At 45.7% G+C, this 143,371-nt stretch overlaps 2 protein-coding genes and 2 pseudogenes across 11 annotated transcripts; 3 read left to right on the top strand and 1 right to left on the bottom strand.

The window, feature by feature from the left end:
• The first annotated feature begins 5,465 nt into the window (after positions 1-5,465).
• On the top strand, positions 5,466-81,989 carry LOC133283324 (nuclear factor of activated T-cells 5-like). Of its 10 annotated transcripts, XM_061480012.1 has the most exons (15): positions 5,469-5,614; positions 14,693-14,764; positions 18,907-18,968; positions 19,425-19,983; positions 25,355-25,547; positions 33,213-33,403; positions 34,874-35,046; positions 41,805-41,939; positions 42,113-42,165; positions 43,780-43,912; positions 44,542-44,619; positions 51,692-51,840; positions 73,320-75,723; positions 76,790-77,036; positions 77,897-81,989. In XM_061480012.1, exons 4-14 carry the CDS (start codon positions 19,454-19,456, stop codon positions 77,026-77,028), a joined length of 4,278 nt encoding a protein of 1,425 aa, XP_061335996.1. In that variant the 5' UTR covers positions 5,469-5,614; positions 14,693-14,764; positions 18,907-18,968; positions 19,425-19,453; the 3' UTR covers positions 77,029-77,036; positions 77,897-81,989. The 10 variants fall into 10 exon arrangements, 5 of the variants coding, with proteins under 5 accessions (XP_061335995.1, XP_061335996.1, XP_061335992.1 ...); XM_061480011.1 differs by lacking the exon at positions 14,693-14,764 and having other exon boundaries at positions 5,466-5,614; XR_009747780.1 differs by lacking the exons at positions 14,693-14,764; positions 18,907-18,968 and having other exon boundaries at positions 77,897-80,801; positions 80,949-81,989.
• A 13,496-nt stretch (positions 81,990-95,485) lies between these two features.
• LOC133283318 (RNA-binding protein NOB1-like) lies at positions 95,486-102,309 on the bottom strand (annotated as a pseudogene).
• A 15,429-nt stretch (positions 102,310-117,738) lies between these two features.
• On the top strand, positions 117,739-128,855 carry LOC133283319 (NEDD4-like E3 ubiquitin-protein ligase WWP2). Its single transcript, XM_061480003.1, has 3 exons — positions 117,739-118,152; positions 128,244-128,371; positions 128,835-128,855. The coding sequence occupies exons 1-3, from the start codon at positions 117,906-117,908 to the stop codon at positions 128,853-128,855; spliced, it is 396 nt and encodes a 131-aa protein (XP_061335987.1). The 5' UTR covers positions 117,739-117,905.
• A 5,346-nt stretch (positions 128,856-134,201) lies between these two features.
• Positions 134,202-143,371, top strand: part of LOC133283320 (NEDD4-like E3 ubiquitin-protein ligase WWP2) — a 20,797-nt pseudogene continuing 11,627 nt past the window's right edge.

Raw genomic sequence — 143,371 nt, forward strand, 5'->3', positions numbered from 1 at the left:
GAGATCCTGGGACAGATTTTCCTCAGCTGAGATAATGGAAGGGGTGAGATTGTCTTCAAACTCTCGGAGTTTATGAATCATTTCATCCACTGTTAGTGGTACTATGTCATTCCAGGTTACTGTTGTCAGTGAATGAGCATATGATGACGGTGCATTCCGTGTAAGATTTCACCACATGGGTCGTGTACCTTCGACTTTATCTGGGTCTATGGGTATATCCCCGTTATTCGGCTTGATGTGATAGATCATCTCTACGATGGCACATTCTGTTACAGACTGGATGCCTTTGTCTAAAGTAGTCCACTTGGCTGAACGACTCATAACATCGTCCTTGTATGGAAACCTTGCTTGCACAGCTGCCAAGAGCCGCCTCCAAAGACTGAGGGACTTTTTCTCTCTTGCAATTGCTTTGTCAATTCCCCCTTCCCTAGCAAGTGATCCCAGCTGCTTGGCTTCTGTACCTTCTAGTTCATGACCATCGGCCCCATTGTCCCAGCATCGGAGCAACCAGGTGATGATGTGCTCCCCTGGTTGATGGGTAAAATCTTTTCGCATATTCCATAGCTCGGTTGAGGTCCGAGGTCGAGAAGTCACCTCTTCTTTTTCTTCCTCATGTGATGATGACTCCTGAGCAAATGCTGGCCCGGGTGGTGAATACATTGTTTCTTCATCTCGCTTCACCCTTCTTGCCTCTTTTTTGCTTTTTCTCTTGCATACAGGGCCAAACGATATTGGTACAAAGTGGTCCTCTGGTTTAGCTGCAGTGATTATCACTGTGGTTTGAGTAGCGACTGTACTTGTCTCTGGGGCTGGTGTAGCTGCTGTGCTTGGAGCTGGGGTAGCTGCGCTGTCCATTGCAGCCAAAGTTTGGGTAGAGACTGTAGTTGTCACTGGGGGTGGTGTAGCTGCAGTGCTTGGAGCTGGAGTAGCTGCGCTGACTGTTGCTTTGCCCTCAGATCCAGGGACATTTTTTTCCTTTTGAAGGTGCTGGATAGTGTTGATCAGGGCCCTGTAAGCATAGGCCAAGCCCCAGCACGTTGCCATGATTTGTCCATCTCTGGTATGGCCAGAATGACCGCACACCTCATTTAAGTGTTTTACTAATTCTTCTGGATTTTGCAGTTGTTCGGTGGCGAAATTCCAAAGTACTCGAGTGGCCCACTGACCTAGATACTTGCCCATACTATCCCACACACCCTGCCACTCATAGCTGTCCAGCCTCTGTGAAAATCTCTTGGTCCTCCTATATCGTTGTTTAACCCCAGACAAGACCCAAACCTGACTCTGCTTAACTGTTGAAATCAGACGAAATGGTCGTGGGCAAAACACACTCTGTATGCGTGCCAACGTGGTGATCCCCATCACAATCAGCAAACAGGTCTCAACATTATTAAAAGGCCATTCTAAAACTTCAAAACTCTCAAATGATGCTGTAAACAGTCTGGGGGGACGGACGGGACTGGGGGGGGGTAAAAGAATGTCTCCTTCACAGGTTGACCACCTGAGGAGGAGAAAAAAGATGTGTAATTGCTAAGCACTTTTATTATATACCTCTCAAAGTATAAAGGTGGTGACCACGCTGTGAACATAAGCCAGATCAGTTTCATGATCAATGATTCTATTGTATTACAAGCCATTACCATAAAGTACAATGAGACGAGAACCTTAGCTCAAGCCCCACACTTGAAAAACAGTAACACAGCAAATACCAGCTCTAAGTAAGGTATGGTATACTGAAACTGTGAGATCAAGAGGAACAACTTTGAGAGCCAATAAATCAGCATTTTGATGGGATCCTCCTGACACTCCATAAATATAAATGGGTTCCACCCCTTGACAGCTTGATGGCATCAGGGTACACTGTGCACCGGAATCTACTAGAGTCTTATACTTCTGTGGGATTGATGTGCCAGGCCACCTGAACCACACAGTCCTGTAAATCCGATTGTCCCCTACCTCCACCAGGCTGGAGGCAGGGCCCCTCTAATAGTGATCACAACATTGGCCACTTAAGTCTTCTTGACAGGGATTAGTCTTTATCACAGGAGCTGGAGTAAAATCAGCTCTTCCACTCCTTCTGGGAGCCTGCTCTCCAGAGACTGAAGCCGCAGCTTTCATGGGATGATCATCCTTGATCTTTTTCCCCTCTTCAATTCACGCACCCATTCCTCCAGAGGTGAGGCAGGTTTTCCATCCCACTTCCTCATGTCTTCTCCGTGATGTCACAGGTAAAACCATAGGGTGGCACGTGGCGTACACCTCCTATAGCTTCTCTCCTGCAGTAGGACACCTTTCGTTAATAGCTGAGACGTGGGCTGGTACACATGGGGAGCTGGATAGATCGGATAGGTCATCTCTCAGTTGTTTGAACTCCTGAGACAGTTTTTCCACAGCTGAAATGATGGAAGGGGTGGGATTGTCTTTGAACTGTCAGAGCTGATGAATCATTTCATCCACTCTTGGTGGTACTATTTCATTCTAGGTTATTGCTGCCAATGAGTGGGCATATGATGACGGTGCATTCCGTGTAAATTTCCTCCACATGAGTCGTGTACATTCAACTTCATCTGGATCTGTGGGTCCTTTCCCGGCATCCAGCCTGTGATAGATCATCTCTACGATGGCTGATTCCCTCAGAGACTGGATGCGTTTCTCTAGAGTAGACCACTTGGCCGAAATGACTCATAACATCATCCTTGTATGGAAACCTTTCTTTCACAGCTGCCAAGAGCCACCTCCAAAGACTGAGGGACTTTTTCTCTCTTGCAATTGCTTTGTCAATTCCCCCTTCTCTAGCAAGTGATCCCAGCTGCTTGGCTTCTGTACCTTCTAGTTCGTGACCATCGGCCCCATTGTCCCAGCATCGGAGTAACCAGGTGATGATGTGCTCCCCTGGTTGACGGGTAAAATCTTTTCGCATGTTCTGTAGCTCGGTTGAGGTCCAAGGTCGAGAAGACACCTCTTCTTCCTCTGATTCATGTATTAAGAACTCCTGGTCAGATGCTGTCTCGGGTGGTGAGTACATTGTTTCTTCATCTTACTTCATCTTTCTTGCCTCTTTTTTGTTTTTCCCCTTGCGTACAGGGCCAATCGATATTGGCACAAGTTGGTCCTCTGGTTTAGCTGCAGTGCTTATCACTGTGGTTGGAGTGGCTGCAGTATCTGTTGTCAGGGTTTGGGTAGCTGCTGTACTTGTCACTTGGGCTGGTGTAGCTGCTGTGCTTGGAGCTGGAGTACCTGCGCTGTCTGTTGTGGTCAGAGTTTGAGTAGCTGCTGTACTTGTCGCTGGGGCTGGTGTAGCAGCTGTACTTGGAGTTGGAGTAGCTGCGTTATCTGTTGCAGTAGGAGTATGAGTAGCTGCATGGTCAGTTGCTTTGCCATCAGATCCAGAGACATTTTTTTCCCTTTGAAGGTGCTGGATATGGATGATCAGGGCTCTGTAAGCATAGGCCAAGCCCCAGCACATTGCCACGATCTGTCCCTCTCTGGTATGACCGGGATGACAACACACCTCATTTAAATGTTTTACTAATTTTTCTGGATTTTGTGCTTGTTCAGTGGTGAAGTTCCAAACCACTGGAGAGGCCCACTGGCCTAGATACTTGCTCATACTATCCCACACACCCTGCCACTCATGACTGTCCAGCCTCAGGGAAAATCTCTTTGTCCTTCTATATCGTCGTCTAACCCTAGACAAGGCCCAAACCCGACTCTGCTTAACTTCCGAGATCAGACGAGATTGGGCGTTTTCAGGGTGATGTGGCCTTAGGCCATAGGGAAGTGCTGTTCGGTAGGACCCTTATTCCTTTTTGTCTGCAGTGTCTCAGGACGACACCTGTTGAGCGGTGTGTTAAGGCCAGTGTATTTCTGTTGTGGTCACGTTGAAGTTTTTGTGCAATATACGATCACTATGTTTCGTAAGAAACAGCCTCTTGCTGTGGCTCCTCCTGTGGAGCGACTGGGGTGGACACAGACCGTGGAGCACATTGTGGGGTAAAATAGTGTCGTGGTGTAAACCCACTCAGGTAACTTTTTCACTCACTCCCAGTGAGTGGTGCCGAGCTGACAACAATCGAGGTCCGTGTCCCCCCCCCACCGGGGTTCTCCCCTACTCCCGGAAGAACGGGGAGGAGGATCGAAAAAAAGTGCAACTCCCACGGGTTGAGACAAGAACAGTCCATCAACCAATGTACACAAATCACCACCCCTACTATCAACTACAACAATGATAAGGGAAAATAACAAGGGAAGAGAATACGATACCACCGGCCAAGAAAACGAGTTCCACCCGGAAGCCCGTGTCCTTCCGGGTAACTCCCAGTCACCCCCCACCCCGGGCATGACGTGCTGTGGTATGGAATACCTCCCTGGCTAGCCTGGGTCAGGTGCCCCGTCTCTGCTTCCTCCCGGCTTCCCCTCCTCCCTGGCAGAGCATGAGCCTCACAAAGTCCTTGGTCAGGGTAAACATCACTTAGCAACAACTTGAAACACCGACTTCACCAACACTGTTCTCAGGCTGGAAGTCAAAACACAGCACTGTACCAGCTACCACAAAGGAAAAAAAACCCATGACTGCTACTGCTGAACCCAGGACAAATAGAAACTTGGATTTATGTAGGACCTGAACTGTGGGGAGCCAAGGACCCCAGGGGAGTGTTAAAGTATTGGGGTGAGTTTGTACAACACCCCCATATTCGCTCAAAGGAGTGACTGAGTCATGCTGGACGCATGGCAGGCTGTTTGCCTACAAAGGCATGGTAGATAAGAACATAGAGTTGGAGCAACAAGTAGCAGATTTACAGAGTTAGAAAAGGTAAAAGCAGAAGTGCTGTTGCAGAAGCAGGCATTTGTAGCCGCTGCAGAGCAGGGTGAACGACTTGGGAAAAAAAGTGCCTCTAAGTAAGGTACGGTATACTGATACTGTGAGATCAAGAGGAACAACTTTGAGAGTTAATAAATCAGCATTTTGACGGGTGACTATTAATCTAAAACAATGAATGCTTATCACAAATATGATTAGACACACTCCGGTCAGATCTGTCGTTATCTCAACGCCTCGTGCCCCACATTGGGCGCCAAAAAGAACTGTCGTTCAGCTCTGTTCCCAGGGTGAAAGTCAAAATACAGCGCTGCACCAGCTACGAAAAAGGTGAAAAATTGACTGCTACTGCTAAACCCAGGAGAGCTGTCAACCCCTTCATTCTAAATGAGGATTTTTTCTGTGGAATTTCCTGAATTATTTTTTTTTTTAAGATGTTTGTGTCCTTTTGTTTCAGTTTTGAGAATGTGTATCTTACCGTTTTTGTGGTTGGTTTGTTTTTTGAAATAGGTTTATTTCGTGATGTAAAGAATTCCAAGTGCTTAATGTGACCTTTTCAAAAGGTTATGGAAAGGCTGGTTTATCGTTTGTATCTCAGGCAAAAATGTTATTTCTTTTTTCTTGCAGATCATGAGTAAATTCTTGATTAAATCCTTTTTTGTTTAACAGAATCTGTCTATGACCTTCTCCCAAAGGAGCTGCAGTTACCACCTTCCACAGAAACATCTATAGCATCCATGAGCCAAACAAGTGGTGGTGAGGCAAGCTCGCCACCTCCAGCTGTAGTTGCTGCTGGTAAGCTTTTTCGTTTGCTTTGTTAAGGCTGGCAGTGTTCTGGCCAACATGAACAGTGTTGGCAAAGTTTAGATTGTAAAAAAGAGCTTGCGGAGAAGTAACAGAGTTCATTCTAGGAGAATTAAGCTAATATAAATTAAACTGGGTGATCTAAATTATCAGGTATTGTATGTTAACGGTTGCTGTATTTAATGTGTGTATGCATATCTTCATAAGAAATAAGTTACTTGTTTTGCTGTTTTGTTATTATGCAGCACAGGCATAACAAACTCCTAGAATGCTCTCTGTCTTAAGAGGTAATAAATACCTGCTTGGAACTAAGGGAGAATGCCTACTGGCTGTAAACCAGCAAATCCTAGCTAGGATAAAAAAATGGAATGGAAGATTATATTTTGGGCCATGAAGCTTTTGCTAGACTGTAAGGAGGAAGAAAGGTCATGTTTTCCTTTAAGAGGCCTGAGGAAGCTTAGTATTTAAACTCCATTCACATATTACAAAATTCTCAAATACATGAGAATAGAATATATGTCAGGATGGCACTTCTCTAAACTGCTAAGTTTATATTAGTTATTTTTTCTAATTGACAGCATATAAAAATGGAGCATGATCTTTGTATCTTCCTCTTTATCTTACTCCCAGTCATGTTTTAGACTTTAGTCTAAAGATGCTGTCATTGTTTTTTACTAAACATAAAAAATGAGGATTTAAGGACAAAGCTCTCTTCTGTGAAGTTAGCCTTAGTGCTGGTTTGCATCTGGAGTCCTTGTCAGTAACTTGTATATATCTGTAACTTGTAAACATCTGTGCAATGAGGAAAAAATCATTATGCTCATGGTAGATGCATCTTCATTGGATAAGGATTTTTTTGCGTAATTGGATCCCCATATTTCTTACAAGGTCATGTTCTGCTTTCCTAATTGGCCTTAAATTATTTCTTGAGAAAAATGTATGTATTTAAGCTTTTTTTTTCTATGAGTTCATATGCATTAAATGTTTGTGTGAGAATGTTTCCCAGGTTTGCATGGTACAGGAATCCTGATCAGAAACTGAAGAGATTGTAGACTTGTCAGAGAAACTTTACAGCACTGCTCACCATTCATGTTTTGCCAGACCTCTTCTGAGAGAACCTGTGGATTTAACTGTGCACAGTGGAACTTCTGTCATTGAAAGAATTTGATGGGTTTATTTATTATATTGAAAGGATTTGTTATTTTTAATAAGCAATAGAAAAATAATTTGGGCATGTATCTCTAAAATCAAGATACTTAATGATCGGTTTGGTTCAAAGACACAGCGGCAACCAAATCCTGTAGAAACATGTATTGTAAAAATAAGCGAATAACAAAAAACAATCCCACAAACCCTGATACACTCTAAATCCACAGATAGACATGAACTGTAATTGATTCTGAATCTAACAGAAAAGACTTGAAAACTCGAATGGAACTAAATGTCTGTTACCTCCAGGTATTTAGTGTCTGCTAACAGCCTTTTAAAAAACAGTTTTAACAGTTCCTTTTGAAAAACCTAAGAATGCATTTGCTGTGTTTGGGTTAAACTGCAGCACGATTTTCTTGAATGCAAAACTTAAACAGTGTTGAGATATTTTGTTAACACAGAAAGGAGACGTCCTCGTTCAATTAAGAATGCATTTCAGTGTCAGTCATGTAGTTTCACAAAGACTTTTAAGGTGATACCACTGCCCAAAGAAGAGCTTTTCATGTGTGTGCTGCATCAAGGACCTGCTCCAGGTTAGACTTGTCATGGGTGGGTTCACTGCAGGTCTGCACAACTGCTTTTAATGGTACAGGGAGAAGAGTGATACAGGGAAGAGGAGCAGGCATAAAAGGTGGAGGTATCTTCTCTCAGTGGCTGTCAGCTTGTGCAGTTTGAATTGTTTACTGACCTGTGACTTTGGTGACCTTCCATAGGTGTTGTGACGAGATGGTTAAGTTCCTGGCTGCTGTATAAATCGGAAGTATTAAGCAAAAGCAACTACAGTTGTTAAAAATTGTGTTTAAAGAAAACTAACCAGCCAGACAAAATCACCCAAACAGAGCAAGACTAGTTTTGTTTTCATTGCTTATGTCACTGCCCATTACAGTGAGGCCAAAACCAGTTGAAATCCTGGTCTTCTGTAAACACGTAACTGGCAACCAGAGTCATTCAGTAGTGAGTTGTGCTATGGACATGTAAGGAGAGGCAAAGCCCCAGCCCAAAGTAGCTGGGGCTGTTATCAGGAAGTGGGTGCTGAACTCCATAGGTGTTGAGGTAGACTCAGCTGGTGAATGCTATGAGATAATTTCAGTGTAACATGTGTGTGTGTGTGTGTGTGTCTTTGGTTTTGTGTGTGGGTTTTTTGTGGTTTTTTTTTGGTGTGGGTTCCCCCCCCCCCCCCCCCCCCCCATTCCTCCACTGCATCCTTGAAAGAAAACACATGCATCTTGGATAAATGTTTACCAAAACAGGTCTGTACACTGTGCTTCAAAACTATAGGGACAGAGCAGAAAGCTGAAAAGAACAGTCCCTGCTCCTCCCTCTGGTGCTGGGAGGTAAGATATATAGAGAGATAGATAATATGTAAGATATAACTCAAGGGTGGACAGGTCCTTCTGGTAAGTCTGAGGCCAGACTTTCTTTCTCTTTAAAGCTGGGGACAAACTCCTAGGAACAGAGGAAGGAACATCAGTGTTTACAAAAGTCGTAGGTTGGGGTACAAGGAGAGGTGGACCTCAGTGGACTGTTTTATAGTCATAGTCTCCCCTCCCACAAATTCCTGCTGTGTTAGTGGCCAATTTGGATTCCTCCTATAAGCCATTTTGAACTCAGCACTTCTGAACTGATGCTGGTACTTTCAGCGCACAGCTGCCTTGGAGCAGGAGCCTTCTCCAGTGTTCTCACTTGACTTCCAGAATCCCAGGAGTGTTTTGTTTCTCATTGAGATTACCTGTGTGTTCCTCACCTAAATCTCTCTGTTTTCTCAAGAGAATAGAACACAAGTGTTTTGGCTACATTCTTGCTGTAGCTGCACCATATTTCTAGATAAAAGGGCATATTGCATTTTACTGTTTTCTTTAATTGTTTCAGGATTGTTACAGTGTCTTTTAATAGTTGCTGCCACATTTTCAAGCCCTGGCACCCTGCCTCATGTAATAATGAGAAGTCTGGCTGGGCTGGGCTCTGATTTCTTAACAGGAAAATAAGAGGAAAATCAGCCTGGGCTTTGCACATGTCTATATGCTTGTACGGGAAAACAGATTCAGATTTTACATTTAAAATTTAAAAGACCAAGATTGACTAATCATTTGCATATATCAAGTCTGTAGCAGACTATAGGCATATTTTTGAGGATCTGACACTGTACAGATGAGAGGGTGAGGAGGAGAGATGACTTTTGCAACTTTGTGTGCCTGTATTTGAAATCTGTGTTTTGTGTGTGTGTCTCTCTTTTTTTTTTTTTTTATTTTAAATTTTTGTGTCAGCTTTTACTTGCTTTAAACCATCACTTTATTTGGGAAATGACAGTTCAGTCTCCTTAGTGTTGCAGGTGATTTCATTTACTCTTGGTTTTTGAAGGAAGGGCTGATTTGAAATGCTGCTAGCAGCGCTGTAGGTAGAAGTTAATTGCAGATATGATTACTCTCAATAATGAGAGGATTATATTACAGGGAATGAGCCAAAGTGGTGAGAGCTTTTTTACTACTGTAATAGTTAACACAGTTTGTTCTTTCCCAAAACACAGAATAAGGTAGTATCTGGCTGAAACTCAATTTCATAGAATCATAGAATAGTTGGGGTTGGAAAGGACCTTAAGATCATCTAGTTCAACCCTCCCTGCCATGGGCAGGGACACCTCACACTAAACCATCTCACCCAAGGCTCTGTCCAACCTGGCCTTGATCTCTGCCAGGGATGAAGCATTCACAACTTCCTTGGACAACCTGTTCCAGTGCCTCACCACCCTCACAGTAAAGAACTTCTTCATTATATCTAATCTAAACTTCCCCTGTTTGTTTGAACCCGTTACCCTTTGTCCTGTCACTACAGTCCCTAATGAAGAGTCCCTCCCCAGCATCCTTGTAGCCCCCCTTCAGATACTGGAAGGCTGCTATGAGGTCTCCATGCAGCCTTCTCTTCTCCAGGCTGAACAGCCCCAACTTTCTCAGCCTGTCTTCATATGGGAGGTGCTCCAGTCCCCTGATCATCCTTGTGGCCCTCCTCTGGACTTTTTCCAACAGTTCCATGTCCTTTTTATGTTGAGGACACCAGAAATGTGCACAGTGCTCCAAGTGAGGTGTCACAAGAGCAGAGGGCAGGATCACCTCCTTTGACCTGCTGGTCACTCTCCTTTTGATGCAGCCCAGGGTACTTTTGGCTTTTTGGGCTGCCGGCTCATGTTCAGTTTCTCAACTTCCTTGAGGTTTTTCTGTCAGTTTGCTGTTGGGTTTTTTTTCCGCATAAATCACCTGTAGGTGAAAAGAAAATATTGCTGCAGTTAACTTCTGTGTTGTTTTTTCTTGGAGGAGCAGGATCGGCTGTTTTTAGCAGTGATGACCTTGCAGGGGCAGACTTCTAGTTCTTCCATTTGAGAATTTGTTTTGTGATTTACAGACCAGTTTTATGGGTATTAAAATGGGATATTGCCGATTGGATTTTAATTAATTCGTTAATAAATGTACATCTCATTCATCCAGACAAAAGGTATTACCCACTCTGTGAATATCAAACAGGCAAGTATCACTTAACAGAACTCTAGGATTTTGAGGTGCGATGTTCACAACCTGAGCTGCTATCTCAAGCTTCTAATTCTGTTATTTTTTTGGGAAGCAGAAGGGAGGGAAAGGATCTAGAATACTGCTAGAAACTGTTCTCTGTGCTTGCTATTGGAATCACAAGTGTCTATTCAGGGGAAAGGAAAAGGAGGATTTTGCCTGGTGTGGTACCATAAACACATTAAATATGAATCTTCTGGACTCTTGAAATGCATGAGGGTGTCAGGTTGAGAAATGTTATTGTAAGCTGTGCCTGGAGTTTTCTTACATGAAACCAATGTGCCTGAAGCTTTAATATTGCCTTGTACACAATATTTTTAAGCTCCAGTTGCAAGGAGGGATGCTTGATTCTTTCCAGTTGGTTCTTAAAGGTTGAGCAATTTTTTCTTGTTGATCAAGACACATTGAATAAGTGCTTCAAATGCTCAAAATTCACACTGATTTAAGCCCTTTCTCAAAGGCATCTATTTTGTTGGTAGGTCAACACATCATTCTTGTCTTTTGGGGATGATTCAGGAATATTTTTGACCATGTACTTTAAACAAGTCTTGCATTTTTGCTTTCTATCTCCAGTACCAGGAATCCGTAAACCTATTGAAACTCCAGTGAAGGAAACTGTTACAGAAACTTGCTTCTCTGCTTACCATCTGTTCATTCTTTCTGTAGCAGATCTCAGGATGAGCTGCTTCAGCTTGCTGTTGATCTTTTAAGTTGCTCTCCATTTTCCGCAGAGGCAAATATATATATATTTCCATATTTTTTGCATTGCTCCACAGGACAGTATTTCCTGCTTTTTTTCCATTCTGACAGTTTCCAGTTCTTATCTCAAATCGAAATCTCCAGAGCTGCAGCAAAAGGGGAATGGATTTTATGCTACTGGAATATCTTTACTGATCTCTTTTTGCATTCTTCATATTTGGATACAATTAACCTGTGATGTATTGATATTTTCTGGCTCTCAAGCATCTATGATTGTATCCTGGGAAAATATTTGGTAAACAATGTAGCTGTACTTTCTGTGGTCATGTCAATTTTGTGCTCCTTTTTAATTAAAGGGATGAACTACTTTTCCCAAACAGGTGGAATTGGGTTTTTTAATCATCAGAGTTGTTATTGAAATACTTGCTATAGTAATTTTTGGTCATTTAACTTATGAAAATAAGGCTTTGCTTCTCAATTGCTACTGTAGAGAAATGGATAAAAATACTTGCATCCTCTGTGGGGTGGAGGCTGGGTGCTGAGGGGTATGGGTCATGTTTTCCACTGCCAAGATACAAGGCATCATTCTCAAGCTTAAGTTTCTAATAAAGCCTCATATAGAAGATGTGGGGTGGTTTGTTTTTCTGAGTAGCTAGTCAGGCTTTTTAATTTTTATTGAAAATATTTTGTCAATTTATCATCCTTCCTGTTGTAATTAGTCAGTTTTTCCTGTTGATACAGAAATAATTCCCAGAGATTTCAAAGGGGATGCCAGTGCTACTACTAATTCTATTATCTTGGGTTTATAAGTACATATTGTAAACAAATTATCAGAAAAAAAAATTATTCTTTGTAGTTGGTTTCTAGGGCCTGTAAAAATTTCCATTTCTTTGTAGTCTTCCTCTTCCCACCACCCTCCCAGTTGGAAATACCTTCCTGTAATTTCCTAGGAGTATGTCTTTCAGGGATTTCTGTCTGCAGCTCGCTTGCTTCAGTTGTGTGTCAAACCAGATGCTCTTTAAAAATGCATCTTCCTGGTGCTGTATGTTGGTACAGTGCCCTGGCTGCTCTGTCTTGCTAGTACTAACACAGATATGAACAAGTTTAATAATTTTATGTGTCATGGTTTAAGCCCAGCCAGTAACTCAGAACCATGCAGCTGCTTGCTCACTCCCCCTGCTTCTTCCCTCCCCCACTCTAGGAGGGATGGGGAGGAGAATCAAAAGAATGTAAATCCCACAGGTTGAGATAAGAACAGTCCAATAACTAAAGTATAATACAAATTTACTGCTGCTACTACCACTAGTAATAACAATAATAAGGGAAATAACAAGGGGAGGGAATATAAAACTAAAAAGGGAAGGAAAAAAAAAACAAAACCACAAGTGATGCCCAATACAATTGCTCACCACCTGCCGACCAATACCCAGCCTGACCTGAGCAGTGATCTGGGCCTTCCGGGTAAATCCCCCCAGTTTATATGCTGGGCATGATGTGCTGTGGTATGGAATACCCCTTTGGCTAGTTTGGGTCAGGTGTCCTGTCTCTGCTTCCTCCTGGCTTCCCATGTTCCCTCCTCACTGGCAGAGCATGAGACTGAAAAGTCCTTGATCAGGGTAAGCACTACTTAACAACAACTAAAATATTGGTGTATTATCAGCATTGTTTTCAGACTAAAGTTGAAAACACAGCACTGCACCAGCTACTAAGAAGGAGAAAAATTACTGTTACAGTTGAACCCAGGACAATGTGCCTTGAGTGCATACCTGCTCCTCTGCATGGAGCAGACCTTCCTTTAATTGCCTGTAAAAGGCTATATAGATTTAGTCTAGATTATCTCTTTTTCCTAGATGAAGCTTATTTTCAAACTTCCTGAATCTTATGTAGTCAGGAAATCCAACTTTCCAGGACTGTTCAAACACAAGTTGTTCTATCATTGAGATAATTTTTAATGGCAAATTCTTGCATTAAGTGGCTCTTATTCTTGCATCGAAAAGGCTTGAGAATTGCTTTGCAACAAGAGAATTTCCCATTCCTTAATGAATAATGAAAAACAAAGCCAGTGAAGGGCAAAAAGAGAACAGCCTTACTGTACTGTTGTTGGGGCACCTCCTTGCATCAACAACTTTGTGAAGGCCAAGAGGAGTTCTTATTTCTTATGAAAAATGCAACCATATCTCTAAAGAACAAGAGTGTTTCTTCAGCTGAAGTGTTCTTTGTCAGATCCATCAATCCTGACACAGTTGTACAGTCCCTCTTTTAGGGTGGCAGAGGCTGAGGAGATGACAGGTAGAGCTTGAAGAGAGCAGCTGTGGGTCCTAGAGTTCTGACTTGCTTGGATGCAGCCAGTTATTGCTCCGAGTGGGGAAGAAAGATCTAAAGATACATGGAATTGGTGTGTGATCGGCACTAACAAAAGCTAATTAAATACTTAAACTGGAGCATTAATTTAATAATGGATGTAATTTATAACAAGACCAGGTTGTTTGATGTCTTTACCCAAAGTATAATACACTGCTACATTCAGCATGTGAATGTAAGGGGAATTTACACTGTTGGGTTTAACGTAAATTAAATTAACCTACCTATCTTAAATCTGAGTGTTTTTAATAACTGGTGAATTGGATTGCTTTATTTTATTTGCTGGGATGCTAGTCTTTTTTCTCTATTAATACACTTAACTTGCATTCTAGCTTCGCCATTCAGAGACAGGCATCGAGTGGTGGGTTGTGACAGTGTCTGTCAATAGTGAAGAAAAATAGTGCCAGAGACACTTAACCCATCCAATCTCACCCAGGGTATAGGTCGGTCTTGTTTTCAGACTTCTTCATAAGTCTCCTTTCTTTCTTTCTTTCTTTCTTTCTTTCTTTCTTTCTTTCTTTCTTTCTTTCTTTCTTTCTTTCTTTCTTTCTTTCTTTTTTCTTTTTTCTTTTTATCTTTATTTATTTCTTTCTAAAGAGTGGATTGATATTGATTTGAGACTAAACTTTTTGGAAAAGTTTTTGATATTACATCAGTAATATGAGAAGAAGAAAAGTAGAAACCGAAGTTTGGCATGTGAAGTGTTAAAAGCAGGTTTGCAGCCACTTTGTAAGTTCTGGTGTTTACCTTTCAAACCTTTGGCAACACAAGGGCTGATGGTGGAAATTTTGCAAATTGTACCCTCTGGTTTTGTTCTGAAATTGTTCTGCTGTGTCTAGTGGTTCAAATATGCCCATTAACATACAAAAGTATTATCTAGAACATGACATGTTGGATAAATTAACAAATTTAATAAATGGCTATACTTCATATATTAAGCTTATATACCACCTAAACTTCACAGTGTGTGGTGACTTTTCAATCTTGATGCTTATTTTCTGAACACAGCATAGGGGTTATGCGGGATGCAGGCTAGGCTATGAGGAAGAGGTGAGTTCTTGAATGGCTTTTTGCTAGTCCTGGCTGTTCATGCACAGGTGGCTGAAAAACTTGTAACCCCCAAAATATCTCCACTTTATTTGTGTTCACAATCTTAAGCTTTCTAGTCTGGGAAATTACTTGCTTTGCACTCCAGCTGCAATTAAGAAAAAAAAAGTCATCAGGACACTATTTGTTTCTTTTGGAGGACTTGGTAATCCTTGTTGTATTTAAGGATCTCTTTGGAAAGAGCAAACAAGGATTTCAGGATTGGCTCCATGTAAGCGTTATCTGAAGATAAAACTCCTTCAATGCCAAGTAGTGATTTTTTTTTTAATTTTTTTTCCTGCCTTTCAGACCTTTCTTTTTTTTTTTTTTTTAAGCTAAATGCCTTGTTTGACTTCACACGATAATAGTATATAGAAATATATATAATTGCCTTAGTTGCTAACTCAGGAGGTAATACATTTTCTTTGTACAATGCTTTATGTTACTGAAAAGAAAGATACACTGATTTGCTCATGGGGATGCTCTTTCCTATGTGTTCCCTTAGTCTCTGACATTATATTAGCCTGTGACTTTTAGCAGCATGCATTTGTGCCACATGTTTTGCATCCATTCTTTCACTGTCTGCTTTTTTGGCTGCTTTTTGTTTTCAGAGGAACCTGAATCACTCAGTCTCTTGGTTGTGAATTTAATTTTGTTCACTGCCTGAAAGTGAAGTGAATGACTGGGAGCAATAGGCACCTTTTTAGATTTTCTGGGAGGCAAGTGTACAATGACTGGTAACTATTCTATGATTCTATAACATGAACAACTGGAATTTCTTTGAAATGTAGTCTTCGTTGGAGTTGTACAGAGTAATTGGTTGTCTTTATTTGCATTCTGAACTCCAGCACTAAGCACTTTGTTATTTCCCCTCTTTCATTTACACATTACAGAATTGCTTATTATTGATGCAAATTATTAAGTCCAAACCAGAACCGGGGCTTCCTTACACTGAACTGTTTGATGCCATTCTGCCTCTCCTAGAGGAAAAAAATAGCTTGTAGGATGGGCAACAAATTCTGAATTACTTATTTCAACTACCTTACACGTTACTGTGATGGCAATGAATGGATTCTGGAGGTTTAGTTTCAACAGTGATCAAACTTGCACTAATGTGGAAGTAGTTTTCTCTCTCCTTTTTTTTCAATTAAAAAAAGGAAAACAACCCAAACCCTACCTTGTGATGCTGGTGTACATTTAATTTCTAATACTGTGGCTGCATACTTGCCATAACATGCACTTGGCTTCTGTTTAGTGTTGAAAAGCAATTTTTATTTTGAAGCTGTATTAAAACATATTCAGTCTTATATTTCAAAGTGTATGTACTCACTTAAACTATATTTGTTGTTACAAGCACTGTTAAGCTGCAAATGAAAGAGCCACCTGTAACAATTCCCATTTATATGTGTCTGAAGAAAGTAACCTCAAATAAAAGAAATGCTGGAACTGGGGAAGGATGTGTATGTTTCCATTCTAACTTGAGAGATCATTGAACAGGTACACTCCACACTGAACAGCCACTGTCTATATTTGGATGGTTATCTGCATGTTGGGGAAAACTTAATTCCTCAAAACCAGGAAATGTAAAAAGTTCTCCCCTTTTAAAGCACTGCCGGTCAAGTTTTAATTACTGAAAACTTCAGAATAAAAAAAAATATATATTTTTTTTTAACCCTTCCAAATGCAGCATATTCAACCAAGAGATCTCTTTTGGGTATCAGATATGCATGTGTTGCCACTGGTTTTAGAGTAAATTGATAAAACAAAATGGGACCCATGAAACATCTAGTGGTTTATTCTTTACAGTAACTTCATTAATTCTTTTTGATCCCTTTTACTTATCAGTTCAAAGGAAAATGCATTGACTAAAGGCCTGCAACCTCCATGAGAAAACATACATTTTACTATGTTTCTCAGTACTTGCATAACTTAAAATAGTACTAAGGCAATTACTAATTTATCCCCCAAAATAGACTTTAGAACAATCAAATACACAAGTTTAATATAGCCAGTTTATTTCATTGGCTGTAATATTTGTCATACTTTGTTACATGCTGTTAATTATAAGAGAAGACACTGGCCTGTACATGCTTTAAAACACTTGTATGTTTATGGATGGTAATGACTTTCATCCGAGAATATATAAGGCTAAAGAGAGAGGTTTTCTTGCTATTACTGTTTAACTGGATATTGTTTTGATAATCTAATCTTACCAGATACACAGGGGTGTATCTGGTAAATGGAGGAGAGTATAACTAATTTATAATGGCTAGTATATCTTTTTTAAATGTACAAAGAAAAATACACATATTCATGCACATACATGCTTTTTAACTTCTAGGGGAAAAAAAAACGGAGGAGATAAAATGGTGGAAACAGTCATTTGTTTGGTTTCCCTAGGAAAGTGAGGGAAAAGTACAATTGCTGCATTTCTGGGCAGGATATGCATTGAACCATTTGATCAGCAGGGTATGATCAGTGTTTGACATACCTGATCTAATGCAGACCATGTCCCTTTTAAATTTTTCTTGCAGGTCTCTTAAAAGAACTTTCTAAAACATTCCCCATATTTGCTGCAAAAAGATAAATCTTTGATATTAATCTGTTGGAGGAAGTCTTCCAATTCGAGAGCCCTGCTACCTGGTTCAATGTTATTATTGATTTGTCAAAGTCTTTTCATGCACAGGCAAGCATGAGACGTGCATACACTCTGTTGTACTGTGCATGATACTCAGTTTCATCCATTTAAAGAAGAATTAATTTGAAATGAGGGAAATACTGCTGTACAGTAATCCAGTTCTGCAGCATTACTGACATGTGTGCCATGTGTTTGCCAACGCTTGCATGCAGCATATATGCTGTATGCGTGCTGCATATTTCTATTTCTTTCTGAGTGTATAAATCATGAATGGAAACTAATTATATTTAACAAAGCAAACATCCCAAATAGCAAAGGTCTTCCTCAACTCAAAGTGGCTGCAAATAGGCTTCTAAATATTGTCACTGAAATTAATATCTAGATTTAATAGTTCTTGCCAATCCTGTGTCTTTGGAGAAAAAAAAAAATAAAATCATTGCATTAATGCATGATATGGAAAGAATAAATTTTCCTTTAAATTGGAATGCAGTTCAAAGTGACTGAATTCTCCCAATTTCAGCCACTATATTTGCCAAAGAACAAACTGAAAAATGGAACTGGTATCATTCACCTGCTCCTGCTTCACTGAGAGGTTTGGGGAAGGGACTTCCTATGAAAATAAAAGCAGAACAGGTTATGGATAAACTGTAACAACCACTAAATTTGACAATCTGAAGTAGTGTAAGTTTACTTTTAAATTCATTTAGCACAGAAAAGTTGTAAGAAACAGTACTGGTTTAAAAATTCTTTCTCATCAGTTATTGATGTCCCTGGTAATCGCAAGTAGGCTGATTTATAGGAAGGTTTGCTACATTTTGCTGTTAGCACTAAATATATATATATATATATGATGGCTGAACATACTTTATTCTGTTACTTTTACATTGCTTAAACTGGATAAAATAGTTCAACTATCTCTAAACTTTTTAGACTTGAGAGATTAATATTTTGGATTAAAAGAACTCAAGGAGAAGGAAAATATTATGTTCCTCTTAATAGATATTACCCCTAGGACACCAGTAACTAGCTGAACAAACATATTGGATAAGTATGTATATATATTATGTACAGTTTGTTTCAAAAATTAGTTTATTTCTGTGGTTCTGGTTTATTGTGCAAGGTGTGGTCAGCAGGGCAGAAATACAGAAAGCTTTCCCCTGCAGGTAGCTTAAATCTGACTATAAAATTTCTTTAAATCAGCTGCAGCTCACTGAGGAATAAAGACTTAATGATTGTTCATACTGCTTCCTCTGAAATATTTCAGTCTAGGCTTTCAGCTGATTTGTTCGCTAAAATTCTTCAGTGGAAACGATTCTGTTGGTGTCCAGAAATATTTCAGGGATTTGTTTTAATCATTTAGCTGTCCTTTCATGTTCCTAAAAAAGATTGATCTGTCTGAACTCCAGAGGAGTTACAGTCATGTTCTTTAAAATAACCTGCTTCATATGAACTTTTCAGAGGTCTGTTCCAAGCTTTCTCTGTCTGCATAAGGGACTCGGCTGATAAAGTTTTGAGAAAAAACACTGACTGAAAGAGTCAAATTACAGAAATTTCACATTGTCTTGTATCAGCATGTCACCAATGCAGATACTTCACCCACAAACAGCTGTGTCATAGTGACTGATACCAGTTCCATTTTGCCTACCACCTCACTTGATTTTATATTTTGTTTCTCATTTATGATGGAATAATCAGCAGCTCCTTTTCTCATTTATTTTCTCATATTTTTATTCCAGGATTTGCCTCTGAAGCAGGGAGTGTCTGCATTAAAAATGACCTGTAGTTCTCTGCTTCATAGGTTAGAAACTTATTTTAATATTTTGTGGCTAAACACAGTCCCGTCTTTTTCAAAAATAAAAAAATGTCCAACAATAAATGGTTTAATTAGCATTGAATGTGGATTATAAGCATTTTGCATTGGGGCTTACGTTATTTTGGATGAAATGGCTTCTACGCAAATAATTAGTCCAGCCAAGGCAATGAAAGCTGTGTTTTCTTGCAGCCATTTTTATGAATTAAGCTTTAAAAAAGGTGATTCCAGTGGCTCATACTAAATCTCATTTGGGCATTTCCAAAGTACTGTATTGGTTAGGCTGTATTGCTTTAAGCATTTTCATTCTAAAACTTACCAAATTCCAAATACTTGTTGGGGGAAAGAAATCTGTTCATAAATCACTTTGTGTCAATGGGACTGCTATAGCCAGCACACACAGAACCATGTATCTTGTATTTACTTATGAATTATACACCGCAGATGCTTCTTCAGCTCCTTCCTCTTCCTCCATGGGCGGTGCTTGCAGCTCCTTTACCACCTTATCCAGTCCTACCATTTACTCTACCTCAGTCACCAACAGCAAGGCTATGCAAGTGGAGAGCTGCTCCTCAGCTGTGGAGGTAAGTACCAGAGGGGTAAGTGAAAAGCAGTTAACCAGTAATGCAGTCCAGCAGCAGCAGTCAATGCCGAAGAGACACACAGTCCTGTACATCTCGCCACCACCTGAGGACTTGCTGGACAACAGTCAGATGTCCTGCCAGGATGAGGGGTGTGGACTGGAGTCAGAACAGAGCTGCAGTATGTGGATGGAGGATTCACCCTCCAACTTCAGTAACATGAGTACCAGTTTCTACAATGATAACACTGAGGTGCCACGTAAATCACGCAAACGAAATCCAAAGCAGAGGCCAGGGATCAAACGTCAAGATTGTGAAGAGTCCAACATGGATATATTTGATGCCGACAGCGCCAAAGCGCCTCACTATGTCCTTTCTCAGCTCAGCACGGACAGCAAAGGCAACTCAAAAGCAGGAAATGGGTTGGTATCTGCCTTTTTTTTTTTTTTCCCTATCACCATATGTAAAACCAAACTAATAAAACTCTCCCCATGCCCTGTCAAGTGTTCCATTCAGGTTCTCACATAAATCCCTTCTCTGCTGTTCCCTTTTGAGTCCTAGCCTGTGATAAGGTCTCATTAGACTTGGTAATCTTTTAGAAGATAAAGGTGAACTTCCCTGCAACCATTGAATGCAGGGCTGATGAGCTCATCTGTATTGTTGTTTAAGTGAAATACCTCAAATATTGTGCAATGCATTTATAGAATGGCAATGAAAATGTATTTAAAAAGAAAGGCAGAAATGGACTAGATGCATCCTAAATCTTAGTGGGTTTTGCAGGATTTTATGTGAGGATTTCAGTCTGTACACTTTACCTGCTTCTGTGTTTGCCTCTATTTATCAAATAGAGAGAGTGATGGGAGTAGAAGTGAATGACTTGTTAGGCTTTCTCATCATTGAAGTTAACATATGCTTTACTTTTTTATTAATTGTTAAGATGATATGGTGAACTGGTTAACCATATTTTGGGTTTTTTTTTGTGAATTCACTTCTGTATTTTGATTTTTTCAGAAATAAATCTCTAATCCTGTTTCTCTCTGTGCTTCTGGGTCATATGCATGCATGTGTCTGTACGTGGGCATGCCTGGGTGGTGGTCTCTCATCTCTTCCACTTTATACCGTTCACAAAATGCATTTCAGTAGTTGCTTAAAGAGGAAAAAGTCCATCAGTTTACAGTAGTGTGTTGATGCATTTTTATTTTTAACTTGTGGCTTTTTTAGTACTTTTAAGATGGTTGAGTGAATAGATTTGGCTTTTTGATTTTATTTTTTTTTTTGGTGGTGGGGTGGTGTATTTTGGGTTTTCTTACTCTTATGTGCTTGCAGTATGTTCTAATGTTCATCACAGTAATGGTGAATGTGAAAATTTGGCTGATGGGAAATATTATGAACTTCTCATATTCCAAAGGGAAAGAGCCTGGAGTCTGTATTCCCAGGGTCATTGCAGTTCCATACTTAAAATTTCACTGTGAGAAAGTGATTCTGAGAAACTCTCCAGAGTTGCCAGTCAGGTACCACATCAGGGCCTATGGAGCTGCCTGGTACCAGGGGTGTTGGCTCTGCCACCGACCAGTGGGTCTCCTGGTGTCTCCTTACAACAACCCTTAGTTGTAACTGCTTGACTGCAGTCCAGCATCTCTTGTTTTCACCAGCTGAAATCACTGATAATAAAGTAAAACCTTAGTACAGGGTTGACCCAAAGAAGCAAATTAGTGTATGTAAGGCAGCTGCTTGGCAGGAGGAAACTGCCTCCACTGAGCAGAGGGGGTCAGGTGCTCTCTTACAAAAGGAAGAAACTTTGTTGGAGAACAAGAGCTGTGACTGTAAATGTGATCTCTGGGCAGAGAGGAAAGATTTTGTAAACTCTGGAACAATATGAATACTCCATCCCTGGCAGTGTTCAAGGTCAGGTTTGACAGGATCTTGAGCAACCTGGTCTAGTAGGTGTTCCTGTCTGTGGCAGGGGGTTGGAGATAGATGATCTTAAGGTTCTTTCCAACCCAAACCAGTCTCCAACTCTGTGATCTCAATCTAAAGCATCACAAGACTGTAGTGTTCCCTAAAATATTAGGGGCTACCCAGTGAACATTCATCACTGCTGTCAGGAATACTCTGTGAACTCAGGGGGAGATGATAACTTTTTTTCCAACAAGTCATATGCAGGCTAGATTGAAACTGCAGCAAACTCTTATGTAACAGAATTGTCCTTTTGAATAAAAGCTCTGGGGCAAGAGCTGGCCAAGATATTAGAAAATGTAATTTTGCAGCTGGAATATGGAGATTTAGCATTGCAAATCTAGGTCACAGTAATGACTGGTTTGGTTGGGTTTTTTTTTAATTTTCCAGCCCTATGGAGTTCAGCCAAGGGAGTTGGTTTACTTTTGGCTTTAAGAAAAGAGCAAGGAAAGCAGCCTTACTAATTTGTGAAGTGGAAATAGCATTTGCCTCAAAAGACACTTCTAGTTGGTGGTCTTCAAAAGCTAGGAATAGTTTCCTGTGGAAACTGTTGGAATTTGTGGAAGCCTTTCTAGAAATGGTTGAATTAATGGTGATTTAGGGCAAAGAGGCTCAGATTTCCCATGTGCTTGGTCTCATCTTCACTTTCAGGTCTTCACTGGGAACAGCCCTGATGCCAGTGCAAGACCAGGTAAACCTTAACTCAGGAAATTTGTTCTAGTAGAATCATAGGGTTTGCTACTTGTATTTCTTGTTTAGAAAAGAAGTGCTTGCTTTGAGGAGACATTGTCTGGTTATGGTTAAACTAGTAAATAAATGTGTGTATGAAATGTTTTATTATGTGTATGTGCATAAATATTAGAATTATAAATAAACTAAATTAAAAGGATGTGTAAATGATATATCCTTGGAATTTGAGAAGACAGACCACTGAGTTCTGGTGAAGGCTTTACAATAGCTTTCAAGTTCAGCTATTCTAATTGAAAGTAACGATTACTTTCGGTTTCTAGAGGGAAGACTTTCAAAATAATGATTAGGCAGCATAAATTTGTCAACGTATTAAATAATGGTATGTTGACAGTTCGAGTAACTTGGAGTTTAAGGGTAAAGTACTCTCAGGAGAACAGAGTTATGGTGGAGAGACGAAAGTTAATGTTGCACTGCTAAAACTTTGCATTTTGAGTGTTGAAAGTGAATTTTGTTTTGATGGCTGCCTCTCTTAACGCTCTCCTTTGAAATTCAGTAATATCTCAGTCTCTCCTATTAATTTAGGGAGCAGGAACTTCCATGTGTGACAAGGTCAAACTAAGCAATCCTTGTGTGACGTCTTTCTGTGGAGCATTCTCCTGTGACGAGGTGCAGGAAGCATGGGGCCCAGGCACAGTGCTGGGAAGGATGTGATGGTGCCTGCAGCAGCTGGGGTTGCCCAGTGTGACTTCTTGTGTTACCTGGGGGAAGCCAAGAGGTTGTAGCTCTGTGATTTAAAATTCTGGGGGAGAAAAAGAGAAGATATTCTGTGCAAGTTCATATACATATTCCTTTTAATTAGTAGTCCATTGGAGTAATGACCTGAGAGGAAGAATAGAGTGATTATCTAATGAGCTTGAGTTTGATTAGTGTTTTTGTTTAACTTGTACAGAAGTGAGGAGCATAGTGCTGTTAATTACAGTTTATTTAGTGTATCACAGGTTTTGGCTGTGCTACACTGAAGAGAAATTTTGTTCCTTTCATTTTCCTAAGAGAAAGTATGTTTTTACATAGTGTTTTACTTTGTTTTAAACAGCTTGTTTGACCAGACTGTGGCAGAGTAATCAGGACTCCTTGGCAGAAAGATAGTACTCTTGCAGGGTTTTTTTAATGCTGTTTGTTTTTTGTTGTTTTTTTTTAATCTAGAACCTGCCTCTCTACTGTTACTTGGTTGAGGATGAGTGTGCAAGGCAGCCAGGGCTGCTCAGGGATGCACTGGCCATCTGTCCTGGACTCAGCTGGATGAGCAGGCCGTTTTGCTGGGCTGTTTGTGAGGAAGTGGTTCACCTTCACAAACAGAAAAACATGAATGAAATTCATACAAAGCACAGAGCTCATGGCTGCTCAGCAGTGTCCATTTTAACCCTTTGTTACATGTATTAAAATGTTTTGGATGCTTAGTAGGAGATGTGGTGAAATCAGGGAGCAAAGTGCCTGACCTTTCTTTGAGCAGAAGACCCTTCCATAAGAAAAGACAGGTTGAGAGAGCTGGGCTTGTTCAGCCTGGAGAAGAGGAGGTTCCAGGGAGACCTTAGAGCAGCTTCCAGTGCCTAAAGGGGTGGACAAAGAATCTGGAGAGGGACTTTTTACAAGGGCAGGTAGGGACAGGACAAGGGGGAATTGTTTTAAACTGACAGGGGCGAGATTGAGATGAGATCTTGGGAAGAAACTCTTCCCTGTGAGAGTGGTGAGGTGCTGGCACAGGTTGCCCAGAGAAGCTGTGGCTGCCCCATCCCTGGCAGTGTTCAAGGCCAACTTGGGAGGAGTTTTGAGCAACCTGGTCTAGTGGAAAGTGTCCCTGCCCATAGCAGGGGGTTGGAACTAGATGAGGTTAAAGGTCCTTTCTAACCCAAACCACGCTATGAAAAGTGGGAAAGGCTGTGCAGGGGCTGGGGAATGACTTGGAAATGTTTGCATACCATGTGGCTGTGTGTTATTTGTTGCACAGTAGGAGTTTTAGGAAAGGTGCTGATAATGTTTGTTAGTATAAATCATCAGTTAATTGGGAATGAGAGCGCTATGGGTACCCCAGCCTTCAGGTCAGTGAAAAAGTCTTGCAGAGGCAAAGCTCTCAGTAAACAATTTTGAAGAAAAAGCATTTCTTTCACCCCCCTCCATGAGAATTAAAAATCCTGGATAAATTACTTCCATGTGTTGCACATTGAAACAGGGTTTGCTTTTTAAGCAATTCACACCTGTTATATAAACTGCTTTCTTGAGTCATTAGCTGTTAGAAACTACTTTTTTGGTAGTAAAGAGCCCTTTTCCTACCTGTACTATTTGCCATGACATGTTTACATTTGCTGCTGTTAAATGAGGTCATTAGACTTCATTATACAAACCTGCTCTGTATAAGATCAAGAGTTATTCCATTGTGCTTTAAAGTGAACACAAAATTGATCACACAATGTTATACTTTGGAGGGCTTCTTCATTCAGGTTTTAATTATGGAACTGAACACAGGATACATCTTAAGGTATGCACCTGGAACAAAACAGTCTCTTTGCATACACTGCAGATTTCAAATTGGTGCAATTATGTCACAGCTTTTTACAATAACTAATTTGGTTTAAACATAAATTTATCAGTCTGTTTTGATAAAAATTAGTATTTGAGTTTGCATGGATATGTAAGTTCAGGTGGAGACAGGCATGAGGCTGTTTTCCTATTTAAAGAAATATAATTTGACCTTAAATCCATTCTGTGTGTGTATGTACTTATGTATGTTTGTTACTGACATGAAACAGCTTATTCATACAGTACCAGGCTGTATCAAATACTGTGAAAAAGCAGATTGTGAGCCTTCTTCTGTTTAACATAGTTTAATGCTAATTGTTTTTCCCTTCATGTTTACTCTCTGAAAAGCAGTTCCTATTTACACTTGATGGAGGAGGCAGGGAAGCGTCATTCCTCTTCATTCTGCTGGTTTCCTTCTCTGTCAGAAAGAGAATTCCAAAGTTTGCTCTCAACTATAACTCTTCTATCTGTTAATATACATTCTTCATCTTTTTAGCTTTTTCTGTGATTTAGTTTGTTTTTATTGAGGAACTGCTTATAACATCTTTTTAATGGCTTGCTTTGACTTCCCAGAGCATCAGAAAACCAGAAAGGAGCTGGAGGGAAGAAGACCCCAGTGTTGTGTGGTCAGTATCCAACTAAGAGTGAGGGGAAGGAGCTGAAGATCATGGTACAGCCGGAAACCCAGCACAGGGCTCGTTATCTGACTGAAGGCAGCCGAGGCTCAGTGAAAGATCGGACGCAGCAAGGCTTTCCAACTGTCAAGGTAGGCTGCTTAGTGTTGGGTGATATGGGGACTCCTTCCCAAGTGATGCTTTAGTAGAATGGTAAATGGTTCATCTCAAATAGGCCTAGAATCTCTGTTTTTAAAGGGGGTGGGGGGGAGATGTTGCAGTCTCTGCTGTAGAGACTGTACTCTATCTCTTGCAGGTACCAAGTGGTCTCATTTACATCACAGTTAAAGGAGGAAGCTTTATGTCAAGGCAGCCATGTATAATCTGTGATGCATGTCCTGTTAGACTACAGTTATACAAACTATCTAAATAGACAGTTGAAGCGTGAAAAACTAGGATAGTGAAATGCTGTAACTGCACTTGACAAATTTAGCCTATTCCCTGTATAGACCTTGATGACTTAAAGTTTAGGTGATGCTGGTCGCTATCTCTGAGGCAGGGATGAGCATCGCACAGGACTGAATGGTGTCCTCAGTCCTTCTGATCAAGGGGAAGGATCTGGATAGAGCAGTTGCAGTCAGGAATCTGGGCCTTGGCTGCATAGCTGGTTTCTCCAGCATGTGTTTACCTTCTTTGTTCATCCTGCTTCATTTGGAGGGGAGAAAAGGATAACTGATATAATTCACCTTACTCAGAGAGGGTGAATGTTGTTGGTGATGAGGCTTGCCAGCCTGGTGCTGAGGACTATAGTGTAAGTTACTCAGAGGATGGGGACCAAAGCCCAGGTCATGGTTTAATCCCAGCCGGTAACTCAGAAGGACACAGCCACTCACTCACTTCCCCCCCCTTCTTCCCCCCAGCTCCTGGAGGGATGGGGAGGAGAATCGAAAGAATGTAAATCCCATGGGTTGAGATAAGAACAGTCCAGTAAATAATGTATAATACAAAACCACTACTACTACCACCAATAGTAATAATGATAAAGGAAATAACAAGGGGAGAGAATATAAAACTAAAAGGGGAAAGAAAAAAAATTAACAGAAGTGATGCACAATACAATTGCTCACCACCTGCCAACCAATACCCAGTCTGACCTGAGCAGCTATCTGGGCCTTCTGGGTAACTCCCCCCAGTTTATATACTGGGCATGATGTGCTGTGGTATGGAATACCCCTTTGGCTAGTTTGGGTCAGGTGTCCTGTCTCTGCTTCCTCCCAGCTTCCCATGGCTCCCCTCACCGGCAGAACACGAGGCTGAAAAGTCCTTGATCAGAGTAAACACTGGTGTGTTATCACCATTGTTCTCAGGCTTAAGTCAAAAACACAGCACTGCATCAGCTACTAAGAAGAGCACCAGCTATACTTTAGAGAAAAGAGATTCAGAGCAGCCCTGCAGGGAAGGACTTGGGGGTACTGGTCAATGAGCAAATGAACATGAGCTGGCAGTGTGCGCTCGCAGCCCAGAAAGCCAACCATATCCTGGACTGCATCAAAAGGAGTGTGACCAGCAGGTCGAAGGATGTGATCCTGCCCCTCTACTCTGCTCTCGTGAGACATCACTTGGAGTATTGTGTCCACTTCTGGTGTCCTCAGCATAAAAAGGACATGGAACTGTTGGAACAAGTCCAGAGGGGGGCCATGAGGAGGATGAGGAGGCTGGAGCACCTCCTGTATGAAGACAGGCTGAGAAAGTTGGGGCTGTTCATCCTGGAGAAGAGAAGGCTGCATGGAGACCTCATAGCAGGCTTCCAGTATCTGAAGGGGGCCTATAAGGATGCTGGAGAAGGACTCTTCACTAGGAACTGTAGTGACAGGACAAGGGGTAATGGGTTCAAACTTAAACTGGGACTGGAATGGGTTGCCCAGGGTGGTTGTGAATGCTCCATCCCTGGCAGAGTTCAAGGCCAGGTTGGACAGAGCCTTGGGTGAGATGGTTTAGTGTGAGGTGTCCCTGCCCATGGCAGGGGTGTTGGAACTAGATGATCTTAAGGTCCTTTCCAACCCTAACTATTCTATGATTCTAAGAAGGAGAAAAATAACTGTTACAGCTGAACCCAGGACAGTACTCACCCCTTATTCCATACCTTTCACATAATGGTCCGATCTCATATTTTTCCATATACCACTGCGTTTTTATCTCATATATATATATATATATGTACATACACTCACACATAAAGAGAGAAATATCATTCCTTAGTCCATGGACCATTCCTATAAAGTTCACTGAGTTCATTCAGTCCATGATGTCAGGCTCCATCTCTTGTAACAGTCTTTCAGAGCAGGAGAGATGGTGTGTAGTGTTGGATTGTTGCCTGCTGACAACACTGTCAAGCCCTTCTTATCACTGCTGAGCTCATCTGGTTTCATTGAAGTTCATTCTTTGTTGGGGTGGTGATCAGAGGGAAGTCAGGGTCAGTCAGTGGTGATCTAAGGACAGTTCTGCTGCTGCCGGCTTTTCTCATGACTTTATTCTCTGCTGATGATCATGACAGCACATACCTACTTTTCAAAGCCCAGAATGGTGGAGATGGGCATCCAGCTGTTGTGCTATAAAAGTGTTATAAGGCAGGCAACAGCATATAATTGAGCTCATTGGCTGTTTTCCCCTAAAAGCAAATACCCTTGAGGTACACATCAGACTTCCCCATCTTAACGCATTACCCACCAAGTATGTCCCGGTCCCTGAGCAAAAGCAATCCCACAAGTGGGTTTGCCTTTACCTGAAGCATGAATAACCCAGACTGTCTTCCTCAGCAAATTCTCTCTGTACACCACAGGAACTTTATCTATTCTACAGTATGTAAAATTTCTGACTGGGCTGGGCCAGCCCTGTTGGCAGATCCTCTGGTGTTGACCAACCAAGTGGCCTTTGGTAAATGTGTATCCTAATGTTTGAAAGTCGCTCTCAGTGTAGTTTTGAACAGCCCCTTGTACTGTTCGATTTTCCCAGAGGCTGGTGCATGGTAGGGGATGTGATATACCCACTCAATGCCATACTTGTTGGCCCAAGTGTCTACAAGGTTGTTCTGCTAATGAGTCCCATTTTTTGACTCAGTTCTCTCTGGGGTGTCATGTTGCCACAAAATCTGTTTCTCAAGGCCAAGGATAGTGTTCTGGGCAGTGGTATGGGGCACAGTGTATGTTTCCAGCCACCCGGTGATTGCTTCCACCATGGTTATCACGTGGTGCTTGCCTTGGCAGGTTGGTGGGAGTGTGTGTCAGTCTGCCAGGCCATTTGTACTTCAGCCATCGTCCTCCATACCAAGGAGGCTTTAACTGTTTAGTTTGTTTAATTGCAGCACGTTTCACAGTCATGAATAACCTGGGCAGTAGTGTCCATTGTTAAGTCCACCCCTTGATCACGAGCACATCTGTTTGTTGCATCTCTGCCCTGATGGCCTGAAGTGTCATGAGCCCACCGGGCCAAAAATAATTCACCTTTATGTTGCCAGTCTAAGTCCATCTGAGCCACTTCAATCTTAGCCACTTTAGCCGCCTGTTGGTTGTTCTGATGTTTCTCCATGTCATACCTTCACCACCAGGTTCTGCACCCAGGCAGCGATATCTTGCCCCAGTGCAGCAGCCCAGATGGGTTTACCTCTGTGTTGCCAGTTGTTCTGCTTTCATTGTTGCAACCACCCCCACAGGGCATTTGCCACCATCCATGAGTCAGTATAAAGTACTGGCCACTTTTCTCGTTCAGCTATGTCCAAGCACAGCTGGATGGCTTTCACCTCTGCAAACTGACTCGATTCACTTTCTCCTTCAGCAGTTTCTGTCATCTGTTATAAGGGACTCCATGCAGTTGCCTTCCATCTCTGATGCTTTCCCACAATATGTCAGGACCCATCAGTAAACAAGGTATATCGCTTCTTACTTTCTGACCGTTTATTATGCAGTGGGGCCTTTTCAGCACCCATTACCTCCTCCTCTGGTGACATTCCAAAATCTTTGCCCTCTGGCCAGTCCATGATGACTTCTAGAATTCCTAGATGACCGGGATTTCCTATTTGAGTTCGTTGTGTAATTAGTGCAGCCCATTTACTCCATGTAGCATCAGTTGCATGATGTGTAGAGGAGACCCTGCCTTTGAACATCCAGCCCAGCATGGGTAACTGGGTTGTCAGGAGGAGCTTTGCTTCAGTGCCAATCACTTTTGAAGCAGCTCGAACCCCTTCATAGACTACCAGTATCTCTTTTTCAGTTGGGGTATAGCTGGACTCAGATACTCAGTATCCCTGACTCCAAAAGCCGAGGGGCCGACCTCGAATCTCCCCTGCAGCTTTCTGCCAGAGGCTTCAGGTAGGACTATTCTCCCCAGCTCAAGTGAAAAACAGGGCACTGTACCATCTGCTAAGGAGGAGAAAAATGACTGTTACAGCTGAACCGAGGACACAAGTGAAGGAACATGAGGAAGAAGCCTACAAAGAGATCTTTCACGTTCCTGCTCAGAAGGGAGACATTCAAATGCTCTTCTTCAGTGGCTGCACACTAATGCCCAGTTTGTGAATCTGCAGGTCTTGTTTGTTTCATTGCATAGTCACAGGGTTGTGACTGAGCTGGAAATGCGGAGACTTGGGTTAGTCTTTGTGGCTGGAATGCAGTTGTGAATATGCATCAGCTGTTTAGAATAAAGAGAGAAAGTCACTTATCCTGAGGAGCTCCTTGTCTGCACAGATCTTCAGCATGAAATTGGAGACCAGAGGAGGGAGGAATTTCAGGGGTAATGTTTTCATATCTGTTACAGACTGCCTGACTAAGAAGACAGTAGATGATACAGTAGTCTTCTTTATAGAGATATCTCTGACCGTGGAAGGTTTAGGCCATCTGTTCATCTGCAGGGATGGCTACATAGCCTGGTGGAAGTAATCGAAGAACTTGAGGGCTGTACTTGAGAAGGTTTCCTAATGCAAATGGTAGATAGGCTTACCAGGAGTAATGCTTTACTTGACTTACACAAAGACACACAGAAGAACTGTCAAATACCATTACAAAAGTTGAAGTGACAAGAGTATAAATGTGAGCATGGGCACCGAACTGAATACAGACTAGCATTGCATGCTCATTGTAACTGAGGCAAATGTCATCCTGGTCATAGTGGGAGGAGTGTGGGCAGCAGGTCAAGCAAGTAGACAACTCTGTCTCTTATACAAATACAAAGTGTGAAAGACATTTCCCTTTCTATTTTTTTCATAGTTATGGCAATTTGGAAATCAGCAAAGAGTTCTCAATCCAAACTAATTTACCAGGTCCACAAAGAAGCTTTGTTTATGATAGAGCCCTTAAAATTTGTGCTGAGTGCTGCTGAGAGAGTATAGGAGTTGTCATGGTTTAAGCCTAGCTGGTAACTCAGAACCACGCAGCCGCTTGCTCACTCCCCCCCTTATTCCCCACTCCCGGAGGGATAGGGAGGAGAATCAAAAGAATGTAACTCCCACGGGTTAAGAACAGTCCGGTAACCAAGGTACAATATAAAACTACTACTACTGCCACCAGTAGTGCCTTATGTGTCATACTCTGTACTGACCATGGATGGTGGCAAATGCCTTGTGGGGGTGGTTGCAGCAATGGAAGCAGAGCAACTGCCAACGCGGAGGTAAACCCATCTGGGCTGCTGCACTGTGGCAAGATATCGCTGCCTGGGTGCAGAACCTGGTGATAAAGAAAAAAAGCTAAGCAGGGTCGGGCTTGGTTAGTACTTGGATGGGAAAACGCCTGGGAGTCCCACGTGCTGTAGGCTTTTATTTTTAATGATAAGGGGAATAACAAGGGGAGAGAATACAATTGCTCACCACCTGCCGACTGATAGCCATCCTGACCCGAACAGTGATCTGGGCCTTCCGGGTAACTCCCTCCAGTTTATATACTGGGCGTGATGTGCTGTGGTATGGAATACCCCTTTGGCTAGTTTGGGTCAGGTGTCCTGTCTCTGCTTCCTCCCGTCTTCCCATGCCCCTCCTCACTGGCAGAGCATGAGACTGAGAAAGTCCTTGATCAGAGTAAACATTATGTAGCAACAACTAAAAGCATTAGTGTGTTATCAGCACTGTTCTCAGGCTGAAGTTGAAAACACAGCACTGCACCAGCTACTCAGGAGAAAAAATGACTGCTACAGCTGAACCCAGGGCAGGAGTATACTCATCTTTAAAGTCATGTTTGGCAGTGTTAGAAACATCTCCAACACTTTGCTTAGTCCTCCTGAGTAATGTAGGAATCCAGTGAAGTTTCATAAGATTAAAATCCATTCATATCATCCTGTTGCTATGGTAATTTAGTGTTCATTTATGTGAAATTTCTTAATGGGCCTTTGTTCACCTGAATTTCCTTTTAATTCTTTTCCAAGTTACTCTTTAGTACCTATCAGTGAAAATTCTGTTTGGAAGAGTCTTATGTTACTGAATTCCTGAAAGCTCAAGCTTGCTTTACTAGTAGGCAAACTAGTTCATACACTGCATATAAAAGTGTCCAGGCTGGACAGACAAAATGAGTCAGTGGATCTTCAGGAAATCTGAGCTACTGGGGAAAAAAACTGTAAAGGACAAGAGGGCTTTATTGTTTGTGTTTCTTTTCAGGGGTGTTTTAAAGATGGGGAAGTATAGTGTAAAAATATTGCTAGCTCAGTAGAGATCTGGTGCTTGCTCTTTCCTGGCAGCATGGGCAGCCATTCAGATGGATCACTTGTAAGTAGACTGAGGAGAAGCAGCAGATTCTGTGGCCCTTTAAAGAAAACCATGTGTCATGGTTTAAGCCCAGTTGGCAATCCAGAAAAAAACACGCAGCCTGCTCTCTCACCCCCCCACCCCTGTTTCCTCCCCCAGCTCCCGTAGGGATGGGGAGGAGAATCGAAGGAATGTAAATCCCGCGGATTGAGATAAGAACAGTCTAGTAACTAAGGTATAACACAAACCACTACTGCTACCACCAATAATAATAATGATAAGGGAAATAACAAGGGAAGAGAATGTAACTGCTCACCACCCTCTGACCGATACCCAGCCCGACCGGAGCAGTGATCTAGCGCTTCCAGTTAACTGCCCCCAGTTCTACATCCTGAGCATGACATGCTGTGATATGCAGTACCTTTTTGGCTAGTTTGGGTCAGGTGTCCTGTCTCTGCTTCCTCTCGGCTTCCCCTCCTCCCTGTCAGAGCATGAGACTCACAAAGTCTTTGGTCAGAGTAAACATTACTTAGCAACAACTAAAAACATTGGTGTTCCCAGGCTGAAAGTCAAAACCACAGTACTGCACCAGCTACTAAGGAGAAAAATGACTGCTGCTGCTGAACCCAGGACACCATGTTACTTGATGATTTAGAACTAGAGAGTCTAAAATCAACATGCAACATTAAAACTGTATAAACAAACAAGTGACTTGTCTGGCAAAAGAAGGATTATCCTGAATGCATATTGTCAGTGGAGGTGTCCCTGCCATCAGTAGCTGATCTTCACTTTGTCTTGCTAATGGTATTGCAAAGCTGGAGCAGTTACCACCCAGATGATGTGAAATACTCTTGTGCACCGTTCATACCTTCTTCTAACAAGAACACCAGGGAAGAAAAGTGACACAAGTTAGCTGTGGCGATGCTGTTTCTAGCCAAGGAGACCTTGGTGACATGACACAAAGACTGTTCATTTAGCTTTCCATTTAAATGGTAGAGTATCAGAGTACCCTTTACTAATTCAGCTGTGTAAAATGTTTTGTGTTTTAATTAAGTGGCAATTTTTGAAATATTTGATTTGTGTTGCCATGTTTCAGCTGGAAGGTCACAATGAGCCGGTGGTGCTTCAGGTATTTGTGGGTAATGACTCTGGTCGAGTGAAGCCACATGGATTCTACCAGGCCTGCAGAGTTACTGGGAGAAACACTACTCCCTGTAAAGAAGTGGATATAGAGGGGACTACTGTTATTGAGGTTGGACTGGACCCAAGCAACAATATGACACTTGCGTGAGTAGCTTTTTTTGTAGCTTTTTTTTTCCCCTTTTTTTTTTTAAAAAGGCACTTATTTTCAGAAATTAATTTTCCTTTTTCAGTTGGGTGGGTTAGTAGTTAAAAGTCTGAACATCTTGACACACACCAGGCACTCTCAGTTTATTATATTTAATTCTTAATCAGGTCTTCCTTAAACTTTATCAGTTAACTGTTACATTATTTTCATGTCCTGTTTGATCAATTATATGCATATTCAGGTATGAGATGAATTATAAGCTGGTCAGTGGTTCTGCTGGTTGTCTTTTAACAAGTAAGAATTGCTAATCAGAAGCAAACTCTGAATATAAGTGATTTCATAATAAGCTTTTCGCATGTATCTTGGTACAGAAAGGGAGTGATCTTTCAAATAATTCTTTTCAGTAGGTCTTCTTTTCAACAGGTGTGTGGATGAAAGCTGCTACTTCACGTGGAAGCTTGTCTTGTTTCAAGAGAAGAAATGTTTATTCAATTGACAGTGTCCACTTCTTTAGTAGGATGATATAGTTTGCTAATAGACTGTATCAATTTGATTTTTTTAATGTAAAATATGTTCCCATGGTAACTGCCTCTTGGATAGTAATTTTATAATTGTCCTCAAGCATTAATGGAAAACCATATAAGTATAGAGATGCTATAAAGATGAATTTGGAATTGCCTGGGAAGAAAAGTTTTGCTTAGGCTGTTTTCTTGAAAGGAATCTTGATGTCTCAAATCTTCCTAGTATTTCAGTGATGCTATAGCACCTCCCTATTGACAGCAATGCCAGTGCCACCTTCTAAATCCCTCTCCCCTCCTCTCCGCTCCCTAGCTGTTGCATGTTGGCCCTCATACAGCACAAAACTTTGTTGTACTCAAATTTGATATCAGATGGTCCCTGTACTATTTGGGTGTAGAGCCTAAGGTCCTGGTAAAATGACAATGTCGTTCTTAACACATCAGGCTGTGTTTGGTTGGTTTTTGATGTTTCCCAGAGGACTGCAGTTATGGTATGGTGTATCTATCGCTTCCAAGGTCTGCTGAGCATAAAAAATAATATGACTACAGTACATTTTCTTCTACTACTGCTTTAAGTGAATGCAGAATATTTTGTAGTAATAATCCTACAAACCCAGATCTAGACACAGGAATGGAAGGGTGAAGACTTGTGGTTATAAATTGAATGCTTACAAGAATGGCTTTGTTACATTGTATTTTCTGTTTTATTCATGCTGCTTTATTATTCCTCCCTCTTATAATTCATCATCCAAAATATGTAGGGTTGAATTGAAAACCAAGCTATGTAATGAGAAAGTTCACATAGAAATTTCGTGTAAAAAAAAAAAAAGAAAAATAATATTCCAGCAATTACTTAGAGTTTTGACTTATGGCCTATGTAATTAGTTGAAAGACTGTTAAAGATGCTGAACATATTAAACTCTATTAAACTCCACTGTTTTCTGTTGTTAGGGTTGATTGCGTGGGAATACTGAAACTGAGAAATGCTGATGTTGAAGCTAGGATAGGGATTGCTGGCTCAAAGAAAAAGAGCACACGTGCTAGGCTGGTATTTCGTGTTAACATCACTCGCAAAGATGGTTCAACTTTGACTCTTCAGACACCTTCTTCCCCGATTTTGTGCAGTAAGTATCAAAATAAAAAGCCGGTATTAGAGGACTCTGGGGTTTAATGTGATTGCCATAAATATGCCTTAGGGAAAAAAACACCCCAATGTTAGGCTGTGACTATTTTAGAATTGCTATGGCTAAGATCATAGAGTCATAGGATCATAGAATCATAGAACAGTTAGGGTTGAAAAGAACCTTAAGATCATCTAGTTCCAACCCCCCTGCCATGGGCAGGGACGCCTCACACTAAACTATGTCACCCAAGGCTCTGTCCAACCTGGCCTTAAACACTTCCAGGGATGGAGCATTCACAGCTTCCTTGGGCAACCCATTCCAGTGCCTCACCACCCTTACAGTAAAGATCACATGTATTAATTTTTATTTGGGGTGATGTGTTAGTTAAATGACTGACCAGTATTTAAAAGTAGTTATGAATTTCCTCATCTTTTATTAAATGAACTTTTGCCTTTTAAAAAGTCAGGATGTTCTTGTCATGATTGATTTGAACTTATGTGACTTTTTTGAGATAAGTTTTAATATTTTCTGTATTGTCACATTCACTCTGGTCAGCTTTCAGTGACCAAAAGGACTTCTAATGAGTTAGTGAGCAGTTGTGGTACTTTGTTGGGCCAGATGCACTGGTTCAGTGCAAGAATTAAACCTTTTATAGCTCTTTATTAAAATGGTCTGTTTAGCACTGAGTACAGATGGCTGCATTGACTGGTTCAGTTATGCTGAACAGGGAAAATGAAATTAGAGGAGGCTGCAGTACATCAGGGGCTGCCTGTGTCTGTGGAGTCTGTAGCAGCTTCCAGCTATGGGGAATTCTGCTCATCTGTCAAAGAGAAAAAATAAGGAAATGTTATATATATAATATATATTATATATATAATAACAGCTGTTGATGGGGTTACTGATATTTCTTGATGAACAAGAAAATAGGAGAGCTATCTGGAATCATAGTATGGTTATGCAAAAGCTCCTTGTGTTGTGCTCTTTCCATTGTATAAAAAGTTATTTGGTTTGGTGGGTTTTTTTCTTTTTCTAAACTCTGTTAGTACCTATTGTGTCAACTCATCAGAAACTGCAGCTTTGTTGCCAACAAAAGAACAGATTGAAAGAGGAGATAATTAAAATCACATGAGCTTCCACATCAGCTACCTCTATGTGGTTCTAGTGCTGCAGGCAGCAGGCGATTTGGCAGATGTGGCATGTGGTCTGTCCCTTTTTCCACTCTTCTGCTCTTGCAGAGAATCTCTATGCAAGACTCGGGGAGAGCAGGAACCCTGTAGAAACCCTGAAAAGGCTGATAAACAAAGATGTGTCACTGCTGATGCAAGGGAGGGATCTCCTCCTCTCCTCAGCCATGTTCTGTGCTTTAGGCAGTAGTTTGATGTTTGGGGTTTCCTTCCAGAACTTGAGGTGTTCCCATCCTTCTCTTTTCCTCTCCTGCCACTTTTTGCTAAATCTTTCTTTTCCCAGTGTTGTTTGAACTGGTGGAGCATTCATATTTAGGCATTTATGTTGTTGGAAAATACATAAGTACATTTGCTAGGTCTATGGTTGTTCGTGTAGCTCCATTTCAGTCAGGGCAGCATTGTAGTATCTGACATTAATTTTCAGATTTAAGAAAAAAAAACATTTTCTATAAAATCACTAAAAGCTCTATCTGTATGCATTTTGTTTGTATCATTAACTTACTGGTTAAAGTTATTTAAATCATAGCATAAATGGGAATAGAAATCATGTGGTGTTTTCTTAAGCACATAACAATCCAAAACTTGCTCTTGTTAGGTAGAAGCTGAATGTCTGAGATGTTTTAGAGACTGATTTTAAAATAGGCTGTTTAGCTAAAAAAACTGTGTTTGATGCGATTCCTACTTAGCTTGTTTGTAAGGCCATTCCAGTACTGGCTTATGAAGGTCCCTTGTAGTCTTTATTCTCTGTTGAATGCAGCTGTTTATACCTGTAACTAGTTATATTTGGAGATATGGGCAGTGAGTAAAAAGCAGAATATGTGAGAGGGATGACATGCTAAGGCCATTAGAAGAAAAGGAAGGAAGAAGGGAAGGAGGGAGGGAGGGCAGAAGGAAGGGAAGAAGGAAGGTTATCCTTCCATAAATAAAGTTCTAAAAATCAAAAATTACAGTAGAGAGTAAATTGGTTTAGTTTTTAGCAAGCTGGGGTTTGATCAGTTGATAAGAAATTCTTCCTAATTGTGTAAGTTACCAAGAGATTGCCCAGGAATTTCATAGCATCTCCATTGCTGGAAGCCTAAAACAAACAAACAAAATAGTTAGACTCGTGTCTTTGATGAATAGTGTGGGTAAAGCTAATTGTCATGTGAAGATTGAGGGGAATTCTTGAGGCTCTTCCAAGGATTCTGTGCTTCTGCTTCTTAACTCACACCAAAGTTACAATGATTTTCAGTAGACCATAGCCAATCAAACTGTGCTGGTATGTACATACTGGCTGATCCATATGGCATAAAATGTTGTTTATTAAGTTACTTGCTTATATAAATCATCTTCTCAGGCACATTGTACCTGGTTTATTTGCTACACACATCTTATTACAGTTGTGTACTGTACTTTCTCATAATGAGGTTTACATAATCACTCATCACAGCCTGCTTATCTTGTGTTTTGTCACTAATATTGCAGTCAAAGCTGCAGTAATATTCCTAAAACCATGGGAAAGACCTTGAGTAGATGTAGGCTCTTTATTTAGGGTCTGTGTTTTAAATAGGCTTTGTTCACTTGCTAGCAAGCCTAAATCCAATTACTCTTTTCAGACGTTCTATGTGCCTTGAGTATATTTAGTAGTTGTATAACAGTTGCCTAGGAACCCACTGCACCACTTGTAGAAAGATCCTTTCTGAAAGGTTATTAAATAATTTTGAGTGTTACAGTATGTATGTCCTACTGTGTAGTAAGCCCAGAGAACATTATTATTAAATAATAAAAGCAGGTCACACAAGAGAAAAGCTCAAGTACAAGCTCATGCCATTAGGATGGAATATAGTCATGGAGGGCTATGTCCTTTTCAGAAAAGACAGGCCAGCCAGGCGGGGTGGTGGGGTTGCTCTTTATATGCGGGAGGAACTACAATGCACCGAGTTCTGTCCAGGGACAGATGATGAGCGAGTTGAGAGTCTGTGGGTGAGAATTAAGGGGCAGGCTGGCAGGGGGGATACTGTTGTAGGTGTCTGTTACAGACCACCGGATCAGGGTGAGGAAGTTGACGAGGCCTTCTACAGGCAGCTGAGAGCGGCCTCACAGTCACAGGCCGTGGTTGTCGTGGGGGATTTTAACTTCCCTGATGTTTGCTGGAAGGACCACTCGGCAGCCCAGCCACAGTCCAGGAGGTTCCTCCAGTGTATGGATGATAACTTCCTCCTGCAAATGGTGGATGAGCCGACCAGGAGAGGAGCGCTGCTGGATCTCATCCTCACTAACAAGGAGGGTCTGGTCGAAGCAGTATGGGTTGAGGGCTGCCTTGGTTGCAGCAACCACGAGATGGTGGAGTTCAGGATCTTGTGTGGCAGGACTAGTAGAATACCAAGTAGAATTGCAACCCTGGACTTTAGCAGGGCAAACTTTGGCCTTTTCAAGCAATTGCTAGGGGAAATCCCATGGGCAGGGCTGCTTGAAGGTAAAGGGGCCCAAGATAGTTGGTTGACATTCAAGGACTGCTTTTTCCGTGCTCAAGATCGGAGCATCCCGACACGTAGGAAGTCAAGGAAGAGGGCCAAGAGACCTGCGTGGCTAAATAGGGAATTGCTGGGTATGTTCAAGTGGAAGAGGAGAGTTTACAGGTCATGGAAGGAGGGGCTGGCCACTTGGGAGGAATATAAGGCTGCTGCTAGAGGATGTAGGAAGGCAGCTAGGAGGACTAAGGCATCCTTAGAATTAAACCTGGCAAGAAGGGTCAAGGACAGCAAAAAGAGCTTTTTCAAATACATGGCAGACAAAACTAACACCAGAGGCAATGTAGGCCCACTGATGAACGAGATGGGTGCCCTGGTGACAGAAGATACAGAGATGGCAGAGTTACTGAATGCCTTCTTTGTCTCTGTCTACTCTGCTGCAGGCAGTCCTGAAGAGCCCTGTACCCCTGAGACCTTAGATGAAGTCAGGTCGATGGAGCGGTTTGCCTTAGTCGATGAGGAATGGGTTAGAGACCAGTTGAGCAATCTGGACATCCATAAATCCATGGGTCCAGATGGGATGCACCCGCGGGTGCTGAGGGAACTGGCAGAAGTCATTGCTAGACCACTCTCCATCATCTTTACCAAGTCTTGGGAAACGGGAGAGGTGCCTGAGGACTGGAGGAAAGCAAATGTCACTCCAGTCTTCAAAAAGGGCAAGAAGGAGGACCCGGGTAACTATAGACCAGTCAGCCTCACCTCCATCCCTGAGAAAGTGATGGAACACCTTATCCTTGGTGCCATCTTAAGGCATATCAAGGATAAGAGGGTTATGAGGGGCAGTCAACATGGCTTCTCCAGGGGGAAATCATGTTTGACCAATCTCTTAGCCTTTTATGAGGAAATAACACGGTGGATGGATGATGGCAGAGCGGTGGATGTGGTCTACCTTGGCTTCAGCAAAGCATTTGACACAGTCTCCCACAGCATCCTCACAGCTAAAATGAGGAAGTGTGGACTGGATGATCAGGTAGTGAGGTGGACTGCGAACTGGCTGAAGGAGAGAAGCCAGAGAGTTGTAGTCTATGGGGCTGAGTCTAGTTGGAGGCCTGTAACTAGTGGAGTGCCTCAAGGGTCAGTACTGGGACCAGTATTATTTAATATATTCATCAATGATTTAGATGAGGGAATTGAGTGTACTATCAGCAAGTTTGCTGATGACACTAAGCTGGGAGGAGTGGCTGACACGCCAGAAGGCTGTGCTGCCATCCAGCGAGACCTGGACAGGCTGGAGAGTTGGGCAGGGAGTAACTTGATGAAATATAACAAGGGAAAGTGTAGAGTCCTGCATCTGGGCAGGAACAACCCCAGGTTCCAGTATAGGTTGGGGAACGATCTGTTAGAGAGCAGTGTAGGGGAGAGGGACCTGGGGGTCCTAGTGGACAACAGGATGACCATGAGCCAACACTGTGCCCTTGTGGCTAAGAAGGCCAATGGCATCCTGGGGTGTATTAGAAGGGCGGTGGTTAGTAGGTCGAGAGAGGTCCTCCTTCCCCTCTACTCTGCCCTGGTGAGACCCCATCTGGAATATTGTGTCCAGTTCTGGGCCCCTCAGTTCAAGAAGGACAGGGACCTGCTGGAGAGAGTCCAGCGCAGGGCAACGAAGATGATTAGGGGAGTGGAACATCTCCCTTATGAGGAAAGACTGAGGGAGCTGGGTCTCTATAGTTTGGAGAAGAGGAGACTGAGGGGTGACCTTATAAGTGTCTATAAATATATAAAGGGGGAGTGTCACGAGGATGGAGCCAGGCTCTACTCAGTGGCAAACAATGATAGGACAAGGGGTAATGGGTACAAACTGGAACACAAGAGGTTCCACTTAAACTTGAGAAGAAACTTCTTCTCAGTGAGGGTGACGGAACACTGGAACAGGCTGCCCAGGGAGGTTGTGGAGTCTCCTTCCCTGGAGACATTCAAAACCCGCCTGAACGCATTCCTGTGTAACATTATCTAGGTGTTCCTGCTCTGGCAGGGGGATTGGACTAGATGATCTTTCGAGGTCCCTTCCAATCTCTAACATACTGTGATACTGTGATACTGTGATTTTGTGAGGAATAGAAATGGTAGTTGAGAAACCTTTATTAGAAACTGTAATTATTTTATATATTAAATGTGACAGAGTACTTTATTTTAAAATGCATGTCTATTTAAATTGTCTTTGGTGCTCATTTTCATTTAATACGTGGTCTTACTTGATTTATGCTTTACAAAGCATAGGAATAGTTTGCAGCAAAGACAATTTGTAATGTGTGTTATACAAATTGTCATCTGAATTACTGGCTGAGAGGCAGAGGTTTCCAGGCATGTAGATCTGTAGGCTTCATTCTCTTTGATAGTTCATAGGATATCAGTTGCTGTAATCCCCAACTATGAACATGTGACTCTTGCACAAATTTGCATTTAAGTATATAGGTCTAGAAAGTCACAGAATCACAGAATGGTTCATGTTGGAAGGGACCTTAAAGAACATCCAGTTCCAACCCCCTGCCGTGGGCAGAGACACCTTCCACTAGACCAGGTTGCTCCAAGCCCTGGTTTAGTTCTTGTACCAGCCAGAAAGCTACGTCATGTAAAAAGAACAAACCCAGGTAACATGAGAATTACTACTTATACCCTTTTGCATAGAAGAACAAAAAAGCTTCTTGTTATTCTTTTTTTCTTTTTTTTTAACCTTAAGGATAGATTTGAAGGTGTGCTTCAGCTGTAACTAAGGGCTGATGCATTTGTTTATAGCTCTCTATGCCAGGAAATTACGCAACCAAATTTTCTTGAGCTTTAGCTCAAACACTGAGAATTTCATTTTGAGGATTTAATAAATGCAGGAGAAAAGGGAAAATGTTGTTAGTGGATCATTTCTTTAAGTGTGATTTTTGAGGCCATCACATTTAGTGAGGAAATAATAGAAATGGTTATTGTCTGAAAACCTTTTTCATGAATGATATAGTAAAGGAAGAAGCTGAGGAATTATTTTGTTCTTTCCTTTATAATCCTGTAAGTAAAAGCTTTTTGTTTGGATTTTGATATTTTCTTAATTTCAAACTATGGGGTTTTCTTTCAATCGCAGCTCAACCAGCAGGTGTTCCAGAGATCCTAAAGAAAAGTCTGCACAGTTGTTCAGTGAAGGGTGAAGAAGAAGTTTTTCTGATTGGCAAGAACTTTCTAAAGGGAACAAAAGTGATTTTCCAGGAGAACGTTTCTGGTTAGTGTGAAAGCAATAACAGCTTGGGGTACTGAAGAGAGCATGATGCTCAGGTTTACATTGGGTGATAAAATTTAGTTGTAGAGACCAAACTGGCAAGCAGAATCAAAGGCACTAAAATAAATGGCTTTATATGGATGCAAAATAAATTCTTCTTTTTCATTTTCATTTAGATGAGAATTCATGGAAGGCAGAAGCTGAAATAGACATGGAATTATTTCATCAGGTACTTCTGTTTTGTTAGTGGTGGTGGTAATACTGTTATATTTTAATAAGAAAAAAACACTCTTTTTCCAAAGAAAAATAAGCCTTTCCCTCTTCCTGTGCATTTCTAGAAATAATATTCCTTTTCTTCAAATAAGTTCCTTAGTGAATCTGGTAGAATATCATTGGTTTGAGTTCACACACGTATAACTGCTTAATTTCTAACTGAGAATTCAGATGTCACAGTAGGAGTGTGGTATATGAAGCAAGTCTTTGCCCTTATATACAGTGTAATTTAAAGGCCTAATACAGTTTTTCCAGTAGCTTTCCTAAGGGCACATTAGATTTCTACTGAGTGGAATTATATTGTGTACACTATAGTATTTATACCTGGCTGGACTTCTGTTCCACTCTGAAATGTTTTACAAAATATTTGTTTCTTCTTTTTGCCACAACTAAGTGTCTTTATGGACTATTGAACTGAAATTGGAGAAATTATTAGATGCTTTCTCACTTCTAGTGCATAGCTGGGGAATAGACAGATCCCTCATCGCTATTCCTGTTGGTGAATGACTGCAGGCCTATTTTTTGATTTCTGCTCAGTGTTAAATCTGCTTAGGTGTACCATGAAACTGCATCGTCCATCTGATCACACTGAACAGAGACCTGAGTTGGCAGAACATGAAGTGTCTGAGTCCAGCAGAATTTGATGGCAAACTGACTGCAGTTCAGTAAGGCATGTTAGGCATAAGCTTATGCTTAAGGTACTGGACTTTAATATGTCTTTCCATTTGGATTGTAGGTTTCCAATGAGCATCATAAAGGCAGATTATTCAAATCTCTCTTCTAGCACTAGTTATTTATCAGTTCACTGAAAGTGCAACTTGATCACATCTCCCCCAATATCTTTGTTTTTTATGGTGTTTTATCAGTCTGTTTCTGTTTTGATGGATATGATACAATTAAGGTGTTACTGTAAAAGTTGGTCAGAGAAACTCTCTAAGACTCAATTTGGAGTTTTAGAAAGCAGCATTCTTTATTGCAGCGCTAGGTGCACACGCAAATAGTTTTGCAAAGGTGAGTGCACACACTACTTGCCAACAGTAGCTATATATTTAGCATACTCATGCATATTTACAGTTTCCAGGAAATTGTTTACATATTCATGAGATTCCCGGGATCTCTTTGTAATATTTTCATTCTAATTGCGCATGTGCTTTCTTGCTGAGTGAGGGTCTCTGTTGGTCGCTGACAATCTTCCTCACTGCATTTACTGAATGATCTCAGTGCTTGTGCATGCTCACAAGGTCTTAGTGCCGAGTTAGCAGTTGGTATGTCCTTGCTTCTGTTCTGATCCAGTCTCACTCCAGACTGGGTGCCACTCTGCTATCTTGAAGGCTGGCATCCTTGGTCTTATTTGCTGTCTCCTTAGTTGTTATCAGTCCTGTAATGTTCTTTCCCATCAGCCGAACATTCCTTTCTCTCTATGTGTTATCAAGTTAGAACAGTTTGGCCTATTCTACTACGTTAAAGGCACACACTCTTGTTAGTTTAAACCTATTATTTAAGCTTACAAAGGTAAATAATAATGAAATAAGGTTTCTAATGTGGTTTTTAAATTATTTTTGAATTGCAGAATCACCTTATTGTGAAGGTGCCACCATACCATGACCAGCAAATAACCTCAGCTGTTTCTGTGGGAATATATGTGGTAACCAATGCTGGAAGATCGCACGATGTGCAACCATTTACGTACACTCCAGACACAAGTATGTGAAATATAAAACTAGAGGAAGGAAGGGGCAGTTTTACCTGCAAAGCATCTTGGTTTTGATTTCATAGTATTTAGTCCATACAACAGAAATGTTAAGTAATGTAGATCTTTTAAAACTTGTCTTGCTGGTGATGTTTGCTCTGTTAAATAATAAAATCTAAAGGCTTGGCTTTTCTCATTTACATGGTAAGTATCTCAAATTTCAGCTGCATGGAGACAGCTGTTCTTATAACGTAGCATCCATTTTTAGTCTAAGGTTCAAAATGAAGCTGAGTAAGAAAAAAGAAGACATTACATACAGTGCACCAAATACAAAGAAAAAATAGCACCAGTCTTTATCCTGAGGAAAGTTGAAGTTTGACCATATCACTATATTTTTGTTTATCTATATTACAATTCTGTTCTGGGTTCAGCTGTAGCAGTCAGCTCTGAGTGAATGGCTGCATGGTTCTGATTTACTTGCTGGGCTTAGACCATGACAAATACACAGTCCAAAAGCTTGTTTGGGTTTCAAAGAACCTCAGTTTCTTTAAGATATAAGTAACTGGTTTGGTTTGCTTGGGGTTTTTTTGCTTGTTTGCTGTTTTAACATAAGGAAGTTCTAAATGTGTTTTGTCTCAACAGCTGGTACTCTGAATGTTAATGTGAAGAAGGAAATCTCCAGCCCAACCCAACATTGTTCTTTTGAAGAGACTATAAAAGGTACTAAATTGATTATTATCATTGTTGTTAATAGTTTAACTATAAATTTGGAGAAATGAATCAGATATCCTGTGAAGATAAGTTTGTGATTGTTGTGGTTTAAACCCAGTCAAGTAACTTGTTCACTCACTCCCAGTGAGTGGTGCCGAGCTGACAACAATCGAGGTCCGTGTCCCCCCCCCGCACCTCCTGTGCAGGTCCCTTGACCTTACTCCGTTTTATGGCAAAACCAGCTTTCAGCAGGATTTGGATTATTTTCCTCCCTTTCTCAAAGACCTCTTCCGCTATATCGCCCCACACAATAATGTCATCAATGTATTGCAGGTGTTCTGGAGCTTGCCCCTGTTCCAGTGCAGTCTGGATCAGTCCATGGCAAATGGTAGGGCTGTGTTTCCACCCCTGGGGCAGTCGGTTCCAAGTGAACTGGACACCCCTCCAAGTAAAAGCAAACTGTGGCCTGCACTCTGCTGCCAAGGGAATTGAGAAAAATGCATTGGCAATATCAATCGTGGCATACCACTTGGCTGCCTTTGACTCTAGTTCATACTGAAGTTCTAGCATGTCCGGTACGGCAGCACTCAATGGTGGTGTGACTTCATTCAGGCCACGATAGTCTACTGTTAGTCTCCATTCTCCATTAGACTTTCGCACTGGCCATATGGGGCTATTGAAGGGTGAGCGGGTCCTGCTGATCACCCCCTGACTCTCCAGTCTACGGATCAGCTGATGGATGGGAATCAGGGAGTCTCGGTTGGTGCGATATTGCCGCCGGTGCACTGTTGTGGTCGCCACTGGCACTTGTTGTTCTTCAACTTTCAGCAACCCCACAGCAGAGGGATCTTCTGAGAGACCAGGCAAGGTGGACAGCTGCTCAATTTCCTCAGTCTCCAAAGCAGCAATACCAAAAGCCCACCGGTACCCTTTTGGGTCTTTGAAGTACCCTCTCTTGAGGTAGTCTATGCCAAGGATGCATGGAGCCTCTGGACCAGTCACAATAGGGTGCTTTTGCCACTCCCTCCCAGTCAGGCTGATTTCAGCCTCCAGCACAGTCAACTCTTGGGATCCTCCTGTCACTCCAGAAATATAGATGGGTTCCACCCCTTGACAGCTTGATGGCATCAGGGTACACTGTGCACCGGTATCTACTAGAGCCTTATACTTCTGTGGGACTGATGTGCCAGGCCATCTGATCCACACAGTCCAGTAAATCCGATTGTCCCCTACCTCCCCCTGGCTGGAGGCAGGGCCCCTCTAATAGTCGTCACAGCATTGGACACTTAAGTCGTGGTGAAAGGGATTTTTCTTCGTTATCACAGGAGCTGGAGTAAAATCAGCTCTTTCATTCCGTCTGGGAAACTGCTCACCAGAGACTGAAGCCGTAGTTCTCATGGGACGATCATTCTTGGCCCTTGCTCCCCTCTTCAGTTCACTCACCCGTTCCTCCAAAGCTGAAGTAGGTTTTCCATCCCACTTTGTCATGTCTTCTCCGTGATCCAGCAAGTAAAACCATAGGGTACCCCGTGGCGTATACCTCCTGTATCTCCTCTCTTGAACAATAGGACGCCTTTTGTTAATAGCTGAGACGTGTGTTGGTACACGTGAGGAGCTGGATAAATCAGATTGATCGTCCCTCAATTGTTCGAGGTCCTGGGACAGTTTTTTCACAGCTGAGATGATGGAAGGGGTGAGATTGTCTTCGAACTCTCGGAGTTTATGAACCATTTCATCCACTGTTAGTGGTACTATGTCATTCCAGGTCACTGTTGCCAATGAATGGGCATATGATGACGGTGCATTCCGTGTAAGTTTTCACCACATGGGTCGTGTACATTCAACTTCATCTGGATCTATAGGTGTATCCCCGCTATTCGGCATCCAGCCTGTGATAGATCATCTCTACGATGGCCGATTCCCTCAGAGACTGGATGCCTTTGTCTATAGTAGTCCACCTGGCCGAACGACTCATAACATCGTCCTTGTACGGAAACCTTTCTTTCACAGCTGCCAAGAGCCTCCTCCAAAGGCTGAGGGACTTTTTCTCTCTTGCAATTGCTTTGTCAATTCCCCCTTCTCTAGCAAGTGATCCCAGCTGCTTGGCTTCTGTACCTTCTAGTTCGTGACCATCGGCCCCATTGTCCCAGCATCGGAGTAACCAGGTGATGATGTGCTCCCCTGGTTGACGGGTAAAATCTTTTCGCATGTTCCGCAGCTCGGTTGAGGTCCGAGGTCGAGAAGTTACCTCTTCTTCTTCGTCATGTGATGATGACTCCTGATCAGATTCTGGACCGGGTGGTGAATTCATTGTTTCTTCATCTCGCTTCACCCTTTTTGCCTCCTTTTTACTTGTTCTCTTGCATACAGGGGCAACCGATATTGGTACGAATTGGTCCTCTGGTTTGGCTGCAGTGATTATCACTGTGGTTTGAGTAGCAACTGTACTTGTTGCTGGGGGTGGTGTAGCTGCTGTGCTTGGAGCTGGGGTAACCACGCTGTCTGTTGCAGTTGAAGTTTGAGCAGCTGCTGTACTTGCCACTGGGGTAGCTGCTCTGTTCATTGAGGCCAAAGTTTGAGTAGCGACTGTACTTGTCGCTGGGGTTGGTGCAGCTGCTGTGCTTGGAGCTGGGGTAACCGCGTTGTCTGTTGCAGTTGAAGTTTGAGCAGCTGCTGTACTTGCCGCTGGGGTAGCTGTGCTGTTCATTGCAGCCAAAGTTTGAGTAGCGACTGTTGCTTTGCCCTCAGATCCGCCGACCTTCTTTTCCTTTTGAAGGTGCTGGATAGTGTTGAACAAGGCCCTGTAAGCATAGGCCAAGCTCCAGCATGTTTCCATGATTTGTCCATCTCTGGTATGGCCAGAGTGACCACACACCTCATTTAAGTGTTTTACTAATTCTTCTGGATTTTGCAGTTGTTCGGTAGTGAAATTCCAAAGTACTGGAGGGGCCCACTGACCTAGATACTTGCCCATACTATCCCACACACCATGCCACTCATGGCTGTCCAGCCTCAGGGAAAATCTCTTGGTCCTCCTACATTGTTGTTTGACCCCAGACAAGACCCAAACCTGACTCTGCTTAACTGTTGAAATCAGTAGTGGGCAAAACACACTCTGTATGCGTGTTAGCATGGTGATTCCCATCACCATCAGCAAACAAGTCTCAACATTATTAAAAGGCCATTCAAAATATTCAAAACTCTCAAATGTAAATGGTCTGGGGGGACGACTGGGAGGGTAAAAGAATGTCTCCTTCACAGGTTGAGCACCTGAGAAGGAGAAAAAAGATGTGTAATTGCTAAGCACCTCCATCATATACCTCCCAAAGTATAAAGGTGGTGACCACACTGGGAACATAAGCCAGATCAGTTTCATGATCAATGATTCTATTGTATTACAAGTCATTACCATAAAGTACAATGGGACAAAAACCTTAGCCCAAGCCCCACACTTGAAAAACACTAATACAGCAAATACCGGATGGACGTAAGATACGATATATTGAAAATGTGAGATCAAGAGGAACAACCTTGAGGGCCAATAAATCAGCATTGTGACGAGTGACTATCAATCCAGTCAGATCTGTTCTTATCTCAACCCCTCGTGCCCCACGTTGGGCGCCAAAAAGAACTGTCGTGGTTTAAACCCAGTCAGGTAACTTGTTCACTCACTCCCAGTGAGTGGTGCCGAGCTGACAACAATCGAGGTCTGTGTCCGTCCGTCCCCCCCCCCGCACCGGGGCTCTCCCCTTCCCCGCTCCCGGAGGAACGGGGAGGAGGATCGAAAGAGTGCAACTCCTACGGGTTGAGACAAGAACAGTCCAGCAGCCAATGTACAACACATATCACCACCGCTACTATCAACTACAACAACGATAAGGGAAAATAACAAGGGAAGAGAATATGATACCACCGGCCAAGAAAACGAGTTCCACCCGGAAGCCCGTGTCCTTCCGGGTAACTCCCAGTTACCCCCCACCCCGGGCATGACGTGCTGTGGTATGGAATACCTCCCCGGCTAGCCCGGGTCAGGCGCCCCATCTCTGCTTCCTCACAGCTTCCCCTCCTCCCTGGCAGAGCATGAGCCTCACAAAGTCCTTGGTCAGGGTAAACATCACTTGGCAACAACTGAAAACATTGACTTCACCAACACTGTTCCCAGGCTGGAAGTCAAAACACAGCACTGCACCAGCTAACACAAAGGAAAAACATGACTGCTACTGCTGAACCCAGGACTGTGATGATAAAATCTGTCTGTATTCTTACAGTGAGGTTTGTTTTCTGATTCTGAATATTTTACTTTGTAACAGTGTTCTTTTAAGTATATTTTAACATGAGCTAGTATAAAATAAAGCCTGCAAAAAAGAGTTGTGGGTGGGTTTTATATTAATTTTTCATGCCTCAGGCCCTGCATTCTAAACTTCATTTAATATGATTGTAAGTGAAGAAGAAAAAAGAATGAAGCCTAAGATGGAAGTCAGTACAAAGGATTTAGAAAGAGTTCAGTGTGAATTTAATCTAAAAACATACGTAAAGGTAGTGATGAGAAAGAACTGAGTACTGAAAGCACAAACATACCAACTGGTATATTTTGGAGGCTGTCCAGTGGTTCTATGAGACTGCTTTCAGTGGGTCTAATTAAGAATGCTAATTCTGGCAATTTCAGCTTAATTCCCTTAAGTAAGTTGTTGTGGGTTTGTTTGCTTTTTTTTTATTTTCTTTCCTCTTTCCTTTTATTTTTTTTCTTCCCTCCTCCCTTTGTTTTCTCTGTCATCTTTTTTTTTTTTTCCCCCTTTGCTTTCTTTTTTCTGACCCATTCATTCCATGCAATGTTTGTTGTTTTGTTCCAAGGTAGGAAGTTTTAGGTTTGCCTGGTTTTTAAGTGTAGATTGAATTGATCCTTCTGATAGTGAAATAAAGTAGAGGAAGGAAATGTTTCCAAGTTGACTGTTAAAGCTATGGTAGTATACAACAGTTAATGGAAATTTCCGTAGCCTGCTCTGGTGAAAGCAGGTTGAAGGTAAGCAAATTAACAATGTGATAACAAGTTTGATAGGAATCTATAACTTCAAGTTAAAATCATGAAGCTCATGTTTAAAGTTAATAGCTTGGTCTTGGCAGGGGATATATTTGCAAGTTGATTTTACAACTCGTTAGGGAGGATAATACAAGATATAACAAGTTTAAACCCGCAGGGAATACTTGGGAGAGAAACGTGCAGAAATATTTAGTTTTAGTGTGAGGTGTCCCTGCCCATGGCAGGGGGGTTGGAACTAGATGATCTTAAGGTCCTTTCCAACCCTAACTATTCTATGATTCTATGATTTAGGGCAATGAAACAAGATAATAAAAAGACTGGTAAGACTTCTAGTAGCAAGATCAAAAAGATGAGGAAAATTTTAAGTTATTGTCCTGGGTTCAGCAGTAGCAGTCATTTTTCTCCTTCCTGGTAGCTGGTGCAGTGCAGTGTTTTGACTTTTGGCTTGGGAACAGAGCTGATAACAATGATGTTTTGGTTTGGCCAAGGACTTTGTGAGCCTCATGCTCTGCCAGGGAGGAGGGGAAGCCGGGAGGAGCCAGAGACAGGACACCTGACCTAAGCTAGCCAAAGAGGTATTCCATATACAGCACGTCATGCCTAGGATGTAACTGGGAGTTAGCCGGAAGGGCTGGGGGACTGCAGGGTTGGAGGAGGTATCGGTCGGTGCTTGGTCGGGCTGGGGGGGGCGAGTTATTGGTCGGCTGGTGGTGAGGTGTTGTATTCTGTTCCCTTGTTATTTCCTTTATCATTATTATCATTGGTGGTAGCAGTAGTGATTTGTGTTATACCTTAGTTACTAAACTGTTCTTATCTCAACCTGTGGGAGTTGCATTCTTTTCTATTCTCCTCTCTGTCCCTCCGGGAGTAGGGGGAGGGAAAGAAGCAGGGGGAGTGAGTGAACGAGTTGCCTGACTGGCTTTAAATCACCACAGCTATGTATCATGACAAGCTTGACATCTGACTAATTAAGTATGGAGGCTTAACCAAGAGAAAATACCAACTGCTTTGGAAGAATATCTGCTGTTCATAAAATATGCTATTTCTGTTGCTTCATGTTCTCCATTTCATTTATGTGATAAATCTTAATTTACTTTCTTGTGTGGGTTTTCTGCTAGTCATCTCATTTTGAAGGCTCATTCCTGTACCTATTCTGCTCTAGGCTGATCATGAACCAAGCAGTTCATGATTAGTTTTGTCTGCATTATGTACTTAGTCTCTGCATATGCCCCAGCCTGTCCTTCCTCACTGTTCTGAAATGATAAAGGCCAGGTGGGGACCCAGTGAGATGCTTTATGTTGAAGATCAATACTCTATTTTAAAGTATGTATGGAACTATGCTTTCTACGGGCTTTCCCATTGGTTTGTTTTAAGCTCAATTTCAGCAGTATTTGAAATCAGGAAAGTTAATTTCATTTACAGCGAAGATAGCTTATGTATTTTTTTTATGTGGATCAGGAAAAATGGAAATTAAAACTAAAAAGATCTAATTAATTTTAAGAAACCACCTTTCTAGTTTAAAAAATGGAGAAAAATAGGCACTGCAGTTGCAAAATTACAACTTGCTCTTGTTACAGAGCTGGCATGCAGGTTTATCAAGGTTTTGCTTCATTATTCCTTTAACAGAATCAAAATACAGTCTGAATGCTTTGAGCACTCTGTTCACATGGTTATCTGAAACCAGACAATTTTCAAAACTAAATAGAGAATTTGTACAGTTAAAAGTGCAGTAAAGTTCAGAATGTGAAAATTTGTGGAAAGATGTCTTAAGCTTCTATGTAGTTCAAGCTGTCCTCGGTCTAGAAAGATATGAAATGGAAGAAAACCCCAACTATGGTACTTCCGTTAGACTTAAAAATAACCTTTGAAGGTTTTCTAGAATTATTTGAAGTATTAAAGTGTTTGCACTTGTATGAGGATGAGAGCTCTTATGGTTAGGCTAGAAAAGTGAAATGGCAAGCAGGCCACCACTAGAAACCCACCCTCTTTAGAGTGGATCTTAACAGTCCATTGCCCTTCCTTTATTTTTATGTGTGACTGCAGCAGTGAAGGCCACTGGCTGTAACCTGGAGAAGGTCAACATTCTTCCTAGTGCCTTGATAACACCATTCATGCCAAGCAGTATGATTAAGAATGAAGATGTGGCTGCAATGGAAGTAAGTACAGAAAAAAGATCTCCTCCTGTCTTCAAGGTAAGTTTGATTGTGATCTGAAGACTGTAGCTTTATTAGTTATATCTACCCATCACTCCAGGTTCTATTAATGGAGAATAGTAACACACAGGAAAAATGACATGTTTGAGGTTGTTCTAGACATAACATACAATCACAGAGAGTGATTAACTATTTAATAATAATTATCAACAATAATTTCCTCTGAAAATAACTTACCTTGTTTCAGTCTCAATTCCAAGATACTTTGGTTAGCGGTACTATGATTTTATTTTTTTTTTTTTTGTCATGTGACATAGTTCCAGGTTCATAGGATTGCCATGTACAAAGACTGGACACCAAACACAATATAAACAATCAGATGCTCTAGTCTATTTATTGTGCTACTAATGCGAAGCAAATATACACTAACACGAAGCAAGTTATATACATACCAACCCCTGGTTGCATGGGATACCACCGAGAAGGAGATGGAACATGTTGCCCAGTTGGAGGGGTGGTAGGCAGTACATTGTCAGGGCACTTCATATGCAATTTCATACGTAAGGGTCCTGAAGGTTCGATCTGCCATGTCTTCTCTAGCTCTGGTGCTTTCTTTGCTCTTGAATAATGTGTCCAAGCAGGTTGTTCCTTTATTTTCACTGCTGTAAAGTTGGTCAATAATATCTGTTACGGTCCGCTCCACTTCTCCTGTACAGGATCTTCTGAAAAATTCTTAACATAAACCCAATCTCCAGATCTGAAAGGGTGAATCGGATAATCCAAACCTCTTGCTCTTGTCCCTACTATTCTCTTATTTATCTCCTGCAATTGTTTTCCCAGCTTGATCAGAAACTGTCAGAGATAGCCTTCTCCCACTTCCTGAAGACTTTCTCCTTTAAACTGGGACTGATATGGTCTTCCATACAAAATCTCAAATGGACTAACCTCTTCTTTCAACCAAGGTTTAGTTTGAACTCTTAGTAGAGCCAGTGGCAAAGCTTGGTACCAATATAAATTCATTTCCTGAAATATTTTACTAATCTGTTGTTTAATCAGATGGTTCATCTTTTCTACTTGCCCAGTGGCCTGAGGCCTGTATGGAACATGTAGTTGCCAATCAATTTCTAATTTTTTGCTAATTTCTTGTGACAATTTTGCACTAAAGTGTGAACCCCAGTCAGAAGAAATTGCCGCTGGTACTCCAAAACAAGGTATTATTTAATAATGTTTTAATCACTTGTCTTGCATTATTTATCCTACAAGGGAATGCTTCTGGCCAGCCTCAAAATATATCCGTTAACACCAACAAATATCGATAACCCCCTTTTCTTGGTAATTCAGAAAAATCTATTTGCCACTGCTGTCCCAGATAACTTCCTCTCCCAATTGTCCCAATTTGATTTCTATTTTCAGTTTTAGGATTATTCTTAAGACATAACTGACATTGTTTTGTCACTGATTGAACTGTGGTATATAGATTTCTTCCTACAATTTGTTCGTCTAAGTATTTATACAAAGAGTTGCTACCCCAATGAGTTTTATTATGTTCTTCCTGAACTAACTTCCAGAGTTGGTTATTGGGGATTACAATTCACCCATCAGGTATCTGAACCCCACCCTCTTGGTTTTCCTCTCTTTTTAGATCTTCAATAAACTTTCTATCCTCTTTTGAACACCTAGGTTTAGATTTTTCAATTGTTAGTTTGCCATCAGGGATTAAGGACATGATTTGAGATTGTTCAGCTGCTTGTTTGGCTTAAAAATCGGCCAAATTATTTCCAGTTTCCTGATCAGAGTCACCTTGTTGATGCTCTCGACAATACATAATAGCTACTTCCTCAGGTAGCTGAACAGCTTTCAGTAGTCGTAGAATTTCTGTAGCATGTTTAATCTGTTTCTCTTGTGTGTTCAGAAATCCTCGTTCTTTCCAGATAGCCCCATGTGCATGGACCACACCAAATGCGTACTTAGAATCAGTCCAAATATTTATCCTTTTATCTTTATCCAATTCCAGGGCTCTTGTTAATGCTATTATTTCTGCCTTCTGGGCTGAGGTGTTCGCAGGTAAAGGTTTAGCTTCTATTACCTGTGAAGGGGCAGTAACAGCACATCCTGCCTTTTGTTCACCATTTTTCATGAAGCTACTACCATCAGTAAACCAAGAATCAGCATCTTCCACAGGTTTTTCTTTCAAATCTGGTTGGCTTGACTATACAGTCTCTATAGTGGTCAAGCAGTTGTGTGTTAGTGGTTCTGTTGATTGTCCCTGCAGAAAGGATGCTGGATTCACAATGTTAGTGACCACAATTTCTATATCATCCTGTTCCACAAGGGTGGCCTGGTATTTTTAAAAAAACACGAAGGAGATAACCAGTGAGCTCCTTTCTGCTCCAGGACTGCTGATACAACATGGGACACGAGTACATTAATCTTTTGTCCCAAGGTGAATTTGTGAGCCTCTTCAATATTCATGACAACTGCTGCCACAGCCCTTAGGCATCTGGGCCATCCTTTGCTCGCTTCATCCAGCTGTTTTGAAAAATACACCACTGCCCTCTTATAGGGTCCTAGTTTCTGAGCAAGGACCCCCAAAGCTATTCTCTGTTTTTCATAGGAATATAGCCAAAAGGATTTAGTCACATCCAGAAGTCACAGAGCTGCAGCTCTCATTAGCTGTATCTTTAAATTTCTAAAAGCCTCCTGTGCTGTATCAGTCCAGTCCAAAGAGACAGTTCGTATAGTGGTCTTACCAGAACACCATAATCATGGATCCAAAGTCTGCCCCATCCTGTCATTCCCAGGAATGTCCGGAGTTCCTTGAAGGTCGACAGTCGTGGAGTCTGACAAATGGCTTCTTTTCTGGCAGTTCCAAGTTCTCTCTGTTCTCTTGTTATTTCATATCTTAGGTAGGAAACTCGGGTTTGGATTAGTTGGGCCTTTTGTCTGGATACCTGATAACCATTCAGTCCCAGAAAATTTAATAATTCCACCATCCACTGGATACATTCTTCCTTTGTTTCTGTAGCAATTAATAGGTCATCCACATATTGTAACAGAGTCCCCGTCTGAGTAGGTGGCTTCTATGATTCTAGTTCTCGTGCTAACTGATTTCCAAAAATCATTGGACTGTTTTTAAACCCCTGAGGTAATACTGTCCAAGTTAATTGAGTTTCCCTTCCTGTGTCAGGGTTTTCTCATTCAAAACCAAATAATTTTGGCTTTCTTTGGCCAATGGTAAGCAAAAGAAAGCATCCTTCAAATCCAGGATGGCAAACCATTTCTGATTATTATTCAATTTAGTCAATAAGTCATACGAATTAGCTACTACTGGATGAATATCCTCTGCAGTTTTGTTGATTGCCCTAAGATCTTGAACCAATCTGCAGCTTTTCCCATCATATTTCTTTACTGGCAAGATAGGAGTATTATATTCCAATTCACATTCAATTAATAATCTATATTTTAAAATTTATCAATGATTTTTTGATTCCCTTTGATCTTCTAATTTTAAGGGATTTTTTTTTATTCTAATTGGGCAGCTCCCCCCTTTTTTTTTTTTCCACTTTAACAGGCAAAGCATTTTTTGCCTTATCTGAAATTTCAGATGCCCATACTCCCAAATATACCTGATTAAGGATTTCTTCTATTTCAAGGATGTCCTCCTTTTTCTTTTCTGTTGAATTAAAGATAAACTCAAAACTGCAATTATTTGATTGGTTTTTAACTCTAAATTCCATTTTGCCTTCTTTAAATGTTGCTTCTCACCCTAATAAAGATTTTAGAGAATTTGGCATGCATAAAAATTTATGCATTCCTGTTTGTTTTCCCAATTTGTACTTTAAGGGTTTCAGAAAGAATGCCTCTTTTTTTTCTTTTTTTTTTTCTTCGTGGACAGTAGCTCCCACATCTGTAACAAATTCTTTTCTCTGATTTCAGACCGAATAAGTGTCTCCTGTATCCAGTAAAATTCCACTTTATTTCCTCTAGTCCCTAGTTTTAATTTAACCAGTGGATCTGCTAGGGTAGATTCCCCAGGTCCCTGTCAGTCTAGTTCCTATTCAGTCACCGGAGCCACCCCATGGCACTCCCCCCCCCCCCGGTTAGTCTCACTTCCAGTGTCCAAACTCTCCATAGCACGCACACCGATCCGCTTCCACAGAAGAAGAGCCCACTCCCCCACCTCCACCTGACATTTTTCCTCTACCAGTTTCAAAGCAACCACCGCAGCCGTGGCTATAGCACGAACCAGCGTTTTCTTTTCTACCTGTTCCCGATTCCTGTATGCTCTCCATGATTCCTCCTTCACCCCGGTCCAGATTTATTCAACAACCCCTCAGTCCTGTCTGTCAACATGTCTGTTCCCACTTGTTTGCCTGCCCCAGCATCCATCCTATGCTCAAACACAGGAGCTGCCCAAGCTCTGCTCCCCTCTCTTCCCCCTTGGTTTTCCCTTTTTTTTTTCTCACAGCTGCTCACCCTGCTCTGCAGGGGCTGCAGATGCCTTTCTCTGCACCAGCACTTCTGGTTTAACCCTTTCTTAACTCTGAATGTGAATCTGCCACTTGTTGCCAGTTACAGCAATCTGTGCCTCCTTATCAATATCAGATAGGACAAGATGCAGAGGGTGCTCCTCTCGGAGGTACCTGTGATACATAATTTTCCAACCTATCTTCCTGGTTACTGTTTTTTAACTTTAAACATCATTCCCCCAATATCACAGGCTAAACAACATCTCTTCAGCTTAACTTTCAGTTTTTCCCTGTCCTTTTCCAAAGCCAAAATTAAGGGATCTGGCAGAGCTATATTAATTTTGCATTCAGTCTGTCACTCTGCATGATTTCTTAAAGTGAAAACCGTATGTGCATACATTACTTCATCCCATTTTCCTTGCCACCTCAAAACAACATTAATTGTAACAATGTATTATAGTTCAAAGTTCCATTTTTAGGCCATTTTTCCTGATCTTCCAAAGTGTACAAAGGCCACCATTGGTTACAATATTTACCAATATTTTCTTATTTACTGAGCCCCCAGGAGACCCTCCAAGTTCTTTCCAGTGTGCCAAAATGCACCCTAAAGGACTCTTTTTCATGATCTCTTCACTCTGCTGAGTTCCCTTTATCAGTCTCTCACTCACACACACTAGGGATCCCACAGACACACTCCACACGCTTACAACACTTGAGACAAAGACGGAGACTAAAAATTCAAACAAACAGCGGTTAATAACACAGTTAGAACATCCTGTCACCAATGCCAAAATCACAAGACCAAAATCATTACTGTAACAAGCCACAAAATAAGACGAATACCAGTAAAATCAAAAGCAATACTTCCTAACTCCTATGGCTCACACCATATTGTAACACTAATAGGGGGGTTTCTTTAATCCCTTTTTATTTGACCAGCCTGTCAGTGTCCCAAGAAGGACGAGACCCTTGTGCCCGACCAGCCTGTCTGCGTCCCACTGTGGGAACTGTACTGGACAGCCTGCAGTATCAGAGGGTGATTCAACTAACCTATTCAGGGACCCACGCTGACAGTATCACTGAATCAAATCCCTTATGAGCTGTTGATAGCACACGGGACCCAAAACCATTTCCACAAGACACCCCCTGGGACTTGTAGGACTCAAATCACAAGAAGCCCCCTGCTTCTTGTGGGTGTATACCAAACGGACACTAGCAGCCGGGTATATGGCTTTACCTACAAGATTTCCTATCTCGATTTACGGAAGGTTTCCTAACCTTGCATACACTTACCAAACCAAACCAATTTAGTCTTTATGTAAGATGCCCCCTGCACCTTACAGACTATACAAAAGAAAAGAATACCTTTTATGAAGATGGTCCTTGTCTGCTCCTGCAGCGATCTGAATGAGTCGAGGCGTCCCTCTGGGAAAAATTCCCGAGGGCCCTAGGGAGCCCTGTCCTCAGCAGGTCCTGCAGCTGAGCAGAGAGGGTCCCATCTGGGGTGCCAAATTGATTCAGAGAAAACTTCAGGAACAAACTTGCCAACAAATTTTTCATGCTGACAAGCAGGTATTCTTTATTGCGGCACTGTGAGACATGGGGGACAGCTCCTCCTAACGTGTGTCCCTGTATTGCTACCCAGGCTGTCCTTATGTAGCCACTGGGCATACATACATATTCATGAGGTTACACATCGATTACATCATTTTCCAGAAAGTTCCTCGCATGCATACAGAATTTTGGTGGTGGTCTCTGAGGGTCATTTACTTCTTCCAACAATCTTCATCACTTCTGGCAGCCTTTGAAGCACAGGCAGTAGATGCTTGTATCAGCTTAATTGGTTCATTAGCACCACACACATAATAATCCTCCTGTCCTCCTACTTATCTGTTAGTTTAACTGTAGCCTGTCCTGGACACCTGCAGTTCCCAGATACTCCTTAACCCTGTGTCCTGTTCTTCTAGACTGTTTTTTTTAAAACTATGTCAACTATAACAATTTATCTTGTCCAAGAATTCTCAGTATGTTCTCTAGCTGTACTCTACTTTTTTTCTGTGTATCATGCACCTCAGTAATTTTCCATTGCTACTGTTAACAAAGCCATCAAATTTAGCATTGCTTAGTACTAATTCTAAAGGTTTATATATTCCATTTTGTGATTTTGTGCCCCTCTTTGTCTCAGTTCATATAGTCACCTCATGTTGCCCATGGTCCATGCCTCTGTGTCAAGAAGTGCCCATTATACTGCTAGCAGTGCCTTTTCAAAAGCAGTATATCTGCTCTCGGCACCCGTCAGACAGCGTGACCAGAATCTTAGGGTTCTTTTCTGCCCTTCTTGTAGTTGCCATAGGCTGCATAAAGCTACATCCCTTTTCAAGGTTACATTGTAGTTCTACCTGACCTGGCTGCTGGGATATAACTCCATATGTTCCTGTGTGGCTGCACGGGTTTTCTCAAAGGCAGCCTGCTGCTTGGGCCCCCACTCAAACTGGGCCTTTTTTTGAGTTATTCTGTACAGTGGTTTAAGGAGCACAGCTAAACCAGTCACATAGGATCTCCAATGCCCTACCGTGCCAAGAAAATGCTGTACCCCGTTTTCATCCCGGGGGGAGGGGGCAGGTTCTTATGCTTGATAAAGCCTTTTCAGGAATCTGCTGTATCCCTTGGGTCCACGTAATACCCAAATATTTCACCTTTTCTGCAGGCCCTTTTATTTTCCTTGAATTAATTGCCCACCCATCCTGTTGCAGTAACGCGGTTACTGCATCTAATTTGTGTTGTACCTGTTCCAGGATACCATCCTGGATCAGGATGTCATCTATATTTTGTAGGATTTGCATTTCATTAGGTATAACGTGCCATGTCAATGTCCGATGGATGGCTTGGTGACAAAACGTAGGACTATGTTTATAGCCCTGGGGAAGACGCGTAGAAGTATACTGGTTGCCCCCCCAAATAAATGCAAATTGATCTCGGGCAGCATGGAGAACAGGGATTGTAAAAAAAGCATTTGCCACATCGATTACAGCATGCCATGTTCCCGGATGGGCCTGGGTTTGATGTACTAATGTTTCCACCTTGGGGACTGCAGCCTTTATAGGAGGTGTCTTTTTATTCACTGCTCAATAATCTACAGTCATCCACCAGCTGCCATTGGGTTTCTTTACAGGCCATACGGGGCTATTAAATGGGGAGTGCATGTACTGGACAACACTGGTGCTTAACAGATCACTGATAGTAGCCTGGATCTCTGCATCTTCTCCTGGAATCTTATATTGCTTGAGGTTCACTGTTTCTTTGGCTACAGGGATATCTGTTTCCTGCTGTATCAGCCCTACGGTAATAGCTCTGGCATGTAGCCACCGCATGGTACCAAAAGCCCAATAGGTACCATTGATTTCCAGCGTGGCACCCCATAAAATATCCATGCCAGTTATGTATTCTCCAGTTGAGGCAACTATAAGTATTCATGGGGATCCCAATCAGCAATTTGCAACTTTAGTCTGGTCTGTTTCCCTACTACTGGTTGGTCACCTAGCCCCCACACGGGGGCAGTCGTTCCCCAGGTTTTATCTGGATTACCGTGTATTATTGTGACCTCTGCCCCCGTGTCCACCCCACTTGACCACCAGATGTGGTGAAGTGACAAGGGTCGCATCATAGCACACGGCATTCCGGTACGGGGGCTCGGTCTGTTTCCTATTCATTTTTTACATGGCATCCCTTTCTACCTGCTGCATTTCCTCTCAGGGATAGAGGGGGGCAGATGGGATAGATGGTCCAAAAGATGGGATATCAGGTTTCCCTAAACCAGGGTATTCTATTTTCCGTACTTGCTTATTCTATGGGTTTTGGGCAGTCTGCCGAAGCACTTGTATGGGCTTACCATCTATTTCATCCTTGCTGACCCCATGGTTTAGAAGTAACCAGAACAGCAAAGTCTGCTTCCCCGGCTCTCCTCTGTCATTTGCATGGGTACTGGGTTGTTTCTCCCCCTTTCCTACTCTCCCCTGGTCCTGAGCCGCTTTGTCTAAGCCCAGTCCCGGTAAATCCCCTAATTGGCTTAGCTTTTCAATCACTTGTTCAGTGGGGTTTCCTTGTTCTGATAGTAGTATAGGTATAAGATACACCTTCCATCCTGGTGGACATCCCTCTAAAAGTGTGTTCCACATTCTGGGAATTAAGAGCTGTTGTATATAAAGCTTGGGAGATTCCCCCTAAGACGGCTAGTTTCATGCCTTCCACTTTAAGTAGTTGGCGTGCTTGCTGTAGAGCGATCCACTCTTTAGCCGCAGGCGTCCAGGCACCATCATTAGTATATCGGTCTGACATCCCTCTTCCAACTACTGCAACCATGGTGGCACTATTTTGGTCCCCTATACGACATAACGCAGATTGTACATACGGATCAGAGGTGAGTCCCATTAATTTTTTCTCATCTACCACATCTAGCAATGCAGTATCTGCTGCTTTGTCTGTGAGGCGAACTAGCCAGTTCTGGTGTTTCTCTCCTGGCCTCTGCTTGTATTTATCCAATAAGTTCTTAATCTCCTCAAGACTATAGTCTGTCAATTTGTCTGTTCTTACTTGTCTGTCTGCCCCGGTAATCATTTTATGTTTAAACACAGGAGCTGCGCAGGCTCCTTCCTCTTTTTCATGGTACCCCAAATATCTCCATCCCATGTCTCCAGATCCCAGTCAGGATCAGACACAAGAGCATGGATTCGTAGCCCCACTGCCTTTGTGCCTTTCTTATTGCTCTGTACTTTGGCAATGCAAAAAGTATATTTTTTTGCTAGGGTGGCACATTTTTTCCCAAGTCATTCACCCTGCTCTGCAGCGGCTACAAATGCCTGCTTCTGCAACAGCACTTCTGCTTTTACCTTTTCTAACTCTGTAAATCTGCTACTTGTTGCTCCAACTCTATGTTCTTATCTACCATGCCTTTGTAGGCAAACAGCCTGCCATGCGTCCAGCATGACTCAGTCACTCCTTTGAGCGAATATGGGGGTGTTGTACAAACTCACCCCAATACTTTAACACTCCCCTGGGGTCCTTGGCTCCCCACAGTTCAGGTCCTACATTAATCAAAGTTTCTATTTTACCCCACAATGTGCTCCACGGTCTGTGTCCACCCCAGTCGCTCCACAGGAGGAGCCACAGCAAGAGGCTGTTTCTTACGAAACATAGTGATCGTATATTGCACAAAAACTTCAACGTGACCACAACAGAAATACACTGGCCTTAACACACCGCTCAACAGGTGTCGTCCTGAGACACTGCAGACAAAAAGGAATAAGGGTCCTACCGAACAGCACTTCCCTATGGCCTAAGGCCACATCACCCTGAAAACGCCCAATCTCGTCTGATCTCGGAAGTTAAGCAGAGTCGGGTTTGGGCCTTGTCTAGGGTTAGACGACGATATAGAAGGACAAAGAGATTTTCCCTGAGGCTGGACAGTCATGAGTGGCAGGGTGTGTGGGATAGTATGAGCAAGTATCTAGGCCAGTGGGCCTCTCCAGTGGTTTGGAACTTCACCACTGAACAAGCACAAAATCCAGAAAAATTAGTAAAACATTTAAATGAGGTGTGTTGTCATCCCGGTCATACCAGAGAGGGACAGATCGTGGCAATGTGCTGGGGCTTGGCCTATGCTTACAGAGCCCTGATCATCCATATCCAGCACCTTCAAAGGGAAAAAAATGTCTCTGGATCTGATGGCAAAGCAACTGACCATGCAGCTACTCATACTCCTACTGCAACAGATAACGCAGCTACTCCAACTCCAAGTACAGCTGCTACACCAGCCCCAGCGACAAGTACAGCAGCTACTCAAACTCTGACCACAACAGACAGCGCAGGTACTCCAGCTCCAAGCACAGCAGCTACACCAGCCCAAGTGACAAGTACAGCAGCTACCCAAACCCTGACAACAGATACTGCAGCCACTCCAACCACAGTGATAAGCACTGCAGCTAAACCAGAGGACCAACTTGTGCCAATATCGATTGGCCCTGTACGCAAGGGGAAAAACAAAAAAGAGGCAAGAAAGATGAAGTAAGATGAAGAAACAATGTACTCACCACCCGAGACAGCATCTGACCAGGAATTCTTAATACATGAATCAGAGGAAGAAGAGGTGTCTTCTCGACCTTGGACCTCAACCGAGCTACAGAACATGCGAAAAGATTTTACCCGTCAACCAGGGGAGCACATCATCACCTGGTTACTCCGATGCTGGGACAATGGGGCCGATGGTCACGAACTAGAAGGTACAGAAGCCAAGCAGCTGGGATCACTTGCTAGAGAAGGGGGAATTGACAAAGCAATTGCAAGAGAGAAAAAGTCCCTCAGTCTTTGGAGGTGGCTCTTGGCAGCTGTGAAAGAAAGGTTTCCATACAAGGATGATGTTATGAGTCATTTCGGCCAAGTGGTCTACTCTAGAGAAACGCATCCAGTCTCTGAGGGAATCAGCCATCGTAGAGATGATCTATCACAGGCTGGATGCCGGGAAAGGACCCACAGATCCAGATGAAGTTGAATGTACACGACTCATGTGGAGGAAATTTACACGGAATGCACCGTCATCATATGCCCACTCATTGGCAGCAATAACCTAGAATGAAATAGTACCACCAAGAGTGGATGAAATGATTCATCAGCTCTGACAGTTCAAAGACAATCCCACCCCTTCCATCATTTCAGCTGTGGAAAAACTGTCTCAGGAGTTCAAACAACTGAGAGATGACCTATCCGATCTATCCAGCTCCCCATGTGTACCAGCCCACGTCTCAGCTATTAACGAAAGGTGTCCTACTGCAGGAGAGAAGCTATAGGAGGTGTACGCCACGTGCCACCCTATGGTTTTACCTGTGACATCACGGAGAAGACATGAGGAAGTGGGATGGAAAACCTGCCTCACCTCTGGAGGAATGGGTGCGTGAATTGAAGAGGGGAAAAAGATCAAGGATGATCATCCCATGAAAGCTGCGGCTTCAGTCTCTGGAGAGCAGGCTCCCAGAAGGAGTGGAAGAGCTGATTTTACTCCAGCTCCTGTGATAAAGACTAATCCCTGTCAAGAAGACTTAAGTGGCCAATGTTGTGATCACTATTAGAGGGGCCCTGCCTCCAGCCTGGTGGAGGTAGGGGACAATCGGATTTACAGGACTGTGTGGTTCAGGTGGCCTGGCACATCAATCCCACAGAAGTATAAGACTCTAGTAGATTCCGGTGCACAGTGTACCCTGATGCCATCAAGCTGTCAAGGGGTGGAACCCATTTATATTTATGGAGTGTCAGGAGGATCCCATCAAAATGCTGATTTATTGGCTCTCAAAGTTGTTCCTCTTGATCTCACAGTTTCAGTATACCATACCTTACTTAGAGCTGGTATTTGCTGTGTTACTGTTTTTCAAGTGTGGGGCTTGAGCTAAGGTTCTCGTCTCATTGTACTTTATGGTAATGACTTGTAATACAATAGAATCATTGATCATGAAACTGATCTGGCTTATGTTCACAGCGTGGTCACCACCTTTATACTTTGAGAGGTATATAATAAAAGTGCTTAGCAATTACACATCTTTTTTCTCCTCCTCAGGTGGTCAACCTGTGAAGGAGACATTCTTTTACCCCCCCCCAGTCCCGTCCGTCCCCCCAGACTGTTTACAGCATCATTTGAGAGTTTTGAAGTTTTAGAATGGCCTTTTAATAATGTTGAGACCTGTTTGCTGATTGTGATGGGGATCACCACGTTGGCACGCATACAGAGTGTGTTTTGCCCACGACCATTTCGTCTGATTTCAACAGTTAAGCAGAGTCAGGTTTGGGTCTTGTCTGGGGTTAAACAACGATATAGGAGGACCAAGAGATTTTCACAGAGCCTGGACAGCTATGAGTGGCAGGGTGTGTGGGATAGTATGGGCAAGTATCTAGGTCAGTGGGCCACTCGAGTACTTTGGAATTTCGCCACCGAACAACTGCAAAATCCAGAAGAATTAGTAAAACACTTAAATGAGGTGTGCGGTCATTCTGGCCATACCAGAGATGGACAAATCATGGCAACGTGCTGGGGCTTGGCCTATGCTTACAGGGCCCTGATCAACACTATCCAGCACCTTCAAAAGGAAAAAAATGTCCCTGGATCTGAGGGCAAAGCAACAGTCAGCACAGCTACTCCAGCTCCAAGCACTGCAGCTACACCACCCCCAGTGACAACTACAGTCTCTACCCAAACTTTGGCTGCAATGGACAGCGCAGCTACCCCAGCTCCAAGCACAGCAGCTACACCAGCCCCAGAGACAAGTACAGTCGCTACTCAAACCACAGTGATAATCACTGCAGCTAAACCAGAGGACCACTTTGTACCAATATCGTTTGGCCCTGTATGCAAGAGAAAAAGCAAAAAAGAGGCAAGAAGGGTGAAGCGAGATGAAGAAACAATGTATTCACCACCCGGGCCAGCATTTGCTCAGGAGTCATCATCACATGAGGAAGAAAAAGAAGAGGTGACTTCTCGACCTCGGACCTCAACCGAGCTATGGAATATGCGAAAAGATTTTACCCATCAACCAGGGGAGCACATCATCACCTGGTTGCTCCGATGCTGGGACAATGGGGCCGATGGTCATGAACTAGAAGGTACAGAAGCCAAGCAGCTGGGATCACTTGCTAGGGAAGGGGGAATTGACAAAGCAATTGCAAGAGAGAAAAAGTCCCTCAGTCTTTGGAGGCGGCTCTTGGCAGCTGTGCAAGCAAGGTTTCCATACAAGGACGATGTTATGAGTCGTTCAGCCAAGTGGACTACTTTAGACAAAGGCATCCAGTCTGTAACAGAATGTGCCATCGTAGAGATGATCTATCACATCAAGCCGAATAACGGGGATATACCCATAGACCCAGATAAAGTCGAAGGTACACGACCCATGTGGTGAAATCTTACACGGAATGCACCGTCATCATATGCTCATTCACTGACAACAGTAACCTGGAATGACATAGTACCACTAACAGTGGATGAAATGATTCATAAACTCCGAGAGTTTGAAGACAATCTCACCCCTTCCATTATCTCAGCTGAGGAAAATCTGTCCCAGGATCTCAAACAATTGAAGGACGACCTATCTGATTTATCCAGCTCCTCTCGTGTACCAACACACGTCTCAGCCATTAACAAGAGGCGTCCTGTTGTTCGATAGAGAAGATACAGGAGGTATACGCCACGGGGTACCCTATGGTTTTACTTGCGGGATCACAGAGAAGACATGATGAAGCTAGATGGAAAACCTACTTCAGCTTTGGAGGTACAGGTGAGTGAACTGAAGAAAGGAGCAAGGGCCAAGACTGATCATCCCACAATAGCTGTGGCTTCAGTCTCTGGTGAGCAGTTTCCCGGATGGAGTGGAAGAGCTGATTTTACTCCAGCTCCTGTGATAACGAAGAATAATCCCTTTTACCACGACTTAAGTGTCCAACGCTGTGATGACCATTAGAGGGGCCCTCCCTCCAGCCAGGTGGAGGTAGGGGACAGTCGGATTTACTGGACTCTGTGGATCAGATGGCCTGACATATCAGTCCCACAGAAGTATAAGGCTCTAGTAGATACCGGTGCACAGTGTACCCTGATGCCATCAAGCTGTCAAGGGGTGGAACCCATCTATATTTCTGGAGTAACAGGAGGATCCCAAGAGTTGACTGTGCTGGAGGCTGAAATCAGCCTGACTGGGAGGGAATGGCAAAAGCACCCCATTGTGACTGGTCCAGAGGCTCCATGCATCTTCGGCATAGACTAACTCGGGAGAGGGTACTTCAAAGACCCAAAAGGGTGCCGACGAGCTTTTGGTATTGCTGCTTTGGAGACTGAGGGAATTGAGCAGCTGTCCACCTTGCCTGGTTTTTCAGGGGATCCTTCCGTTGTGAGGCTGCTGAAAGTTGAAGAACAGTAAGTGCCAATGGCGACCACAACAGTGCACCGGCGGCAATATCGCACTAACCGAGACTCCCTGATTCCCATCCATAAGCTGATCCGTAGACTGGAGAGTCGGGGAGTGATTAGTAGGACCCGCTCGCCCTTTAATAGCCCCATAAGGGCAGTGCGAAAGTCTACCTGAGAGTGGCGACTAATGGTAAACTTTTGTGGCCTGAATGAAGTCACACCACCCTTGAGTGCTGCCATACCATACACGCTAGAACTTCATTATGAACTGGAGTCAAAGGCAGCCTAGTGATATGTCACGATTGATAGTGCCAATGCATTTTTCTCAATTCCTTTGGAAGCAGAGTTCAGGCCACAGTTTGCTTTTACTTGACGGGGCGTCCAATTCACTTGGAACAGACCGCCCCAGGGGTGGAAACACAGCCCTACCATCTGGCATGGACTGAACCAGACTGCACTGGAAAAGGGGCAAGCTCCAGAACACCTGCAATACATTGATGACTTTATTGTGTGGGGCGATTTAGCGGAAGAAGTCTTTGAGAAAGGGAGGAAAATAATCCAAATCCTGCTGAAAGCTGGTTTTGCCATAAAACGGAGTAAGGTCAAGGGACCTGCACAGGAGATTCAATTATTGGGAATAAAATGGCAAGATGGATGTTGCCAGATCCCCACAGATGTGATCAACAAGGTAACAGCAATGTCTCCACCAACTAATAAGAAAGAAACGCAAGCTTTCTTGGGTGCAGTGGGGTTCTGGAGAATGCACATCCCAAATTACAGTTTGATTGTAAGCCCTCTCTATCATGTGACCCGGAAGAAGAATGATTTTAAATGGGTCCCTGAGCAACAACAAGCCTTTGAGCAAATTAAACACGAGATAGTTCATGCAGCAGCCACTGGACCAGTCCAGACTGGGACAGATGCAAAATATGTAATCTACACTGCAGCCGGGATGAACGGTCTTACCTGGAGCCTCTGGCAGGAAACTCCAGCAGGGATTTGAGGTTGACCACTCTGTTTTTGGAGTTGGGGATACAGACAATCTGAGGCCATCTATACCCCAACTGAAAAAGAGATCTTGGCGGCCTATGAAGGGGTTTGAGCTGCTTCAGAAGTAATTGGCACTGAAGCACAGCTTCTCCTGGCAACGTGGTTGCCCATGCTGGGCTGGATGCTCAAAGGCAGGGTCTCCTCTATACATCATGCAACCGATGCTCCATGGAGTAAGTGGGCTGCACTAATTACACAACGAGCTTGAATAATAAATCCCAGTTGTCCAGGCATTCTAGAAGTCATCATGGACTGGCCAGAGGGCAAAGATTTTGGAATGTCACCAGAGGAGGAGGAGGTGATGCGTGCTGAAGAGGCCCCACCATATAATAAACTGTCAGAAAGTGAAAAGCAGTATGCCTTGTGTACTGATGGTCCTTGCTGTATTGTGGGAAAGCATCAGGGATGGTAGGCAGCTGTATAGAGTCCCTGACGACAAGTGGAAGAAAATGCTGAAGGAGAGGGTATATCGAGTCAGGTTTTTTGAGGTGAAAGCCATTCCGCTGGCCTTGGACACTGCTGAACGAGAAAAATGGACAGTAATTTTTACTGACTCATGGATGGTGGTGGCAAATGCCCTGCGGGGGTGGTTGCAGCAATGGAAGCAGAGCAACTGGCAACGCAGAGGGAAACCTATCCAGGCTGCCGCAGTGTGGCAAGATATCACTGCACAGGTACAGAACCTGGTGATGAAGGTACGCCACATAGGTGCTCATGTACCCAACAGTCGGGCCACTGAGGAACACCAGAACAATCAACAAGTAGATAAAGATGCTAAGATTGAACTAGCTGAGATGGACTTGGATTGGCAACATAAGGGTGAATTATTTTTAGCCCGGTGGGCCCATGACACTTCAGCCCATCAGGGCAGAGATGCAATATATAGATGGGCTCATGATTGAGGAGTGGACTTAACAATGGACACTATTGCCCAGGTTATTCATGAGTGTGAAACATGGGCTGCAATTAAGCAAGCCAAGCAGTTCAAGCCTCTTTGGTATGGAGGGTGATGGCTGAAGTGCAAATATGGGGAGGCCTGGCAGATAGACTACATCACACTCCCACTAACCCGCCAAGGCAATTACCACGTGCTTACCATGGTGGAAGCAATCACTGGAGGGCTGGAAACATATGCTGTGCCCCACGTCACTGCCTGGAACACTATCCTGGGCCTTGAGAAACAGATTTTGTGGTGACATGGCACACCAGAGAGAATTGAGTCAGACAATGGGACTCATTTCCAGAATAACCTTACAGACTTTAGGGCCAAAGAGCATAGCATTGAGTGGGTATATCATATCCCCTGCCATGCACCAGCCTCTGGGAAAATCGAACGGTACAATGGGCTGTTAAAAACTACACTGAGAGCAAGGGGTGGGGGAATTTTCAAGCACTGGGATACACACTTACCAAAGGCCACCTGGTTGGTCAACACCAGAGGATCTGCCAACAGGACTGGCCCAGGCCAGTCAGAACTTATACATATTGTAGAGGGGGACAAAGTTCCTGTTGTGCATATGAAGAATTAGCTGGGGAAGACAGTCAGGGTTATTCCTGCTTCAGGTAAAGGCAAACCCACTTGTGGGAGTGATTTTTCTCAGGGACCTGGATATACTTGGTGGGTAATGCAGTAAGATGGGGAAGTCTGATGCATACCTTAAGGGGTTTTGATTTTAGGGGAAAACAGCCAATGAACTTAATTGTATGCTGTTGCCTGCTGTGTAATACTTTTATAGCCCATCAACTATAACTAGCAACGCAGAGGTAAACCGATCTGGGCTCCTGCACTGTGGCAGGATATCGCTGCCTGGGTGCAGAACCTGGTGGTGAAGGTACGCCATGTAGATGCTTATGTGCCCAATAGTCAGGCCACTGAGGAACACCAGAACAGCCAACAAGTGGATAAAGCTGCTAAGATTGAAGTGGCTCTGATGGACTTAGATTGGCAACATAAGGGTGAATTATTTTTGGCCTGGTATGCCCATGACACTTCAGGCAATCATGGCAGCAATGCAACATATAGATAGGCTCGTGATCAAGCGGTGGATTTAACAATGGATGCTATTACCCAGGTTATTCATGAGTGTGAAACACGTGCTGCAGTTAAGCAAGCCAAGTGGTTATAGCCTCTTTGGTATGGAGGATGATGGCTGAAGTATCAATATGGAATGCCTTGCAGATTGATTATATCACACTCCCACCAACCTACCTAGGCAAGTACCATGTGCTTACCATGGTGGAAGCAACCACTGGATGGCTGGAAGCATGCCACTGCCCGGAACACTATCCTGTGCCTTGAGAAACAGATTTTGTGGCGAGACAGCACCCCAGAGAGAATTGAGTTAGGCAATGGGACTCATTTCCGGACAAACTTATAGACACTTGCCCCAGTAAGCATGGCATTGAGTGCGTATGTCACATCCCCTACCATGCGCCAGCCTCTGGGAAAATCGAACGGTGCAATGGTACAATGGGCTGTTAAAAACTACACTGAGAGCATGGGTGCTGGGACTTTCAAACATTGGGATACACATTTACCAAAGGCCCCCTGGTTGGTCAACACCAGAGGATCTTCCAACAGGGCTGGCCCAGCCCAGTCAGAACTTTTACATACTGTGGAAGGGGATAAAGTTCCTGTGGTGCACCTAAAGAATTTGCTGGGAAAGACAGTCTGCTTCAGGTAACGGCAAACCCACTTTGCCCGGGGACCTGGATATACTTGGTGGGTAATGCGGGAAAATGGGGAAGTGGAGTGTGTACCTCAAGGGGATTTGATTTTAGGGGAAAACAGCGAATGAACTCCATTGTATGCTGTTGCTTGCTATGTAGCACTTTTATAGCCCACCAACTAGATGTCTTCAGGTCACCAGCGACTGCCCCTGACTTCCCTCCAACCATCATTACAACAAAGAATGAACTTTGATGAAACCAGACGAGTTCTGCACCAATCCAAAACTGCACACAGCCTCTGCTGCTCTGAAAGACTGTTACAAGAGATGGAGCCTGACATCATGGACCAGATGAACTCAGCAGCTTTATAGGGATTGGTCCATGCACTAAGGAATGATCTCTCTCTCATTGTGTGGATCTGTATGTATTTATGTACTTATATGTATATGAAATAAGAGTGATGGTGTATTGAGAATGTAGGATCTGAGCATGATGTGAATGGTATGGAATAAGGGGTGGATACTGTCCTGGGTTCAGCATTCGCAGTCAATTTTCTCCTTCTTAGTGGCTGGTGCAGTGCTGTGTTTTTGACTTTCAGCCTGGGAACACCACTGATAACACCTATGTTTTCAGTTGTTGCTCAGTAATGTTTGCTCTGACCAAGTATTTTGTGAGTCTCGTGTTCTGCCAAGGACAAGGGGAAGCTGGGAGGAAGCAGAGACAGGACACCTGACCCAAACTGACCAAAGAGCTATTCCATACCACAACACATCATGCCCAGTATATAAACTGTGGGCAGTTGCACAAAAGGGCTAGATCACTGCTCTGATCGGGCTGAGTATTGGAAAAGCGGGTGGTGAGCACTTGTATTCTCTTCCCTTGTTATTTATTTCCCTTATCGTTATTATTATTTGTGGTAGCAGTAGTGGGTTTGTATTATACCTCAGTTACTGGACTGTTCTTATCTCACCCTTTGGGAGTTACATTCTTTCGTTTCTCCTCTTCTATCCCTGGAGGAAAGAAGGAGGCTGTTAACCCAGGAAGCTGGGAAATGGTAACACAAAAAAAAAACCAAAAAACAAAAAAAGGTGGAACAGGGCAATTAAAAGCAAGGAGTTTCCTCCTAAATCTGATGTCCCCACCCAGAACCGCTTCAGAGTTCTGCAGGGGGCTAATGAGGAAGCACACATCTAACCACATGAACATGTGGGTCATCATTAAATGGAGAACAACTAAGGAGGACATTATTCTGGGGATCTCTTACAGACCACCTGATCAAGAGGACTTTATAGACAGATAGGAACAGTCTCATGCTCGCAGGCCCTTGTCCTCATGGGGGACTTCAACCACCCTGATATCTGTTAGAGGGATGGTACAGCCTGGCAAAGCAATCCAGGAGGTTCCTCGATTGTGTGGAAGACAACTTCCTTCTGCAAGTAATAGAGGAGCTGACAAGGAGAGGTGCCATGCTTGATCTCGTGCTCACCAACAGGAAAGGGCTGGTAGGATATGTGATGCTCCAGGGAAGCCTTGGTTGCAGCGATCATGCGATGGTTGAGTTTGAGATCCTCAGGACAGTGAGAGGAGTCTGTAGCAAGCTGACTGTCCTGGACTTCAAAGGAGCAGACTTTGGCCTCTTCAGGAACCTGCTTAGTAAGGTTCTATGGGATATAGCCCTAGAGGGTAGGGGGGCCCAAGACTGTTGGTTGACATTCAAGGGTCACCTGCTACAAGCTCAGGAGTGTTGTGTCCCGACTGGAAGGAAATGGAGCAAGAGGGCCAGGAGACCTCCTTGGATGGATAAGGAGCTGCTTAGGAAACTTAGAGGGAAAAAAGGATTCTTATAAAAGGTAGAAGAAATGGTAGGTGGCCTGGGAATAATACAGGGATGTTGTCCTCCCGGACAACAGCTTCCAAACTAGGGACCAGGTTAGGAAAGCTAAGGCCCAGTTAGAATTAAACTTGGCTAGGGATGTGAAAGATAACAGGAAGGGATTCTGTAGATACATAGTGAATAAAAGATAGACTAGGGACAATGTGGGCCCTCTCCGGAGGCTATCAGGAGAGCTGGCTACCCTGGATTTGGAGAAGGCTGAGGTTCTTAATGACTTTTTTGCTTACAGCTGGGTCCGGGCAGTCCCAGGCCCAGCTACAGATTGGATGGAGAAGAGATTCAGGGCAGCCCTGCAGAGAAGGACCAAGGGTGTTGGTCGATGAGAAACATAACATGAGCTGGCAATGTGAGCTTGCAGCTCAAAAAGCTAACCATATCCTGGGCTGCATCAAAAGGAGCATGACTAGCAGGTCGTAGGAGGTCTCCTACGTTGGAGATATTCAAGGCCCGCCTGGACAAGTTCCTGTGTGATGTACTCTAGGTTACCCTGCTCTTGCAGGAGGGTTGGACTAGATGATCTTTTGAGGTCCCTTCCAACCCTTAGGATTCTGTGATCCTGCACCTCTACTCTGCTCTCGTGACACCTCACTTGGAATATTGTGGCCAGTTCTGGTGTCCTCCACATAAAAAGGATATGGAACTGCTGGAACAAGTCCAGAGGAGGGGCACAAGATTGATCAGGGGACTGGAGCACCTCCCATATGAAGACAGGCTGAGAAAGTTGGGGCTGTTCAGCCTGGAGAAGAGAAGGCTGCATGGAGACCTCATAGCAGCCTTCCAGTATCTGAAGGGGGCCTTTAAGGATGCTGGGGAGGGACTCTTCATTAGGGACTGTAGTGACAGGACAAGGGATAACAGGTTAAAACTTATACAGGGGAATTTTTGTTTGTATATAAAGAGGATGTTTTTTACTGTGAGGGTGGTGAGGCACTGGAATGGGTTGCCCAAGGAAGTTGTGAATGCTTCATCCCTAGCAGTGTTCAAGGCAAGGTTGTACAGAGGCTTGGATGACTTGTTTTAGTGTTAGGTGTCCTTATCCATGGCAAGTGGGTTGGAACTTGATGATCTTAAGGTCCTTTCCAACCCTAACTATTCTATGATTTTATAAGACTCCATTGCGCTAACAGCGGTTTTCCAGGCTGGCTAACTTCCCTGTTTTGAAGGTTCACTGAACCCATGCCAAACAGTACTTTTCCATTCCTGTGTGTTTCACCATGGGCCATTATCGTCTGACACAGACACAGAACTAGTAAATTACTTTAAGAATATTGTTTTAATCACTTCCTAGTTTTGCTTTCATTAAATTGTACCTTGACTTTTTCTGTGAAATAGCATTTCCATTGCTAGTCATTTCCTAATTTTTTTTTGTTATGTAAGAAGCACTATATACATAGCCAGCAAATCTTCCATCTGATATTTCCTGGACATAGTGGATTGGTGGAAATTTTGTAAGCATAACCCAAGTAAGCTTAAAAATTGCTTAATGTCTGGTTCATTTTAGGCTTCAAGTGTTGTTGGACCAGCTCAACAAACACTGGAAAACAGTATGTCCAGCATATCAACTTCTGCTTCTCATTTACCTTCTGAAAATGAAAACCAGCAGCAAATACAGACGAAGCTGTATAATCCAGAGACACTAATTACTATCCAAACACAGGACATTTCCCAGCCTGGTAGCTTTTCAGCAGTCTCTACTTCAGGTCAGCTGCAGAGCAGTGATACGTTATTGCAGCAAGCTGCACAGTTCCAAACAAGAGATTCCCTAACCAGGGAAGTCTTGCAATCAGATGGCACAGTGGTCACTTTGTCACAATTAACTGATGCATCACAACAGTCTACACTCTCAGAACCAGCACAGGCATTTCAGGAACAGATTTCATCAAGTATTTTCTCATCAGGAAGTGGTGTGAGTAAGTTACAGAACACTATCCAGCAACTGCAAGTTGGAAATTTTCCAAGAAACACTGCTACTGGCAGCAATAGGAATGTTGACTTGGTGCAACAGGTATTGGAAGCTCAACAGCAGTTATCCTCTGTTTTATTTTCCGGTTCAGACAGCAGTGAGGATGTTCAAGATCAGCTAAATGCAGATATCTTTCAGCAAGTTAGTCAGATACAAAATAGTGTAAATCCTGGGATATTTTCCTCATCAGACACAGCTGTTCATTCCAGATCAGAGAACCTTTTGCCTGGACGAGCTGAAAATGTTCACTCACAACCTGAAAATGCATTGTCCAATCAACAGCAGCAGGCGATGGAGACTTCTGCTGCAGTGGTGATAGGAATCCAACAAAAAATTTGCCAGGCTGCAACACAGATGCAATCTGATTTGTTCTCTTCAACATCAGGAAATGGAGCCCTCCAACAGTCACCTGTTTACCAGCAGGCTTCTCACATAATGAGTGGGTTATCAACAAGCGAAGACATGCAAATACAGTGTGAATTATTCTCTTCATCTCCTGGTGTTTCTGGAAGTGATACTACTCCTACTGCTCAGCAGCAGGTCTCCAACAATGGACATACTATGTTTCAGGCCGCAAATTCTGCAAGTGGCGAAGGAGCTTCAGAACAGAACAAACAGATGCAAAGTACTGTCTTTCAGACCATGGTTCAAATGCAGCATAGTGGAGAAAGTCAATCTCAAGTTAATCTGTTTTCAGCTACTAAAAACATGATGGCTGTTCAGGCAAGTGGAACTCAACAACAAGGAGGTGGTCTATTCCAGCAGAGCGAAGAAATCATGTCTGTTCAGTCAGGAAGCTTTATGCAGCAGTCTCCACATTCTCAAACTCAGCTTTTTCACTCTCAGAATCCTATTGGTGATACTCAGAATATATCACAGGAAACACAAGGCTCTATTTTCCACAGTCCAAATTCCATTGTCCACAACCAGACCAGTACCAATTCCTCAGACCAACTGCAGCCTCCAATGTTCCACTCACAGAACACCATCGGTATATTGCAAAGCTCTTCAGTTCCTCAAGACCAACGGTCTGCTGACATGTTCCTTTCCCAGAGTTCAATGAGCAATGCTGCAACTCAAGAACAGGTATCATTCTTTACAAGCCCAAATTCCATTTCTCCTCTTCAGACAGCAACAAACACTGAACAGCAGACTTCTTTCCAGCGGCAGACAGAGATAGCTCACATCCAGAGTTCTATGCTTCCCCAAGAACAGCCCCAGACTCAGCCTACTCAGCAAGGTTTGTTTCAGTCTCAAGTGTCACTAGGCTCCATCCAGTCCAGTTCAATTCCTCAGAACCAACAAGGAACTATTTTCCAGCCTCAGCATTCAATAGTTGCTATTCAGAGTAGTCCTCCATCTCAAGAACAGCAGCAGCAGCAACAGCAAAACATGATGTTCAGTAATCAAAATGCAATGAGTACAATTGCTTCTCAAAAGCGGAACATGATTTTCAATCCAAATCAAAACCCAGTTACCAATCAGGAGCAACAAGGCCAGTCCATTTTTCATCCACAGACTAACATGACATCAATGAACCAGGAGCAGCAGCCCATGCAATTCCAGAGTCAGAGTACTGTGTCTTCTCTTCAGACTTCTGGATCCAGCCAGGCTGAAGCACAGCAGCCAGCCATCTTCCATAACTCACCCCAGATTCAGTTGGTCCAAAGTTCATCAAGTTCTCAAGAGCAACAAGTCGCACTCTTCATCTCTTCAGCTTCCATGTCTGCTTTACAGAATAGTATGAGCCAGCAAGAGATGCAGCAGTCTCCTATGTACTCTTCTCAAAACAGCATGGCAGGAATGCAAGGAACTGCTTCTCCTCCACAGCAACAAGCTGCTTTATTCCACAACACAGCAGGAGGTGCTATCAACCAGCTGCAGAATTCTCCTGCTTCGCCTCAGCAAGCATCAGGAATATTCCTGTTTGGCATTCAAAACAGTAAGTGATAGATGCCTATTCTGAGTTTACAATTTAGAAGAGCTACTCATTGGAGTCCACAAGACTCAATTCTAAGATAATTAAAAAAAAATAAATAAATAAATCATGGAATAAGTAATGTAGAACCTCAGTTGAGAATATACTCATCATGGTGCTCTGGATGTTACTGATTTTGCATAAGAACTCTTAGCTTAAATACCTCTTTTGGTTGTCCTACACTTAGGATTAACATGTGACAAGACCACCTTAGAACTGTGTGTATAGATACTTATGTAGAAATAAATATCTATACAATATATTCTAAAAATATTATTAATAACACTATACAAATAATATGTAAAATACATGTACATACATGTTAAAGGGTTATGCCATCTTAAGACATCTCCACTAATCTTTCTCTTGCTGCATTTGGTTTCCACAGTTTACACAATGGCTTTGTGGAGAAGAGAAGGCTCTAGGGAGACCTTAGAGCAGCTTCCAGTGCCTCAGGGGGCTGACAGGAAAGCTGGAGACAAGGCCCTGTAGGGACAGGAGAAGGGGGAATGGCTTTAAACCAACAGAGGGAGATTTAGATGAGATATTAGGAAGTTCTTCCCTGTGAGGGTGGTGAGGTGCTGGAACAGGTTGCCCAGAGAAGCTGTGGCTGCCCCATCCCTGGTAGTGTTCAAGGCTAGGTTAGAGAGGGCTTGGAGCAACCTGGTCTAGTGGAAGGTGTCCCTGCCCATGGCAGGGAATTTAGAACTGGATGAGCTTTAATAAGGTCCCTTTCAACCCAAATCATGCTATGATTCTATGATTCAGCACTTCCCTTATGCTCTGCATTTTGTTTTTCTTTTAGCTAAGTGTTGTCCTCTGGGGTGTTAATAGGGTTTGGTTATAATACAGGGTCCGTATATTCCATACATACACCTTGAAACCCTGAGGGAGTGGTGAGCAGGGGTGGCCATGTGAACAAAAGTGCCTATAACTTTCTACACAGCTCATATGTAAAGAACTTGGCTGATTCACTGCATGTGTTAAACTAATTTAAATGGTACTCTGTTTTTCACTTACTGTTTAACAGACTGTGGCCAGCTGCTAACTTCTGGACCAGCGACGTTGCCTGATGAGTTGATGGCTATAAGTCAGCCGGGTCAGCCACAGAGCAAGGGACAAGCAGCTGTGCCCACACTTCTCTCCCAGCAGATATCTGAGACGTCTCCACTACCTTCAGCTATGGCAACCAACCAGAATATTGAGAAAATAGATGATCTGCTCGTGTCATTGCAAAACCAGGGGAACAATATAACTGGCTCCTTTTAATTAGTCAAGTAAGTAATTTGTTTGGGTTTCTGGGCTCTTTGCATGCAGGCTTTTGTTCAGTAAGTCTTTACTTTGGAGTGTTAGCTAAATACCAGTGGTTAGGATGAAGAGTTATTTTAAAACAGTCAAAGATCAGAATTTGTATGAAATGGTTGGTTGAGATTGGTTCTTGTTGTTCAATTGCTGTATGTTTTATCATCTGCTGATAGGGTGTAGTACTTGATGAAGAAGGAAGGTAGATAACTGACAGCTTGGCAGATAAAAGTGTTATGAAATACAACTATAGTTAAAAACTTAAGGCTTATTGAGTAAGTAACATCTCAAATCTGTACTATTCTGAAGTTGCCCCCAGGGATCCAGTAATGTAATGTGAAAACAAGTTTAGGTAGAATATGGCAGCTGTTGAGAGTGTGCAACATGCTGAGTCTTTGTGAAAACACCATCAGCTGTTACTAGGAAACATTCTGCTTTTAAAAGGTGCCTTTTTCAGTGAGGTGAAAGAGGCTTTGACTACAAATGAGTACCAAGAACCAGGAGGACTGTGGAATCTAGTATTGTCCACAGTGTGTAACTTGGCACTAGTTAACTCTGTTGCTGTCCTAAATCCCCTGTAAGTTTCACTTAAGTGATACACTTCATTTTCTAATATAAACTGTTGGGGTTTTTTTTAATTTTATTTAAGTTATAAACTTAAATTAAAAAAAGTGGAAGGAGAATAATGCTGCTTTGTGAGAGTGCTGCATTCTGATACTGAGTTTCATGTCTGCTGGTGAGCAACACTTTCAAGATGAAGGAACTAAACTGAAGTAAGGGGCTGGCTTTTGTTAGTTATGTTTTAACTCTTTTGCTTGCTTGTTTTTTCCTGCAGAAATTCTGTGAAGAAAAAAGTGATGATTTCCCAGATACTCTCAGACCTTCTGACTCTGGATTAGGCTGTGTGGAACTGATTGCTTCTGTCAGTGGCCCTCTTCTCTAAAGAGCACACACATGGCCAATTGCAGCATCTAGCACCTAAGGCTATGACCATAGTATTTGGGATTTGTAGTGCAATGCTGAAAAGCTATGCTTTGTTTTACAAGAGCATGGGATTGTACCATTACCAGATTCCTAAGCCTCATTAACAGTGGGGTGCTCTTTGACTTTAAAGCATATCTGATCAGCTATTATTGTTGTTAGAAGGTAATACATGTCACCATATTTACTTTTTTTCCTCCTCTTCCTTCTTCACATCCCCTCTTTTGACTGGAAAAGCTTGTGAAGCAGAAACATCAAATGCCTGTGCCATGAGCCATGACTCATAGCTGTCAGTAAGTGAAGGGATTGTTTTAGAATTGAGTGGGAGAGCTAATACTGTGATTTGCTAATTGCAGTAGGCAGCAATGACAAATTGATAACTATAATCAGCAAGCAGAGAATTGTTTGTTTCTGTAGATAGCCAGAGGTGGGTGCTTCCCATCTGCAGATGTGATTAATCATTTTCCATGTCTCTTATGTGTAACTGTACATGGAGCAAGGGTTTGGTGGCTCTAAAATGAAGACATGAAGGGGAACTTTCAGTTAAATTTTGCTCTTAAAATCTTGTCCTCTAAAATACCTTCTAAAGAATGTTCTGCCTGGCTGAGGAAAGAACTCTGTCTCTCGCTCTGACTGGATGGGTTAGAACTCTGTAAAGCTGCATTAGCTGTTCTCAAAACAGTCTTCTCCCTTCCATTCTTTTCATGGTTTTCCTTCTCTCTTCCCCAGTTTCATATTGTGTTTTAAAAAAAGGCATAAATATCCTACTGGCTTTAAATGCCAGAAGCAGCTTTTAGAAATCCATGGCATTAAATTGCTTAGTCAATAGAAGCTTTGACAAATAATCAAGAATTAAGGAGAGGGGAAGCAATTTCTCCACCACCTTCTAAATGCAGGAACCCCCCTTAACCAGGCATTTTCCAGCTGTTACTGATGTAAATCTTCAGCTTGACTTTACTCCAAGTTAGGGGCAAATTACATAATTTTTAAGCATTCTGGAAAATTTCACTTAATCCTGAACTGTTGCATCTTTGTAGCATATTGAGCTCACTGCAGTTTTGAAGTGATTATTTTTCCCTACCAACAGTCCCCCAAATCTAGTTTCTAGATGGTCATGTTTCAATTTAAAAACTAAAAAAAAACCCCATTGACTGATGTTACAGAATATAAGAACAACCCACTTCAGATCATGCAGTTGCATTGTGAGGTATGTGAATTTTTTGGGTGCTCCAACTATCCAGAAAGTTTTGTGAATTCTCACTACAACCTCATTCAGATCTTTGTTTCTTCTGCATGTAGAAAGCTGTTGCTGCCTTGAGACTCAGACAGCTGTCATGTATGGCGATTATGCCTTGATAGAGTGTAGTTCGTATCATGTCATTTTACATTTTTGTTATTTTAAATAACAAAGACTAGTCTGTAAATGGTTTTCTAAGTTCTTCTAGTCTGTTTACCGTGTTTTTTCCCTTAACTTGTGTGTGTAATTGAGCCATGTAGAAAGTTTGTTTAATGGATTTTCCTATTTGTCAGTCTGTCCTGCCGTTCACTTTCTCTGTCTCTCTCTTTCTCTCCCTCATTGAGAGGCAATGAATTACATTTTCAGTAGTAAGGTTTCTTGCCGATATGAAGGGAACTTTTCAGAAAGAGACCTGCTCTTGGTCATTTAATTTTGAATACAGTTTTCAATCGTTCAGGTTTTGGATGGTTTATATCTAACGTGTGTTTCATTTTTTTGGAAAGCTATATTTTGTATTTAGGAAATGGTATACTATTTTGCTATTTGTACTGAGTGAGTACACTGGCATAAATATACAAATTTATATACATATATATATAATATTCTTTTTGCCACACATTTTTGTGGTAAACTTGTGAGTTTGTCTGATGCTCTACCACAACATGACATCTGATAACTGGGGCAGGGTGGGGTTTGTCATGTCTTTATTGAGTATTTAATTACTTTTTGCAACATAACTTGTTCATCTTTCACCATTCCATCAGGCAGTTTATTGTTCCAACTGACTATGAGAAGCTTCCCTTTGTGTTTTGATGTGTCTGTCACTCAGCAATATGACCTAGTAAGGAAACTCATAGGAACTTAGGCATATATAAAGTAACAGGGTTTCATTCAGAATGAGCCATTCAGCTTTTTTCCACTATCATTGTCTATTTAATATTTTTATTATCAATGCCTCTGTGTTTTAATTCTTAGTTTATGATTATGCTAAAATGTTTAAAATTTTAATCATGATAAAAAAAATCCCTGCTTCCTAATGTCCAGAGCTGCTTTAACCCTGAACCATACTTTCTCTTTCTGCAACTTATTTTTTATTTCCTGATAAGACAAGATATTAACAATCTCGTTATGGTTCATGACATGAAAGCAGCAGCCTTGCAGCATTGACTAAATGCTATGTGAGGCTATGTAGGAGACTGAGAATTATGGACCGAAGCAACTTCCAGATGCTTGTGGAAGTCAATAGCTAGTTATTTGAAAATGAACTAGTGGCTTTTGCAGGATCACAGTCCCACGACAAGCTGCTGGATGTCATCCAGAGCCTTCATACACAGAAGAAGTAATAGGAATGATAAATTCACTTGTGTGCTGCTTCAGTTTGTTCCATTGTTCCAAAGGGGTGTATCCTTACATGGAAGTGCTGTTGGTCAGTGTCAAGTCACCAGGGACCAATTCTCCATTTAACAAGATGGGTGTCCAAAAGAGAACTTCATACCAAGACTGCTACAGTTCCAGGGGAAGGGTATGTCTGAATTGTGTGCTGTTTTGGGTTGATCATGAAGAAAAGAGAAAAAAAAATCTAAAGTAAATTAGAAAAGGCCTGTGCTATCATGTTTTTTGCTTCTGGATAACGCCTTTTCTTGTGTTAAATTTGTCATGTTCATTTTAGGTCAGTGTTTAAATGTACAACACTTGGAACATGTGATTGGTTATAAAAAGCATGTCTTCTGAATGAAGAAATTGCTCAGCAGTTGATCAGTGGTTGCAGACAGCTGTTACAAAGGATAAAGAGAGGTTTGATAAGCCAATAAAGAGCTTAAAGATGGGCTGCAGGATTTCATGGCAGAAAGACCCAATAACAAGTGTGAGCCACATCTGTATTTTATCAGTCCTAAACATTTACTTTTGGAATTTAAGCAGTTGATATTGATAATTGGAGCTTACTCTGCCTTTTTTCTTTTATTTTAATCCCATTCCTGTATTTACTCCTTTACTCTGGTGTGCCTGTGATCTGTGAGTAGATGGATGGAGCCTGCAGAAATGAAGTGGTGACATCATGTCTAGTCCATTTTGGGTGAGAAAGAAGATACTGAGATATCAGTCTCTCTAAATGTAAAGTTCCCAATGACATTACTCTATAAGGGGAAGTTACTATCATATCCACAGAGCAGCAATGAAGTATGGAAGATACTACTGGGTGAAAATGAAAAACTGTAGACCTGCATTGCTGGGATGGGTTTTAAGTGTCTTGTTTTTTTCTGCTGCTTGAGCTCGCTTCTGCAAGAACTGTTAAGTTTAAACCTGCACGTTCAATGTGGACACTACCCTTCAGCTGTGTGTGCCTCTAACACACCCATGGTCCGCTCTCTGCACGGCATCTGTGGGGTGTTGGGATTCACAGAACACCCATTTGTTGGCACAGGTTAAAATCTGGGGAAAGGTACCCGTTAGCCACCACTTGTGACTGCTGCATGCGTTCTCTTGGCTGCTTATATGGGTTTATGTGTATCTATATGTATATAAAATCATGAGTAGCACATAATGCACAGTTATCAGCTAAGTGTCTCTTCTGGCAGGAAGTTATTGGTTCTTTCTGCTTAATTAGAAAGTCTATGTTTTGTTATTAATTGCCTCCCCACTGTCCTATTTTTCAGAAGTTATTCAAGCCAAATGCTTTGTTATTATTTTAACATAAAAATAATTCCAGAAATTGTAGCATCATAGAATAGTTAGGGTTGGATAGGACCTTAAGATCATCTAGTTCCAACCCCCCTGCCATGGGCAGGGATGCCTCACACTAAACCACGTCGCCCAAGACTGTCCAACCTGGTCTTGAACAATGCCAGGGATGGAGCATTTACCACTTCTCTGGGCAACCTGTGCCAGTGCCTCACCACCCTCACAGTAAAGAACTTCTTCCTTATATCTAACCTGAACTCCTCCTATTTAAGTTTAAACCCATTACCCCTTGTCCTGTCACTACAGTCCCTGAAGAAGAGTCTCTCTCCAGCATCGTTATAGGCCCCCTTCAGATACTGGAAGGCTGCTATGAGGTCTCCACGCAGCCTTCTCTTCTCCAGGCTGAACAGCTCCAATTTTCTCAGCCTGTCTTCATACAGGAGGTGCTCCAGCCCCCTCATCCTCCTTGTGGCCCTCCTCTGGACTTGTTCCAAGAGTTCCATGTCCTTTTAATGTTGAGGACACCAGAACTGTACACAGTACTCCAAGTGAGGTCTCACAAGAACAGAGGGGCAGGATCACCTCCTTTGACCTGCTGGTCATGCTCCTTTTGATGCAGCCCAGAATACAGTTGGTTTCTGGGCTGTGAGTGCACACTGAATTTGGCTCATGTTCATTTTCTCATTGACCAACACTCCAATTCCTTCTCCACAGGGCTGCTCTGAATCACTTCTCCACCCATCCTGTAGCTGTGCCTGTGTTTGCCCTGACCCAGGTGTATGACCTTGCACTTTGTATTGTTGAACTTCTTTAGGGAAACAATGCCATCTAGAGGGACCTTGACATGCTTATAAGGGGGGCTGATGCCAACCTTATGAAGTTTAACCATGCCAAGTGCAAGTTGTTTTAAGATAGAATAAAGCATGAGCAGTTCAGCATTAGTAACTTTGGTAGGTTTTTTAAATTAAAATACTGAGAGTCTGGGCAGCTGTATCAGTGGACATTGCACTAATTTAGATAAGTTAATTTATTTTTATTCATTTACTTTTTAAGCTTCTATTGTGATTCTGGTTTAGGATATAGTTTCTAAAAAGGAAACTTGTCTGAACAGAATTTTTATTACCTTTCCGGAGTCTTCAGAAAGACAACTAATCAAGTCAGAAGCTTGCATTTGTCATAAAATGTAGTTTAAATCATTATTTGAGTAGCAGGAAAGATGATTTATAAAAAAGTAAAATCCAAAAGTTGTTACTGGACTAGAAAAGCTGCGTTTTCCCCCAAGGGTATTTTCATTAAGAGTTAGAATAGAGTTTGACTGTCAGTTTTTGACTCTTGTGCCTCTCTACTAGGGCTGCTTTTTCAGGGTTATTCCAGGAGAGGGGTACAAGAGATTACAGCCAGCAATAGAGGCAAGAACAAGAATGAATTGCTTTGTGTACTCTCAGCTGTGAGTTGAGGGTGGAAGGTGAGAACTGTTGATCAGTGGTGACTTTTCATTAGTGCAAAATTTATTTTCAAGGAATAGGTGTTTGTTGTGTTCAGGAGGACTGGTGGTAGCTCTAGTCTTTTAGCAGCTAAAAGGAAACTAGTGCCGAGATGCTTTGTTTGGGGGGGGGTTGTTTTAATTTGGATCAGTGTTTTGGGATAGATTGTGAGGGTCTCTGTTGAAATGGGATAAATGCTATTTAGATACAAAGAAAAACGCAGCAGCAGATAAACTTGTGGAAGTGTACTTGTAAAATTCTCTACTCAAGTTTGGGGATCTGAGGGGTCACACGAGAGAGTGGCTTTTCCTTTCTTACAGTCTGTATAGGTATGTAAATAGGCAATGCCTCTATATTCTAAGATTATATATATGTTTATAGAGGAATCATATATATTATATGTAAGTAATTAGTAGACATGTGCATAGAATACTGTTATATTTACATTTTTATAAACCTGAAATAATATTACTTTTCCTTAGTATGAGGTCATTTACCAAGAATTTTGTATTAACTCATTAATAGTTGTCTAAATGCCTTTCAGTATTGTACGTGTGGTGCTGTTGGTAGTATTGCTTCAGAAACTTGCTCTGCTTGTGAACGTCACTAATATCCATGGGTTGAAACCAGCTGTACACTTTTGTACTTTTATATTTTTTTTTTTAATAATTTCAGCTGTGGGGGTAGCAAAGCACTACCAAAAAAACTGATGGCCCTGGGCAGAGTTGCCCGCTGGATGGGCTCAGGAGTTGCGGCAGCAGCATGGGCTTTCTGCATCTATGTGCTCCCCTGACAGCTTTCCACAGGTGACTCCTGACTTTGGGACCTTTTCCCATTCTCAGTTTCCTGCAGCTTGTGCAGATAGGGAATGTCAGTGGCCGTGTTGCTCTGGAGGAGCTGGGCTGACACCAGCAGCTCTCTTCTGGTGAGTTATTAGTCGTAGTTGCATAGCAAAGGATCCCAGGTGTGGCTCAGCTGTGTTGTGTTTGGATCAGGAATGTGAAGCTTTATCTGTTACTCCTCTTTCTTCTCATAAAGGCAGGCATCTTTATTTTTCTTTATTTTAATGTGACATTGTACTGCAACAGTCCATATCTAGAAAACTCCTTGAAAGCTGGTGAGAGCTCTCCTTGTTTTTTAGGCACAAGGGTCCCTGCTGTGCACTGATCTCTTACTTAGATTGTGTGAGGAACTGGGCTTTCTCAAAAAAATCCACGTTGTAAAGTCACTGTGTTATTTTGTCCACCATGACTCTTGATGACAAATTGGGTGCAGTTTGACACAAGGTTGTTTAATGGACACAGCATTGCCGTGGTACAGGCTCTATCCACGCACCTGTGCCAATCCGAAAGCAAATGTCCTTATTTCCTCTCTTTGAGCCATCAGTTTGTGGCGTATCAAGACATGGACTCAGGTCGGTGAGGATGCTGAGACAAAACTTTATTACAATCAAGCCCCTTTATCCCCATGTTCCGTACTTTCCCAACCTGCACGATCACGCAACATTCAATCTCAGTGGCTTCTTTAATAATCTCCCAGGTAAATAGTCCAATCACAATGCTGATCACGCGCTGTTCATTGGGCAACATTTTCATCTTCTTGCTTCACTTTTTCTCCCATTCTTCAGGTCCTCTGGCCTTCAACTGAAATTCTTTGTTACAACAACCTGGCTTATCGCCCCAAGGCTTGCTTGTTTACATTTCCTGTCTTTCAACATTCCAACTTATTGCCCCAAGGCTTGTTTGGTATCAAAGCCTCAGAGCTTGTTCCCAGAGTGTTGCTCAAGCTCATCATGCAAATTCTATCACCTTCACCTCCCACATCTCCCCCTTCTTTGTTTTGTACATCTACTACCAATACCTGCGTAAGGGCCCGATCAATAAGAGATTGTATAAGTTTCATTAAACAAGGAATACAAATTAACAAGCTAATAAACACTAACAAAACAAAAGCTCCTAATGCAATCAATGTTTTTACCCATGCTCCTAGTCCAGCAAATAAACCTGAAAAAGGGTTCCAGTCATCCTCAACCTGAATTTTTCCTGCAAGATCTTTGAGAGTTTGTATACTTTTGTGAACCGATTCAGAGTGTCCTGAAAGGTTCATGCAACATAGGCCTTCAAAGTCCTCACACCCATGACTGTGGGCAAGGAGAAGAAAATCTATGGCAGCCCAATTTTGTAAGGTTGCATGTCTTATGGAATCTACATCAAGGAGGAGACTGGAAAGAGCATTAGATGTAGCATTTGTTTGCTTTGCAGGCCAACATCCCAATTTGTTTAAAGTTCCAAAAGATTTTGCAGCAGCTACTCCTGGTGCAAAAAGGGATGCTGGCATTATCTCTGTAGGATTCCAGAATGTAGCCCTGTCATTGCAATCATGAGTAAAAGCATGAGCAGATCTTTTTACCCTGTGGAGATGGTGAAACATAGTATAATTCAGTATCATAGAAATATTTGGGATTAACATTGTTAATCTGCCTAGACTACAAGGGCCTCCTCGTAGGTGAGAAGGGATGCCAGGCTATGCTCGATCTCTACAGATTAAAAGGATACCTCAAGGAAGTGATACCAGTATGTTAGAAGAGCAAGAAAGGTTGACAAAAGTGTAATTACACCACACAGAAGCATTTTGATAAACAGCTAAAGAAGAGTTAACATTCTGCACTAACGATTGGTTTCATCCTGTATAATGAAAATATAAACACATCCATTTTTATAGATCCTAACAAATCAATTTCTTGTGGTTCTAAAAAGGCTACTGGTCGTTGTACCACCCAGCCATCCCATGTGTCCACGGGGTTTGTGGCTGCCATTACTTGGGCTGTTAAGGGGATGTCAGCCACCATCCAGTTGTCCAACAGCAGTCCTACCAGGCATGTACTGAAAGGATTCATAGGTGTAGCAACAGACAGGCACAGGGTGTCTTGTTCTATCACATTGGCTAATGTTACCCAGATGTTTTCTTTTGGCTGGGCAGGAAGCCACGGTAGGGTCAGGCCTCCTCTGATGAAGAGGCAGAAGACAAGGCCAGACGAACCCATCATGTAGGGACCCAACGAGGTCTTTTATCTGTGGAAACAAAAGCATAACCTTGTCCCCAGGTTATTAGAGGGAATGGGCCTTCCCATTTATGAGTTTCAAGGTTATGTACTTTAACATGAGCTTTCCCCTGTTTAAAATCCTTAGAACCCCCAAAATGGTGCTGTATAGGAGGTCTGTCCTCCATCCAGCGTTTTAAAAAATTCAAAACATAACAGGCTTTCGCTATGCATTCTTGTGGGATTAACCCTGAACTCCCCCTTTTTTGTTTCTGCAACATTGTTTTAAGGGTGCTATGTGTGCGTTCAATAATGGCTTGGCCTGTGGGAGAATGTGGAATACCTGTGATATGTTGAATTCCCTATTGTTGAAAAATTTTTTGTGTTTTGTGTGCTCTATAGCCTGGGCCATTATCTGTTTTTATGGGTTTTGTGACTCCTAGGGTATAAAAAGCTGTAATAAAATGTCGACAAACATCTTTGGCCTTTTCACCTGAGTGTACCGATGCATAAATACAAGATGAAAAAGTGTTGATAGAAACATGGACATACTTGTATTTGCCAAATTCTGGTACATGAGTAACATCTGTCTGCCAAATTTCAAGTGACAAAAGACCATGAGGATTAGTTCCAGTCATCAGTGTGGGCAAAATTTGTTGACAATCAGGACACGATTGTATGATTTGCCCCGCCTGGCCCTGAGTCAGCTGAAAAGCACGTTGCAGAGCTTTTTCATTTTGATGATAAAATTCATGGGATAAACAAGCTTGTGCAAAACGGTCAGGTAAGACCGTAATACCTGCAAGCCTATCAGCCTGTGTATTTCCTTTCTTATGGGTCTGGGTAGGGTTGTATGTGAGCATATATGTTGTATAAAGTATGGGTGTGCCGTTGATCCAGGAGCCACTTGAGCTCCCAGAGAAGGGCAAATAATGTTCCGTTGGAAACTTCCTTCAGAAAAGCTTGCTCTAGCCTAGAAACAAGGCCTGCTACATAGGCAGAATCTGTGATAATATTTATAGGCGTAGTCAATAATTTGAAAACATGGACTACAGCAGAGAGTTCTACTACCTGAGGTGATCCTGTGACAATATGTATATCACTTTTTCCAGTTTCCTTCACTGTCTCTCCAAACTATTACTGTTCGGCCCTGTCTTGCCAGACCCATCAGTAAATACTGTGAGACCTTCAGCTATTGGTGTAATAGCTAATTGTGAAGTAGGTAAAAGGGGAAGAGAGTGTAGGGATTGTATAATTTTATGTCCTGGGAAGTGAATACTTATTTGTCCTGTAAAATCTGCTAGAGCACACTGAAAACCAAAAGATTGGTGAGTTTAAAAGGTCAGTTTCTTTGTATCAAGAGGCAGATATATAATTAGGTTCAACACCATCTAAAGTCAATAACTGCTCTCTTCCTTTCTGGATGACCATAGCTATCATTCCAATGGCTGTTGTAACTTTTTCCGCAAATGCTTCCGTAATCAGAGACAGATCGTGTTGTCTGGACACAACATTCATACAAGCATTTAACATATCATCTATGCTAGGATTTCGTAAAGGTCGCAATACTTTCTGACAGTCAGGGTTAGCATTTTCAATAGCAAGTTGCTTAAAAATATATTTGCATGCTTTCTCATTGTTGATCTGTTTTTCCAGAGACCCATTAAGTCAGTCTAAAAATGTCATAAATGGCTCGTTTGCCTCTTGTTTGATTCAGACAAAAAGCTGTCTCTGTTTACCGGCTTCAGGGACAGCTTTCAAAGCATGAAGTGCCAATTGTTTAACTTGCTGCAAGCCCACCTGGCAAATCCTGGCTTGCGCAGCCTTGGTGCCAAAATCAGCTTGCCCCAGTAATGTACAGCAGTGACCACTCGCAATGGGTCACGAGCCCCCAACACTAAGTTTTCAGTAGCCTGGGTGCCTGCAAGCTGCCTCATTTTTGACTCCCACATAGTGTATTGCATGTCTGTCATTATCAAACAAAACAACATTTTAAAATCATTTGGGGTAAATACATGAGTATCACAGAGAGACTGTATCAAATGGGTTGTATATGGGGCCCCAAGTCCATGATCTGTCACTGTTTGCCTGATATCTTCAATAAAAGCATAAGAGACTTTCCCACCGCAGGTCTTGATCTGGCACATACACCACAGGGAAAGCATGCAATACATCTGCATCCCCTGCTAGTCTCACTTCCCCCTTTACAGCTGCCCATTAATCATGAGGATCTGGGGGATATAAATCAGGCCCCTTTTACAGATCAATAGGCCCTGGGTCAAAAGGACGATCCAGGTCATCCTCAGAATTATCAAGCTGCAGAACCGCAGGAGCAGCAACAGCAGACTGTTTTCTTGATCTCACGGCAGAGTCCGGCAAAAAGGGCGGTGGTAAGAGAGCCAAGAGTGCTGCTTCTGCTTCCTTTGCTTGTGAGCCAACATGAACTTTTAAAGTTCCAAAAATAATTCGCTAATGGCTCAATAAAGTGGCAGCAAATGTAACATTTTTTTGTGGCACAGTCCCATGAATTAACACCAGTTTTATCCCAAACCTCCAGGGTATAAATATGAGTGGAATTAATAGATGGATCAACTTTTGATGCCCGGAGAAGGATACGTTTCAATTCTTCCTCATCTACTTTTTTCCCCATACTTCTTAAGAATATCAGCAAAGACTTGTAAAACATTTGTTTGCTCTTTTATTAAAGCAGTCCCCATAGTTCTCAGCCGCTTACCCTTGTCCTGGGAAAGGCAATTGAGTGCTCTGGATACGATTCCTTTCAGCGTGTACGCTTCCTTTCAGCATGTAGTCCTGTAGTTCAGATGAGCTACGCCACCGGATCAATGACTAGTCACTTCCGTGCCCCACATGGTGTATCAAGACACGGACTCAGGTCAGTGAGGATACCGAGACAAAACTTTATTACACTCTGTCCTGGGTTCAGCAGTAGCAGTGATTTATCTCATTCTTAGTGGCTGGTACACTGCTGTGTTTTTGACTTTCAGCCTGGGAACAGTGTTGATAACACCGATATTTTTAGTTGTTGCTCAGTGGTGTTTGACCACTGACTTTCTGAGTCTTGTGCACTGCCAGGGAGGAGGGGAAGTCGGGAGGAAGCAGAGACAGGACACCTGACCCAAACTAGCAAAAGGGGTATTCCATACAAGAGCACATCATGCCCAGTATATAAACTGGGGGCAGTTACCCGGAAGGACTAGATCACTACTCAGATCCGGCTGGGTATCGGTCAGCAGGTGGTGAGTGGTGGTATCCTCTTCCCTTGTTATTTCCCTTATCATTATTATTATTGGTGGTAGCAGTAGTAGCTTTGTGTTATACCTTAGTTACTGGACTGTTCTTATCTCAACCCGTGTGACTTACATTCTTTTGATTCTCCTCCCCATCCATCTGGAAGTGGGGCGAGGAAAGGGGGGGAGTGAGCGAGCTCCAACCACAGTGCTAATCACTGCAGCTAAACCAGAGGAAAGATTTGTGCCAATGTTGGTTGCCCCTGTACGCAAAAGCAAAAGAAAAGCACAAAAAGCAACCCACATAACGAAGAAAGATGAGGAAACAATGCACTTATTACCCAGGACAGCATCTGATCCGGAGTTATTATTACATGGATCAGAGGAAGAAGAAGAAGAGGTGACTTCTCGTCCCCAGACCTCAACTGAGCTACGGAATATGCAAAAAGATTTTACCCGTCAACCAGGAGAGCACATCATCACCTGGTTGCTCCGATGCTGGGACAATGGGGCCGATGGTCACGAACTAGAAGGTAGGGAAGCTAAGCAGCTGGGATCACTTGCTAGGAAAGAGGGTAATTGACAAAGCAATTACAAAAGAGAAAAAGTCCCTCAGCCTTCGGAAGCAGCTCTTGGCAGCTGTGAAAGCAAGGTTTCCACCCAAGGGCGATGTTATGAGTCATTCGGCCAAGTGGACTACTCTAGAGAAAGGCATCCAGTCTCTGAGGGTATCAACCATTGTAGAGATGATCTATCGCAGGCTGGATGCCAGGAATGCACCCATAGATCCAGATGAAGTCAAATGTACACGACTCATGTGGAGGAAATTTACACGGAACGCACCGTCATCATATGCCCACTCATTGGCAGCCATAACCTAGAATGAAATAGTACCACCAAGAGTGGATGAAATGATTCATCAGCTCTGACAGTTCAAAGACAATCTCACACCTTCCATCATTTCGGCTGTGGAAAAACTGTCTCAGGAGTTCAAACAACTGAGAGATGACCTATCTGATCTATCCAGCTCCCGACGTGTACCAACCCACGTCTCAGCTATTAATGAAAGGTGTCCTACTATTCAAGAGAGAAGATACAGGAAGTATACACCACGTGCCACCCTATGGTTTTACCTGTGACATCACGGAGAAGACATGAGGAAGTGGGATGGAAAACCTACCTCACCTCTGGAGGAATGGGTGCGTGAATTGAAGAGGGGAAAAAGATCAAGGATGATCATCCCATGAAAGCTGCGGCTTCAGTCTCTGGAGAGCAGGCTCCCAGAAGGAGTGGAAGAGCTGATTTTACTCCAGCTCCTGTGATAAAGACTAATCCCTGTCAAGAAGACGTAAGTGGCCAATGTTGTGATCACTGCCTCCAGCCTGGTGGAGGTAGGGGACAATCGGATTTACAGGACTGTGTGGTTCAGATGGCCTGGCACATCAGTCCCGCAGAAGTTTAAGGCTCTAGTAGATTCCGGTGCACAGTGTACCCTGATGCCATCAAGCTGTCAAGGGGTGGAACCCATTTATATTTATGGAGTGTCAGGAGGATCCCAAGAGTTGACTGTACTGGAGGCTGAAATCAGCCTGACTGGGAGGAAGTGGCAAAAGCACCCCATTGTGACTGGTCCAGAGGCTCCATGCATCCTCGGCATAGACTACCTCAGGAGAGGGTACTTCAAGGACCCAAAAGATTACCAATGGGCTTTAGGTATTCCTGCTTTGGACACAGAGGAAACTGAGCAGCTGTCCACCTTGCCTGGTCTCTCAGAGGATCCTTGTGTTGTGAGGTTGCTGAAGGTTGAAGAACAAGTGCCAATTGCGACCACAACAGTGCACCGGTGGCAATATCACACCAACTGAGACTCCCTGATTCCCATCCGTAAACTGATCCGTAGACTGGAGATTCAGAGAGTGATCAGTTGGGCCCGCTCACCCTTAATATAGCCCCATAAGGGCAGTGCGAAAGTTTAACTGAGAGTGGTGACTAATGGTAAACTTTTGTGGCCTGAATGAAGTCACACCATCCTATGATGCCATACCGGACATGCTAGAACTTCACATGCAGCTGCTCCATCCCAAGCAACAAAATCAACAAGCACAACAGCTACTCCAACTCCAACACCAGACACTGCAGCAACTCCAAACCCAGTAGCAGGAACTGCAGCTGAACCAAAGGACCAATCCACTCAGTCTTTAATAGCCCCATATGGCCAGCATGAAAGTCTAATGGAAACTGGAGCAGAGAATGAAGTTACACCACCATTGAGTGCTGCAGTACCCGACATGATAGGACTTCAATATGAACTGGAGTCAAAGGCAGCCAAGTAGTATGCCACAACTGATTGCCAATGCATTGTTCTCAGTTCCTTTGGCAGCAGAGTGCAGGCCACTTTTTGCTTTTACTTGGAGGGGCATTCAGTACACCTGGAACCGACTGCCCTAGGTGTGGAAACACAGCCCTACCTTCTGCCATGGACTGATCCAGACTGCACTGGAACAGGGGCAAGCTCTAGAACACCTGCAATACATTGATGACATTATCATGTGGGGAGATAGATAAAGTGGAAGGAGTTTTTGAGAAAGGGAGGAAAATAATCCAAATCCTGCTGAAAGCCGGTTTTGCCATAAAATGGAGTAAGGTCAAGGTACCTGCACAGGAGATTCAATTTTTGGGAGTAAAATGGCAAGATGGACATCACCATATCCCCACAGATCTGATCAACTAGATAACAGCAATATCTCCACCAACTAATAAGAAAGAAACATGCTTTCTTAGGTGTTGTGGTCTTCTGGAGAATGCACATCCCAAATTACAGTTTGATTGTAAGCCCTCTCTATCATGTGACATGGAAGAAGAATGATTTCAAATGGAGCCCTGAGCAACAACAAGCCTTTGAGCAAATTAAACAAGATATAGTTTATGCAGCAGCCCTTGGACCAGTCCAGACTGGGCCAGATGTAAAAAATGTGCTCTGCACCGCAGCTGGGGAGAATGGTCCTACCTGGAGCCTCTGGCAGAAAGCTGCAGGGGTGACTCAAGGTCGACCCCTTGGCTTTTGGATTCGGGGATACAGAGGATCTGAGGCCAGCTATACCCCAGCTGAAAAAGAGATACTGGCAGCTTATAAAGGGGCTCGAGTTACTTCAGAAGTGATTGGCACTGAAGCACAGCTCCTCCTGTCACCCCGGTTGCCCGTGCTGGGCTGGATGTTCAAAGGCAGGGTCTCCTCTACACATCATGCAACCAATGCTACATGGAGTGAGTGGGCTGCACTAATTACACAAGTTCGAATAGGAAATCCCAGACGTCCAGGAATTCCAGATGTCATCGTGGACTGGCCAGAGGGCAAAGATTTTGGAATGTCACCAGAGGAGGAGGTGATGTGTGCTGAAGAGGCCCCACCTCTGTCAGAAAGTCTAAAGCAACATGCCTTTTTTACTGATGGGTCCTGCCATTTTGTGGGAGAGCATCGGAAATGGAAGGCAGCTGAATGGAGTCCACAATGACAGTTGCAGAAATTGATGAAGGAGAGGGTGAATGGAGTCTGTTTGCAGAGGTGAAAGTCCTCCAGCTGTGCTGGGACATTGCTGAACGAGAAAAGTGGCCAGTACTTTATACTGACTCATGGATGGTGGGAAATGCCCTGTGGGGGTGGTTGCAACAATGGAAGCACAGCACCTGGCAAAGCTGCTGATTGAAGTGGCTCTGATGGATTTAGATTGGCAACATAAGGGTGAATTATTTTTGGCCCTGTGGGCCTATGACACTTCAGGCCATCAGGGCAGAGATGCAACATACAGATGGGCTCGTGATCGAGGGGTGGTTTTCACAATGGACACTATTGCCCAGGTTATTCACGAGTGTGAAATATGTGCTGCAAGCACATATGTGAAATATGTGCAAGCAAGCTAAACTTTTAAAGCCTCTTTGGTATGGAGGATGATGGCTGAAGTGCAAATATGGGGAGGCATCGCAGACTGATTATACTGCACTCCCACCAACCTGCCAAGGCAAGCGCCATGTGCTCACCATGGTGAAGCAACCACCAGATGGCTGGAAACACACACTGTGCCCCACGCCACTGCCCGGAACACTATCCTGGGCCTTGAGAAACAGATTTTGTGGTGACATGGCACCCCAGAGAGAACTGAGTCAAACAATGCGACCCATTTCTGGAACAACCTTATAGACACTTAGGCCAAAGAGCATAGCATTGAGTGGGTATATCACATCCTCTACCATGCACCAGCCTCTGGGAAAATCAAATGGTACAATGGGCTGTTAAAAACTACACTGAGAGCAATGGGTCGTGGGACTTTCAAACATTGGGATACACATTTACCAAAAGCCCCCTGGTTGGTCAACACCAGAGGATCTTCCAACAGGGCCGGCCCAGCCCAGTCAGAACTTTTACATACTGTAAAAGGGGATAAAGTTCCTGTGGTGCACCTAAAGATTTTGCTGGGGAAGACAGTCTGGGTTATTCCTGCTTCAGGTTAAGGCAAACCGACTTGTGGGATTGCTTTTTCTTAGGGATCTGGACATACTTGGTGGGTAATGTAGGAAGATGGGGAAGTCTGATGTGTACCTCTAGGGGATTTGATTTTGGGGAAAACAGCAAATGAACTCAACTGCATGCTGTTGCCTGCTATGTAGCACTTTTATAGCCCATCAACTAGATGTCTTCAGGTCACCAGCGACTGGCCCCGACTTCCCTCCAACCATCATCCCAACAAAGAATGAACTTTGATGAAACCAGACGAGTTCTGTGGTATCATCAGTAGGCAACAATCTAAAAATACACACAGCCTCTTCTACTCTGAAAGACTGTTACAAGAGATGGAGCCTGACATCATGGACCAGATGAACTCAGCAGCTTTATAGGGATTGGTACATGCACTAAGGAATGATCTCTCTCTCTCTCTCTTTGTGTGTGTGTGTATTTTTGTATATATATATATATATGAGACAAGATTGATGGTAAAATGAAAAATGTCATTTCTGAGCATGACATGAATGGTATGGAATAAGGGGTGGATACTATCCTGGGTTCAGCAGTAACAGTCATTTTTCTACTTCTTAGTAGCTGGTGCAGTGCTGTGGTTTTGACTTTCAGCCTGATAACAATGCTGATAACACCAATGCTTTTAGTTGTTGCTCAGTAATGTTTACCAAGACCAAGAACTTTTCTGAGTCTCATGCTCTGCCAGGGAGGAGAGGAAGCTGGGAGGAAGCAGAGACAGGACACCTGACCCAAACTAGCCAAAGTGGTATTTCATGCCACAGCACATCATGCCCACCATATAAACTGGGGGCAGTTACCTGGAAAGGCTAGATCACTACTCAGATCGGGCTGGGTATCAGTTGGCAGGTGTTGAGCAGCTGTATTCTCTTCCCTTGTTATTTCCCTTCTCATTATTATTATTGGTGGTAGCAGTAGTGATTTGTGTTATACCTTAGTTATTGGGCTGTTCTTATCTCAACCCGTGGGAGTTACATTCTTTCGATTCTCTTCCGCATCCCTCTGGAAGCTGGGGAAGGAAAAGGGGGGGGGGAGTGAGTGAGCGGCTGTGTGGTTCTGGGTTGCTGGCTGGGCTTAAACCGCGACACAAACAAGCCCTTTTATCCCCTTGTTCAGTACTTTCCCAGCCTGCACTGTCATGCCACGTTCAATCTCAGTGGCTTCTTTAAAAATCTCTCAGGTAAATAGTCCAATCACAATGCTGATCACGCGCTGTTCAGTTGTGTGTGTGCTCCAGGACTCAGATGAGCCAAGGCTCCTGTGTTGGTTTTGCGTAGATATCTTTCACTTCTCTGTGGTCCCTAGAGCTCCCCACTCTGTGAGCTGGGGTTGGTCTGGCCTGGGTGTTCTTTGTTCAAGAGCCCAGCTGCCCCCCAAGTTTGGAATAATGGTGCTTGGGGCAAGCTCCCTTTTGGAGTGGCTCTTTGGGGTGTTGCGGAACTGGGCACACATTCCAGTATCCTGTGTAGCAGACCACAGTATTATTGAAGCCTTTTTATTCTGGACACAATTTGAAATACTTACATTTGAGCTCATTATTAAGGAGTAAGTTCCAACAAACCCTGAGAGGAGAGCTTTTTACCTCTGTCACTATCTGCATCTTTGAGTGGCTTACCCACCTTTCTGCCATGTGTTCCTGGGTCACTGGTTGACTTCTGAGCTGCCTCTTCCACTGTCCTGCAATATGAAAGTAGCATCAGATATTTGTGCATTTCTGTGTATGTGGCTTTTGTAGTTGGGGGTTTTCCAAGCACTGATACCTGGTGTTTTCAGTTTGTTCTGTAAGAGGATATTTTATTTGCATCTATGTTTTTAGCTATCCTGTGATAATCTGTTGAATATTAAAAAAAAACAAAAATATTTTGCTTCTATTGGGTCATTTGTATACTCCCAACTATATTTCTGTAAACAGCTGCAGTCAAGAATAAAACAATGAAAGTTTTCATTTTGCAGTGTAAAGTCTTGTTGTATTTTTTTTCCAAGGGCATCTCCTCTCTGCTGGGAGAAAATGCTGTTCCTCAGTATGGAATCGACCCACCTGGGAACCATACGGAGCTGGGGTCAGGAAGAACTGGAATGGCAGGAGCCCGTGCTGGCTGAGTGTCCCATTGGAGCTGCTGTGTGAGTAAAGGCACCGTGTCACACCTGTGCATGTAAAAAAATACTGCAGTGTTTCTTCTTGACTTCAGAGTCCAAAGTAACCTTCATGGTGCACCACCTCAACCCCAGCCTGCAAATGACAATGTTCTAGGGACTTCCTTTCAGTCTGTCCAAAGCAGAATTCTATCTGTGAGGGCCCTGGGGGCAATGCAGACCGGCTCCTCCAACCAAGGGAGGTGATGCCGGAAATCCTAGGCCAAGGTGATGGGAGTTACTGCCTTGCTTGCAGTCTTCCTTTATCTGCACCTTTTGGTATATTTATGCTAATATGCTAAAAACACCCTGGGGTTGCTGAGGCTCAGTGGGTGTCCCCCTTCCTTCTGCCCCCCCCCCTCCCTCCCAGGGACAGTGACCTCCAGCAGGACCGTGGGGGCCAGCAGCCAGTACCTGTTATTTCAAAGAAGTGACAACTACAGTTACTCCCAGAGCTGGGCAGAACACCTCACTGCCAAATATTTAAGCAGATTTATCCAAAAGGCTTTTCCTAGCCCATACCACTACCCCAGTGCCTCCCTTTTCAGCCCTGTGCCTACTGCCAGAGTCAGACATGACTGTGCCATAGCAGAGCAAATGCAACTCCCCCCTGCTGCTAGCATCTGCCCTTCTGGAGCTGTTGACCCTGCTGCAGGCACTTGTTATCCACTGCCCATTAGTGCCCCAGGATGAAAGAAAACACCCTGAGAAACCCTGCCTGTCTCCCCAGCCTCGTCTTCCTCTCAAGGCTCAGAGAAAGGCATACACTGGACTCTGAGCCCAGCCCAGACAGCCACGGACACAAGACTGAGCTACAGTGCTGTGGATTTTGGTGTTTATTAGCAACACAGCCATGGCCTGGGGCATACTGGGGGCCAAGCAAGGAAGCCACTACCTTGCCTGGTTTCTGGCAGGCCATCCTGGGTTGGAGCCTCCCTAACAACTATCATCCCCATGTCATGGCTGCTTTTTGGGTATCAGAGGAGCACAGAAGGAAAGGCCCAACCCCTGCCCCTTCCTGGAGCCATCCGGCAGCAACATGCAACACCCAGACAGATGGTCCTTCCCTTGCAACAGTGACTACAAGGACACCTCCTGCCCTTCACCTCCTCTTCACAAACTTCTTTGTCACAGCATTGGGGTTCAGGCACCTCTTGTCTGCGCCCAGAGCCACATCCTGCATCTGGAGGTTGGCTGTGCAGCTATAGATGTCATTCTCCACAAAGGGTGAGACCCTGGTGATGTAATCGGGGTCAAAGACATTGACCTTCTGCCTGGCCCTGCAGGACAGGCACTGCTGTGGGAAGGGCTGGTCTTCCACCAGGTGAGGGTTGTTGGTGTGCTTCTTTCCTTGGGGGGCTGGCAGCAGATACTGCCAAGAGAGAAGCAGTCGTTAAACTCACTTCAGGGGCAACTTGTCACCTTCAGGTACTTAAAGGTGACTACAGGCCTCTAGAGAAGAACTGAGCAAATGAAGCCCAAAAGCCATGGGGTTGGGTGGAACATCTGGAGGATGATCATGTCTTCACTTTGACTCCTGCCAGCTGATGGCTCCCTCCAACCTCTCTGGCCACAGGCCAGGCTCTTGTCCCAGCAGCAGCACCCAGCACATGATGTACACTCACCCTGAGCCATCAGGGGTTCAGCACCTTGGGACTGCAGGAGAAGTGCATGTGGAGGCTCCCATCATCACTGACGCTCACTGCAACCTTCTTCAGGGTCTTGTTACCACACAGTGGGGACAGAAAACCTTTGTCATATCTGAAGTGGTCCTGCAAGACAGGGATGGGGGGGGGGGAGGAAATTTAGTGCTCCCCAGGCCATGGAATAGGGGATCATCCACCCAGCCCTGGCAAGCACCGTGCTGAGGGCAGCATGGCTCTGGGCACTCATGCTCACCTGAAGCAGCTGTGGCAGCACAGGATGTAGCTCCTGGCCTGGCAGATCAGCATGCCATTGACCACCAGCACATGGAGGCCCAGTTGCAGCAGCATGTTCTGCAACAAGGAGGGAGAAACCAGGATCCTGTGAGCTGGGACTGCCGGGAGATTTCACCGGGGTCTGCCTGGGAGAGAGGCTGACAGGAGCTACACCAACAGGCTTTGTAAAGGAGCCTCTGCCACAGAGAGAATGGGCTGGGTTTAAGATAAAAGAGGCTGTTGCAAAGCTGCGCTCAGCCTGTCTGGGGACTCCTCTGTCTCTGTGTGCTGGTTTAACCAGCCCAGAGGCTCAAATAGTTTTGAGAATCCACCAGCCCTCCACATGTTTGAGGCTGGAGCCATCCCATGCAAGACAGTGACTGGCACCTATCTGCATGGCGAAGTCCATGGTGATGCAGCTGACCTGGATGCTGTCAGGATCAGTATCACAGTGTCTCATGTCCTGATGGACTTGCTTGAGGTTGCTGAGTGTTATCCAACCCTCATCATCACTCTCCTCCTTGTCCTTCTCATCACCACTGGCCTCATGCTCTGAGCTCTGGTGCTCCTCAGGGAGTCTCTGGGCTAACAGAGGTGGCTTGAGCTTTCTGGGGTGGAGGAGACAATCGGTGATGGCACATGCAGTGGAGGTCAGAAATGCCAGCCAGACCAGGGGTGTCACAGCCAGCAAGGAGAGGAGGCACTGGGTCTCATCATCAGCTCCTGCAGCTCCTCCTCAATGCTGGAGAGGGGGGCTCACCAGCTCTCAGGGGCTGGGCTGATGCTGGCCCTTCCCTGGGTGCTTGTGGTGTGGGGGGACACAGGACAGGGGCCCTTTGCCCACTGCTGCCCAGGGACTCTGCAGGGCTGCATCCCCAGCTCCAGTGCCTTACCTTGGAGCACCGCAGCTCTGTCCCTTACCTTGGAGGGCAGGTAGAAGCCAGTGAGGTGTAGGGGGGGTCTTGGGGTGCCACAGGGCAGAGCTAAGCCACACCTGGGGAGGGATCAGGATGCTGAAGGACTCTGAGGATGGGGCCCCATCCCTGGGGAAGATACACAGACCCAACTTCTCCTGGGGGTCTCAGCAGAGGCAGGCGGAGCCACTGGTCTCAGCCTGCAGCTGGCAGGTGAGGGCAAGAACCTGCAGGTCGGTGGCTGAGAGACTGGGGTAGTCCCTAGTCTTATTGGAGAAGTCAGTCACTGGAAAGGAAGGGGAAAAAAAAAAAAGGGAGAGGAAGTCAAAGAAGGAAAGGGAGCAGTTCGTCTGGGTAGTGGGGAGCCGCCACCCCCCCCCCTTCCCTGTAGGCTTAAGTTGAAGGTTTAGGCTTGATACGCTGATAGACTCCACAACTTGTTAAAGTTGTAAAGTAGGTATGCATTACTCCGAGCTGAGGCGCATAGGGGATTGTTCCTCCAAAGGCATGCACGCCTCAGCATTGTTTCCCTCTACATTTATTCTCTAAAGTTATACATATGCATGAGGTTGCACAACACGCCTATACATATTCATGTCCTATCCCCACTTCATATTATAATGAAGAAGTCCTTTGCACTTGCACAGTGCCTCCTGATGGTCGTGAGCAAGGGTCTCAAGATGAAGTAAACAAGTCTTCCTCAAGCCTGAACTTTTCACCCCAGTCGTTACGCATGCTCCAAGGAGGCTTGGTCATTGTCCAAACCGCAGAGCCAATTTCAGCCAGCCTGGGCATCCAAAGGACGGGAACCAAGTCACAGTCCCTACCTCTTAACAATAGCCATGTCCTTACACCTTGTTCTAGCATACAAGGCAAGTACGATAAGCATGAACGAGCAGTAACATTGTTAAGCAAGCGGCTTAACCCTAACCCCCTTGTACATAGGTTAACCCTTTGCATCAGGCTAACATATCAAATGCAATAATATGTATGAGTTTAATGTAGTAATTATTACATAATTAGTAATATTACATAATGTAGTAAAGTAACTATATTACATAAAAATGTAATAAAGCAAGTTGTTCTAATTTGCTGACATGTAGGGAGTAAGAAATGTCCAGCTGAAAATCAAAACCAAGATGCTTTGCAGGTAAAACTGCCCCTTCCTTCCTCCAGTTTTCTATTTCACATACATGTGTCTGGAGTGTACGCAAATGGTTGCACATTGTGCGATCTTCCAGCATTGGTTACCACATATATTCCCACAGAAACCGCTGAGGTTATTTGCTGGTCATGGTATGGTGGCACCTTCACAATAAGGTGATTCTGCAATTCAAAAATAACTTAAAAATCACATTAGAAACCTTATTTCATTATTATTTACCTTTGTAAGCTTAAATAATAGGTTTAAACTAACAATAGTGTGTGTGCCTTTAACATAGTAGAATAGGCCAAACTGTTCTAACTTGCTAACACATAGAGAGAAAAGAATGTTTGGCTGATGGGAAGGAACATCACAGGACTGATAACAACTAAGGAGACAGTAAGTAAGACCAAGGATGCCAGCCTTCAAGATAGCAGAGTGGCACCCAGTCTGGAGTGAGACTGGATCAGAACAGAAGCAAGGACATACCAACTGCTAACTCAGCACTAAGACCTTGTGAGCATGCGCAAGCACTGAGATCATTCAGTAAACACAGTGAGGAAGACTGACAGAGACCACCAAAGACCCCCACTCAGCAAGAAAGTGCATGGGTAATTAAAATGCAAATATTATAATTAGTTCATGGGGGAAAACATAAATATGCATGAGTATGCTAAATATATAGTTACTGTCGGCAAGCATCTGTTGCACTCACCTTTGCAAAACTATTTGCGTGTGCGCCCAGTGCTGCAATAAAGAATGCTTCTTTCTAAAATTCCAAATTGAGTCTTGGAGAGTTTCTTCAACCGTCTTTTATGGTAACACCCCGAATCACAGTGCCTGGGCCGTGCTACAGGGCTCCGCAGTACCACCCCGGTACTTACCGAGGAGTAAGAGATCGAGCCCTGGTCATCGGAGACCCAGCTCGTAGTGCAGTGTGGCCAGGTGACGACATGTCAGCCGGTCCCAGATCTTGGCCAGCACCTCAGTCACGATGTACAAGTTCTAGGCAATGTCCTGCAGGCAGCACCGTCAGCATGGGCCAGATCCTTGGTTTCCCTCAATCCCTTCAGGTGCTCCCCAGTACCTGCAGTGGGCTAGCGCTCAGGAACTTGCTGGTGTCGGCCACAATGTGCACTCCACGCACCCCATAGCCCTACTGCATGGCATGTTAGGAGCTGTAGTCCCGTGCCGAGTATGCCGGGAGTGACAGCATCCACAACCCACGTGACCGCTTCCAAGTGGCGTGGTCAGGTAACCAACTTATAAAACAGAGGATGGTGTAGCCAGAAGTGGAGTGGTTATCAGTATTTCAGGCTGCAGGGCAAACTGAGACTTGGTCTGGATGCGATGCTTTTGTCTCATGGTTAGGGCTTGGGGAGAGGGAGATGAGATGTTATGTTATGTTGGGCTGCAGGCGCTGTTCCACTCCAGGCTTGGTGAGGTAAGGCTCAGCCTTGGGTGGCAGGTTCCTCGAAATGGGTTTCCTTGGTTGCTGCTTCCCTTTCGTGGTGCCCTTGGACGGACAGCCTTTGTTGCTTGCAGGGAGGCGGCAGGGCTGCCTCCTGCTCTGGGGGACAAGGGTGGGCCACCGGTACTAGGAATCTCAGTCAGGGAAAGCTGGGGAGAGGTGGCCTTGTCCTTCGAAGGAGAGAAACCTGTAGGCATGAGGGAGCACACTGGGCCCAGGCTGGCTTGAGAAGGGTGGAAAGCCGCGCCCTGAGCACGGATGGGGTCCTCTGGAGGTTGAGAGGTATTTAACGTGATCCGGGACATCAAAGTAAGCAACAGAGAAACGAGGCAAAGAGAAAATGGAAAGAAGAGTCAAGATTTGAAAAAAAAAATAATAAAAAAAAATAGATGCAGCCCAGGGGGATGGGTCTCTGTTGGCTTCTTATGTGTTTTACTCACCATAAAGCAGTGGCTGTCTCTTGGGGGCATTGCATATCACAAGATGCTCAGGCAGGGATCAGTGTCCCCACTGTGGGCCGGTCCTGGGTTCAGCAGTAGCAGTCATTTTTCTCCTTCTTAGTAGCTGGTGCAGTGCTGTGGTTTTGACTTTCAGCCTGATAACAATGCTGATAACACCAATGCTTTTAGTTGTTGCTCAGTAATGTTTACCAAGACCAAGGACTTTTCTGAGTCTCATGCTCTGCCAGGGAGGAGGGGAAGCTGGGAGGAAGCAGAGACAGGACACCTGACCCAAACTAGCCAAAGAGGTATTCCATGCCACAGCACATCATGCCCACTATATAAACTGGGGGCAGTTACCTGGAAGGTCTAGATCGCTGCTTGGGTCGGGCTGGGTATTGGTCAGCGGGTGGTGAGAGGTTGTACTCTCTCCCCTTGTTATTTCCCTTATCATTACTATTATTGGTGGTAGCAGTAGTGATTTGTGTTATACCTTAGTTACTGGACTGTTCTTATCACAACCCATGGGAGTTACATTCTTTTGATTCTCCTCCCCATCCCTCCGGGAGTGGGGAGAGGAAGGGGGGGAGTGAGAGAGAGGCTGCGTGGCTGGTCTTAAACCATGAAAGGGCCCTTGCCCCTTAGCACAATACCTGCGGTGCAGGTTGCTAATAGTGGCATGAGAAAGGCCCCAAAGGACAAGTTTTTCTGTCAGTCGGTCCAGTGAGCTGGTCACAGGCTGGTGCAGAAGGTGCATCTTAGGAGGGGTGCATGTACCTGTGTTCTGTGGACCTTCTTAATGGCACTAATGAGGTAAGTGGTGATGTGGAGCTGGAGAGTCATAACAAACACAAAGAGTTAACAGTAACTTGAGGGAAGGTCAGGGTGATCTGTGAGCTGGGATAATGTCAGTAAGAGTAACTGTAGTAATAGCAAGTGCATTTAGTCTTGTGTAAGATCTCCCTCCTTAAGTCAGCTCTCCCCCACTGGTGAGTGGGTGGTGATCAGCATGTGTTAGTGAGCCTCCTGCCTCTATCTGATAGAGTTGAGACAGTGGCCAGTGTAGCACCAGGCAAGGTTTTCCAGATAGAGGTGGGGATTGTACCAGGCATAGGCTGGCTCTGGGAATGAGCGTGGGGTACTGGGCAGTTTTGCCATGCTGGGGGGGTGAGATCAGGTTGTGTGGGGCTGGCATGGAGAAGGGGATGGAGGGCAGAGACACTGGTTCATAAGAGGGGGTTAAAAAAGGATTCTGGCTTTGGGATGGAGCTTGGTAAAGTCTAATTATGGTGTGGGGTGGGGGTAGGAATGAGAGACTCCTGTGCAAAGAGGAAAGAGGGAGGTGGTAGAGGCTGGAATGTTGGAGATGCTCTTCTCCCCTTTTTGTCCTTCCCTCCCCCAATCAAATTGGCAGGTACTCCAGGCCAGGGCCAGGCAGGAGGGTGCCCTTGGCTTTGGTGGCTTGGGGGGAGAGGATCAGATTTAACCCCATCTGAACCCTTGTCACTGCCCTGGACAACAGGGACTGAGGGTCCTTTTTGCTCCTGCCCAGGGATGGCCAGCAAATGCCCTCTTCTGCCCTGCTGTGTCAGGGTCTTGTGCAGGCAGGGACCCTCAGTTCTGTGACCTCGATACCTACCATAAGCACAGCCTCTCCAGCTCTTCTGCCTGGGAAGTGCAGAGAGGAGTGCTGCCCACAGGCTCAGGAGGACAGGACAAGTGATAGCTGATTCTGTGGTCCCAGACCGAGCACCTTGTGCATGATATGTGACCTCATCCTTCTACCCCATGGTCAGTTGTTTTGGCCCAGCCACGTGTTCTGCTGGGTATTGCAGCCTGCATCCTTCCTGCCTGATCCCTGTCCCTGGGGGGGGGAAGCTGCAGCAGAAGGGGCAGGGGGAAGCGCTGTGCCTGTGGTGATAGTGGCATGGTGCCAGAGAGTGTGGAAGTGGTGAGTGCTTGGGGAAGTGGAGATCTGGGCTCGTAGCCTGCTCTGCAGTGTGATCCTTCTCTGTGTTCGAAGCAGCTATGGGTCCCCGTCCTCTGCACAGTGTGTTAGAGTAGATGGGACCAGTTTTCCTGTGGGATTTTGCTGCTAGGAAGAGACCCAGACTGTCCTTGAGGGATGTGGCTGCTTCCCCATACTGTGACTGTACCTTCCTCTATTCTGCTGGTGTCACTGCCTCATCCTTTCCATGGGATCCCCTGCATGGTTGCCATGCAGGCTGCTGGTGAGCTGATGGTGGTGGTGCTGCTGGTGGAGGTGGCGGTGCTGCTGCTCGTGAGCTGGTGTAGGCTGCTGGTGTGTGCTGCTGCTCTGCAGCGTAGAGCAGGGTGTGAGACAGTGCGTCTTTGGAGACTGCTTGCTCCTCATGCTGGCTGTAATCAGCAGACACCTTTGGGTTAGGGTGAGCTGCAGCCACCAAAATGAGGTGTCCAGAGGGCTGAGCACTGCCCACCTTGGCTCAGATTTCCTCAGGCTGTGGCAGTGGTGTTGAATAGGGGTTTGTCTCCCTAGGGTGCAGCATTGCCATTGCCTCTGGTGCAGGGCTGATTTATCAGGAGTGAGAGGGAACCTGTGTTCACCAGGTGTGTACCTGTCCATTGCCAAATCTACCTGCCATCTGGGTCACTTGAAGTCATGGCTGGGCTACATTTGAGCTCAGAGGGGCTGACCTGGGATCCCAGTGCAGCCTTGGCTTCCTCCACACTGTGGGAGTGGTGCTAAGGGGTGTCTTCCCTCTCTGCTTCCAGACAGGGGTGATACCATGGCCGCTGTGAGCTCCAGCAGGGCCAGGGCCGGGCCACCCTATGAGAAGTCCCAGCTCTCTGTGAAAGGTGGGTTCTGCTGCCTCGCCGGAGGTGGGGCTGGGAGCCCCGTGGTGGGGAACCTGGATTTTGGGTGTTTCTGGTCTGGGTGTATGTATGTTCTGCCTGCACCCCAGGGTGGGAGACCTTCTCGGGGGGAGCAGGGGCTGGGGATGGCAGCACTGCCCTGCGTCCTATGGATGGACACTCGGGTAAGTGGGGCAGCTATCAGCTGGGCTCTGCTGCTTCCTATCTTCGGCTGCCGTTGGGACATGCTGTTGGGCTGCCGTTGGCCCTGCCAAGGCCACGTTGGTCCTCCCATGGCCATGAGATTGCTCCCGACACCTGGAGCTGAGGCCCCAGCTCTGCCCCACAGTCTCTCTGCAGGCACTGCTGGCCTGGGGGCAGCTGAACCTCAGCTGGTGGGTGCCTCTACCCAGCCTCAGGGTTGAGGCCACAGTGATGGACCCCTTCTCTGGTCTCTACAGGAATGTCACAGCTCAGAGCCACTTGGTGGGAAATGTATGTATGAGCCAGACCCCATGGAGCACAGGAACCCCAGCCTCTGCCCTGCTTGGGGGTCCTGTGCTCTGTAGGGACCTGCTTGGAGGTATGTGGTGGGGAGGAAAGGTGGTAGCTGCAGCAGCCCCTTTGCAGTCCCTTCCCTGGAGGGGAACGAAGCAACATTGTGTGCCCTGGGCCACCTGTCAGGGCCGGGGAGCCAGCATGTGACAGGAGCTATACCTCCTCTGTTAGCCAGAGTGCTGCAGCCTGCATGGAAACACAAACCCCACAGCTATTTGCTGCCATTTGTGGTCTCTAGAGTGTGGCTTGTGACAGCAGCTACAGCATAAAGGCAGTCATTCAGGCTTGGGCTGTGCAAGCAGCTGCACAGGGCTGGAAAAGGTTTATTCTCTTTCCAAGCACAGCTCTGCTGCTTGTGAGATACAGACCTGGTATTGAGCAGGAAGAGGGGCCTCCTGTGCCCCGGGGTGATATAGGGCTGGTTCAGACTCTCCCCAGTGTCAGGGGCTGGGGCAAGCTGCTTTCCCTGGCACTGCCAGCTGCCAGCTATGGAACTGTGAGGGTGTCCCCTGTGTGGACAGGCTGCTGTGCCCCTGGGTGGCACCTTGTCTTGCTGGGGCAGTGAGGGCTTCATGGGGAGCTGTGCTCCTGCTGCCACCACCATCATCTTGCAAAGCCAATGAGGTCCTGAACACCTGCCCGGGGTATTTGCAGGGCTAGGCTGTTGCTGTCAGGCAGCCTGCAGTAGGGGTCTCTGCCACAGGGCACCCTCCCCTGCAGCTTTTTCTTCCCGAGGTGTGGAAATGACATGCTGGGGCTCCTGGAGCCACTGCTGCTCCCACCCTACCTGCCTGTGCCTCTGCAGGGGCACAATCGGCTCTTTCATTAGCAGGCCTCCCAGGGGGCTGTGTGGAAAATGAGTGGAAAAGGCAACTGGCTGTTCTAGCTTGTCTGTTAACATCCACCAGAAAAAAACATGTCAGATTTTTCCTTGATGCTGTGTGCTGGGAGAGAGGGCTCTTAAAGCTGCAGAGCCAAGTGCTCTTGTCTGCCCATCTTGTCTAGCCTGGAACCTGTTCTCTCCTATCCTCTGCAGACTTGCTGCTTGGCTTTTGCTGCAGCTCTCAGTGGGCCAGAGACTGCTGCCAATCCCCCAGAGGTCCCATGGGAGCCTGTGTTCCTGGGAGACCCCTTCCTAGAGTGGCCTCCTCACCTGCTGAGAAGAGGGGAGCCTGTTCCCTCTGCCTGCCAGCCTGGGGAAGTGGCAGGTCATACAAGGATGTGCAAAGGGCACTTGGGATTTCAAGCCATCCCAAGTCAGACACTTAATGTTCATATGCAGCCCATGACCTTCTGCCTGGGGAAGGTTGAGAAATGCATGTGCCCTCTGCTGCTGGTGGGGGCCTGGCCATTGTCTCCTCATCCTGGAAAGCACTCAGCAGGAGTGTGCTGGTCCTGCTGGGCAGCAGACCCACTTTCTAGCTTAGTTGAGTTTGTTATGGCTTTAGTGAGGTTTTCTGTAAGTTACTGATATGTGAGTGGCCTTTGGTTTATGTTCTTGTAGTTGTTCTACTTGGTGCAGAAGAATTATTCTGATTGCTCTGCTTTTGGGCAGGGGTGGTGCTCTTTCTGCTGGTGATGTCTGTTGCAGTGCATGCAGGGTTCCTGCCTGCCAGGAAGATGTTGGAGCTCTCCCTGTTCTTCCTGTTGGCTCTTGCCAAGCAAGCCTCACTTTGGGTGGAAGACTCTCAGCTAAGAGTCCTGGAGCCTGGAAGAAGAGCTCAGTGATGAGCCTGGTCAGGCCTGAGCTCCCAGGAAGATTGGGAGAGCCTGATGGAGCTACCAGCCTGAGCTGTCAGACAGGAGCTCCTGCTCTGGGTCGGTCCAGCCTTGCTTTCTGGCTCACAGTGCTTCCCACCACCTTGGCAGTTGCCTCAGGGCCTCTCCTCTGGCAGGCAGGACTTTCAGAGGGGATTGCTGAGGAGATGATCAATCACAGAAAATGAGCTGGAGACTTCCACAGAGCTGAGCTGCTCCCAGGCTCCTGTAGAACAGCTAATTCATAAAGGCACAGCCCCCTTCCCTGGCCCCCAAGCTGCTGCCTGCTGCAGAGGCACCTCTTTGTTCCCAGGCTCCAGGAGCTCCTCACCTGCTCCTCCTGTGAGGCCCAAAGAACAACCCTGTCTGGCCTTGCACCACAGTCTGTGTGGAAACCAATACTGGGCCTTGCTGTTTTTTCCTGGTCTCACTGTGTGCTGAGCAGTGGATGTCTGCGGCTCTGGAGTGAGCCAGGCTGCAGCTCACAGATGAAAGCACTTGCTTTTATTGCTTGCTGCTGGGGTTGCAAGTTCCATCAAGAAGCTCCTGTTTCTGGAGGAAACCACATGCCAGGGTTTTTGCATATCCTGCACAGTCTTTTCTTTCCCTACTGCTGTGCCCCAGGCAGAGCTGCTGGAACTGGGCCTTGCGGGACCCTCCAGGAAGTCAGAAGCAAACAACCCCCCCACCCCCCACCCCACCCCACCCAAACTTCTGGAAAGCTGCAGCTTCTTCTTCTGTAATGTCAAGGGATGTAATGTCAAGGGACATGCATGCCCCAGCAGCAAAGGCTTTTAGCAAGGAGTTCTGAAGGCAGAAACTCAAATCAGCTGACATGACTGGTCAGTGAGCTGCCTGTGTAGTGGTTGGGCCATGGTCTCGTCAAAATGGTCATCCAAGCCAGTAAGTCACAGTGAGGGCTGGACAGTGCCTACCCTGTGTCACCTTTTGGGTGTCACTTCCCAAGTGTCCTGCAGAACTGGGGACCATGTCTACCAGCGTTCTCCCTGTGCCCTGGCTACCTCCAGGTTTTCTTTGAATGGGAGGCTGCTCTCTATGCCCAAGCCAGTGGGTCGGCAGGGTCTACTGGCTCTGGTCAAGTTGTACCATGTCAGGGCTGTTTTGCAGACAACCAGCTGTGCCTAGTCAGAGGTAGTGGGCTTTTTGGCCTTCTCTCGTCTTCCCTCCCAGGCCTGTGATGGTTTAGAGGAACAAAGCAGAAGTCTGAGGTCCTCCTGGTTATACCTAGCAGATAAATGGAGTGGGACACACTTATAGAATCATAGAATAGTTAGGGTTGGAAAGGACCTTAAGATCATCTAGTTCCAACCCACCTGCCATGGGCAGGGACACATCATACTAAACCATGTCACCCAATGTTGCAGAATGACTCTAAGAGCAGGACCATAGAGTTCTGGAGGACTGTGCAAGCAAGGCAGGGGGTGGCCCCCACAGGTAGCCGGAGACCGGACATGGGAGGAGAATGTGGAGGAAGCTGTGGGGGGCTAACCAATACTGTTGTGCCAAGAAGGAGTGGCTGAATACCACTCCTATATATGTGTGAACTGCATCACAAATAAAGTAGAAGTTGCTTATCACCCATATTGGGTTGGCCTGTCTGCTTCTCCTCGCCGCTTACAACCCAAGCCTCTCTCCAACCTGGCCTTGAACACTGCCAGGGATGGAACATTCACAACTTCCTAGGGCAACCCATTCCAGTGTCTCACCACCCTCACAGTAAAGAACTACTTCCTTATATGTAATCTAAACTTCCCCTGTTTAAGTTTGAACCCTTTACCCCTTGTCCTGTCACTACAGTCCCTAATGAAGAGTCCCTCCCCAGCATCCTTATAGGCCCCCTTCAGATACTGGAAGGCTGCTATGAAGTCTCCATGCAGCCTTCTCTTCTCCAGGCTGAACAGCCCCAACTTTCTCAGCCTATCTTCATACAGGAGGTGCTCCATCCCCTTCATCATCTTCGTGGCCCTCCTTTGGACTTGTTCCAAAAGTTCCATGTCCTTTTTATGTTGAGAACACCAGAACTGTACTCAATACTCCAAGTGAGGTACTCCAAGTGAGGTGTCACGAGATCAGAGTAGAGGGGCAGGATCAAATCCTTCAACCTGCTGGTCACTCTCCTTTTGATGCAACCCAGGATACGGTTGGCTTTCTGGGCTGTGAGTGCACACTGCCAGCTCATGTTAAGTTTCTCACTGACCAACACCCCCAAGTCCTTCTCCACAGGGCTGCTCTGAATCTCTTCTCTGCCCAACCTGTAGCTGTGCCTGGGATTTCTCCAACCCAGGTGTAGGACCTTGCACTTGGCATGGTTGTCTCTAAGCTGCTGGTGGCTGAGACCGAGCTGGATCCAGGAGCATGAGCAAACCTTCGTACTGCCTGGGGAGACTTAAATTTTACCCAGGACAGTAAAGATTATCCCTTCCCCTAAACTCTGGGCTTCCCCTTGGTTTAGGGATGGCTGTGGAAGTCCAACTTTCCCCTTGCCCCTTCCTGGGGGGGGCCTGTAGCCACAGCATGGAGTCATTCCTTTGGCTGCAGGTATGCACAGCAGTTAAGCTAGTCCTCATCTGAGCACCAGGGAGGTGGGTGCTGCCCACCCAACAGCCCTGAGCTCTGGGGCAAGCCGGTGTGGGTTGGTGCTCCCACTGATGTTATTTGTTGCCCTGCCTTTTCTGTCTGGTGCCAGGGTGCTTTCAGGGCAGGGTTCTGGCTCTGGGATTTGATTCATCTGCAGATTGATGGAGGGGGTAAGTAGGTTGCTGGTTTTCAAGGTAGCCCAGAGGATCTACTTGTCTTCTGGTTGTATAATAAGCAGCAGTCCTGGCTGCTCTGGAGTACAGATTTGATTGTGTAGAGCCATTTGAGTGGAAACTGGCCTTTGCATCCAGTGGAGCTGCAAAGAGGGTTTAGGGAGCTGAGAGGATGGGAAGCACGGTCTGTCTGAAAATCTTCCTGGCTGTGTGTGTGGAGATGGAGCCACCCCACTCAGGGAAGTGGCAGCTCTCTGATGCCTGTGCCTATGGGTGTCAGATATATGTGGCTCCTGGAGGTCCTGAAGGGCTCAGCCTGGGGCCGTTATCATGCTATCTGCTCCCAGCCTTGTTTCATGGAACCATAAATCCACTTAATGGGCTGGGTGGGAATTCCAGCTCACCTCTGCTAAATGGGAGTTCTGATGCTGCATGCGGGGCACTGGAAGTAGCTGAACTGAAACCTTATTCAGGCCCAAATCACCCCCATACCCCCTCCCAAAATAATAATAATATTTTTGACATTCTGGCTGCTGGTGGGACACAGGCAGCCCTTTGTGCTCAGCTGCTCAGGGGACCCTCTGGTAGTGCAACAGAAATGTCCCTTTGTGCATCTTGCATGCTGGATGGGGACAGTGAATGGAAGGTTCTGCTAGTGTTTATTTTTTTTTTAAATCTGAAGGGGGTGGAGGGGGGAGAAGGAAGCTGGCTGGGAGGTTCATGTTCACATCCTTCACTTGGAGACACCGTGTCTTAGCTCCTGCACTGCCGCCCCTCAGCTGGGCACCGGCACAATGAGGGCTTGTGCAGCTCGGCTGCCAGGTGCTTGCCGAGGGGGCTGAAGGGGACCCCTGGAGTATGTGGGTATGACTTCCACATGGCTCAGAGAAAGTGCAAATTCCTATGGCTTGGAGCAGCCAGGGAGAAACAGGGTGTGGATATGTTCTGTTTTTCTGGTTGTGCTTAGTAGCATCTTCTATCTCAGGCTCTTAAAAATGCCATTGAGATCAGTTCCCCTTGGAAGCAAACTGGGAGCAACTCCTTTAGGCAGATGGGTAAGACCAGGCTTAGAGAACCCCTTGATGGATGATTGGAGGGTAATGAGCAACAGAGTTGGGCTCCAACCTCCATACTGTGCCCCCATGAGGGTGGGCTTCTGCTGTGCCTGGGCACTGGGGGCACCTGCCTCCTTTGCACTAAAACCTGAGACTCTATCACAAGATCAACATGTTCTGCAGCCCTGTCCTCACTGAAGGCCCCTGGGGCCCTGCCAGCATCTCACCCTGGAGCTAGAGATGGCATGATCCCATCTTCCTCCTCCCACTGGCAGGTACCACACCCTGTCCCCGTGACAGACCAGGACAAATCAGGGTGGTAAAAAAATGGTGCCGTTGTGTTATGAGCAATCTCTGCATAATAATATAATTTGAGCATGAGTCAGGAAGTGTCTGTGCTGGTGCCCTGGGCTTGTGTACCATATTCGTGCAGCCAAAATTTCCTGGCCTTCTGTCATGTTTTAGGCCCAGCCAGCAACCCAGAACCACGCAGCTGCTCGCTCACTCCCCCACCCCCCTTCCTCCCCCAGCTCCCAGAGGGATGGGGAAGAGAATTGAAAGAATGTAACTCCCACGGGTTGAGATAAGAACAGTCCAGTAACTAAGGTATAACACAAATCACTACTGCTATAATAATGAGAAGGGAAATAACAAGGGAAGAGAATACAACCGCTCACCACCTGCTGACTGATACCCAGCCTGACCTGAGCAGTGATCTAGCCCTTCCGGGTAACTGCCCCCAGTTTATATGGTGGGCATGACATGCTGTGGTATGGAATACCTCTTTGGTCAGTTTGGGTCAGGCATTCTGTCTCTGCTTCCTCCCGGCTTCCCTTCCTCCCTGGCAGAGCATGAGAGTCACAGAGTCCTTGGTCAGAGTAAATACTAATGAGAAACAACTAAAAACATCAGTGTTATCAGCGGTGTTCCCAGGCTGAAAATCAAAACCACAGCACTGCACCAGCTACTAAGAAGGAGAAAAATGGCTGCTACTGCTGAACCCAGGACAGTATCCACCCCTTATTCCATACCATTCACGTCATGCTCAGATCCCACATTTTTCAATTTACCATCACTCTTGTCTCATATATATATAAATACACACACACACAAAGAGAGAGATCATTCCTTAGTGCATGGACCAATCCCTATAAAGCTGCTGAGTTCATCTGGTCCATGATGTCAGGCTCCGTCTCTTGTAACAGTCTTTCAGAGTAGCAGAAGCTGTGTGCAGTTTTGGATTGTTGCCTACTGATGATACCACAGAACTCGTCTGGTTTCATCAAAGTTCATTCTTTGTTGGGATGATAGTCGGAGGGAAGTCAGGGCCAGTCGCTGGTGACCTGAAGACATCTAGTTGGTGGGCTATAAAAGTGCTACATAGCAGGCAACAGCATACAATGGAGTTCATTTGTTGTTTTCCCCCAAAATCAAATACCCTTGAGGTACACATCAGACTTCCCCATCTTCCTACATTACCCATCAAGTATATCCAAGTCCCTGAGCAAAAGCAATCCCACGAGTGGGATTGCCTTTACCTGAAGCAGGAATAACCCAGACTGTCTTCCCCAGCAAATTCTTTAGGTGCACCACAGGAACTTTATCCCCTTTTACAGTATGTAAAAGTTCTGACTGGGCTGGGCCAGCCCAGTTGGCAGATCCTCTGGTGTTGACCAACCAGGGGGCTTTTGGTAAATGTGTATACCAATGTTTGAAAGTCCCACCACCCATTGCTCTCAGTGTAGTTTTTAACAGCCCATTGTACCGTTCGATTTTCCCAGAGGCTGGTGCATGGTAGGGGATGTGCCCTTGTGGCCAAGAAGGCCAATGGCATCCTGGGGTGTATTAGAAGGGCGGTGGTTAGTAGGTCGAGAGAGGTCCTCCTTCCCCTCTACTCTGCCCTGGTGAGACCGCATCTGGAATATTGTGTCCAGTTCTGGGCCCCTCAGTTCAAGAAGGACAGGGAGCTGCTGGAGAGAGTCCAGCGCAGGGCAACTAAGATGATTAAGGGAGTGGAGCATCTCCCTTATGAGGAAAGACTGAGAGAGCTGCGTCTCTATAGTTTAGAGAAGAGGAGACTGAGGGGTGACCTTATTAGTGTATATAAATATATAAAGGGGGAGTGTCACGAGGATGGAGCCAGGCTCTACTCAGTGGCAAACAATGATAGGACAAGGGGTAATGGGTACAAATTGGAACACAAGAGGTTCCACTTAAACTTGAGAAGAAACTTCTCAGTGAGGGTGACAGAACACTGGAACCGGCTGCCCAGGGAGGTTGTGGAGTCTCCTTCCCTGGAGACATTCAAAACCCGCCTGGACACATTCCTGTGTAACCTTATCTAGGTGTTCCTGCTCCGGAAGGGGGATTGGACTAGATGATCTTTTGAGGTCCCTTCCAATCTCTAGCATACTGTGATACTGTGTGATGTGATATACCCACTCAATGCCATGCTCTTTGGCCTAAGTGTCTATAAGGTTGTTCCAGAAATGGGTCGCATTGTCTTACTCAGTTTTCTCTGGGGTGGCACATCACCACAAAATCTGTTTCTCAAGGCCCAGGATAGTGTTCCGGGCAGTGGTGTGGGGCACAGTGTACATTTCCAGCCACCCGGTGGTTGCTTCACCATGGTAAGCACATGGTGCTTGCCTTGGCGGGTTGGTGGGAGTGTGATATAATCAATCTGCCAGGCCTCCCCATATTTGTATTTCAGCCATCATCCTCCATACCAAGGAGGCTTTAAACTTTTGTCTTTCTTAATTGCAGCACGTTTCACACTCATTAATAACCTAGGAAATAGTGTCCATTCTTAAATCCACCCCTCGATCACGAGCCCATCTATATGCTGCATCTCTGCCCTGACGACCTGAAGTGTCATGGGCCCACCGGGCCAAAAATAATTCACCCTTATGTTGCCAATCTAAGTCCATCAGAGCCAGTTCAATCTTAGCAGCTTTATCCACTTGTTGGTTGTTCTGGTGTTCCTCAGTGGCCCAACTCTTGGGTACATGAGCATCTGCATGGCGTAACTTCACCACCAGGTTCTGCACCTGGGCAGCGATATCTTGCCACAGTGCAGCAGCCCTGATGGGTTTACCTCTGCGTTGCCAGTTGCTCTGCTTCCATTGTTTCAACCACCCCCACAGGGCATTTGCCACCATCCATGAATCAGTATAGAGATAAAGTACTGGCCACTTTTCTCGTTCAGCAATGTCCAGGGCCAGCTGGATGGCTTTCACCTCTGCAGACTGACTCCATTCACCCTCTCCTTCAGCAGTTTCTGCAACTTGCTGTCAGGGACTCCATTCAGCTGCCTTCCATCTCCGATGCTCTCCCACAAAATGGCAGGTCCCATCAGTAAACAAGTCATATTGCTTTTTACTTTCTGACAGTTTATTATATGGTGGGGCCTCTTCAGAACGCATCACCTCCTCCTCTGGTGACATTCCGAAATCTTTGCCCTCAGGCTAGTCCATGATGACTTCTAGTATTGCTGAACGACTGGGATTTCCTATTTGACCTTGTTGTGTGTTTTTTGCAGCCTTCTTACTCCATGTAGCATCAGTTGCATGATGTGTAGAGGAGACTCTGCCTTTGAACATCCATCCCAGTACGTGCAACCGGGGTGACAGGAGGACCTGTGCTTCAGTGCCAATCACTTCCAAAGCAGCTTGAACCCCTTCATAGGCTGCCAATATCTCTTTTTCAATTGGGGTATAGCTGGCCTCAGATCCTCTGTATCCCTGAATCCAAAAGCCAAGGGGTCGACCTTGAGTCACCCCTGCAGCTTTCTGCCAGAGGCTCCAGGTAGGACTATTCTCCTCAGCTGTGGTGTAGAGTACATTTTTTACATCTGGCCCAGTCTGGACTGGTCCAAGGGCTACTGCATAAACTATATCTTGTTTAATTTGCTCAAAGGCTTGTTGTTGCTCGGGGCCCCATTTGAAATCATTCTTCTTCCATGTCACATGATAGAGAGGGCTTACAATCAAACTGTAATTTGGGATGTGCATTCTCCAGAAGACCACAACACCTAAGAAAGCATGTTTATTTCTTATTAGTTGGTGGAGACATTGCTGTTATCTCGTTGACCAGATCTGTGGGGATCTGGTAACATCCATCTTGCCATTTTATTCCCTAAAATTGAATCTCCTGTGCAGGTCCCTTGACCTTACTCCATTTTATGGTAAAACCGGCTTTCAGCAGGATTTGGATTATTTTCCTCCCTTTCTCAAAAACTCCTTCCACTTTATCTATCTCCCCACATGATAATGTCATCAATGTATTGCAGGTGTTCTAGAGCTTGCCCCTGTTCCAGTGCAGTCTGGATCAGTCCATGGCAGAAGGTAGGGCTGTATTTCCACCCCTGGGGAAGTCGATTCCACATGTACTGAATGCCCCTCCAAGTAAAAGCAAAAAGTGGCCTGCATTCTGCTGCCAAAGGAACTGAGAACAATGCATTGGCAGTATCAGTTGTGGCATACCACTTGGCTGCCTTTGACTCCAGTTCATATTGAAGTCCTATCATGTCGGGTACTGCAGCACTCAATGGTGGTGTAACTTCATTCTCTGCTCCAGTTTCCATTAGACTTTCATGCTGGCCCTATGGGGCTATTAAAGACTGAGTGGATTGGTCCTTTGGTTCAGCTGCAGTTCCTGCTACTGGGTTTGGAGTTGCTGCAGTGTCTGGTGTTGGAGTTGGAGTAGCTGTTGTGCTTGTTGCTTTTGTTGCTTGGGATGGAGCAGCTGCATTGTGTTTTGCTGTGCCATCACATCCAGAGACATCTTTTTAGCGCTCCTCACAGAGCAGGACTCTGCAGGCACAGGCCAAGCCCCAGCATAGTGCTGTGATTTTTCCCTCTCTGCTCTTGCCAGGAAGACAGCACATCTTGTTTAAGTGATCTGCTAATTTTTCTGGATTTTGCATTTCATTAGAGTGGAATTCCAAAACACTGGATGGGCCAAGTGGCCTAGGCGCTTGTTCATACGATCCTACAACACCCTGCCGCTCATGACTCTCCAGCCTCGGGGAAGACCTCTTGGTGATATTCTTAAATAGTTGTTTAACCTTAGACAAGACCCAAGACAGATCCTGCTTAGCTTCCAAGATCAGATGAGATCAGGTTTTCTGAGGGTGGTATGGCCGTGGGTAAAACACAAGCAGCATATTCAGCAACATGCTGGTTCCCAGCAAAAGAAGCAGGTTGGTTTCAAGGGCATCTAAAGGATATTCATAATCTTTAAAATTCATCACATCTACTGTAAGTAGCCTAGTGGGGGAGCGGAGGGTGTGAGAGGATGTCACCTTTCTAGGTTGGCCCTCTGAGGAGGGGAAAAAAAGAGGTGCAATTGTTAAAAATTCCCATTACATGCCTCCCAAAGTATAGAGGTGATGGCCATGCTGGGAACGCATATCAGAGTGGTTTCATGATCAATAATTCTATTGTACAACAAACCAAGAACCTTAGCACAGGCCCCAAATCCGATAAACACAGCAAATACTGTCTGTAAGGTGTGACATGCTGAAACTCTGAGACCAAGTACAACAACTCTGAGAGCAAATAAATCAACATTGTGACGAATGACTATTAATCTGAAACAATGAATGCTTATCACAAATACAATTAGACACACTCTGATCAGATGTGATGTAATCTCAACCCTTTGCACCCCACATTGGGCACAAAAAATGACTGTTGTGGTTTAAACCCAGTGGGTAACTCAGCACTGCGTAGCTGCTTGTTCACTCCCTGCCCCTTCTTCCCCCCTGCTCCCAGAGGGATGGGGAGGAGAATCAAAAGTATGTAAATCCCACGGGTTGAGATAAGAACAGTCCAATAACTAAAGAATAATACAAAACTACTACTGCTAATAATGATAAGGGAGATAACAAGGGGAGAGAATATAAAACTAAAAAGGGAAGGAAAAAAAAAACCCAACCAAAAATAAACACAAGTGGTGCACCAAACAATTGCTCACCACCTGCCGACCAATACCCCCCAGCCCAACCCAACCAGTGTTCTGGGCTTTCCGGGTGACTCCCCCCCTAGTTTATATACTGGGCATGACATGCTGTGGTATGGAATACCCCTTTAGCTAGTTTGGGTTAGGTGTTCTGTCTCTGCTTCATGTTGGCTTCCTGTGTCCCTCCTCACTGGCAGAGCACAAGAGACTGAAAAGTCCTTGATCAGAGTAAGCATTACTTAGCAACAAATAAAATATCGGTGTGTTATCATCATTGTTCTCAGACTAAAGTAAAAAGCACAGCACTGAACCAGCTACTAGGAAGGAGAAAAACAACTGTTACAGCTGAACCCAGGATACTGGGGAAGGAGGGTCTTCCTTGAGAGCTGGTGATGGGGCTGGCTGGGTGTCCTCTGGCAGTGCTGGTAGGTATGTGTAGGTGTGGGGCTGTTGCTGGTGGTTCTTGCTGGGACAGCCGGCCCTGAGGGAGTGGGCACATTGCCCTTGGGGGCATGGGGGGGCCTGGAGGGGACCAGAAGGCTGATATCCCATCCCATAGGGGAGCTGGTGTGGTGAAGCCATTCTCCATCATGGCTGGTATCCCGAGTGGTGACTGCTTGGTCTCTTTTTCCATTTCCTCCCATCTCCCACAGTGGAGAACAGGCAGCCGACTCTGGATGTGCAGATGGAGAACAAAGGCAGCGTTGTCTCTGGTGGAGAGCTGATGATTTTCCTGGACGAGCCTGCTGCTGATCTTGGAAGCCTGCCTAATGCCAGTTCTGTGACAGAGGATGAGTGCTGCCCATCTCCACATGCATGTGGCAGCTCAGTGCACAAGGTGGTGAGCAGCAGCAGGGAGAGGAGTGGGTCTGAGAGCACCCCTGGCACCCCTGAGCAAGAGTCTCAGTGCCAGCAGCCACCTTCTCTCCCAGGTAAGGCTTTGGCCCCTGCCCTCCCCGCCTTGCACATGGGCTCCCGTGGGAGCAAGCATGTGGTGGGGCAGGAGCAGGAGCATCAACAGGCTCATACCCTGCCTCCATGATGGCATGAGAGGAGAGGTGCTGCTCCAAGCCCTTCTCCAGGTGCTCCACCAGCCACACCTGTGGCTTAGCCCCTTCTTTCGCTGTCCTGTGTGGACTGGGGAAATGGCTTCTGTACTTAACAAATGCAGAAAAGGGCTCCTTATGGCAGAGCATGTGTGGAGACATCAACTGACATCTGCTAGGGGAGCGAGCAGAGTTTGTGCTGGACAGGGGCTGGTGCATTGCTTCCCTTGGCTCATTCTCTTCCTCACTGGGAGATGAAGCTGGTGAAATCTGGTAATCTTTAATGTGGCCACTCTCTGGTGTTGCCACTTCTGCAAAGGCCTACATTTACCTTCCCTGGTGCTGTGCTTGGAGTTGCAGGGTGCTGTAGGGATGGGCTATGCCACGGCATGGCAGTGGGCAAGTAGAGCACCTCAGTGCAAAAGCAGGGGTTTCTTGTGTGCTGGTGGGTCCCTTGTGGAAGGAGGGATGGAAGGAAGGAGGGATGGAAGGAAGGAGGGTAGAACTAATAGGTGTCTTGGTCATTTTCTTCACTCATTCAGGGTCCCAGCTGTCTGGATGGGACCCGAACAGCATGGCTGCAGCCATGGAGAGCTAGCCCATGGATCGGAGCTAGCCCAGCTAGAGCCACAGCCGGCACGCTTCAGGGACCGCAAGGTTCAACAGAGATTAGGAAAATCAGAGGGGATAGCACAGAGGAATCGCGATTCCCGACATCTCCCGATCCCCGAAGCCCCATCAGCCCTTGCGAGAGAGCGGCTGACGTGGTGGGGGGCGTTCCCACGCTGACGGCGACCACCCCCCTGCCCCTTGCCTTGAAAGAGCCTCTGAGAGGGGAGCGATGTGTCGCGGCCCACCAGGCGCAGGGAGGAACAAGTAGGTTGTGTTGCTGACCCTGTCGCTGGTGTCTCAGACTGCTGACCAATATGGTCGCCTCCAGAAAGAGAGCTTGCAGTAAGAAGACTGTAGCAGCTCAGACAGTAGACCCCGTCCCAAACCATGGCTGTTCAGGTCTCTGGATGCAGGGAGTGCCAGAGCCTGCTGCTGCCGGGGGAGGGAGGACAGCATTCCACCTGTGTGAGGTGTGAGCAGGTAGAAGATCTACTTAGCTTGGTGGTAAAACTTAAGGAGGAGGTTGAGATGCTGAGGACCATAAGGGAGTGTGAAAGGGAGATCGACTGGTGAAGTAACTCCCTGGCGTGCCAACTGGAACAGTTCCAGGGAGATACCCCCCAAAAGGGGATGGACCCCCTGCCCTCTCAGACAGAGGGGAATGGCCTGAGACAGCCCCTGCCGTGTAGCTGTTGTGCAGAGGTAGGGGACCAAAAAGATGACGAGGGTTGGAAGCGAGTTCCAGTTCGACGTCGTGGGAAACCCTCCTCCCTTCCTGCCCTGCTTCCCCAGGTGTCCCTCTGTAATAGGTTCGAGGCCCTGGATCTTGAAGGAGAGGTAGGTGAGGATGTGGTGCAAGGCCCGCCTACAAGGCCACATAGGAAAAGGCGGTCGACTTTGCACCTCAAGACTGCCTCTGATAAGAAAGAAAGAAGGGTCATTGTAGTAGGGGATTCCCTTCTGAGAGGAACAGAGGGCCCAATATGCAGAGTTGACCCTCATCATAGGGAAGTGTGTAGTCTGCCTGGAGCCCGGATCAGGGATATCACTAGGGCGCTCCCCAACCTGGTGCACCCGACGGACTACTACCCACTGCTGGTCTTCCAGACAGGTGAGGGGGAAGCTGCTTCCTCCAGTCTGAGGGGGATGAAGAAAGACTATAGGGCCTTGGGGCGGATGGTGAAAGAGTCTGGGGCTCAAGTGATCTTCTCCTCACTCCTTCCATCTTCCATTGATTATGTGGGACGGAATGGGAAAATTCAGTCCATAAATGATTGGCTTCGAGACTGGTGCTACAGGCAGGACTTTGGATTCTTTGATAACAACTGGTTTTATAGGGCACCAGTCTGGACAATGACATGTGGGAAAGGTTTGTCTCACAGAGGCAAAAGGATGCTGGGGCACGAATTAGCAGAGCTCATTTGGAGAGCTTTAAACTAGATTCGAAGGGGGATGGGGTTGTAGCTGGGCTTGCCCTAGTGGGGCAGCACTCCAGAATTGATGAAGACTGGGAGGCCTCCTATAATCCTAGGGTGAAATCGGTGTGCTCAGCTCGCTCCCTGAAATGTCTGTACACCAATGCGCACAGCATGGGAAATAAGCAGGAGGAGTTAGAAACCTGTGTTAAGTCAGGAGACTATGATCTGGTGGCAATTACAGAGACGTGGTGGGACAGCTCACATGACTGGAATATAGTCATGGAGGGCTATGTCCTTTTCAGGAAAGACAGGCCAGCCAGGCGGGGTTGCTCTTTATGTGAGGGAGCAACTACAATGCCCGAGTTCTGTCCAGGGACAGATGACGAGCGAGTTGAGAGTCTGTGGGTGAGAATTAAGGGGTAGGCTGGCAGGGGTGATACTGTTGTGGGTGTCTGTTACAGGCCACCAGATCAGGGTGAGGAAGTTGACGAGGCCTTCTACAGGCAGCGGAGAGCAGCCTCACAGTCACAGGCCATGGTTGTCGTGGGGGATTTTAACTTCCCTGATGTTTGCTGGAAGGACTACTCAGCAACCCAGCCACAGTCCAGAAGGTTCCTCCAGTGTATGGATGATAACATCCTCCTGCAAATGGTGGATGAGCCAACCAGGAGAGGAGCGCTGCTGGATCTCATCCTCACTAACAAGGAGGGTCTGGTCGAAGCAGTAAGGGTTGAGGGCTGCCTTGGTTGCAGCGACCACGAGATGGTGGAATTCAGGGTCTTGTGTGGTAGGACTAGTAGAATACCAAGTAGAATTGCAACCCTGGACTTTAGCAGGGCAAACTTTGGCCTTTTCAAGCAATTGCTAGGGGAAAGCCCATGGGCAAGGCTGCTTGAAGGTAAAGGGGCCCAAGATAGTTGGTTGGCATTCAAGGACTGCTTTTTCTGAGCTCAAGATCGGAGCATCCCGACACGTAGGACGTCAAGGAAGAGGGCCAGGAGACCTGCGTGGCTAAAAAGGGAATTGCTGGGTATGTTCAAGTGGAAGAGGAGAGTTTACAGGTCATGGAAGGAGGGGCTGGCCACTTGGGAGGAATATAAGGCTGCTGCTAGAGGATGTAGGAAGGCAGCTAGGAGGACTAAGGCCTCCTTAGAATTAAATCTGGTGAGAGGGGTCAAGGACAGCAGAAAGAGCTTTTTCAAATACATGGCAGATAAAACTAACACCAGAGTCAATGTAGGCCCACTGATGAACGGGATGGGTGCCCTGGTGACAGAAGATACAGAGATGGCAGAGTTACTGAATGCCTTCTTTGTCTCTGTCTGCTCTGCTGCAGGCACTCCTGAAGAGCCCTGTACCCCTGAGACCTTAGATGAAGTCAGGTCAACGGAGTGGTTTGCCTTAGTCGATGAGGAATGGGTTAGAGACCAGTTGAGCAATCTGGACATCCATAAATCCATGGGTCCAGATGGGATGCACCCGCGGGTGCTGAGGGAACTGGCAGAAGTCATTGCTAGACCACTCTCCATCATCTTTACCAAGTCTTGGGAAATGGGAGAGGTGCCCGAGGACTGGAGGAAAGCAAATGTCACTCCAGTCTTCAAAAAGGGCAAGAAGAAGGACCCGGGTAACTATAGACTGGTCAGCCTCACCTCCATCCCTGGGAAAGTGATGGAACACCTTATCCTTGGTGCCATCTTAAGGCATATCAAGGATAAGAGGGTTATGAGGGGCAGTCAACATGGCTTCACCAAGGGGAAGTCATGCTTGACCAATCTCTTAGCCTTTTATGAGGAAATAACACGGTGGATGGATGATGGCAGAGCGGTGGATGTGGTCTACCTTGACTTCAGCAAAGCATTTGACACAGTCTCCCACAGCATCCTCACAGCTAAATGGAGGAAGTGTGGTCTGGATGATCAGGTAGTGAGGTGGACTGTGAACTGGCTGAAGGAGAGAAGCCAGAGAGTTGTAGTCTATGGGGCGGAGTCTAGTTGGAGGCCTTTATCTAGTGGAGTGCCTCAAGGGTCAGTACTGGGACCAGTATTATTTAATATATTCATCAATGATTTAGATGAGGGAATTGAGTGTACTATCAGCAAGTTTGCTGATGACACTAAGCTGGGAGGAGTGGCTGACGCGCCAAAAGGCTGTGCTGCCATCCAGTGAGACCTGGACAGGCTGGAGAGTTGGGCAGGGAATAACTTGATGAAATATAACAAGGGAAAGTGTAGAGTCCTGCATCTGGGCAGGAACAACCCCAGGTTCCAGTATAGGTTGGGGAACGACCTGTTAGAGAGCAGTGTAGGGGAGAGGGACCTGGGGGTCCTAGTGGACGACAGGATGACCATGAGCCAACACTGTGCCCTTGTGACCAAGAAGGCCAATGGCATCCTGGGGTGTATTAGAAGGGGGGTGGTTAGTAGTTCGAGAGAGGTCCTCCTTCCCCTCTACTCTGCCCTGGTGAGGCCGCATCTGGAATATTGTGTCCAGTTCTGGGCCCCTCAGTTCAAGAAGGACAGGGAGCTGCTGGAGAGAGTCCAGCGCAGGGCAACTAAGATGATTAAGGGAGTGGAACATCTCCCTTATGAGGAAAGACTGAGGGAGCTGGGTCTCTGTAGTTTAGAGAAGAGGAGACTGAGGGGTGACCTTATTAGTGTATATAAAAATATAAAGGGGGAGTATCACGAGGATGGAGCCAGGCTCTACTCAGTGGCAAACAATGATAGGACAAGGGGTAATGGGTACAAACTGGAACACAAGAGGTTCCACTTAAACTTGAGAAGAAACCTCTTCTCAGTGAGGGTGACAAAACACTGGAACAGGCTGCCCAGGGAGGTTGTGGAGTCTCCTTCCCTGGAGACATTCAAAACCCACCTGGACACATTCCTGTGTAACCTTATCTAGGTGTTCCTGCTCTGGAAGGGGGATTGGACTAGATGATCTATTGAGGTCCCTTCCAATCTATAGCATACTGTGTGTTACCAGCCTCCCTGTACAAACTGCTTTGGAAGCAGACCAAGGTAAGGGTCCTGTGCTGGTAGCGCCTCGCAGTCCATTAATCAGTGGTTGCTGCAGCCTTAAGGCAGATGATAAGTGTCAAGATTGTCCTTGTGCAGCAGATGCCACTCTGGATTTCTCAGTGAACCCCAGCAAAGCATCCCAGAGAAGGTTTGGAGAAGGCTAACCTCCTGGATGACAGCAGAGTTGAAAGGTGCTGGGGTTGGCTATACAGCCAAGGTGCAGCTGACCTGAGCCTTTCTTGAAGTATTTGTTTCTCAAGGAATATCAGGTCTGTGATGGCCCAGTTTCCACCAGTTGCTCTACTGGCAGCCAAAGGAATTGTTGGTTGGGGAGATGTGGGGCAGGCTGTGACCAAGTACAGCAGTTGGTCTGCAGGGGTAATCCCCTTCACATGGGGGTTACAGGCACCCTAGATCTTGCCTCAAGCAAGGCACTGGGTCAGGCTGGGAAGCCCAGTGCCCCTCCGGGTGATGGTCACGTGGGGATTCTTCGGAAGGTCCAGGGAGAGCAGGAGAAGCAGAGCAAGCAAAGCTGAATGGAAATAACAGCTGCTTCCAAAGGAAATTAGCTGCTTGGGCACCAGGCTATCCGGTGCTTGGCACAGTGCCCTTCCTTGCCTTCTAGCTGTGCTGGAATGGCTCAGTGCTGCTCCTTTTGGAGCTGTGGTTATTGAGAGACATGTCACACTGTCAACATGGCGTTGAATTTAACACCTATTTATATTTCCAGAGCATGGCAGTGGCCTAGTAGCCTATACAGATGTTCTGGTTAGAAGTGTGCCTGTAGAGAGGGCTCCTGCAGCCTGCCTGATAAGAGGTTCTGCATGGCCCCAGGCTTAGGAGCACTCTCAGCAACAAGCTCCACACCTTGAGCTCTTCTGCACCTCCTTCTGCCAGGCACATACAAAAGATGAGTGAAGGGGAGAAATGTTTCTGACTCTAAAAAGAAACCCTGTCCTTCCGTATTGTGTGTTTGTCTCCCACCCAAGGAGGGAGTGCGATGAGAAATTGGTAGGTTGCTGAACACAGTTTGTGCCCTGTTGTTGTTTTTTCTCTTGATTCCTGCTGTTCAGGTGTTAAAGCCTTCTACTAAGGGGTGAAAGAGTACTCAGTGTCCTGACAGGAGCTGGACTTTGCAGCTACTTAGCAGCTATATGTAGGTGCTAGAAAGCCTGTGAAGAAGTTGTAGTCTGTGGAGGCAGCTGACTTCTCCGGAGTAGAGTATGGGTCCTTTGTGCTTGGAAATGCTGTTTGATGTTTGCTCTGTTTATACACAGAGCCATGTTTATTTTCATGGGCTTGGTGATGGATGCTGGCAAACTTGCTCATAGGATGGAAAGAAAAGGGTCATTCTTTGCTCCTCAGCTATTTCTATGCTGTCCTCTCAAGGGAAACTGCTTGGTCAGGACTTCTTTTTCTTTTCCTGAACAAATGTCATCTTGGGATTTGATGCTAACCTTGGTGACAGGGTGTGAAATTCCACAGCCCTCTGTGCAGAGAGAAAGCAGAGCCCAGAGGTCCCCAGCTGAGAGCTGGTGCTGTGGATGCCAAGAGAGTTGCCACAACCCCCAGTTTGTCTTGTGGTGGCTCTTCTGACAGCAGGGAATTAAGTAGCTTGGTTTACTGCTTGTCCTAAGGAGAGACTCCAGCTGGTGAGCCACGTTGGTGTTACGATCCATGAGAAACCACTGTTACCTGTCATGAGCTTGTGCAAGCTTCAGTGATTTCTTCAGTGCAGCATCCTTTGCTTTCTGTGCTTGTGTGATGTCCAAAAGTCACCTCTCAGTTAGCAATGGGCATGAGCATCCCTGAGGGCTGGCAGGAGACACTCCTCTGTGTTATAAATGTGGCTCAAATAAATTGACGAGAGCCAGACCAATGAATCAAATTGGTTTATTGAGCAAGCGACAGCAAGCAAAACAACGCTGGGCGGCCGGGGAGTCTCCGCTCAGCCAACAGCACGCACCCCACTTCCCCAAAGTCACTGGTTTTATACTCTTCTTCATCCAATATACGTGTCACCTCCTGGCGCTCTCTGCGTCTGTGTGACCTGTAGATAAGGGGTCTCATTCTGTCTCACGGTGGGTGTGGGGAGGAAGGCTCCTTATCGCCTTCCCCATGCATCATTTACTTTAACGGATACCCGTGGTCTATAAGCAACATGTCAAAGCACCGTAATTTTCCAGCAACTATTAAGCAAGCAAGTAACTCTAAGCAAGTAACTCCTAAGCAAGCAAGATTTGATTAACAAACAGGAATTTACTCATTACACTCTGGGTCCCTCAGATGAAGTATTTCCCTTTGTGAGACCCCTTGCCCTGCAAAGCCCCACGTGTGGGTGCAGGATATCCCCAGGCATGTGACTTCTGGTGTGACACAGCAACAACAAAAGGCTGCTTGGGGCCTTGGGGAACAAGCTGGGAGATGGGTCTTGGGTCAGCTGGAAGGGGGTGGGTAACAGGAATAAACTGGGTTCAGAGTTTTGGAGCCAGGCATCTCTTTGGCTGCACGTCCTGCTGCCATGGGGCAAGGGGCTGTTCTGCCCCAGCTCCAGGGTGATGCTACATAGGTGCCACCTCTGCTCCAGGCACTGCAGGTGTGAGGGCTAGGTTCTGGGGATATGGCTGCCTCCCCCCCTTTGCAGGCATAGGGGGAATTTCTCAACTCTATGTTTCAGGAGCTGACACCCCCTGCGTGTGCTGCCCTCCCTCCTCTTTGGCTGCAGTTTAGGATCTGGTGTGCTGAGAGAGACCAAGACTGATGCTTCCACCTCTGCTGGCATCTCATGTCAAGACCTTCTGGCTACCGCAGTGGGAAAAGGTAGCTGTTCCTGGGTTTCATGCCCAGGCCTCACATCGGTGTTGTGGTGTGGGGGCTCTGCCTTGGCAGAAGGTGGGGAGCCAAAAGATCTATGTCTCCCTGGCTGACACCAATTTCCTCTTTGGCATCATCTGTTCCCTCTGCCTCCAGCCCAGGAGTGGAGATGGGGCAAAGCATTCGATGGGGCAGCCACCCCAGGTCCCCAGGCAATGGGGCACAGCAGGGGTCTTGTCAGTTGCCTGGGTAATGGGCTGCCCTCTGCACACCCCATTTTGTCCTACCAGCATGGCTACAAGAGGCTGTTCCCATTTGTGCTCTGCCTTGTTTTTTCCCCACTCTTATTTTAGGAGCATGTTCCCAGCCCCACTGCTCTCACATGGCCTTGCTGGGTTTGTTTCCACATGTCTATTAAAAGACAATTCCCAGATGGGAGCACTCATAGGAGGGCTGGGCTGGGCAGCAGGCTGCCTAATTCAGGCCTGGCAACTGTGTGTGGCCAGCTGGCATCCTGGAAACATCTTGTTTTGGTTTCTAAAAACTGTCTGGACAGCTCTGAGCAAATCTGTGCTGAGAAGGGCAGGGACCAGATCCATCCTGTTCCTTGGGCGCTGCTCCCAGTGGGACCAGCTCCTGCAGTAGTACCACTTCCCCAGTCCCCTCTGGCTGGGGCTCTGGGGGCCATGCTGCCTCTCAGCCTTGCCATGGGGTGAATGTGGGGAGGTGGGTCCTGGCCAGCTTTTGGGAGGTGTGTGGTGACACTGTGCCCTGCTGAGTCCCATGGATGGGCAGTTGAAGGGCAACCTTCACTTCCTGACCAGGGGAAGAGGAGCCTGTTCTGCACCTGCAGCTGCTTCAAGCCCCCAGGTGCTGGTGGACAAAGCAAACCCCCAGCACACAGTGATGCTCTAGGGGTAGCCAGGGTTTCTGGGGTGAGTTCACTCTCTGAGGAACCCTTTTGCAGGGCTGCCCTCCTAGGAAGGTCTGGAGCAGGTCGAAGCGACCTCAGCAGCTCCCGCTCATGGGCTGCTCTGCTCATGGCTCTGATCTATTTTTGACAACCATCTCCTGCTTTCCCATGTCTCCTCCCAATCCCAGCCCTTCCTCTGCCCACTGTTGTGAGCTGCTTCCCAAAGAGAGTGGCTTTGGAGTCAGTGGGAGGAACCAAGGGCTTGCTGGAGCTGGTGAGGGTAGCATGACTGATATTGCACCCTGTCACTGCCAAGTTTCTGTCCCCTCCCAGCTCCAGCCCCAAGATGTGGGGACAGTTTGCGGGTTTTGAGCTTTTAAGGGGAGGACTTGGCTGGGGCAAACAGACTTCCTCATCCCTACGGTCCTCACCCTCTGTGGTCACTGCCCTGGGCTGTGATCCTGGGTGGAAGTGGCCAGGCTCCGCCTCTGCTCCCCTGGCCCCGGATGCAGCATTGCAACATCCCCCCGCCCCCGCCCCCGCCCCCCCCCCCCCCCCCCCCCCCCCCCGCTTTCAATAACAACTAGGCTTTTCATGAACGAGAAAACCCAGCCTTTTCCTGAATGCCTCCGGGCTGCCTCAGGGGTCTTGAGCGGTCGGAGGGTGAGTTTTCTTGGGGGGTGCTGCAGGCAACCTGCCTGCTGGGGTCATGGTGGCAAGGGAGCTTCGGAGTGGCATAAATAGAAGCCCCCTGAGCCAGTCACAATCTGGTGTATGATTTAAGCTCCCATCTTTCCCAGCTGCTTGTTCCCTCCTTTGCCAGAGGCCCCATCTGTTCCAGCAGCAGCAAATGCTTGCACCTTCCTCACCTGCTTTTCTACAAGCCTTGTAGCTGGGCAGGAGGCACCAGTGAGGGTTCCCACCGTGGTGCAGGAGCCAGTGTGGGGTCTCTTCTGGGAGTTTTGCTGCATGGGTGGACAGAGCAAACTGACTTGGTGCTACAAGCAAGTTTCTGGCCATGACAGCCTGGGGTTGTTCCTTGGCACATAGGGTGGCCAGGGTGAATGTTGCAAACAAATGCAAGGTTGTTGTCACCCAGGTTACTCTTCCGTGGGACTCTGCCACTGGCAGGTGGGTGCTGGGACCCATGGGCAGGTCCCTGGTGTATCTCACCTCCTGCATTTCTTTCCCTTGCAGGGCACACCAACATGTGTCTGGAGTGTCCAGGCAGAACACAGGGAGTGGAGAGCAAAGTCCTAGAGCCAGGAGCCAGCACCGGCAGCAGGGCAAGAGCACGCAGGTTGCTGGCATGGCCAACGGCACAGGTGAACCAGCACCCATTGGAGGGGGAGAGCAGAGCTTGTGGGGCTCTTGTGGGGGAAAATGCATTTCTGCTAAGATCATAGAATGGTTTGGGTTGGAAAGGACCTTAAAGATCATCTAGTTCCAACTCCCTGCCATGGGCAGGGGCACCTTCCACTAGAGCAGGTTGGTCTTGTATTGCCTGTGAATTTCCTCCCTGGGAATTAATTGATTTATATTGATTTTACTTTTGATAAGATGGGCAACTCCACAGAGCACACTGGTAGGATCTGCCTGTCGTGAATAATTTTTGTGGCTCCTCTCTGGAGTCTCCCTGACAAAAAAGGCTGCATCCATCCAGCTCCAGCTTTTTAAAAGGATACGGGGACAGCACTGTCACTGATACCACAGTGAGTGGACTTTTTTCAGGATTGGGAGCATTTAGTGGAATTAGTGAAAAAGTTTTGGGCTCTTTGCCCCCTGAAGTGGGAAGAACAGCCGTCTTGAGCACCAGAGAAGGCAAAAACCCATCCCTTGAAAGGGGGCTGATTCTTGCACCAGAGGGTATTTTTTTAAAGGTATTTATGTTTTGTCTTGGGTTTCTCCACAAAGCCATAAATGCTTTGTGGAGCAGGGATTGGGACCTGCTGAGTGCCTGACTGTGAAGCCACAAGCAGCTTATCTGTTTTCCTTCTCTGGCTCTTGCGGAGCTGGCCAAGCAGTGCAGCATCTCCTGCTCCTCTGCACTGCTACTGCCGGCAGCACTGTCCTTTCTTTTCTTTTTGTCAGAGACATGGAAGAAGAAGCAGAGTACTTCAATTTGGATAGAAAGAAAAGTTTTGTTCAACCCAGAAGGAAGATTTTTTTTTTTTCATGTCACTAGAAAAACCTGGGCCAATATAATTTTATTTTTGCCAAACCCCGTTTTGACACCACCAGATGGGGTCACCATCTGACCCCGTCAGATCGGTTTTGATCCCAAACGCCATCTGATGTCTTCACCCAGAACCACTTTGCAGTTCTGCAAGGGGCTAATGAGGAAACACACATCTAACTACATAAACAATTGGCTGATGCACCAGTAAAGAGGATCACTACAGCTGCCACCAGGAAAATGCAGCGGGTCATAGTAGTAGGGGATTCTATTTTGAAAGGCACAGAGGCACCCATCTGTCAGCGTGACCCAGTCTCAAGAGAGGTGTGTTGCTGACCAGGGGCTCAGATCAGGGATTTTGTAGAGAGGCTGCCTGGTCTAGTAAGTCCCACTGACTATTACCCACTTATAGTCATCCGTGTGGGTGCTAGTGATATAGATATCAGTAGCCCGGAGAACATTAAGGACTACAGAGCCCTGGGAGAGGTGGTTAGGGGCTCTGGAGCTCAGATGATAGTTTTTTCATCAATTATCCAGGATAAAGGGGAGGACCTTAAAAAGCTAGGCATATTTGCCAGGTTAATAAAAGGTTAGAACAGTGGTGCCATAGTCAAGGGTTTGGGTATCATGGGACTCAATTTGGGAGGCCAGGTCTACTGGAGGCTGGTGGAGCTGGTCTAAAGGGGAAGAGTGGTTTTGGTAGGAGGCTTGCCATGCTGGTCAAAAAAGCTTTAAACAAGATGTGTTGGGGGAGGGGGGCATCATTCCATCCCAAGACACCCCAACACATAGGTGCTGTCAGTTGCCAGCACCTATAATAAATGCTCGGAGCAATGCAGAGACATTTCAACTGCTCCAGCCAATGAGCCGGCTTTGTTTGGAGCTCGGCTCAGATGACTCTATACAAACGCCTGTAGCATGGGGAACAAACAAGAGAAATTAGAGATGTGTGCACGTCTACAGGGGTATGATATAATAGGTATCACAGAAACATGGTGAGATGGCTCCTATGACTGGAGTGTTGGAATGGAAGGTTACAGGCTCTTTAGAAAAGACAGGCCCAGCAGATGGGGTGGGGGAGTTGCTATTTATGTTAGTGATAGGCTGGAGAGTATGGAACTCTGTCTGGGGACAGGTGAGCAGTCAACTGAGAGTTTGTGGGTCAGGGTTAAAGGTAATATAGCTATGTGAGACATTACTGTGGGGATCTGTTACAGGCTGCCTGATCAAGGAGAGTCTGTGGATGAAGCACTCTATAGACAGATAGGAAAAGCCTCACTCTCACAGGCCCTTGTCCTCATGGGGGACTTCAACCACCCTGATCTCTGTTAGAGGGACGGTAGGGCCCAGCATAAGCAATCCAGGAGGTTCCTTGATTGTGTGGAAGACAACTTCCTTCTGCAAGTAATAGAGGAGCTGACAAGGAGAGGTACCATGCTTGACCTCGTGCTCACCAACAGGGAGGGGCTGGTTGGAAATGTGATGCTCCAGGGAAGCCTTGGCTGTAGCAATCGTGAGAAGGTCAAGTTGAGATCCTCAGGACAGTGAGAAGAACGTGCAGCAAGCTCACTGCCCTGGACTTCAAGAGAGCAGACTTTGGCCTCTTCAGGAACCTGCTTAGTAAGGTTCCATGGGATATAGCCCCTAGAGGGCAGGGGGATCCAAGACTGTTGGTTGATATTCAAGGATCACCTGCTACAAGCTCAGGAGTGTTGTGTCCAGACTGGGAAGGGAAATGGAGCAGGAGGGCCAGGAGACCTCCTTGGATGGATAAGGAGCTGATGAGGAAATTTAGGAGCAAAAAAGAGGCATATAAAAGGTGGAAACAAGGATAGGCAGCCTGGGAAGAACACAGGGTTGTTGTGCAGGAAGCTAGCTAGGTACCAGGTTAGGAAAGCTAAGGCCCAGTTAGAATTAAACTTGGCTAGGGTTGTGAAAGGTAACAGGAAAGGGATTTTATAGGTACGTAGCAAATAAAAGATAGACTAGGGACAACGTGGGACCTCCCCGGAAGCTATCAGAACTGGCTACCCTTGATTGGAGAGGGCTGAGGTTCTTAATGACTTTTTTGCCACTGGCAAATGCTCCGACCACACCTCCCAAGTCTTGGAAGGCAGATGCAGGGACTGTGAGAATGAAGACCTTAGGCCCACTGTAGGAGAGGATCAGGTTCAGGACCATCTTAAGAACCTGAGTGTATACAAGTCCATGGGACCTGCTGAAATTCACCCATGAGTCCCAGAGGAGCTGGCGAATGAAGTTGCTAAGCCCCTGTCCTTCATATTTGAAAAATCATGGCAGTCAGGTGAAGATCCTGACAACTGGAAAAAAGAGAAATATAACCCCCATTTTCAAGAAGAGAAAATTGTAAGACCCGGGAAACTACAGACCACTTAGTCTCACCTCTGTGCCTGGCAAGATCATGGAGCAGATTCTCCTGGAAGGCATGCTAAGGCACATGAAAAACACCGAGGTGGTTGGTGACAGCCAACATGGCTTCACTAAAGGGAAATTGTGCCTGACCAATTTGGTGGCCTTTTATGATGGGCTATAGAACTGATGGACAGGGGCAGAGCAGTTGACGTCACCTACCTGGACTTGTGCAAAGCGTTCAACACTGTCCCATGTGGCATCCTTGTCTCTAAACCGGAGAGACATCAATTTGATAGATGGACCACTTAGTGGATAAAGAACTGGCTGGTTGGCCGCACACAAAGAGTTGTGGTCAATGGCTGAATGTCCAGCTGGAGACCAGTAACGAGTGGTGTCCCTCAGGGATCGGTGTTGGGACCAGTCTTGTTCAACATCTTTGTCGGTGACGTGAGCAGTGGGATTGAATGGGCCCTCAGAAAGTTTGCCGATGAGGCCAAGCTGTGTGGTTCAGTTGATATGCTGGAGGGAAGGAATGCCATCCAGAAGGACCTTGATATGCTTATGAGGTGAGCTGATGCCAACCTTATGAAGTTTAATCATGCCAAGTGAAAAGTCCTACACGTGGGTCAGGGCAATCCCAGGCAAGCTACAGGTTGGGCAGAGAAGAGATTCAGAGCAGCCCTGTGGAGAAGGACTTGGGGGTGTTGGTCAATGAGAAACTTAACATGAGCAGGCAGTGTGCGCTTGCAGCCCAGAAAGCCAACCGTATCCTGGGCTGCATCATAAGGAGCGTGACCAGCAGGTCGAAGGAGGGGATCCTGCCCCTCCTACTCTGCTCTTGTGAGACCTCGTGTGCAGTTCTGGTGTCCTCAACATAAAAAGGACATGGAACTGTTGGAACAAGTTCAAAGGAGGGCCATGAGGATGATCAAGGGGCTAGAGCATCTCCCATATGAAGACAGGCTGAGAAAGTTGGGGCTGTTCATCCTGGAGAAGAGAAGGCTGCGTGGAGCCCTCATAGCAGCCTTCCAGTATCTGAAGGGGGTCTGTAAGGATGCTGGGAGGGACTCTTCATTAGGGACTGTAAGTGATAGGCCAAGGGATTAACAGATTAAAATTTAAACAGGGGAAGTTTAGTTTAGGTATAAGGAAGAAGTTCTTTACTGTGAGGGTGGTGAGGCACTGGATGGGTTGCCCAAGGAAGTTGTGAATGCTCCATCCCTGGCAGTGTTCAAGGCCAGGTTTGACAGAGGCTTGGGTGACATGGTATAGTGTGAGGTGTCCTTGCCCATGGCAGGTGGGTTGGAACTAATCTTAAGGTCCTTTCCAACTCTAACTCTTCTATGATGCTATGATTTTGGGTGGAGGGGGAGCAGAAAGCTGGTGTGAAATGGTGCTTTTCAGCTCTAGCTCCTGGTCCTGCTTCTTTCCCTGAGGCTGTGACTGGTCTCTGGTTTGTTGTAGTGCTGTACTGGGTGTGAATGTGTTCTGTTCCCTGTGCTCACCCAGCCCTTCCTGGTGCCCTTGCTGGCTGTGGGACACTCCCTCAGGCTGTGGACAGAGGTTTTTGTTCCTGAGTACAACTTGGCTCCTTGGCTTTGGTTTTAAAATATGTTTTATTGTCCCAGCCCCAGCTTCCCCAGTGTCTTTATGACTGCTGTCCTTGTCACTTGTTTGCCACTCACTCAACCTCTGTGTCTCCAGCAAGTACTGTCGGTGATGATTTTACACTGGAGGATGGGTAGATGAGTATTTTTGGTGGCTGGGATTAATACTGACACCCTTACTTGTGCTCTGTTGGAATGCTTCTAGAACCAACCTCTTCCTCCTCAGTTTGGTACATTTTGGTGACATTATCATGTTTTTTTTGAGCAGACTGTTGCAAGAACGTTCTCCATTATATTTGTCACAGCTGTAATTTCCATCGGATAATAAAAGGAGATTATTTCAAGGCATGTTTTCTGCACAGCCACATTGTTTAGCCCTAGCTGTGTTCGCCTGGAGCCCTTCCTTATCAGGTGAACTTTGGATCAGCTTTTCCCCTGCTTTGTCCAGGACTTAGATCAAACCGATCAAAATGTAGTTACCTGGGTCATTCTGCAGGTTCCCTTTGAAGACTGGCACAATGTGATTGAAGCTTCTAAAATTGCCCTTTTACAAGGCTTGTTAGAAATGAGTAGCAGTCTGATACCTCCTCAGCTTAGTCTTGTAGGATTCTGGTGCAAGTTGCTGTGAGCCTGCTGACCTGGAAGTCTTTGCCTGTAGGTGCTGCCTGAGGGGGCTTCTTTAGTTGCTCATGCTGTGTACCAAGATTTCTCTGGTGCTGCAGGATGCTGTCCTGCTACCCTCCAGCTGAAAAGGCAGAAGTGTCCTGAGCAGTTTGCCTCTTCTACAGTGTTTGTAGTTCTTCAGTCCCCTGTCTGTGGGGTTTATACTGTTTTGAGGCTTTATCCTACAATACTTTTAAATACTTGGTCTTGTAGACACAGATACTTTGCTTTTATTTTTCTGTTTCTCAAGTCTAACTTGTGGAGCTCCATCTGTATCCCTTACTACAGTTGTTGCTGGTTTGGTTTTAATGCTTTTGCTTTGCCACTGAAGCCAGGATGTCTTGTGGTGAAAGTTATCCTCTGCTGGACTGCCAGGTATCAGGGTTTTGGTTATCTAATAAATGTTCATCAAGCAAATTCCCTTTAATTTTTCTGGTCTGCATTTTCTTCCTTATCAGTTTGCTTTGTATTTTCCCCTTTGCTTTGTCTCTTCCACTTCCTTTTTCCATAAGCTCAGTGAATCCAGCAACATTTAGCTCTTACCAGTGCAGCTGACTTGCTGAGCCTGGGCTTCCCTCTGCCTGGGAGGATGCTGCACAAGCAGTTTCTGAGCTCCTGCTTGTACCTGAATTCCCAAACAGGCACACAGTGTGTTTGCAAGTTGCAGGAGAGATACTGAGCTTTTTTTCTTGGAACAAAGGCATTAGCAGTGGTTCCCAGAGGGGTCTGACTGCTGGGTGAAGGAGGTGCTGCCATTGCTGTAGGCTGGGAGCATTGTAAGTCCTGTGTTTGGGTGGTTAGTGGCTGCCACCCACCACGGGCTCTGCTTTCTAGGGCTGCATGGGTGCAGTAGATTAGCCAGGACCCCATTACCCTTCTGGGTGCTGACATCTCTGCTCTCTGCCTTTCCAGTGAACGGAGATGCAGTGGGTGCTGCAGACATTGAAGAGGAAAGGCCAGCAGTGGAGCAAGCATAGCTGATGGCTCCGTCACTCCTGCTCTTCCTGCCTTGACCAGCTCTGTAGAAGCAGAGGAGACAGCTTCCAGCTCCAGTGCCCTGCCAGCCCCAGGCAGTGGTGCAGGCCCTGGATGCTCTGCCCACTAGGTAAGCTCTGACTTCTGCTTGAGACTTTTGTTACCTTGAAGAGGCCAGTTAGTGGGGACATGAGCAAACTGGGGCACTGCTGTGTGCTGGAAGAATCATAGAATCATAGAATAGTTAGGGTTGGAAAGGACCTTAAGATCATCTGGTTCCAACCCCCTGCCATGGGCAGGGACACCTCACACTAAACCATGTCACCCAAGGCTCTCTCCAACCTGGCCTTGAACACTGCCAGGGATGGAGCATTCACAACTTTCTTGGGCAACCCGTTCCAGTGCCTCACCACCCTCACAGGAGGGGGCTGTGCTGCACTGGGAGTTGGTGGAAACGATGGTCCTGAGGGTGCCTGTTGGGGATCCCTGCATCCCTGGTCACCTGGCACAGCCTGTGCCTCTCTCATCTGAGCCCTCTGCCTGGGGCTTCACTGTTGTGGATCCCCTCCTCTGCGCTGGGGTCTTATCTGTGTCTGTTGTGGGTCTCAGGTAATATACAGTGATTTGTGTCTGCATCAAGCAGCCTCTGGGCATCCTCTGCTGTCCTGGGGATACTGAAGGGATCAGTCAGGGAAAAATGCATGAGAGAGCATGGATTTCCAGGGAGCTCCCTCTGAGCAGAAGGGCAGGAGCATGCACTCCACAGACACTGTGGAGACATTGGCCACTGTTCGGGGGAGGTGGGCAGGATCCTCACATAGCTATGCCTGTTCTTTTCTCTGGTGTGGGTGCTGTGCATCCTCCTCCTCTGGGAGATGCGGGGAAGGGACTGGGAGGAGAACTGGGGCTAGCTGAGCACTGTTGGTGGGCATGCTGGCTCTTGGTGGGGCTGCAGTCAGGCTCTGGGGCTCAGCTCCTCTCTGCTGCAGCTGGTCATTCTCCCCTTGTATTTCAGACACCTTTAATTCTAGACTGAAAATGCGGGGGGGGGGGGGGGGGGGGGGGGGGGGCTGAAAATGGCTTGTGTTTCTTATGAAGGGAGCTGTTTATTTTCTTTTGGCTGAGGTAATGCCTGGAATGTCAGGACCTTGTTCACTGTGTCAGTCACAGGTAATTAGGGTTAACAGCTCATGTGTGTCTTTGTGCAGGGTGTGTAAGTGTTTCTGTTCTCTGGCCTGGGCACTTCCTGTTTCCAGGCAGCTGGAAAAGTCCAGTGCTCTGAAAAAGGCCTTTATTCCAGCCAGAGCTTGTGCCCCTTTCTGCTCCTACCAGGTAGACTGAAGGTCTCCTTTTCCTCATCTCTGCACAGCCTGAGTTGGAAACAGGCTGTTGTTTCTTTCCAAGGGGGGGAGAGGAGCCCATGGGTATCTCAGGATTGGGGTTTCAGAGGTTCCAGGAAGGTTGCAAGCATGGCTTTCTGAGAGACACCAGACATGCATTCACCTGGCCCAGACAGGTGAAAGGGTGGCCCATGTCCTCCCTGTGCCTGTCTCCCTGCAGTGCTCACATGCCAGAAAACTGGGCATGTCAGAGCGGGGAGGAGGATAAAGCTGTGTGCTTTGGGAGATGGTTGGAGAAGAGCAGTGAAGGGGGTGTGAGCCATCCTCCAGGCTGAGCTTGTGGAATTTGTATCTCTGGAGACACCTTAGATTATTACCCTGTGTATCAGTCCCTCCCTGTCCTCGCTCGTAGGACCTGCAGGAGGGAAAGAAAGCAAAAACCCTCTTGCATGTGCTGTCCAAATCCTATGCTCATGCTAGGCTGGCTTGAGTAGCAGATGACCTGCTCAGTCAAGTGGAGACCATGTACCAAGGTCTTCCCAGATGACAGAGAGCAGAGAATTGAGTCTGTTGAGCTCTCCATGATGTGAGATCTGCCCCGAGAGCTGCCAGACCAGGTTCTGGGTTAATAGGGTTTTGCTAAACACAGATTGCACAAACACACTGTGGCCCTGGGGTGGTGTAAATGAGCTTCTGGGGATCTCCTGAGACTTGATCCAGGGCAGCTGATTTTTGGCTGGCTCACCACACCAGGGTATTACTTTGACTAGTGGTTTGGGGCCCAGCTTGGGAGATGGGGATGCGGCTGCCTGGGCTGATAGAGGCAGTGATGTCTCAGGCAGAAGGGATGCAGACAAACCCAGGCCACTTCAGCTCTGGCAGCAGTGTACTCTGCAGAAAGCCATGCAGGATAGCCCCTTGCTGGCCTGGCTCCCAGGGGATGTCTGTGCAGAGAGCACTGCAAAGCCTGTGAATTCTTGCTCTGCCGCTCACAGGAGCAACATCCCCTGCAGAGCTGCCAGTTGCTCCAGTGCTAAAGAGCTGGAAAAAGCTGTCATGTCCTTCCTGCTTTCTGTATGAGCCCTGCCTCAGTCTCCCAGTATCTTCTTTAATCTGTGGGAGCCAAGGACAGCACTTCAGCCTCTTGGAGGGGTGGCAGCTTTTCCCACTGCGTGCTGGTGGGTGTGCTGAGCCCCAGCGTCCCTGCTTGTGCCAGGCTGAGTGCAGATGGAGTCGAGAGTGGCTGGGTTCATGTGGGGATTCAGAGCTATTTATTCTGCTCAGATAGCTGTCTCTGAATATCTGTACCAGATGTGGCAGGCACAAAGGCATCTCACACATCTGGGACTCTGGAGGGTGCTGGAAGGTGTTGTGAATAATTCCAGCCCCAACAGAGACCAGAACCTCCTTCACATCCTCCTGGCTTGGGCAGAGCGTGCTTCCTGATGGAGCCAGGGAGTGTATGTGGCACAGGAGCAGATGATTGCAGCACTCGGGGCCTTTGGTGCAGGATCCTGTTTCTCACATAGGGGCTTCTGAACAGATCAGTAGCAAAAGGGGAGAGGGCAGGAGAGGCACTGGCTCCTCATCTGGTTCCTGTCAGTGATGATCCTGCATGGGGACAGCCGGCCGTTAGCACAGTGTGTATACACGGCGCTGTTTCACCTGTACAAAGAGGTACGTTATGCTTCCTGGCAGAATGCATGGGGCTGTGGTTTCTTACATAAAGAGGGCATTTTGTTTGGACTGCAGGGTTGCCTCAGCAATGCCACTTCACACTGCCTGTTGCTCCTGGTATCCACTGCTGGATCCCTGTGGGCAGCTGGAGGGGAGCAAGTGAGGGCCGACATGTCACACGATCCATGCTTGCAGCAGTGGTGCACATGGGTGAGAGCTCCCACCATCTAGTGCTTGCTCAAGCACTGATCTTCCTTGCTGGTGGCCATGTGGCAGCAGGCGTAGGGCAGGAATGCCAGCTGGACTTAGTGTCCCCAGAGGAAAAGCCTGTGGTTGCGTCTCCCCAAACTGCCCCTTGTGGGATGCAGGGAAGCTCAAAAAGGCTGAAGCCAGCTAAGACTGGGCAAGGTGATCTGAGCAAGGCTGGGTGTGCCACCATGTCCCTGTCTCTCAGGCCATTGCTGTGTGTTAGCAATGACAACAGCTCATCCCAGCTTTCTGTTTAACAGTGGTAATTTGCTGTTTGTAGGGCAAAGCAGCCCTCAGCAAACTTACTTTCCAGATCACCAGGGAGCTGCTGACCTGAGGAGCATGTGATCTTGTCAACTGTTTGCATAGGGTGTGAGATGGGAACAGAGGACATCAAATCAGTAGCTGCCACCACCAGCAGCTTTCCCTAGTCCTGCGTGGCTCTTTGCAGTCATGAGGGCACCCAGAGGTGTATCTGAGAGGGGTCCAGAAACTCTCTGTCCTGGAGGAGTCCTCATTGTGGGTTTTCTGGTCTCTAGAACCACAGAAATGGTACCTGGGGGCTTGAGAGCCTCTTGTCATAAAGGACTTCCAAGTCTTCAGAGCCATATTGATCACAGAACCTGTTGTTAATAAGTCTGGAGGACCTGTCCCCTCCAGTAACAACTGCTGGCACCACCAGTTCTGTGTACACAAGGCTGAGGTCCTGTTCATCTCTGAAGCACTGTATGCCAGCATGGATAGAACGGGTGGGATGTCAGGCTGGGGTTGTCCTCACTGTAGGCAGGTGGTGCTGCAGCTTTTAGATCCATCCAAAGGGTTAGACAATCTCTTGGCTTAATCCTGAGCCTGGCATTCATTTTCCCTTCCTGCTTTTGGGGAACTGACTCTTTATCTTGGAGTGCAAGAGCGCCTTCTGCCCAGGGAAAGGGTTTCCAGGCTGCCTGCGTGGCTGATAGACTGCTGGGGTCCCCAGCTGATGGCACCCTGCCTGGGCTTGGGAACACAGCAGAAACTCCCCATTTCTGCCTTCCCACCACTTTTGAGAGCAGTAATAAGGCTGCGATGTGCGTGACCTGTGGTTGTGGCTGAGGTCACTGTTTGGTGGCTTCAGAAACTCCCTGAGGAGTTTTGAGGGTGAGCAGGGTTGGTGTGAGCCCAGGTGATGGGACATTAGTGCTTACAGCATCTCCGTCACAAGGGCTGCTTTCTGCAAGCCCCCATTTGTTGCTGTCACAACAGAAGCCGATCTATTAATTTTATAGAACTTTTTGTGATGATTGAGACTGAAGATTGAATTGGGAGGGAGACCTGGGTGAGCAGAAGTGTGGCAGGAGAACACTGGATCTGTCAGCAGCTGCCAGCTCACCTCTCTGTTGCAGAATAAAAGCTGACAGGAAAGCTCAGTGCTCCATGGAGCTTTTACCTTTGCCAAGGCATACACTTTCATGAATGAATTAAGGCAAAGCATGGTTTCAGTGTAGCCTTGTAAAGCCAGGCCTCCCCATCACACTGGCTCCCCTTAGGGGCCACCTCCCAACCAAGTGCCTTGTGGCCATGTGATGTCTTTAAACAATGTCTGTCAGCAGTGAGAGGGAGGGCTGCCAAGGAGAAAATTCATCTCCAGCCCAAACTCAAAGGCTTCCCTTTAAAGATGTATTAAGAAAAGCCAAATAAAACTGGCATAAAAAACTCACAGGGCATAAAACTGACCCTGTGTGAAATCTTATGCTGACCCTCCTACTTTCTGGAGGAAATGATGAATTTATGCTCCAAATGATACCTGTTTCTGGAAAGCAGGCTGCTGCAAGCACCTCTCTGATCATCTTGATCTAGCAATCCAAACAACTGCCATGTAGACCTGCTCTCATTCTTTATTTTAAAGAAAGGTTAGAATGCTGTAGCTAAGCAACGTGAGGAGGTGGGCTTGCAAATCCACTAGCTGCAGCTCTCTGGACGTTCTGGGTAATAAGGTGATTATTAATTACAGTCACTGATCTGGGGGAGGTTGGGCTGCACAACTGTGGTCCGAGTGGATGGGCACATGTGCAAACAGCTTTGCTAGGGAGGCTGTTGGGGCAGGATTTAAGGTAGATGAAAGTGACTGTGACATCACTTGGTCCTACATGCAGAAAGGCTCTGGTTCTGGCTGCCCTGCCGATGCAGGGGCTGCAGTTGCTGGATCCATGTTGCTTGTTCCAGCTGAACCTTTCACTTCTCCTCTGTGTTTGAGGAGAGGACAGGTGCCATCTCATCTACCTTGGGTTTGCTTCATATACTCTCCCGAGGGGTGCTGCTCTCCCCACCTGGCCCTGGAGCAGGGGACAGATGCCTGAGGAGCCCTGCAGTGGGATGCAGTCACTCTGGCTGCCATTGCAAAGGGCAGTTTGTTTTGGGAGCTCCCCCTCAGACAGAATTTGGGCTCTGGGCTAGCAAATATCAGCTGTCTCATTATTACTTTTTTTTCTGCAGGTGGGAACAGCAAGAGCTGCCTAATGGTAGACAGCAAGACCACCACATGGGAGAGGCCTCTTCCTCCAGGGTGAGGGGCTCTGGGGGCAGCTGGCATCTCAGATACTCAACTAACTTCTTGTAGCAGACACACAGGAGTCTGTGCAAAAGGGGGGAAGGTGGCAGGAAAGTCTTTTCATTCCTAAAAGGAAATGGGGTGAGATGGCCAAGTGTTTACTGGCCTGAAAACACATGCTGTATCCTCAGAAAGGTCTTCTCAGCATTTGTAGAAAGGAAAAGGCCTTCCAATCTGATGGATTTTGACCTCTGTTAGAGGATTATTTTTTTTAACAGTCCACAGAAATCACTGAACACCTGAGCAGCAGAACACCTGTGGGCAGAGCAGGGGGGTGGGCCTTTAGGATGGGATGCCAGCAAAGTCCCCCTGAGGACCAGGAGAAGGGAGGGTGTGGGCCTCATGTCATCTGGAAAAACATGCTTCTAGATGAGGGCTGAGCTCCTGGTGAGCAGAAACATGCATGCTTAGTGTGCCCCAACCTGGAGCTGGACCCTGGGCTCTCTCAGAGGGGCCTCTTATGTTCTCAGCCACACTGGGGTCTGCTTGTACTTGAGAAGACAATGCTGCTCAGCTCCATGAGACCTGCAGGAAGCACTCTGCAAAACTCATGTCCAGGAGGGCCATGCTTTCATTTGCAGGAGTAAACAGTCTTCAGGTTATAAAGGCTATACGCAGCCCTGGGATCCATGTGCTTGTTGAATTCTCACTTCTTTGTGCTCCTAAAAGCAGAGAACTCAGTACAGCCAAACTGTTGTTCTCTAGACTGAGTTTGTTTAGGGCTGGAATGACTGAAGTGTGCTTTAACCACCAATGTAATGTGTGAAAGTGAAATACAAATCTGTCCTTTTTCCATGGGAGCCTTCAGGTTCCTGTGGGCACATACTACCTTTAGTTAAGTTGTGATTTCTGCAGCTGCTTTCTGATCCTGCAACAGCTTTAAATGTCTGGTGTTAAAAGAGGGAGGCTGTTACCTGGAAAGGCAGGTTTAGGAGTACCCCACATATGTTCTTTCCCTTCTGTGTAGGTTTCCAAGCCAGTGCCTTGCCTTTGTCAGATGTCAGCTGTCTTGGAAGAATGCTTATGGCATCCTGGTGTGAACTTGGCTAGTGTGTAGGCATCCCATCTAGGCTTCATGTGCCTTGTGCAAGACTTACTTGTATTTTATATTTCCTTCTGGTGGATCTTTGCCCAAAAGAGCCCTTTCAGCTGTGAAACTGGTGGTTGTGCTGGAGATGGGAATGGACCCCTCATGTTAAAGGGTATCTTAGTCTTGTGAGAGGAGCCAGAGAGCAAGTGTCTGAAGTCAGCCTGTAGTGTCAGAGCACAATGAAAAGTTATGGTCTCTATAGCTGGACATCTGGGTCCAGGCAGCTCTTGGGTCTTCCTCTCTTGGAGGACTATGAGCTGCTTTTCTCACCTGTATTTCCAAGGGGCAGAACTCAACCACAAATCCTGACCTCTTTGGGGTTTCTTTCTTCTGCCTTCACACCAGCATTTGTACTGAGTTGACATATGGCAGCTGGAAGCATCTGCCAGCAAGACCCACCAAGTTGTCTGAGGACAAACAGTGACATCTTCCCCTGGTGTTTCCAGGTGGGAGAAACATGTGGATCCTTGAGGTAGGTATTACTACGTAGACCACAACACCCAGACCACCACATGGCAATGCCCCATGGCTGAATATGTCAGGAACTATGAGCAGTGGCAGTCCCAGCGAAACCAGCTCCAAGGAGCCATGCAGCAGTTCAGCCAAAGATTCCTGTATCAGGTGAGAGCTAGGGTGGTGGTGGTGTCAGGGATCTCACCTGGTTCACCCACCAGTCTCACCCAGGAGACATGGAGTGTGGGGAGGTGCTTGCTTGCTGGGCTGTGTTAGAGCCCACAAGCTCCTCTGCATGTGGAGAACTGCCTGGGAGTAACTTTATTTTTATAAAACAGCTTGCATGGCCCTGAAGGGTGGTGGGAGGTGTCCTTAACATCCTGTCCCCAGTGTCCGTGAAGTGTCAGCATGGCTGGGCACATGCTTTCTCTCATGTCTCCCATCAGGCAAGCCTTGCTGCTGACCTGCAAGGCTTATGGAACTTGCTGCATGCTGTAGGAGCTGGGCATGTGCTGAGGAAGCCATGGGAGCCTGGTCTGTAGCAGGAGGGGAGGCTCTTGGGGGTGAGTTTATCCTGACCCAAGTCTCCGTTGGGCTGAGGACAGCGTGGTTGGGTCCTGGGTGGCAGCAGGAGTCAGCAGCAGTAGCTGCAGACCCAATGTACAAATGATGACATGGTGAGGGCTGCAAGAGCCAGTGGACCAGAGAATACAGGGAACAAGCACTTGCTGGGCTTGGTGAGCTTGCTCCTGTTTTCTCTGCTTCCCCTGGTTTCTGGTGTGGGCTGAGTAGTTGTGCTTCCTTGCTCAGGGAATGGACTTTCAACAGCCCTGCAGAGCAGTAGCTTCTGGGCAGAGACCACTCTTGTCCTGGCCTTGCCTTTGTTGCTAGAGCTGGGACCTGGCTTCCAGTGGTGTTGAGCACCCTCTGATAACTGGGACAGTGCTGGTGGCAGTTGTGCTGCAGTGTGAGCAATGCTTGGGAAAGAGCCAGGCTGGAGCATTTCCACCTCCCAGAGCAGTGATGTCCCAGTGCTGTCCATTGTCAGCTGGGTGAAAAACATGGCTCTTGCCAGGAGGCAGGAGGTCTGCAGGGCAAGTGTGGGGTGAAGGTGGGCAGAGCAGAGTGACCAGCT

The sequence above is a fragment of the Pezoporus flaviventris genome, unplaced genomic scaffold, assembly GCF_033815535.1.
Source record: "Pezoporus flaviventris isolate CSIRO_AGI_PZ_B2104156 unplaced genomic scaffold, CSIRO_AGI_Pfla_v1 ptg000164l, whole genome shotgun sequence".
NCBI classification, from domain to species: Eukaryota; Metazoa; Chordata; class Aves; order Psittaciformes; family Psittacidae; genus Pezoporus; species Pezoporus flaviventris.

Bases quoted from the DNA above. Each gene is read 5' to 3' on its own strand.
- LOC133283319 (XM_061480003.1), top strand. From the start codon at position 117,906: ATGGAGAACAAAGGCAGCGTTGTCTCTGGTGGAGAGCTGATGATTTTC. The intron at 118,153-128,243 runs GTAAGGCTTTGG...TTTCCCTTGCAG, and splicing joins GCAGCCACCTTCTCTCCCAG to GGCACACCAACATGTGTCTG. The intron at 128,372-128,834 runs GTGAACCAGCAC...TGCCCCCTGAAG, and splicing joins TGGCATGGCCAACGGCACAG to TGGGAAGAACAGCCGTCTTG.
- LOC133283324 (XM_061480008.1), top strand. From the start codon at position 5,557: ATGAGCCAAACAAGTGGTGGTGAGGCAAGCTCGCCACCTCCAGCTGTA. The intron at 5,615-19,424 runs GTAAGCTTTTTC...TATACACCGCAG, and splicing joins TCCAGCTGTAGTTGCTGCTG to ATGCTTCTTCAGCTCCTTCC. The intron at 51,841-73,319 runs GTAAGTTTGATT...GGTTCATTTTAG, and splicing joins GATCTCCTCCTGTCTTCAAG to GCTTCAAGTGTTGTTGGACC.